General features: G+C 44.1%; 4 protein-coding genes across 8 annotated transcripts in view; 1 reads left to right on the top strand and 3 right to left on the bottom strand.

Annotated features, from left to right (window-relative positions):
- Positions 1-37,558: 37,558 nt before the first annotated feature.
- Pigm (phosphatidylinositol glycan anchor biosynthesis class M) lies at positions 37,559-39,686 on the bottom strand. Its single transcript, XM_015492018.2, has one exon. It carries the CDS (start codon positions 39,499-39,501, stop codon positions 38,230-38,232), a length of 1,272 nt encoding a protein of 423 aa, XP_015347504.1. The 5' UTR covers positions 39,502-39,686; the 3' UTR covers positions 37,559-38,229.
- Positions 39,687-46,022: 6,336 nt separating this feature from the next.
- Kcnj10 (potassium inwardly rectifying channel subfamily J member 10) lies at positions 46,023-77,762 on the bottom strand. 3 transcript variants are annotated; one of them, XM_048810190.1, is made up of 3 exons: positions 77,508-77,762; positions 75,035-75,238; positions 46,023-50,219 (listed from the first exon to the last, which is right to left on the bottom strand). In XM_048810190.1, exons 2-3 carry the CDS (start codon positions 75,059-75,061, stop codon positions 49,080-49,082), a joined length of 1,167 nt encoding a protein of 388 aa, XP_048666147.1. In that variant the 5' UTR covers positions 75,062-75,238; positions 77,508-77,762; the 3' UTR covers positions 46,023-49,079. The 3 variants fall into 3 exon arrangements, with proteins under 3 accessions (XP_048666147.1, XP_015347503.1, XP_048666148.1); XM_015492017.2 differs by lacking the exon at positions 75,035-75,238 and having other exon boundaries at positions 77,508-77,760; XM_048810191.1 differs by lacking the exons at positions 75,035-75,238; positions 77,508-77,762 and adding an exon at positions 74,928-74,951.
- A 10,670-nt stretch (positions 77,763-88,432) lies between these two features.
- Kcnj9 (potassium inwardly rectifying channel subfamily J member 9) lies at positions 88,433-94,846 on the top strand. Of its 2 annotated transcripts, XM_048810189.1 has the most exons (4): positions 88,433-88,846; positions 89,912-90,010; positions 91,003-91,970; positions 94,515-94,846. In XM_048810189.1, exons 3-4 carry the CDS (start codon positions 91,121-91,123, stop codon positions 94,844-94,846), a joined length of 1,182 nt encoding a protein of 393 aa, XP_048666146.1. In that variant the 5' UTR covers positions 88,433-88,846; positions 89,912-90,010; positions 91,003-91,120. The 2 variants fall into 2 exon arrangements, with proteins under 2 accessions (XP_048666146.1, XP_015347501.1); XM_015492015.2 differs by lacking the exon at positions 89,912-90,010 and having other exon boundaries at positions 88,436-88,846.
- A 3,239-nt stretch (positions 94,847-98,085) lies between these two features.
- The window catches only part of Igsf8 (immunoglobulin superfamily member 8), a 6,846-nt gene continuing 793 nt past the window's right edge, over positions 98,086-104,138 (bottom strand). For both annotated transcript variants that reach the window (XM_015492014.2, XM_048810188.1), the window contains exons 2-7: positions 101,436-101,813; positions 100,347-100,808; positions 99,565-99,972; positions 98,927-99,340; positions 98,523-98,653; positions 98,086-98,336 (exon numbers count right to left, since the gene is read on the bottom strand). In XM_015492014.2, the coding sequence (XP_015347500.1) occupies positions 98,538-98,653; positions 98,927-99,340; positions 99,565-99,972; positions 100,347-100,808; positions 101,436-101,813 (1,778 nt within the window). In that variant the 3' untranslated portion in view covers positions 98,086-98,336; positions 98,523-98,537. The remainder of the gene's footprint in view (positions 98,337-98,522; positions 98,654-98,926; positions 99,341-99,564; positions 99,973-100,346; positions 100,809-101,435; positions 101,814-104,138) is intronic.

Below are 104,138 nucleotides of genomic sequence, written 5' to 3'. Positions count from 1 at the left end.
AAGGTGTTGGCCGAGGTTGGGGGGGGGGCGGGGGGTTGATCAGAAGAGGTAACTTGGGCGTTTCCTGCGCATTTCAACGGTTTTGGGGGGGCACTTCTCTTGAAATTCCATTTTTTCCTTTTCTCCAGCCCCAAGTTCCTATCTCCAAGTTAGCTGCAACAGAGCGTAAATACTTCTTTTGGTCTCTGTTTAAAAGATGGCAACAAAAGGATTGGGGACAGATTCTCTACCTCTGGTCCACAAAAAGAACAATAATGTGTACTCAGTGAGATCAGCATAGATGTGTCACGAAAAAATGATTTGAGAGTTGGAACTAGGCAAGAGATTTCTACACATTTTTTCCCTCTGTGGTACTGGGGATTGGACCCAGGGGTGCTGTAACCAATTAGCAACAACCCAAACCCTTTTTCGGTTTTTTGTTGTTGTTGTTGTTGTTGTTGTTTGTTTTTTTTTTTTTTTTTGAAACAGGGTCCCTCCAAAAGTTGCCCAGGCTGACCTCAAAGTTGTGATTCTCCTGCCTCAGCCTCCCCAGCAGCTGAGATTACAGGTCTGCACCACCAGATCCAGCTATCATGTGTTTTTTCAATGAAATGCTGGGCGTGATTTTTACGGTCCAGGTTGTTTTACAATAGTGTAGAAACACAAGTATCTTTTAAACTTGTAGCTTTTTGTTCAATAAAGATATAAATAATGTCTGCCCAATGGAACAGATAACCTCAAAGGTTATAGTCTGCAGTCTATCACCCATAACACTTCAACCAGATCTCACCAAGTTGCACAGCCTGGCCTTGAACTTTCAATCCTCCCACCTGCCGTGCTTCCCAAGTTCCTGGGGTTACTGGTGTGCACCTCTGTTCGCTGCTAACCCAGCAATCTTAAATTAACATTTATTTATTAAATTGCATATACCTATTTCTTATATATTCCATATTTCAAGTGCTCTTTGAGCCAATTTTAGCATCTTACAAGTTCCCATACTAATGAATGAGTTATTGAATAAAACTTTAGATATGGTTTATTTTGTATTTGCATGAGAGTCATACTTTTACCTTTTTTGAAAATTATGTTTTAGCCAATGTCCAAAGCAGAGTGCCAGCCACATGCCGGAAACTTCCATGTCTTTGGCTAGGTGACATTCAGCTGGGACTAGACTAATGAATAAACTCCAGTGTGATTTTCATCTCTCGTCCTTGAAGAAGCTTGACTTCCCATCTTTCCCTAGCTCCATAGAAGACAGAGTCTGAGACATCCCCAATTTGCCTCTGGTGGCAAAGGCAGGCCTTAGGGCAGTGTGGAAAGGGTCCAGATGGAAACTTTTTCAACACAGCAGCATAGCAGGCTTCATGAGAAACTGGGCAGAAAAGGCCCACGGCAGGAGCATGTACTGACCCAAGGTAGCAGTGACAATAAAGGACCTTGTTCCAACACAACATGACTCATCTTTAATTTCTATATGGCACCACCATCAACGAGGTTGGGTTGGAACTGGTCTGGTCCAATCCCTATGGGCTAAATAGCAAATAATTTTTTTCAAGTATTTGCAAACATACTAAAAGCAAATTTCCATCTTTTCTAAGTATAAGGGTTTTCACCCACATCTCCAATTCTCCTATTCCAGCTGGGTATTCTGTAATTCAGTTCTGGCATGAACTAGCCAGAGTTGGTGTCGGATTCCCCAGGGTTAAGGGTTCAGTCCCACAAGACTGCCCTCCCTTCAGACACCATCATAAGTATTAGGTGCCCAGATTATACACACTTTTGTGTGAGTTGTCTACAAAGTTAGAGTTTCCTCAACTCTCCTACTTCAGGTTCAATAGTTTGCCAGAATGGCAAGCAGAATTCAAGGTGCATGTTACTTAACGGTTACCCATTCATTATGAAGATACAAATGAACAAGCAAATGAAGAGGTCTATAAGATAAAGTCCAGAAAGGTCCTGAACACAGGCACTTCTGTCCCCATGGAGTTCTGATGTATCACCCTCCTGGCTCATGAATGTGTTCACCAACTTGAAAGCTCTTCAACCCCATTATATAAGGATTTTTAAAGTAGGTTTCATTATATAGGCATGATGGATGAAATCATTGGCTATTGGTGATGAACCTAAATCTTCAGCCCCTCTTTCCTCCCTGGAGGTTGGTGGTGGGAACTGGAACTGACAGTTCCAGACTTTTATTCAAGGCTTGGTCTTTCTGGTGACCAGCCACTATACGGAAACAATCTAGGGGTTCCTGCCAAAAGTCACCGCCTTTAGCATAAATACAGATATGACCAAAAGAACAAAAGTTGTTCCCATCACTCAAAAAAGCCCATGTGTTTTAGGAACTTTGTACAAGAACTGGGTACAAAGACAAAAAAGTTTTTTTCATTATACCACACCAAGAGATCCAGACAGATTCATCAGAAAGTCAAATGTAATCGCTGTGTTAATATATCTAAATGTTATATTCCTGTATTAAATGACAGTTTCAAATTTGATCCAACTATAGTTTCCATAAGAGGCATATCTAAAACAAAGTGACTCAGTATGTTTAAATTTTTTTTTAAATGGCCCTGTGTGATAGATAGCACATGCATTTAATGCTACTTGGGAGGGTTCCAAGTTCAAGAAGATCACAAGTTCAAGGCCAACCCGGGCAACCTAGCAAGACCCTGCCTCGAAATGAAATAAAAACAGCTTTTAATGGTTGGGGATTTAGCTTAATGGCAGAGCTCTTGTTTAGCATGTATGAGACCACAGGGCCACCAAAAAGTAAAAAAAAAAATATATTAATAATAAAAAGATGAGGCTAGGGTGTAGCTCAATGGTAGAACATGTACTTAGCATGTGCAAGAACCTGAGTTTGATCCCAAGCACCAAAAATTAAATTAAATTTAAAAGCATATTAATCGGGCAAGAATTAAAATCCTAAAACATTGAACAAAATTAATACCAGGCATGTGGTACGTGCATGTAATCTCAGTGGCTCAGGAGATTGAGGCAGGAGGATTGCAAATTCAAGGCCAGCCTAGGCAATTTAATGAGACCCTGTCTCAAAATAAAAAAATAAAAATGGTCTGAGGATGTATCTCAGTGATAAAGCATTCTGGGTTCCATCCCCAGTATTCCCCCCATGTCCCCCCAAAAAAAGAAAAAAGAAAAAATCAATTAAATATTAAACTATTAAAAACCTTAAATATATTTTAAATCCAGAAATTACACATGACTACACTGTATACCATAATGCAGTAAGTCCATAAATGGATATATGTATAAACACACACAAACACACACACACACACACACACACACACACACACACACATGAAATGTGTCCAACTACTTGGTTTGAAAACACTTTTCAAAATAATCCATGAATCAAAAAGGAATCCAAAACTGCAATTTGCAGAAGGCTAGGACAACAATAATAATGAAAATACCACATATCAACATCACAAGAAGCCAGTGGAATCTATAATCAGAAGCAACCTCGAAGTGTTCAATCAAAATAGTAATTAACATTTGTTGAGCACTCACAGTGTTTCAGACACAGTGCGAGCATTTTTATCAGTAGTTTCTCAGTCTCCATAACCCACCTGAACTGCTTTACTTATTATTATCAAATTAAAAGCCATGCAAATATTATAAAGTAAGCCTTTAACTGAAAAAGTTAAAAAGAGCATCATTAAATTAAAGCTTCAAAAGGAGAAGAAACACATTTATAAAGTTAAAAAGATAAAACCAATTGAACTCCATCAAAAGAAAACTGATAAACCCCAGAGGATGTAATGTGGCAGAAGCTGTGTAATCCTTCATCATTTTGTCATCTTCCAAAAGAATTCTAGTGTCAATATGCAATTTTTTTGTTTCTTTTTTGTACAATTGCTTTTTCTCAGGCTGTGGGAGTCCCTTCTGCCTGTGCCTACCACAGGTTTTAAGTGCCAGGGAATGAACACCCTGATGCTCTGAACTCCATTTACCTCCTTGCTCCGTAACTGCCAACCTGTGGTGTCAGGCAGGAGTGGTGTATAATTACCCACTTCTCATCCCCTGTGGGAGACCACTCTAAGCCATGCTTTATTCCCCAGTAGCTTCCAGGGTCCCGTCCCAGTCCCACAGTGGAAGCTGTCTTCCAACCCTTAGATAACCTCCATGTGTTCCTCCTGCACCAACCAAATTAACCACTGGAACTCAAATCCTTATCTCAGGGGACTAAAACTGCATGTATAAAGATTAAATTTTTAAAATATAAATAAAACTTTATGGGGCTGGGGTTGTGGCTCAGCGGTAGAGCACTCGCCTGGCATGTGTGAAACATTGGGTTGATCCTCAGCACCACATAAAAATAAACAAATAAAAATAAAGGTATTGTGTCCATCTACAACAACAACAAAAAAATTAAAAAGAAAATTTTATACCAACTTATAGGAAAAATCTTAATAAAATGTAAAGATATAGGAAAACACAAATATCAAAACTGATTCAAGAAAACATAGAAGGTTTGGGATAAATTGGAATCCATTGACAAAAAATTGCATTCTCCAAAGATTTCATATATATGTAATTTTTTTTTCAAACCAACAGCCAGTTGTTAAAGCTAACAAAAAAAGGAGACTCTCTAGTATTAATAGTAGATGAAAATAGATTTCCAAGTCATAAATCTGACTAAAATAGCACCAAAAAAAGAAAATTACAGACCAACCTGACTTATGAATATAGATGCAAAAATCCTGAATAAAATATTAGCCAATTAAATGCAGCAGTGTGATAAAAGAATAATGCACTGTGATCAAGTAGGTTTATTTTTATAAGAACACAAGTAAGAACCAAAATTAGAATTTCTATTAATATGATATTACCCACAAGAAGAAAAAGAATAACTTAAGAGACACTAACAATGTTTTAAGAAAGAAAAACCTAAATAATCGGGAGATGAAAATATACTTACTTATATGAGAAGGAACACCCACCTCAAACCAATAGGCAATATAGGCAACCATTTGTATTTAAAGGAAAACTTTAGAGATATTTGCAGTAAAGGAAGGAGTAAGATACAAATGGTCACTACTACCACTGTTATATAATATTGTCACAATTGTTTTAGTGCTCAACAATAAGACAGAAATGTATAGCTAAGAATATAATAGAAATACAGATGATGTACTCCTATCAGGATAAATGTAAAGCTATCAGGAAAAAAAGTATTAATTGCAGTTGACACAATTGCCTATCTTTAAAATCCAAGAATATTGTAAAAATAAACAAAGACCAAAGTAAAGGAAAACAGAACATCCAGTCTGAGCTTGCTAGTAGCAGGGGATCCGCCATCATCACTTGCATTTGGCAGCGTGAGGCAGTGAGTAGCGAAGATTTATAGTGGGGTGTTAGGGTGGGAAAGATTTTACGTGTGCTCTCTGCAATATACTGAATGTTTGTACCCCCTCTCTCCCAATTTCATAGGTTGAGACCCTAATCTCAGTGTGATGGTATTTGAAGTGGAGCCTTTGGGAAGTAATTAGATTATGAGGATGGAGCCCTTGTGAATGATACTGGTGCTCTTATGTGCAGCCCAAGACCTCCCTCACCCTCCTTCTGCCAAGTGAGGATAGGAGAAGTCAGCAGTCCAAAACCAGACAGAGCCCAACTGTGATGGCATCCTGATCTCAGACCTCCTATCTCTGGATGAGAAATAAATTTCTTTTAATTGTGAGCCACCTAGTATGGTACTTTGTTAAAACCCCTGAACAAAAACACTCTGATAGATTGCTGTCATGGGGTAGCTGGAGATGGGCTAACTAGAAGTATCCTATGTGATTGATTTGGGAAACACATCTGGCTTTCTCTGGTTGGTCCTGAATTGGAAGCAGGGGCAAAAATTGGGAACCTGGCCATCATTAACAAAGTCCTGACTTTTCTGGGCTAGTTACCGCAGAAGTACTGGTTTGATTTCCTGGGCTGTTTGCCACAAAGCTTGCTGGTGGTAGCCCTATTGTCATGTATGGTCTGGCATTGCCTATTAGTATATTCAGTCTCTTAATATAACCAGAAATAAAAACAATTACAAAATAAAGTAATGCAATAGAGTTGTAACCCAGATTTCTATCATCAGAATAGCCTCAAGTCATTTGAAGTGCTGGGGATTGAACTCAGGGCCTTGTGCATGCAAGGCAAGCACTCTACCAACTGAGCTATATCCTCAGCCTGCTTTAAGCCATTTTTTGATGATAGAATGCTTGCCTAGTATGCCTGAGGGTCCTGGGTTCCAACCCACAGGACCACCACCACCACCAAAAAAAAAAAAAAAAAACCAGAAGATTAAAGAGTTGAATTAAAAAGTAATAATAAATGAACTAGTCAAAAATATAAAATCTTGGGTTTGGAAATCTATTTTAAACTATGACACCAAAAAAGAACACTTAGACTAGCTGGGCATTGTGTATACCTGAAATCTCAGCAATTTGGGGGGCTGAGACAAGAGGATCACAAGTTCAAGGATAGTCTCAGAAACTTAGTGAAAGCCTGTATCAAAATTTTAAAAAATAATAATAAAAACAGGCTAAAGATCTAGCCCAGTAGTAGAAAGACCCTGGATTCAATCCCCAGTTCCTAAAAAAAAGGGTGGGGGCAGTGTTCAACCTCACAAGTCAGGACTCAGAAATTAAAATAAAATAATCGAATTCTATTTTTTAAACTGTAAACTGAAAGCTATGAAATGTTTAAATTATCCAGTCTTAGAAAGACATTTGGCTGGTTGATGTGAAATTGCTATCACTTTGGGGAAAGACAATTGATAATGCCGGAGAAATGTTCTAAATGTGTCACTGTCCTTTATAGTCCCATTTGTAGGATTTTAAAGGAGACAATTAGATATATGAGCATCACATGTACAAGGGTCTTTATTGCAGTGCTTATGTATAACCTGGGAGCAGCCCCCTCGTCTCTGCCACCAGAGTCCCTACTCAGGAGGCAGAGAAGCCATAGACACTATTTTACCACTAGCTATGGCCCCTTAATTATTGCTGATTTATTTAATGCTGTCTTGAATCTTAATCCTTCAGCTGCCCTACTGACACTTTCAGTATTTGAAAAAGTGCTAAAAGGCTGAGTACCATGCTGCTGTGCAGGAACATCTTGTGACATGGGGACATGCCACTGATATTATTTTGCTAAATGAAAACATTCACTACTCAGTTATATGTCCATGGCATATTCTGCTGCTCCCAACTCTACTTCATTCCAAACTTTCTTTCAGCCAGTCCAACAGTAACCCAAGGATGTCGTTAATAGCAAACTCTATTGTGGAAGGGCTGAGGGGTGGAGTGTAATTACAGCACAGGGCAGGAAACCACCTCGCACTTAACATCAGACATCCCCTGCCACCACAGCTGCCTCCTGTTGTGCTCCTCCAGGGACTCGGCCCTTTTCCGTGTCCCGGAAATTCTTCCCCTCTCACCTTCTCACGTCTCACTCCCTGCCTCCTGGCCCTCATCTGCCCCCATCTTTTGAGCAGCCAGCAATTAACCTAAAGTTTCCTCCCTGCTTCTGTGAGGAGTATTTCATTATTATTTTAGTTTTGCCTCCTCTTTCCATGTCCTGGAAAGGGGTAGGAGCAAGAGGTATCCACCATTCATACTTTCTGAGGACCACTAGGAATGTTTCTAAATTCTAATGTCCTCTGAAAGGCAAAAGCAGATACAATCCTGAGGGGCGGGGGGCGGGGAGGGGAGAAAATATAGATCTCTTTTCCTTTATACTTCCTATTTACATATGCATATGATTAGAAAAAAGGGCTCCAAAATATTAACAACAGTTTATTCTGATTGGATTTCTTTGTGCTGATATGGTTTTTCTCCAAGTCTTTCAAAATAAGTACATATTAATTTTACATTTATGGAAAACTGTTTTTGAAGCTAGGAGGTGTAACAACAATAACAACAACAAAATCATTCTTTGCTACAAAATTTTGCTAGTCAAATGTAAATATCTTTCACTTTATCAGTCTCTTTCACTCCAGTTCTCATTGATAAACTTAGAAGAAAAAGCAGGTTTATAAACAGCTACCATTAAAATCTTAAGTAGTATGTCAAAGATGTCAATGGGAAAAGAATGAAATAAAAAAGCAACTCTTTACTAATGTGCAACACTGAGACTTAGGTTCCAAATGTGGATGAAGTCTATCTTGGATTTACACCATGTATTTCCTGGATTTATACCATGGATAGCTTTTCAGTGGTGTTCAATCAAACTGTTAGACATTTGGCCAGATTCATAGCCCATGAATTTTAACTAGAGATAAAATTTGATAAAACCTATCAATCTCTATGTTTAGTTTTCCAAGAATATTTATGTCAGCCATTTATCTACATAAAATATGAAAAAGGACCACAGACTCTTAGATTGAGATCAAATATGTAGGAGATGTACACACTCTGGCGGAAGAATGTAGGTAGGTTGAATGGTGATCCTCCAAAACTCTTGTCAAGAAGGAACCTCAGAATGTGCCCTAATTTGAAAATAACGTCTTTGCAGATGACATTGGCTAAGTTCTCTATTTATTGTGAATTTAGAGAGAATCTGCCCAAGATATAGCAGAATGAGTGGTTAATTGGCAGGAGAGACTATATTAAGAACGCATAGAAGATGAAGTTCTTTTTGGAGTGCTCCTCCTTATTGAGACAAGGCTTTGGGAAGCTGTTGGGGGACAAGCGGAGAGAGAAAAAAGGAGACAGTTACATTTTTGTTAGTGTAACTGAACTGGAGAAATGATCACTTAAGCCTAGGTCTGGGAGTCATTTAACTCATTCAGTACGATATTCCTTTAAAGAGGGGAGCAAAAGAGGCCAACTGCACAGCCTCAGCAGCTCTTCCCCACTGGATGGAAAAGACAGAGGCCTCTGAAATCAGAATTGATGGGTGACTAAGAAGAATCCCACGCACCAGGAAGTAGTCTGGGGGGTGTCAGTGAAGGGAGAGGTGTGCAGATGTTTGAATGGTCTGAACATTGAACTCGCCACTTCCAGTCCAACTAGAACAAGACCATAGTGAGTGTCAACTTGAAATATGAAGCCACGGGTGCATGAATCTGAACCATACATCCCAACCCCAGCCTTGTCTGTCTCTGAAGAAAAATTGCAAATAACTCAGAGCTAGAGCTGTTTTCATATTCAATACAGTCTGCATGGAAAGTATTCAATTCATAAATGATTATAATGCAAAATCTTCTCCACCTTGAGAGAGGCAGACACTGGTGGCCTCAGAAGCAGGCAGACAATGTGCCTAGATTTGTTGAGAAAACTCTCAGCCCAAGGAGAGGTTTACACCAGATTGACCAATTCAGTGAAGCTACCTGACTAAGGATGATTCCAATCAATTCCCAATTAATTCCACTTGATCATGTGGATGACTGCCTTTGTGGATTATTATCAGTCTAGGGGAGAATTTCTCTGTCAGGTAGGCAGAACATTTGTGAAATGACACTGTGTGTAACCACACAATTTAACTAATAGTATAATCCAAGAGGTTGAAAAGAACATTTACTAACCAGGAAACACACACACACACACACACACACACAGGAAAATGAAGTATGATAGCAATGATAACACTATCACTTTGTTTTTATCATCGATTTTAATAGCATCATGCTATTTCTAAAGCACTGAGAGAATGTGGGGCAGAAGGAGAGAAGACCTCCAGTTTCTGGGCTGGGCAGCTTCTAGGTACCATTCACTGCTGAAAAGGAGACAGGAGAAGAAACAATTTTGAGGTCATACTGGGGCATGTGGAGGAAATTGAGGGGAGTTGGGTTTGAAATTTAAGTGACATGGGAAGGAATTAACATTTCTTAAGCATCTACCATAACCCAGATTCTGTGCTTGATACTTTCCATTTATTATCTCAGTGACTTTTTGTTTTGTTTATTTATGATACTGAGGACCACTGAGTGACATCCCCAGCCCTATTTATTTATTTATTTATTTGTTCTTTATTTATTTCTGAGACAGTCTCACTAAATTGCCCAGGCTGGCCTTGACCTTGTGATCCTCCTGCCTCAGTCTCCCAAGCAGCTGGGATTATAGGCATGCACCACCACACTTGGTTTATCTCAGTGACTTTTCACAACCAGCCACCCGTTGGTGTGTGATTTTGGAGCAAGATCCCACAACCACACATGGGTCATAACTCCATTTCACAAAAAGAAAATCCAGAAGAGTCAAGTCTCTTCCTCAAGGTTACACTGCTGGGAAGTAGCAGGGCCAGGACTAGAGAGGTGTCTACCTCTCAGAAGAGTGCTCATCCATCCCAGGCTACCTGTACTAACCAGCTGATCTCCATGTTCCCAGCTCTGCAAGAGATAATTTCTGAACTCTGCTCTTGCAATATGTACAGGTTCATGGGGCATAACCCTAGTCAAACCATGGGAAGCCTCTCCCAGACAGAACTATTCTGCTGCCCCAGGGCCAGAGGCCTCATCCCATCCCCTCCTTGCCCCTCCTGGTTTTCAACCCAGCCCCCACCGCTAGGTCCCAGGTGAAGACTAACAGGAATACACCTCTAAAAATTGCTTTAAAAAAATGTGGCACATGCCTTGCAGGGACCACATGGAATTGGCTTTTTTTTTCTTCTTCTTCTTCATTTAATTGAGACAATATCTGCAGGGAAGTCACTGGTTTAAGCTGAGTCCATAGAAAAGGGGAAAGGGAAGACATTTTTCCTGCAAAGTATTAGGAATCAGCTCCCGTGGGGCTTTCAGAGCTGTGACCAGGATATGACTCCTTAATCTTCTCTTCTTAGCCTCTGGGAGCTCCTCATATCCTCTTTTGTCCCTGACAAATAGGCTGATGGGATCCCTAGGATTTCTTCATAATACCAGTCCAGATGGTCATCAGGGGCCCAGGTAAAATCTTACAGAATTGAAGGACACAGACCTTTAAAGGAAAATAGTGCTATGGTGACCATCTCTTTAGGATGCCCAGAGCCACAGGGACGTGAAAAGGATCTGGAGCAGCCAGGCTTCTGGCCCCCACTCAACCAGGGCGATATGGCCCTGGGAGGTGCAAGAGGTCACAAGGAAATCAGGGCTGTGTGGTACCCACATCTTCAGTGTTCACAGGATCAAGCTGTGGCCTTTGGTGGCCTCCTACAGCCTCAGTGGGCCCCATAAGAGCCTGCTCTTTCTGGTTGCACAGCAGCAGCGTAGCGGATACCAATCCAGACGCATGGAGAACTTGCCGACCCCAACAGCATTTCCAGGAGAAAAGTGGCTGATCTTCTTCTCTCTCCCCTACAGAGCTTGATTTCCTGAGAGCTGGGTCCTTCAGTAAACAAGATGAAATCAGTGATTTCCTCATCCCTTCCATTGGTTGGTGTTGAGACCACAGGAAGAGCTTTAGGTCACTTCCAGGCCTGGGTAAGCAGGGCCTTCCAGTTCTATTCTCTAGGAGATCCCCAGTTGGGGAAGCACTTGAGTCAACCTCTCTTCCTGTCTTCTGTCCTAAGTTGCTGTAATGTCATTCCCATTCCTTTATCACCCCAGATTTTCGGCCCTACTTTAGGCTTCCTCTGCTCCGTCCCCACCCCTTGAATGTCCTCAATCTAGGGGTACCATCCAGCTCCCTCCCCCACTTGAGGCTGGAAGAGCAAAAGGAATTGGTAAGCCCCTCCATTCTTAAGCCCCCTGGACACCTGGAAGTTCCAAGACTATAAACAGCACAGACTGTCAGCCCAAGAGGTAGGTGAGAAGCTGAAAGGCTTCAACATCGACCAACTTAGGTCTTATCACTACCCACTAGTAACTGCCTTTTTTTTTTTCTTTCTTTTTGGTACCCAGGATTGAACTCAGTGGGATTTAACCATAAGCCATATCCTCACGCCTTTTAAAAATACTTTTGTTTTGGGGCTGGGGGTTGTGGCTCAGTAGTAAAGTGCTCACCTAGCATATGTGAGGCATTGGGTTCGATTCTCAGCACCACATATAAATAAATTCATTAAATAAAGGTCCATTGACAACTAAAAAAATATTTTAAAAATATTTTTGTTTTAAGGCAGGGTCTCGCTAATTTGCTTAGGACCTCGCTAAATTGCTGAGACTGGTTTCAAACTTGGGATGCTCCTGTCTCAGCCTCCCCAGTAACTGGGATTACAGGATTGCATCACTGCACCCAGTCCGGCTGGCAACTACCTTCTCACAGATCTCCTTGCCTCTGTCTCCCGTCTCCCCAGTTCTCCTAGACTCAGTCTTTGTATAGTTCAGATCTTATTGTGTGTGTATGCATGCACACATGCATGCATGTGTGTAAGCCTCTACCCGCCTCCTTTAAGGAAATCTTGCAATAATTCCTCAGGTTTTTAGTGGAGGAAGTCTGACCCTCGGGCCTAACCTGCAGCCTGCTTCTCTCTGTTTTTTTTTTTTTTTTGGTTTGGTTTGGTTTTGGGGTTGCTGTTGTTTTGGTTTTGATTCTGGGGATTGAACGTAGGGCCTTGCATATGATAGGCAAGCATTCCACCACTAAGCAGTACCTCCAGTCCTCTCCATTTTTTTTTTTTTTTTTTTTGGAACTGAGGATCAAACCCGGGTTTTGCAAATGTGAGGCAAGCACTTTTGCCACTGAGCTACTTCCCACCCCACCTCTCCATTCTTATTTTTCTCATTCCTCATTCTGTCCCTTGAGTTCCCACCCATAGTCCTGAGCACTGTGTGTTGTATGCGTCCTTTCCTGACCTCTCCTTGGCTAACTCCTGCGTGCCCTGCAAGACTCACCTTCTGCTCAAGGCCTGCCCAGCCCCTGCACATACCAGTCCAGCTGCTGCCGCATACCTCTAGCCCAGCATTTGTCACTGTGTGCCACTGGTCTGTTTGCTTTCCGTCTCTCCTACCAGACTTTGAGTTCCTTGAAGGCGGAGACCATAAATATATGGTCCCCAGGCCTGGCTCCACACAGACTGAAAGAGGAAACCATAAATGAACACAGAATGATGTCGTAATAACACCTGTCCTTGCAGCCTACTAGAGTCAGCCTGGTGAAGGGACTGACCCACAGGCCAGAGGATAAGGACCGCCTTGCTGTCCCCAGGGCTCGGGGCACCCAGCAGTTAAATAACCAAAGCTTTAATCCCAGGAGCTTAATTTAACATAATGGATGAAGTCTGTTCTCCAAGAAGTGGGTTGACACATGCTCCTTCTCATTACTGTCTTGGTGGATAGACACATCTGCCACCTACTTCCACTTCTACTCCACAATGTGTTCCTAGGCCCAGGCTCATGGTTGCCCCCAACTGTCAGGGATGATGCTTAGCCTTATGCCACCTCAACCTACTGCTCCTCTGGGGTTCCTCTCTCTGGGGTCAGGTGACAACTTGGCACCAAAGACCTTGAGGCAGAGCCTCCTAGCCCTACCTCCCCGCCGTACCCCACAAGTCTCACAGGGATCTATCACTGAATGGGAAGGGCTGCTGGTCTACCACCTAGTGCCACCTGGTGGTCAGAATCGTCACACCATTCCCCCCCAATCCAGCCTCCTTCCCTGGGGGTTTCATTCTGATGTTCATGGGCCTGAGACACTTTGGCCTTCAAGAACTCATTCCTTTACTTAAAAAGAAAAAAAAAATCTTCTATTTTACAGCTGCCAGTATATAGACAAATGTAATACAGGCTGGGTTCATGAATACATTCTCATTATTCTCAGTTTTGTGTGTGTTTTTAACACAAAAAGAACTTAAAACATTTTCATGGGCCCCCAAAAGCATCCTGTCCCTCAGTGCTTCCTGTGCTAAGATGTGTGGCCCAGGTGTGACTCACCGAGCACCCACCGCAGGGCTTAGGACCCCAGCAAACCTATTTCATGCTGGTACTAAAGCCTGTGCCCTCTGCCGGCGGCAGCAGCAACAGATACCCCAGGTACCATCTGGGTAAAGCCTGGGTTATTTAAAAAAAGACAAGGAGAGATTTTGATAGCTTCTTATTTGCCCAGACGACCATGGACAACCTTCAAAATAAGCAGAACACCCTGGGTCTAATCCATCATCCTCGAATTGTTGGTTCCAGGATCCAAAGGTTTTTCTCAGGACCCGGATATTTGTAGTTGCAATCTTCATCAAATTTCATTTCCTAAAAATAACAATCTGGAAATCTCAGGAATTCAGGGAAATAGAAGTTATAATTTGTACACAGGTGGGATTTCAGCATAAAGGTAAAACTAAATAAGCGTGGGCCCGCAACACCTTGAATTATTCTTTCAGCTAATAATTTATCAAAGCAATCAACATTATAAGGCCACATATCAGTGGATTCTCATTTCATTGAAGCCTACACAGCTATTCAGCAAAGGTAAATGTTTCCAACCAAAATATTTGCCTAATCAACAGATCTATTAAATAAAGATTAAATAAAGCATTAACTCTATGGCTGAAAATTTATGAAAACATCTATATTTACTAATTAAATTATGTTTCAAGTGCACTAATATAATCGTCACTTAAGCACATCCATTGAAATTTTACAAATTTGTTCTGGCTTACTTTAGTAAATAGAACAGATAAATTTTAAATTGAAAAATAAATGAACTATTTGGTCTGTTAAATTATAAAGAGAAGGATTGTTTTGTATTTCCTTAGTTTGATAAACTCAAATAGAAACACATCAAGTTTCCTCCAGTGGGGAGGGATACACCTGCAAAAGATTAGAACAAGCATGTCTTGTTTTACATAAATAATTGTTGTTTTTGAAATTGTGAAACTTAATCAGAGAATCAAACCAGTTGGCCTCTTAAGTCCCAGTTCCCATGTTTTTTAAAATGAAAGCTTGGACTTGGTCATTTTTAGCTATAAAAATACTTTTATCAAGTGAAACAATCTTAGTAAATGATAACAGTTAATCTTTGTATTTTTACATACCATTTCATTTTCACAACACTGCATGATTAGTGTCCTTATGTCACAGTTTCGTCAAGGGAAGAGGAAGCTAAATAACAGACCCAAAACCACCTAAGATAAAGAGTGAACCAAATTCAAACTCAGTTCTATTGAACTTCAACTCTTATGTGCTTCAATCTGCAAAGTCCTCTCTGCTTCTCAGAGAAGGAAATTTTGCTGACTGAAAAGGTGGGTGCTCCCGAGAGCCTCAAATCCACTTCTCATCCAAGGAGCTCAGTTTGGAAAATGTACAATTTTTTTTTTTTAATTAAAAATGAATTTCAGCTGGGGTTTTAGCTTCGTGGTAGACTGTTCACCTAGCATGCATGAGGCACTGGGTTGGATCCTCAGGACCACATAAAAACAAAATAATGTGTCCACCTGAAACTAAAGATACATAAATAAATATTTTAAAAAATGAATTTTAGCCAGGCACAATGGTACAATCCTATGGTCCCAGCAACTCCGAAGGCTGAGGCCCTGTATCAAAATTAAATATAAAAATGGCTAGGAATGTGACTCAGTGGTAAAACGCCTCTGGGTTCATTCCCAAGTACAAAAAAAAAAAAAAAAAATCAACTGAAACTTGCCTTTTTGAATGGTCAAATAATTTTTTTCAATTTTTTAAATCAAGAGTATAACACAATTTTTTAAAAAGTCTCATTGTTACCTTGGATCTACCAAACAGATCCAGAGTTTTCCAAGAATCTGTAGACCCCAAATTTAAAAATTAAAGTAAAATTTGCCGACTAGATCGTATGCACAATAATATGGCATACAGTGACATCTACTGGTAAAATGTGATATTGCAACAAACATCCTTTGGTAGGAAATAAAAAGCTGTTCAGTGCCGAATTCTACTAGTAGTCTCTGGTATAAGTAAAAATGAGAAAAAAATGTTTTCAGACAGAGAAAGCAAAAGGGAGATCTTGGAATCTCCCAGTACAGTTTGAAGTCTCATTCCTAATCCTGACTTTACCATAATTAGCTGTCTAGACTTGGGTAAGTCATTCAGTCTCAGGAGCCTCATCTTACCTCACACAGGATCATGCCATCTCAGAGGCTTTACAGTTGTGTCCCTGAAAGCACTAAGGCCACCTGCAGAGTTCTGCAAGAGAGTCTGGGCTATAGGGTGTGGTTCCTCTTCACACCCCCACATTCACTGCATCTCTTTGTCTCTTTTCCTGAACAAATTTTTTGAATAATATTCTGTTTTCAAAAAGAATTCCACAGCATAGTACCAAAAAAAAAAAAAATACTCTATATCTAGTGTACAGATATGACCAGCCATATCTTTCTTTTCTCTCTCTTTTTTTTTTTTTTTTTTTTTGTGTGTGTGTGTGTGTGGTGCTGGGGATTGAACCCAGGGCTTTGTGTATGCAAGGCAAGCACTTTGCCAACTGCGCTATATCCTCAGCCCCCTCATCTACTCATTTCTTAACTAAGCATTTTTGTCCAATCAATTGTGAGGTGTTTTTTTTTTTTTTAATGAGAACACATCTCCAATTTTATAACACAAGCCAGTGGGAAAGAAAATTCTTTTTATAGTCAATCTTACTGAAGGCATCTTTGCTATAAAACTAGTGTTTCAGGAGTCTCTTGGGAAGAAGTCATGATGGAGCAGAGATCTACTGTCATCACTGTAACAGTGTCGCTCCTCATAGGAATTGAATGAGATTAAGAGACTCTTTTGAGTATCATCTGTTGCACTTAAACAAAGTATATAAGGCTCTGGTGTCCTAGCCCAGAAAATATGTTACACATCTCCAACCTGGAAGACATATAAGATAGCTACAAATTTCCCATTAAAAGTTCATCTCCACTTAGAAATCAAGTTGCCTGAGCTGGCCGTGGAGGCACGTGCCTATAATGTCAGCAATGTGGGAGGATAAGGGAAAACAATTGCAAGTTCAAGGGCAGCCTGGGTAACTTAATAAGATTGTCTCCAAACTTAAAAGGGGGGCTGGGGGGGGTGTGGATGTAGCTCAGTGATAAGAGTGTGTCCCTGGGTTCAATCCCCAGTGCCACAAAAAAGAAAAAGAAGGAAGGAAGATATCAGGTTATCTGATCTTTTAAAAATAAGGGAAAATACGCTCCTCAATGATCTGAGTAAGGTAATAATAATAATTTCATGAATTATTAGTATTGATTAAGCACTTTCTCTGGCCCTGAAACTATTCTAACAGTTTATTTAATCCTCACAACATTCCTGGCAAGTGTGTTCTATTTTTATCAACATTTTACAGAGGAGGAAAATGAGGCACAGGGGTTACTAAATAATTAAGGAAGTTGCGATTGACCAAGTTAGCAGATTCAAACTTTCTGTCCTTGGAGAAGATACAAGAGAGAATCAAAGCCTGGCTTAGTGGAACACGCGTGTAGTCCCAGTGGTTTGAGAGACTGAAGCTGGAGGACCAGAAATTTGAGGCCAATCCAGGCAAGTTAGCTGGGGATGTAACTCAGTGGTACAGCAACCGAGTTCAATCTCCAGTAATCACACACACACACACACACACACACAGTACCTAATAGCTCCAAAGTCTATCTTTTACCCTCAAGGTACTATTTTGGCAATTGAAGAACCCCACCTTCTATACAGAGCCAGAAGTAGTGTGGGCAGTACCTAAATATTGTCTAGCACTGTATGTAATAAAGAAAAGGAAATAGAGCCGAGTCCTTTCCACCTATCTCTGTTTCTTAGCATCCTGCACAATCTGTCTTATTGCAACCAAAAGTTTCAATACCCAATATTTAAAACGTTATTAAATCAGAGGTGTCCTTCTGCTCAGATTGAGCTCAGATTGGGTGGTGTATTGGCAAAGTGATGGGAGTTTCAAGACTCCAGCAGGCTTAAAAGAATCAAAGAGTTCTTTTACTATTCCCTTTTTTCTCCATCTAAAAAAGTCCAAGAAACACTTGATTATAATGTGAACAGTTTTCAGATCTGACTGAAGACAGAACTTTCTTTTCAAATATTTGATTATTGTAAGACCAACTTACCTACCCTACCCTACCCCCTTATGTCCCTAAGACAGAAGCCACCTCAGACCACAGTCAAGTCCCAAGGGCATGATTGATTAACTCTCAAAGGAAAAGTGTCTAGACCTTTCAATTCTCCTTCCAATAATAAGGATGAGCTTGAAACTCTCAATCATAATTCACTGGCCATCTTAGACCTACTGCAAAGACAAGTCTGCTCTTGAAAGATACATCGCGTGGCAAGCAAAGAACAAAGAGTCTTCCTCAGAGGAATTTCAAAATCACTATGTCTTTTCTTCCCTTCCTGTAATATGTATAATTTATCTTCTCTTGGAAAGGTACATGCAAATGCAATTTACTTAAGGACAATAAGCAAAGTTACAATCTGCTAATCTCTTTTGTTTCCCAGGAGAAAGGAAAAAATCTTAACTTGGCATCCTTTGTATTTAAGGAGACTTCAGGTCCATTAAGGGGGAATTTAACTAGAGATTTCCCAAAATGAAAGACATTCCTGATTTGTCAGGCCCTTAAGACAATAAAAAATTGTCTTATGATCCTAAGACAGTCCCATCCTTGAAACACTGACTAAAAAGCTTTAGGTGACATTGAACAAATGGCACATATTTCAGGACTCCAGGATTAGAGAGATATACTCTCCTTAGCAGCAAAAGAAAACACCAGTCTCAGGATTTCTAGAAAGAGAGGACATTAAGGACATTGTTCAACCGCCCATCTGATGTATTTTCCCTTCGACAACATACTTGGAAAATGGCCAGCCTCCCTTTCTGTTGTCCAGAGGGTAAGAGGAAAAGATTGTCTTATTTGACATCAGAAATAAGTGCTTGTCCCCCAGAGGATTATAAATCCCAGGTAGCATTCAGGTAATTTCCCTTGCAACCAACCGAGTAGTCTGGGATTTTCTCAAGATATGAACTGGGAAACAGAAGCTGCCCATCTATTTCTATTTCTTCCTTCCTCACCAGACTCTGAGAGACAGCATGAATGCACACAAGACCCACTCTCCAATTTGAGAGTCAAAGTAATTTAAATAGATCATATTTTCAGCCCAAAGTGGCAATCTGAGTCAATGCATTTAACACTTTCCTTTCATGATTCCCAGCTAACATGACCTATGAGATAGTAGAGGACAAACTCTCCATGCTTCAGTGTGACAGGGACAAGAGATGAGTGTGGGTCACAAGGAGGTGACCCTCATTTTGCGGAGGGTGGGGCCAAGTTCAAACCCTAATGTTGTCTTGATAAGGTAGGTGACAGGTGCTGGAGTTCTCAAGGAGGACCAGGCGGTCTAAGCATGGAGAGTGAGCAGAGAAACTCATGAGGTGTGTTCTTGGCAAGAGCTGTCATGGCCCCCAGAGGGGGACTGCTGCTTGGTGGGCAGCTATGACAGCCACGAAGGGAGCCCTGTGACCAGAGGTGAGGCCACCTACCCAACACTTCTAATTACAGTGAAGAAAATAGAAAACTTGTTTCCAAGATTAAAAGATTAAAAGATTTCCACAGCTATACATAATCTCTAAGAGAATCCCTATCCATTCCTGTGTTGGACAAGTACCGACTTCCATTGTTAAGGATGAGAAAATGACCAGATCAAGAAATAAAGGGGATGATGTGAGAGTGTCTAACAAACTTAGTAAGATTCATCTGAATTTTGTGTGTGTGTGTGTGTGTGTGTGTGTGAGTGTGGTGCTTTGAATTAAACCCAGGGCTTTGTGCATGCGAGAAAAGCAATCTACCAACTGAGCTATATCCCCAGACCAATTCATCTGAATTTACTCTAGAAAACATTGAATGGCAAAGATCTTTTTCAACAATGGCCTAGAGCCATTCAGGTGGAAAACAAAACAAAATAAACTGTTTACACTGAGAAATGGTAGGGTTCTCTTCCGCAACCTTAAATGTCAAACAGATGACAAATCTATGTAATGGAAAATGTTACAGCAGTGAAAATGAGTGTGACTGAGTTGCGTGCATCAGCATGAATAGTATGCATAGATATCGGCAAAAGAAATTTCATAAAAACACATATACAGGTTGGGGCTGTAGCTCAGTGGTGAAGTACTTGTGAAGCCAGAATTAGACGGGCAGTCAGTATAAACAGGTAAATCGAGTCAGGTCAGACAAGTCAGGCCAATTTTGAGTCAGACTAAGTTGGAGACTGTCCCCTGAGGGATTGAAATGTTAATTCCTTCGGAGCCCTTCCTCCACCCTTATGAGAAACAGCCCCAGCTCCAACCTGTTGCTAAGGTAATCGTTCCCAGGATTGCCCCTCCCTGCAGGGAGCTATAAAGTTGTTAATTAATGTGTCCACTGCTGCACCATCCTGCCCTTCCCCCTTCAGCCCACCTGTTGCCCACCTTTTGGCCACCCCACCAAGCATTCCTGGGCCTAGTCACCTATGCAGGGAGGAGAAAGATAGGGGAAGAGGGCAGGAGAACCAAGGAAGCCTAGGACAAGTAAAAAGGGCAGAACATCTCACCTCTTAGGATACCAACTATGGCCCCCTTCTCCCTCCTGGGAGAAGTCTGTTACCCCTTTTTAAATAAACCCTGCTTGCCTTGGTGTGCTTCTCTAATGTTCAAACTTCAACATTGCTTTAGCATGCTTGAGACCCCGGGTTCAATTCCCAGTACCACAAAAACATTCTTTTTTTTTTTTTTTTTTGGCGGTGCTGGGGATTGAACCCAGGGCTTTGTGCATGCTAGGCAAGTACTCTACCAACTGAGCTATTTCCCCAGCCTCACAAAAACAAATAACATATGTAAGGGTAAAAGAAATTGAAGTTAAAGTGTAAAAGTTAAAGGGTAAAAGACCGGGCATTGTAAAGTTTCTGGGCTGCAAGGCCTGAGTTAAAATGTAAAGGATTAGGTATTGTTAGGTTTCTATGCTACATGCAAAACCTGAAATTCCTGTAGCTGTTAAGACAATGCTTGGAACCGCCCAGTAAATATTCCCCCTGACGTTTGGTTGTCTAATAACTCAGGGCTCTGTATGATCTTGCACGTAGGCATTGCAGGGCCTGGACCAATCAGTTTGAATGTAACCCCCTCCTTATGAATGACCTATCATCCCTGCCTGACCTGTTCCAGCCAATGAATGAACTAATCATGTCTCAGAATTATTGTTTGATTTTCCCGCAGTATATGATGATTTGTTAAAGGAGACTGTGATGTGTGTAAAATCCCCGCCCTCCCAAAAAAAGTGTACTTAAGCAGTGCTCAGCCCCTGCTCGGGGCTCTGGGCTGCTTTCCCTTCTCGAGTGGGCACGGAGCCCCAGCATGCTGGTTCAATAAATCCCCTTCTGCCAATTGCATGAGTGGTCACTTGGTGGTCTCTTTCTCCGACGCTTCGCCGGACCCTTACACGTAAATGTATGTGTATATATATATATATATATATATATATATATAGTGTGTGATCCTTTTTTATTGGTTCTTTTTAGTTATATATGATAGTAGAGTTCATTTTGATAAAATTATACATGCATGGAATATATCTTATTCCAATTAGGGCCCTAATCTTGCAGATGTACACGATGGTAGGATTCACTGTGGTATATTCATTCATATGTGTACATAGGAAAGTTATCGCCCACTAGTCGATGGATTCAGGGTCACTCCCTGTGAACTGGGCTGGAACAAAAGGTCCACATAAACACAGCAATACCTTTTTAAGGGGTCAGGGATGGCTCTGAGACCTCAGGTGTCAGCTCCCAAGCTGGACAGGAAGGGTAGCGAGGGAGTCAAGAGGCAAGAGAGAAAGCGCAACCCGAACCCCTGTTTTTATTTAGAGGATAGACATTCGATAGAAAATTCCATCCAAATAAGTCAAGGGATTGTGTTACAACAAACAGGGGTTGTAGCCCAGTCCCATTGGGTGACAGCCCAGTCCCATTGGGTGACGCCCCAGTCCCAGAGCTGCACTTCCTTGCCCAGCGAAGGTGAGGTCCATCTGCCTCGTACAGATGCCAGTTCCACACCCCCAGTGCTCAACTCCTATTCAGGGCAGCCCCCTACAGAAAGTTACGTCAGATTCTTTATATGTAAAAATCAAAACACCATTATTGTTAAGGGATACAAATCTAAAGAGCTAAAACCACAAACAAACAGTGAGATTATACTAACTGAAAATTCAGTACAGTGTTTTTTCTTGGGTAAGGACAGGGATGCAATTGGAAACAACGTTTAGGTATTGGTGATGTTCTGTTTTGATTTGGCAGGTAACTGCATGGGGCTGTTACCTGACCTTTAAACTACATAAGTGCACATTGTTACCACTGTTTACCGGTGTTGAGTCCTTGCTTCCCAGAATGCTGAAGTATAACAACAGAGAAGCACCCCAGGCAAGGATAGAGTGGAAAGTGGATGGCTTTATTAAAGGACAGCAGAAAAGACTCCCCTCCCCAGGAAGAAGGGGACCTGAAAGGAGGAATCCATGGAAAATGGAGGTCTCACCTTTTTTATATCTAAGGTCTTCTTTTGTCCTCTCACATTCCTGTCATTTCCCTCTATACTGCAGTGCTAGGGGATGCAGGTGGGAAGGCCAAAAGGTGGGAGACAGGTGATGGGGCAGGAGGAGTGATCTGGGCAGGAAGGGCCTGGGGTGGTTTGATTAGCACTTCCCTGTTCTGCTGGGAGCTACTGCATTAACAGTTCTTTAGGATGGGCCTGGGGGCCTTGGGGACATTAACATTTCAATTTCCCCAGTTGCTGTTCTGTTTTCTCCGCTGGGATCCGACTTCATCTTCTTCATGGACTCCATTTTCCATATGGACTCCATCTTCTTTATCGTACTCGATATTAGACCTGATTTACCTAACTACACTAACTACCTATCTTTAAATCTGGCTTCAATATCATAAGCTATTCTATAAACATAATGTTTCATATTAAAATTGTTTTTAAATTCAAGTAGAAAATAAATAATATATATTAGAGTTCTCCAGAGACTCAGAGCCAAGAGGATATAGATATAGATATACAAAAAGAGATTTATTATGAGGAATTGGTTCACACAATTATGGAGTTGGAGAAATTCTACAACCTGCCTTCTGCAAGCTGGAGGCCCAGGAAAGCCACTGATGTACTTCTAGTCCAAGCTTAAAGGCCTGAGAACTAGAAGAGCCAATGGCACAAGTCTCAGTCTGAGTCAAAATGTCAGAGAACCAAGCGCGTTGATGTGGAAGGGAAGGAGAACACAGGTGCTCCAGCATCAGGTCCACAGCTCAGTTGTGCCAGGGCAGTGGGTGAGGCTTCCAAGAGAATAAAGAAAATACCCAGAGATTGCATATGAGGGAAAAGGCCTTTTTGAGAAATGCTTATGGAAAAAGTCCAGTGGCAATAGGCTGAGCAGATAGCACTTCTGTCCCTCAATGTGCTTGGCCAAGCAGTGCCTCCTCCTTTCTTTCATGTCATTTTTCCCAGTGGGTGCTAACTGAATAAGTGACACATGTCCTTCCCACAGTGCCCTCAGTTCTGCTCCAGTCACCACTGAGAGGGGTTTTATACATTAGGCTATAGCAATAGTGACATCATCAGCATTAGCTGGCATAGCTTGCTTGTGTGACCAGCATCTCAAGGAGCAACTATCCCTGTACACATGCAAGAAAGTAGCTTTCTACAGGTAACACTAACTTGCCCTAGTTTCCAGTATGCATAGGAGAAAGCCAGTGTCCTCCAAGACAATACATATCTGGACTTTGCAGCCCAGGCTTGCTCTCATTGTTCCTTTGATCTGGCTCAGCTTTGGGGAATGGAAAGGAAAGGAAGCATTCAGAGACATGGGGTTTTACTTCCCCTGCTTTCTTTCTTTCTTTTTTTTTTTTTTAAGTTGTTGATAGACCTTTATTTTTATTTATTCATGCGCTGCTGAGAATTGAACCCAGTGCCTCACACAGGCCAGGCAAGTGCACTACCGCTGAGTCCCAGCCTCAGCCCACTTTTCCCTTTTTCTTTAAGGGTGAGACACCCAGCTCATGAGAGAAAACGGATTTACCCTGTCTCCACTTTTTTTTCCCATTCAGATCCTCAATAAATTGGACAATACCTGCCACATTGAAAGGAGGATCTTAGTCTATTGATTCAAATACTCATCTTCTGGAAATAATGAGAATTACAATATACATACATTATATAATATATATCATGAGGATTATAATATTATACATACAAAATATTATATGTATAAATTAACTTTTTAAAGAATGTACCAGCTAATACAGTTAAAAAATTAAACATAAATTAAGCAAGAATTTTAGATGAAGTATATTCAAGAAAAAAATGGCAAAACACAATAGGTAGGGGGGAAATTTCAATAAACACACCTCACCTACAGAAAGAGATGCAAATTTCCTATTTTTAAAAGAAAATTAGATTAATACTCTAGATTAAGTAGAGTAGGCATTATTAGGATTTATAATAAAAATATACATGTAGCTTAGCATTAGAAAATCTCTTATTATAAAGTTTGATCCACATCATGTACAACCACAAAAATGGATCCTAATTGGAATAAGTTATAGTCCATGTGTGTATGTCAAAATATACTCTATGGTCATGTATATCTAAAAAGAACAAATAAAATATAAAAAAATAAAGTTTGAAATTTAAAGAAAAATTATAGTATCATTATATTGAAGTCATTTGATCTGATCAAACTCAATATATTACTGATATTAATTTCAAAAAATATCAGTGAACTATAACAAGCGTAAGTTTTTGACACAATGAAAAATGCTTATTTCATACTCAAAAGCCAAACACAAGGGGATTTCTATTAAAATCAGGTACAATATCAAGGTGTCTACTAGCGTGACCATTATTCAGAGTGATTATTACACTTTAGCCAAGTGGAATAAGACAAGAAAAAAAGAATGAGGAAGTGTACAAATTGAAAAAGAGAGGACAGGTTTATAATTTTTGCATGGTGATACAGTTACTTGAAAACTCAGGAAAGGGCTGAGATGTGAATCAACAGCAAAGCATTTGCCTCATATTCACAAAGTCCTAGGTTTGATCCCCAGTTCCAAAAAAGGAAAGAATTAAAAAAAAAAGAAGAAGAACCCCATCAAAAATAATAATACGATGATTAGGAAAACTAATGCCAAAACAGTCATTATTAATTAGAGAAATCTCATAATGTGTCCAGCTGCAATATGAGTACATAAAACATAATAGCAATGGTTTTGACCTTAAAAGCCTGGGGGGCGGGGAGGGGGGGGTGCAGGCAGACAATCAAAATGCATGAAGTACATGGGTGGGGGCATTCCCTGGACTATTGGAAACAACCGGTTCCCAACTCCTGCACATTTTTATCAACTAGGATTGTGACCCAGTTGCCAGGTAGCCTGATTTTTCAAAAGAACTTCTAAAACTAGATTTTTTGTATAAAATTTCCTGATTTGTATAAGCAACCAATTCAAAAATTACTTGAATCAAATATATTCATAGGCTAGAAACGGCCATGGGCCTCCAGGGTATAGCTTTTGATCAGTACTTCATTACATGTACTTTACTATATAGCTACTCTGCAAATATAATGCAGAGAAATGTAAAATGAAGCAAAATTAGTTAACTTTTGAATAGTGGGTTGTTTGAAAGAAATAAAACTAAATTCCTACTTGTATCATATCCAGTAAAGTCCACAGATCAAGATTTAAATGTAAGAAATGAAATTAAACAAGCTTTAGAAAAAAATACATATGTATCTGTAAATATTTATATAATCTTGGGTTAGGAAATGCTGTTTAAAAATGACAAGAGGCCAGGCGCAGTGGCAGTGGCAGACACCTGTAATCCCAGTGGCTTGGGAGGCTGAGGTGGGAGGATGGAGAGTTCAAAGCCAGCCTCAGCAAAAATGAGGCACTAAGCAACTCAGTGAGACCCTGTCTCTAAATAAAATACAAAATAGGGTTGGGAGTGTGGCTCAGTGGTCAACTGCCCCTGAGTTCAATCCTCAGTCTCCTCTACCACCACCACCCCAAAAATACAGAAATCATAAAAGGAAAAACTGATCTTAATTATACATTTTTTAGCCCTTTGAAGTCAAAATATAAAAGCCTAACGGCAGGCTAGGAAAAATATTTACATAAAATATTTAAAACAATTAGGGTTAATGTCCCTTATATCCAGAAAATGATCTTAAAAATCAATAAAATCATCCTCAGTGAGTATTGAGTACAGGAGGTAGCAAAGCCAGTCACAAAATAAGAAATGCCAACCACCAATGATTATACTCTTCAACCTCACAGCTAAAGAAAGAAATCCAATCAAAATTTTCCCTATTAACTTGATGAAGATTTTTTTTTTAGGATTATTCTTCAGGTCCGACGTTAACAAAACAAATGCATTTCTTTCTTTCTTTCTTTCTTTCTTTTATCTCTCTCTCTCTCTCTCTCTCTCTTTCTTTCTTTCTACCAGAAATTGAACTCAGGGGCACTCAACCACTGAGCTATATTCTCAACCCTATTTTGTATTTTATTAGAGACAGGGTCTCACTGAGTTGCTTAGCGCCTTGCTGAATTGCTAAGGCTGGCTTTGAACTGACAATCCTCCTGCCTCGGCCTCCTGAGTCACCGGGATTACAGACATGAGCCACCAAGCTGGCCACACATGAATTTCTTGATGGTAAGAGTATAACACAATCTACAGAACAATTTGCCAATGTTTGACAGAACTCTTTGATTCAGCATTTCTATTTCTAAAGGTTTAGTCTAAGGAAATAAAAATATATACAAAAATTCAGTTGCCACGATGTTATTGATATACCAGCAGAACATAAAAACAAAAACAAAAACAAAAAACTGGAAACAAGGCAAATACTGAGAGATAATTAGCCAGATTAGTACATTCATACTGTGAAATTCTTGGCAGTCATTTAAAGTCTGAAGAAAATCTTGAAGACTTATTGAAAAATATTCACAATATATTGCTAAGGTTTTTTTAAAAAGTTTATTTTAAATTAAAGTGAATGACTCCAAACTCTACAGTGTATGTGATCTTTATGTGTCTGTATGAGTCTGGAAAGCTATACTCTGAGGTATGGTGACAGTGTCTCTGGATTGTGGATTTAGAGTTAACATGCTTCAAATTTCCTTTTTAAAATTTTTCTTTTTTTTATAATGGACTTATTGTTTTGATAACAAAAGGGAAATTTTTATTTTTACTTGAAAAATAAAGTCCTCAAGGACTAATTGATTACTATAGTTATGTAGCCTTATTAGGTGGAACTAGGTAGAATTCATAGGGAAATTCGTACACGGTATGCAATTAGCAGGCCTCCCTTTCTACTCGTGTTTTGCTCAGACTGCTTTTAAAATGAATTCATATGTTAAATGCTCATGAAGAGAACCACTCCAGAAATATGCAAAATGCCATAAGAGAGCTGAAGCAGGCTTTAGTTTAACACTACTCAAAATTAAATTTTTATGGCAAATAATCCACAAGGTGGATTCTCTGCATGGGGTTTATTAGAGTAGGCTCTAAGAACCTGGTTTTATCCATGGCCACTTAATATACTTAACTGATCTTATACAAATATTTACAGGCCCAAAGAGATTTATTGGCAGACTTGGCCTTCCCTCCAGGCTCAGTTAACAGTGAATTCCTGCCAACCCCTCAAATACACAGAAAGAGAAGCCAAAAAGATTTTGCCAATGATGTAAGCAAGGAAGTCTAGATCTGCAAAAGGTGTGGCATTTACTACATGAAGCTGAGAGTACATTCATAAACAAGAATGCAAATGTTCAAAATAAGCTAAGTATAACATACAGAAATTATACATCTCACATTAAAATGAGAAATTACAAATTTGTCCTTTACTTCCCAGATAGACTTCCTAATGTTGGATTGTCCAGAGCTCAGACTTAGGTATCATCCAAAGCAATCTCAGCCAGTCCCTTGCTTTTGAGTGACATCTATAATTTGGTGACTCCAAGATGTGTACTAAGATAGCTAACATCTCAAGCTTGACAGGATCAATTCCAAACTCTATATTCCTCCACTAATCTACTCCTTCTATCAGTCCTCAAAGTGCAGTAATGGACATTATTACCCATCTAGTTGCCTGAGCCAAAAGCCTAGGATTCATTTTGGATTTTCTTTTTCTTCTGCCTCACACCAAATCCATCAGCAAGTCTAGTCAGTTCTCTCTCCAAAATACAAAAATGTATTGCTGAATTCACTCACTTATCACCATCTCTACTACTATTACTCAGATTTAAACCACCTACTGAGTTTCCAGAGTATTTTTTATACCCTTTTTTTTTTTTTTTTTTTTTTTGGTGGTGCTGGGGATCTAACCCATGTCCTTGTGCATGCAAGGCAAGCACTCTACCAACTGAACTAAATCCCCAGCCCCAGAGTATTTTTTTAAAAGGATAATCTATGTGCAATTTTTTAAAAGCGTATTTTCTCTTTCCAGTGACTTTCTATTGCACATAGAAAAACAATAACAACAAAACTACTCCTCACTCCTTACAAATTGCTCTCTAGCAGCAAGGGTCTTTTTTCTATTTCTGGGATGCCAAGTTCATCCTCTCTGAGATCTGCTGCATTTTGTTTCCTATGTCTGAAAGGTTCCTGGCTATTCTCCTATCTCAACTCCATTAATTGGTTTTAAAAATAGTAAGAAATTAAGAGAACACATTGAGAGCATGCAGCGTGTAACAAGCAACTGAAGACTTGAGGGCCGGGGTACTTATCTCCCACTATTTTCAAAATAGGACACATGTGCTAAACCAATAATGATAATGACTGTGGTCAAAGTCAACTGAAGTGATTCTATGGCTCATGAGTTCCTCTTCCTTGGGACTAGTTTCAACAGTTAACTTCCTCTTGGAAATTTAAAAGTCAGAGACCAGAAGTCACCTGCTGTGGAATTCCTCAAACTGCCTGATTTCTTGCCTCGCCAGATTCCCCAGTCAGCTCCTTTTTTGGAGTTTATGAACTGTCCAATATTCTTTAAATTAGTTCTTTAGCTAAAATTGGTTTCTGTAACTTGTGACTGAAAAAAAAAATTAAAAAGAGGTCCATCTTAATTACCTCATTGTCCTCCTAGAATTCAGACCCATGGACTCTCACTGAGGTCTGTTGACTATTCCGGGGTATCTGTGGATCTCAATTCAACATTGATGTTGGTATACATGGGGCAATTTAATATGCACATATGCACATGTGCATCTAAGCGCATGCACAAACACACTTCTCCCCCAGCCCCCGCCGCATTCTAAGTCTCTTGTACTTTTCTCCAGTGTCCGTCAGGCTGGATTTCTGTTCTACCTTGATGTTTTCTCACAGTACATGTTTCCACCAATATACCAGGCTCCCAATTTTTATGAGAAAATAGTGAATTATATCTGCATACACGAAGGGGTCCTGTACATGCACCATCAATAAATCTGAGCTCTGAAAAGGAATCCTCTTTCACCTAGAAGGAGCTTACTTCTGTTGTCTTTCTTGAGTTTTCTTCTATTTCATTATCCTAGGTAGCTGTATGTACTCATCAGGGCAAGAGCAACAATTTTAGAGGTCAAAGATCCCTTTGATGAAGGCTACAGGCATTTCCCATAGGAAAAAGATGTACACACACACACACACACACACAATTTTGCATAAAACCAGGGTTCTTGAGCTTCTGATTAAGAATCATTGAACTGAGTGTATTAGCCTGTTTTTCATTATTATAACAAAATAACAGAGGCAGGCTAACTTTATAAAGAAAAGAGCATTGTGTTAGCCTTGCCTCAGTCTGGTGAGGACCCTTTTGGTACTGAGAGAGGGAGATGACAGAAAAGCCAGAGGAGCTGTGGATGCCACAGACCCTCCCAAAGACAAGCTCCCAGTGTTCTAAGAACCCTTCACTAGGCTCCAGTTCCTAAGGGCCCACCACCTCTCATCACTACACTGAGGACCAAGCCTCCAAGACATGAACCTTTGGGGGTGGAGGACAAACAACATCCAAACCATAGCACTTCTGTGACCACTCGCCCTCCCATGCAGACACCACCATTAATTCTCACCCTTTTCTGGCAATAACTCCTCCAAGCCTCTGCTCAGAGACATTGATAAAATGAACCTCATTCCTCCCTCCTAGGGTTCATTTTGCTGAGAGAAAGAAAAACAAAAAGCATCCCCAACAATTAGAGGCAGTTACAAGTAGGAGTCATTAAACACTTCCCCTATTAGGACACTTCCCCAGGACAAACACTTCCTAATTTCCTAGATTAGCTTACCTTGCACAGGATAAGTTCGAATTGTTCTCCTTTATGAGGAGGCATTCTTGGACTCCCGGCTGAGATGAAGAAACAGCTGGGCCTATCAGCAGCACCTGTCCCAAGAATTTCTCAGGTGGGAAGATTATCATAGTGATTAATCTCATCTCCTTTTTGTTGTCAATTTCAGAGGGTGACATTTTTGGCCTTGTTCCCAGATTCTACAGATGTCGATTGGAAACCAGCAGTTTCCTGTGTACTATCTCTACCTTCTAATTAGAAAAGAGGTTTGAAAATGTTGGAGCTTTCTGGCTTGCCTTCCCCAAGCTAAATTAGAGTCTACAGGGGAAGAGAAAGAGGAAAGAGAAGAAATATGGAAAGAAGACTCAGTAGATAGGATTTAAAAAAAAAAAAAAGGCATAAAATTGAAGACAGGTCAACAACTGGACAGAATAGTCCATTTTTTCCCCTACCAATGCCAGTGGCTCACAAGACATATCCAGCTCAGTCTGACTCCCTGAGGGCTCAGGGATGCATTTATTTTGTTTGATTACTTGCTTTGCATTAGAGTCAACATGGTTTAGAGCAGAATTCCAAAGCAATAGACTAAATGTTTGTTTCCTTCCTAAAATCATACGTTGAAACCTAAACCCCATGTGTGGTGATAGGAAGTAGGGGTATTGGGAAGTGATTAGGTAGGTCATGAGAGAAGACCCCTCATGAAGATGAGTGTCCTTATAAAAGTGATTCTGGAGACTTCCCTCACCCCTTCTGCTATGTGAGGACACAGTGAAAAGATGGCCATTCCCAAACCAGGAAACTGGCCCTTACCAGACACCAAATCTTCCAGAAGTTTCATCTCAGACTTCCCAGTCTCCAGAACTGTGAGAAATAAATTTCTGCTGTTTATATGCCACCATGTCTATTTTGTTATAGCACCCTGACAGATTAAAACACTCAATCTTGGCACTATTTGGGCAAGATAATTCTTTGCTACGGGGCTTCTCTGTGCACTGTAGAATATTCAGCAGCATACCTGACTGTAAGTCACTATACGTCAGCAACACAGCCCAGTTGTGCCAACCAAAACATCTCCAGACACTGCCAAGTGTGCCCAGGGAGGAGGGGAAATTGGCTCAGTCTGAAGAATCGCTCAAGAGAAGACAGACCTAGGTTCCAACTCTAGCTCCAACCCTAACAAGTCCATAACGTTGGGAGCAGTACTTCACCCCTGAGCCTGTTTTCTTGTCAACAAATAGTACTTACCTTAAAACCTGAGGATTAAAGGAAATGAGATGGAGCCAGGCAGAGTGGCACACGCCTGTAATTCCAACTCGGGAGGATGAGTAGGCAGTAGGGGATTGCAAGTTCAAGGCAATTTAGTGAGACCCTGTCTCAAGGAATAAAAGGGGCTGGGAATATAGCTTAGCAGAAGAACACCCCGGGGTTCACTCTCCAATATGAATGAATGAATGAATGAGTGAATGAGTGAATGAATGAATGAATGAATAAATAAAATGAGATGATGTCTAAAAAGCATACAGGCTTATTATAAGTACCCAACAAATGTTGGCTTTCCCCCATGCCCATTACATTTATTTATTTGGATTTTTTTAATATTTATTTTTTAATTATAGTTGGACACAATACCTTTATTTATATATTTTTATATGGTGCTTAGGATCAAACCCAGGGCCTCGCATGTGCTAGGCGATGGATCACTCTACTGCTGAGCCTCAATCCCAGCCCCCCATGACATTTATTTAACAAACATTTTCACATACTTGTGCTGTATGGTAAAGACATAAACACAAAACACTTCTTGTCTTCCAGGAGCTAATGCACTAAGAGGGAAAAGGCAAATGCACAATTTAAAACAGCAAGCACAATTTTAGAGATTATTTGCCAACTCCTCCAAGTCTGGCCCTCTTTTTCTTTTTTTCGTAATGGTAACTTTCTTTTTCCATAAACTTGCCATGTACTCCTCTTAATAAAGTTGGGTCTTGAAAAGTGGTGGCAGTTCATCTGACGACCCGGAGAGAAGCAAGCAGACGAGGCAGCGAAATAGCATTGGCCAGGGCTTTGCAGCATAGTAATTTTAGGAAACTGTATTGTCTAATGGGCTAGAGTGAGGATGAGATGCAAGAAATTGATGCGAGAGGGAGGATGCTAAGGAATTTGGACTTCTTTCAGGTCATGGAGTACCCTAGGATGCTTTCATCAGGATGGTGCCACGATCAGATTTGCTTTTGAAAGCACATTGTGGCAGCAGTGTGGAGGATAAATGAGAGGTGGAATAAAGGGCGAGAGGAATGGAGAGCAAGACCAGTCAGGAGCTATCGATTCCAGATGAGAGATAATGAGGGCCTGCACTACAGAATTGGCAATGACAATGGCAAGGTGCCAGCAGGCTCCAGGGACATTAAAAAGTAGAACTGACAGGATTTAGTGACTGATTAGATTGGGGGAGGGTAGCCAAGTGGAGAGGAAGGAACAAGAAGTGATTTATAAACTTCTAGCTTAGAAAATTAGGTGGATACCGATGTTATTTAGAAATGACAGGCAGCGAGCGACTGTCTTTTCTTTTTCCCAGCTTCCACCATGGACACTGTGTAGAGAGCCCACTATTCCCAGCTCCCACTTGACAGACTCTTGTACAACTCAATTCCACAGATCTTGGAGAGTACTGTGGCATGCCCAAGCAGCTCAATGATACAGTGATTCCTGCCTGTCTTTACTTGGATCTGTGAAAACCCTGGAAAATAATACCAATGAATAAGAAATAACCCCTATTCCCGAGGAGCTCACAACCTAGATGGCATAGACACACCCATGAGAACTACAGTGCAAAGTGACCTGCACCATATAATGGAGATACTGATATATCCGAGAATGTTTCACAAAGGTCATCCTTAAACTAAACAGGAGCTGGTGAAGCAAACAAGGGGAGAAGGATATTATAGCCAAAGGAACAGCAGACACAAAAACACAAAGAGATAGGGCTGGGGATATAGCTCAGTTGGTAGAGTGCCTGCCTCCCATGCACAAGGCCCTGGGTTCAATCCCCAGCACTACAAGGAAAAAAAAAAAAAAGAGAGAGAGAGAGAGAGAGATAGTATAATTTGGTATTCCTGGAAGGAATATGAAATAGAGGAAGAGCCAGAAGATAAAAGGTCTCCTGGTCTAAATTAAGAATTATCAAAGGTATGATTAATCACTGAGCAATTTCAAGGAGGGAAGTTTCAAAGCCTCCAGTACTTATCCTGTGCAATTTCAGGTTGTGCAACTTTGTCTGGTTGATGGGTTAATGAAGTACTTTATGTCCATTTTCCTCTAATAACTTGAGTTAGTATCACCTTAGCATCAACCTCCTCTATTAGACTGGAAGTTCCTTGGAGGTAGGACTGTTGTATTAAACATCTTTATATCCCTAGCCTACCTGGCACAAAGTAGGCTCCTACCAGACAAATTAATGACTTTTTCCTGCCTTCCCTACCTTCTAGAGCCCAGTGTGTCATCTTTGGCTACCTATAGCTTAATGTTAAGGGCAGTGAAGAGAAAGGAATAATAAATTTGGCTCCATATTAGAGTTTTGGTCCTAGTTCTAATATTTGCTTGTAGTGATAGAAAACGTAACACATCCTCCAAACCACTTCACCTTAAATAGCACTCACTCCCCTCACCTGTCATCACCCTGTTTCTGCCATTTCTTTGTGACAATCATCAGAATCCTGTATTGCAGATGCTCTGTCTCACTCACAGCTACATCTACTTTGCCTAGAATAATGCCTGACACAGAGAAGATGCTCAGAGCCTTGTGTTTAGTAGTTTGGTAAATTAATAACATTTGCTGGATGAATGAAGTATTCCTATGTAATCAGCCATCATAATATAGAAAAAGAAAAGAAAAAGGCAAGGGATGTGGCTAAACAACAATGGCTTCAATTCCTGGTACAAAAAAAAAAAAGAGCTTGCAGCTAGGTATGGTAGCACACACCTATAATCCCAGCAACTGGGGAAGTTGAGATAGGAGGATTGCAAATTCAAGGCCAGCCTCAGCAATTCAGTGAGAACCTGTCACAAAACAAAAATTTTTAAAAAGGAGTGGGAAAGTAGTTCAGTGGTAAAGTGCCCCTAGATTCAATCCCTGGTTGTGGGAGTCGGGGAGAATGACATGACTTGCAAAATCAAGAAGAATTGGAATCAAAAGCCCTGGGGTCCTGCATTGGTCTTCTATTAACCAATTTTTCAACTTAAGTCACTTGTTTCTAAGCTCAATCTTATCTGTTAAATAAGAATAGTAACATCTTCTACTCATCCCCATTTTACGAATCAGTATACTCATGGGGTCTCATATAATAATTTATCAGTGGAATGTTTGATTTTACTGCTAAATCGTCAACAATATGGACTTCATCTTTTTTCCCCCCTAAGTATTGGGGATTGAACCCAGAGCCTTGCACATGTTAGGCAAGTGCTACCACTGAGTTACATCCCCAACTTATGATTTGTCTATTACAGGACTTGACACATGACCAGCATCTATAAATAATTGCCAAAAGAATGGAGAGCAAAGGAGGTTAAAATTTTCCTTTGTTACATGAACTGAACTTCAAATATTCATCCTCCAAATTACTTTTAAATAGTCACTGTGTCGTTTCATTTTATATAGCATACATACCAATTAGCAGAACGTCTGAGCATCTAGAAATGGTCCTATTTAATTTGGTTTTTGTTTGGGATAATGAATACAAATGTTTTGACTAAATGAATGCTTCTTAGAGTGCTGAATAAATGCTTGTGTGATTGTGATATTTCTGACCTAGGCAGAAGACATGTGCTTCCATCTACAGAACACTATAAACTTTGAATGACCCCTCAACACAATGAAGAATTTAAGTGCTGGGGAGCTTAGGGATATAAGCCAAACCTCCACCCCTTAAAGTCAGCTAACATGTGACAAGAATACCCAAGCACAAAAAATGTCAAGCCTGAACCAGTTATCTGAACCAGAAATCTGCCTGTAAATCTTCACATATATTATCTTTTCAAAGAACCAGATCAAGATTAGAAAGAATTGGGGCTAGGGGTATAGCTCAGTGGCAGAGTGCTTGCCACCTGGGTTCAATCTCCAGCACTACAAGATAATAACAATAATAATCATAATCATAAATAAAGTTTATAGTAACAGGTAGTTAAGAAAATTATTTTGCATAAATCCAAGTTCCTTCCTATATCCATTAGATTGGAGGGGGCAATAAGAACAAAAATAATTATATAAGAAATAAGGTAAATTGCTATGTAAGTTTAAGGTATTACTGAATGATTAATAAGGAAACCAGGGCTGAGGTTGTGGCTCAGAGGTAGAGCGCTTGCCTTGCATGCATGAGACAACTGGGTTCGATCCTCAGCACCACATAAAAATTAAATAAAAATATTGTGTCCACCTTAATAAATAAATAAGGAAACCAAAAGAATTGCAAATGGCAGGAAGAGGGAAAGTGAGGGAGTAAGATTACTATAATTATGTTTTTATGTATATACAAAATGCCACAATGAAAGCTCCAACCCAATCCTGTATAATCAACATGCAACAATTTAAACATATAAGTTGCTTTTAAAAAGGCGGGGGGGGCTGAAAGTAAAAAGCCAAAAAGAGATTTACAAAACTGGAAAGCAAAATTAAATGAAAAAGCTAAATCCCCCAAAAGATAAAATTAAAACACTTTACAAATTAACTTACTGTTGTGCAGCACATAAAATGTAAAATACCCTCTGAATCTCTTAAGAACACCTGCACTTCTTTGATAAACAATTTCTGGCAGAAATTTGGGGTCTTCTAACAATATCCTAAGAGAATGATCTAAAACATGAAAAATGTTTAAAGTTCTTTTTAGAATATTAAAAGTTGGATGTAATCTCAAAGGTCTAACAGTTGAAGAATGACATATTTATAATGTGAACATTCATGTGATAGAATATCATTTAGCAATTTCAATGCTAAATATGAAAAGCAAATAATAATAAGTAAGTAAACTTTTAAAAAATAGCCAGGGAGCAGGACACAGTGGCACATGCCAATAATCCCAGCAACTCGGAAGGCTGAGACAGGAGGATCACAAGTTCAAAGCCAGCCTCAGCAGTTTTGCAAGGCCCTAAGCAACTTAGTGAGACCCTGGCTCAAAATAAAACATAAAAAGGGCTAGGGATATGGCTCAACACTTAAGCACCTCTGGATTCAATCCCTGCTACCACGAAAAAGAAAAAGAAAAAATAGCCAGGGATACAAATAAAGGCAAGAGACAGGGAATTCTATTTCCCATTTCTTCCCTTCCAATTCTATCCAAAAAAAATTTAATTACAAAGTAATAATTTTAAAAATTATTAGTATAAAATAATAATTTAAATAGGCAAGAAAGCCATAGTTGGAAGGCCACTGGTTAAAGAGACATATATACAAAGAGCCCTCAAGATAAGACCTAATATGTGTTATGGGACTAGGTATTATAAGAAAAGTCACTGTCCTCAACAATTGACTGCTATTTTCATCCATACAGCAGGCCATGAACAGCTAATTTTTCCTTCTTTCTAATGCCAGGTCCCAAAAGATATCCACCAAAGAAATGCTGATGGTAATAGAATTCTTAATGACGACTAGTTCATAGACATTTTATTCTCAAAGACTTCTTAATGTCCGAATTGACATAAAAATTCTACTTCTCTGGAGCGTTTTGTTTGTTTACAGGTTTTTTTTTATTTTTGACATAAAAAAAACCTTTTAAACCACATTGAAGATGTGATTTTAAAACCACAATCACTAAGTCATACTCATATATTTTAAAACCACAATCACTAAGTCATACTCATATTCCTAACATTTTAGAATGTTAGGAAGCCCCAAACATAGATGGGCTTTTTTTTAGAAAAAAAAAATTTAGGATGCTTGTTCCAACAATTCAGAAAGCATTTTCCATCAAAAATAGTGTTAAGGGAGACATCTCCGCCCTCCAAAGCTTTGTTTTCCCTATCTTACTGGTCTAGGATGTTTCTTGGGATGCGGCTTAGGCTCTGCAGGAGTCTCCCTCAAAGTTCTCCATTTGCATAAGGACACTTTGTAAGTGGGGTGTTTTCAAGCTGAGGAATGCCTTATTAACAATTTAACTGGGCTGGGGATATAGCTCAATTGGTAGAGTGCTTGGCTTGCATGCACAAAGCCCTGGGTTCAATCCTCAGCATAAAAAAAAAAAAAAAAACTCTCTCTCTCTCTCTCTCTATATATATATATTTACAATACAGCCAACACTTGTTTAACTTAAAATCTGGGTGAAGTCTTTTTAGCAATCAAAAAGTTAAAATTAGTTAAAGTAATTTTAGTACACTAAAATATCCTAATAGTTTGTGTGTTTAAGAGCTTAAACATCAAAAGCAAGAGGATGTTTTTTAAAAAATGTAATCACTCAAGTCTAAAGGTGGATGGATTTAAATTTAATTCTTTTTGTATAAAACCAAACAGTAATCTAAGATATAAAACAAATTATAACTAAGTTATATAAAACAAATACATGAAACATGATTACAAAATTTGTTGGGTTACTTATCTTTTAAATCCCCACAATTAACATGAAACTTTAAAACTTTCCCAACTAAGCACTGTAGTACTATTTAATGCCTCACATCTTAAAAACAACAACAACAAAAACCCTGCACTTTAGGAATACTTTTTAGTTTTCACAGCAGTCAGAAAAGCTTCATAAAGAAAAAGTGGGGTGTTGAAGATAAGACACAGCTTAAGACAGTGGCACAGTACACTTGAAACAAATACTGGCTTAGACCTTATGTCTCTTAATGACAAGAACTTTAAGCATCTGATAGTTTCATTAGCCTTTGCATGTTCAAACAAGTAACCTTTACTTCCCATTGTGTCCCAAGTAAAAAGTCCTAAGATTTTTTTACAGGGTGGACCTCAATTATTGAGTCCTCTTTATATATAAGGCAAACATTGGTTTTAATTTCTGTTGGAACAAGGCAACTTTCACTAGAGCGCTTAGAATGTTCAAAAAAAGTTTCCAAAGCTCTCTTCTAGTCCATACAGAAAAGTCAATGTAACCTAAGCGGCAGAAGATATAGAAAATACATTAGTCATATTTGATTCTCTCTCTCAAGTTTTCCTCTTTGTAATGGGAAATAATCTGAATCAGGATACAACAATTGATGAGAAGGAAGAACAAGCCAGCTAACCAAATAAACAGAAAGGTGTTCTTTCCTTGAAACTCAAGGACATAGGCAGGAGCCAGCCATAAGGCTTGCCCTATAAACCATAACATTAGGAGGAGGACAGCTCTTTTCCAGGGTATCCTCACAAGTGGCATCACAAGGGGCAGAAGACAGAGATACCAAAGAAAGTACTGGGAGGTGCAGACTTTGTTAAAAGTCACAAAAATGGATGTATGAAGAAAACAACAAAAGGCAAGGTCTCTGTAATAGGCGAAAGACACTGCTGAAAGCAAGATGAACTGTGGCAAGAATGCTGCAATTCCCAAGGTAAAACTCCACTTGCTCTCTGCAGTCAAATACAGCATGTAGAAGTATGGAGAAAAGTTATGACGGATATCCCGCCTAGTCAGGTGATAAAGGTAGGTATGCTCCAAAAATTCCCAACCATATTTATAGTAGAAACCGAAGCTCAGCGCAAAAAATGTGAGTCCAGCTACGGCTACAAAGAGCAACACTGCCCGATTACACAGCCTCTTCGAGAATTCGTACAAACGACAGCGGAAAGAACACCGGGATTCACGATGGCCTTCATCGTTGTTGCGCTCTGGCAGTAAGTGGAGCACTATGGGCAGGATATAGGTCACTGGATACATCTTCATATGCACCGCGAAACCATAGAACACAGCAGCACCTGCGATGAGTCTTCTCTCTATTAGATACAGGGCCATAAGTACCAGGGAGGCGACAATGGAGTCCGCATTGCCTCGGCTGGACACTGCCATAGGCAGGGGGTTAAGAAGCCAAAAGACACAGTAGCCACAAGCCTGCCGGCGCCCCAGCCCCTTCAGAAGCAGAAGGCGGTATAAGAGGAAAGCGGTGAGGAGGTCACAGCTGATGAAGAGAAACTTTCCAAAGAGTTCGCTGAGGTAGATGTTGGGAGTGAGGAACCAACCCAGCAACGGGGTGTATCGATAGGTCGCCCTCAGATAAGGGGAGCGCCCTTGGGTGACGAAACGCGCGGCATCGGTGAACACGTGGTAGTCTACGTCCGTATACCTCAAGAGCAAGGTCCGGTCCTGGAAGACTCCATAGAAAACCAGGGCGACCCGGGCGAGGAAGGCCACGCCAAACACTCCGGCGGGCGGCACCCTCAGGTTCAGGAACCATTCTCCCCAGGGTTTAGTGGAGCCCATGATCTTTCCGAGACAGCCGCTCGGCGCCCCAGCTCCAAACTGCGTTCGTATCTCTCCAAACCTGGCTTAGATTCCTTGCCTAAGGTGGCCGGCGCATCTCCCACGAGCGAGGGCGCCACCAGAAACAACAGCGGGATACTTCCGGCGCGAAGCTCCGCCCCCGCACTACTTCCGGTCTCCAGCCCCGCGCCGGGCTCTCAGTCGCCCCAGCCTTCCTCTGGATTGGCTGTCTTGCTGGCGCTTCTTCCTCCGGCGGAGGCGGGATTTCCGGTCGTAGGATAGCGCGACTTCTGCTTGCCGGGAGAGCTGTACTGGCCGGAGCCGAGTTATGTTTGTGAGTGACCGCTCTCCTTCACGCTCAACTCCAGTCGGCAGAGGGTCGGCCTCTGACGCCAAGCCAGCCGCAAGCTTCGTCCTTCAGGCCTGGCTGGAGCCCCAGGAGTGAAAATGTAGGAATGAAAGGACAATAAACCTAAGCTAGTTTCTCGTGCCGTGCCTCCCCAGCTCTCCGGTATCCATTAGGGGTCTGTGGGCCCATAGAGCCGGCCAGGATGAGTTGAATGAGACCTGAATGGGTATGACCCATGCAGTATTGGGGGAATACTTAATATTTAAAAATTGTTAGCTGTCTATCTGAAGTTCCGATTTCAGTAAGCAGTCCATATTTCATCAAGCAACCCTAGGTGCAGGGGATAGGAAAGGAGGCCGGGAAGTCTCCGAGATTCCTAAACTGTGTCAGACCCTCGTGTCTCAGTACCTTTGTGTTTGCTATTCCTTCCACCAAGGTTGCCTTCTTCTCCCCAGTCACTCTGGCAAACACCCTCTCCAAACCTTTATGCTTCATCTCAGTTATCCACTCCTAGAGGGGTATCCTAGCCCTCAGTCCACTTCCTCATCACTTAGAATGATTTTGATACCAGTCCTCTCAATCCTTTGATCTGTCTGAGAGTAGAAGGACTGGGACAGAGGCCCTCTAAGCGCCAAAAAATTCATTCACAGAGAAGGCACTGCCCTATAGATAAAAATCCTGCCCAGTATCTGTCATTCCAGTGCTCCGAAACTCCCTGTTTATTTTATTATTACAGCATTTGTCTTGTTACTTAGTAATTCTGTTTCCTTCTGGATTTCATCAGGACTCTGATTTGCTTGAGAACAGAAATTATACGATTTTTTTCTGTACCTCAACATCTAACATAGCACCTGACTTCAAATTAGTCATTTCAGTAACAGTTAATTGATTTAGATATTCCTCCTACTAGAAGACTACTAGAGTGGCATTCCTGGAGTGCTCTCAGCTCTCTTTTCCCCTTCAAATATCTTTTACCTTTGTCAATGTCTGCCCTTCACCCACCCAACTCAAACCTGATGTCCAGGACTCACCAAGGACTCCAGCCCATTAGCCTTTTCCCTTCTGCAGTCACGTATTGCACTATTGTAGTCTGCATTGCAGAATTTGATACTTTTAGATTGTATTTATAAACCTTCCAGTGAGATCAGAGGGGTCTTTGGAGTAGAAATCATTATCTTAACCTTAATTTATTTTAGTTCCTCACTTATCTATAATTCATAGAGGAAAAGAATAAATCAAAGATAGAGTCATAGTGACAGATAGTATCAGGATAATTCATTGCAGTCTTAGACACATGGTAAATGTTCAGAAAAGTCTGGTCTGATGTGGTATACACCAGCTACTTGGGAGGCTGAGGCAGGACAATCACAAATTTGGGCTAGCCTGGGCAACTCAAGCCGAATCCTGTTTCAAAATAAAATAAAGGCTGGTGATGTAGCTTAGCAATACAATGTTTACCAAGCCATGTGAAGCCCTGGGTTCTATCCCCAGTACCACACATATGCACACACACACATATGCACACACAGTGTTTAATAAATTCCAACTGACTTGATTTTACAGATGGAGCCTGCTTCCTAGAGGAAGTCTTCCAGTCTAGTTAAAAGAAAGGAGGTGACTCCATCTGTTTTGAACATGGAGCTCTTGGGACTACTTCTCTCATCCATTTGAGAGTTAACATTTATTCTTTGAATGAACCTTGCTAATGTTTTATGTTCTATATTCACATTCTGCTATCTTTGTGTCCTTTAATGTGCCTTGGGTATAATTGTATGCCTTAGATCGATAATTACTTCTATGCATTTTTTTCTTGCAGTACATTAGCCACATATTCAGTGGCAGCACATCACCATTCAGATAATTATAATTATGATGATGATTTGTAATAGCTGGATTTGTTGAAGGCTTTTTTGCAATGTACCAGGCATTGTGTAAATACTTTTCTTTTTAAAAAATTTTTTTTAAATTTTATTTTTTGTTGTTGTTGTTTTAGGTGGACACAATATCTTTATTTATTTTTATGTGGTGCTGAGGATGGAACCCAGTGCCCAGTGCATGCCAGGCCAGCGCACTACCACTTGAGCCACATCCCCAGCCCCTGTGTAAATACTTTTCATGTAAGGTAGATATTCCTACCTTTACAAATGAGGAAAATAAAGGCTTATGAAGGATAAGTAATTTTCCTAAGTCATACAGACAGCTAGTAGCAGAGCTGGAACTCCAACCAGTTCTATCTGACCCAGAATATCTTTATCACTGTGTGACTGACTTGCAATATTGATTACAATCCCAATTTCCTTCTCTGTTTCCTCTCATTAAGCTCTTGTTTGAATTATCCTGATATTCTCTGTCACTATGACTCTATCTTTGATTTATTCTTCTCTTCTATGAATTATAGATAAGTGAGGCTGAGTCCCAGAAGGTGAAGAATATAGAGAGAGATGTCTGAGGATTAACTAAATTAGGGGTCTTCTGGCTGGGTTAGCTTAGGTAGTTTGACAGAAAGGCCTCAGCCAGTCTTTGCCCATGTGGCTAACTTAGTAGAGAAAGTAAGAGGTACCATAATTGGGCAGATATGGAAACACAGTTAATCAAAAGAAAGCGTGTCACTGAAGTCAAAGGTGGGAGATATAGATAATAGTTGTGGAAATGAAAAAGGGATGGAGTCCTGTCTCCTGTCTCAATTTTACTGCCAGATTAACATTCATAAAAGCATTTCAACTAGATTTTTTTTCCCTCAGACTTCTTCAGTGGCTCCCAACTGTCCAGAGGAAAAATAATAAATGCTTCAACTTGACATTTAATCCCTCCATTATCAGGCTTATCTTACTTTTCAACTTATTCACCTATAAAGCCCTGTATTCTGAATTTACTATCTCCTAAACATGCCTGGTGTTTTCCTCCTGCTCGTGCTGTACTGTCTGCTGAGAAACTTATTTCAGTTCACTTACCTAAATCCTGTTGATCCTTCAGTGCCAAACACAACCTCTACTCCTCTGTAAACTCTTCCTAAACCTTAACCAGTGGAAATAGGCTCTTTCTCCCCCAAACAGTGTATTGTCTTTTCTATTTTTTAACAGTTAATGATGCTATGCTTTGTGAAATGTGTTATCTTAATCTTTTATGGTTTTTTAACAAGACATACCAACTCCACTGGGTACTAGCCATGTGAATTTTAGGCAAGTTCTTTGTCCTCTTTTCTTTCATTCCTTCTTGCTATATTTATTGAGTGTCTTTCATGCCAGGCACTGTGCAAGGTTCTGAGCTATACTGGTGACCACAAACACTTGACAGGAATCCCATCCATGTGTCACTTAAAGTCTAATGAATAAGATAGACCGAATAAATCCACAAGTGATGTAAAATGGCAGCTGTCATTAGTACTGGAGCTTTTCGTGAGATTCATTTGATATAAGATGGATATCGCCAGAGTGAAAAAGTCCAGAAGTTGGCAGGAAGTATGGAGAGTTCCCAAGAGGAAATAGCAGATGGAAAGCTATAGGTCTGCACATCTCCTGTTTGGTTTTTCTTTCTTTTTTTTTTTTTTTTTGTACTAGGGATTGAACCTTTTTATTTAGAGACAGGGTCTCACTGAGTTGCTTAGCACCTCGCTTTTGCTGAGGCTGGCTTTGAACTTGCAATCCTGCTGTCTCAGCTGCTGTGATTATAGGCTTGCACCACTGTGCCCGGCTCCCGGCCCCCGGCCCCTTTTTTAATATTTTATTTAGAGACAGGATCTCACTGAGTTGCTTAGGGTCTTGCTAAATTGCTGAGGCTGGCTTTGAACTCGAAATCCTCCTGCCTTAGCCTCCCAAGCCATTGGGATTACAGGCATGTGCTACCGTGACCCACCCTCTACCTCTTGATGGCATGAATCATGTTTTATACTTCTTTGTTAGTCAGATGGTACTGTCCACACATTAGGAACTCTGTATTTGCTGACTTTTCTTGAATCTTATGTCAAATGTGTCCTAACCAGACTTCTTCTTGTTTTTTTTTTTTGTGTGTGTGCTTCAAAACTTGTTAGCTTTATTAAACTTTATTTTGTTCACACAGCTTCTTTACATGTTGAGTAGCACTGATGAACGAACACATTTACAGAAGTCCTCTCACCATAGACAGTCTTTTAAATATGCTTCAAATGTTTTAGCCACTTATTTAACAAGTGTTTGATATTAATATTAAAGAAATAAATGGCTAAAATACATATTGGTATATTTTTCTTTTTTCTTTTTCCTTTAAGAAAGAGGTCTATTTACCTCATAGTATTAGAGGCTGAAAGTCCAAGATCAGGAAGCCTAAGTATTTGGCCTCTGGTGAGGGCCCCCTGATGTGGGCCCTCTGGTGTGTAACATCAGGGCAGAGAAGCAAAAAGGAAAATCAGACCTCTTAGACTGATATCAGTTCTTGCCTAGAGTCTGTCTCTGTCAATGTTTTCCACAGAAATCTTATTCTTTTTAGATGTTAATTCTATACCTAGCATTAGCATATGCTATTTGTTATTGACCTTGTTATTTATATTTGTTTTATACTACTCATTATTTTCTTTCTCTTTCCTCAAGTTTGTAGGAACTATAGACTTTTAGGAACTGTATTTTATATATATCTTATACATTTCATAGGTCTTAATCCCCTGGTGTTTTCTAAATGCTGTGGATTTTTTAAGGATAATAAGAAATCTAATTTGTCACTCCTTTCTCACTACTATCCCTCCAAAAGGAACAAGAGTCAGTGACTATAGACTCTGTTGCTTCTCATCAGAGAAAATTCAGGGCTGGATAATGACAACCGAGCCTTTCTCAAGCTAGTGATAGATAAGTAGAAGAGAAATCCATTTCTTTGAGATTTGGGGGAAGAAATGCCTGATGATTAAGGAATTGCCTTATAGAGCCTTGAGGATATATAAGGAAAACGAGCCAACAAGTCAACATAGTAACATGGAAGGAAAATTGGACTCATGGTCACTGCTGGAAGGGATTCAGAGCAACTTGACTTCCTGGATTAAGCTGAGCCAATGTTCAGATTTCTGGATCTTACTTTTTTTTTTTTTTAATCTTATCCTTTATGCTTTTTGTTTGTATGTTTTGAACCCAGGGCCTCACAAATTCTACCATTGAGCAACATCTTCAGCTAAATCTCTTCCTTTAAAACCAAATTTAAAAGGTATTTGCTAAAGGATCCTAAAGTTAATAAGGGAGTGTGCATAGAAGGAGTGGAAGAAATGATGTCACTAATCAGAGAAATTCAACAGAAGAGGACTGGCTACATGGTCAGAAATTCTATCACATCTAATCCCTCCTCTTCGAGGCTTTCATAACAGTATGGGTTTAGATTTCTAAAATAAGCTAGAGTTAAGACCAAAGATTTATCCATTTTATTTAGTAGCTTGTTTTGAACAGTCATAAATAAACCAAAACACTCTCGTACATCTTTTTTTCCCTATGTAAATTCAACCTTGCTTAGTCTTTAACACAATAAATGGGAGAAACCATCCCTAGATACTTTTTCTTGGGTAGAGTGGCCATGGACCAAGTCTGGAGGCCCAACTCACTGCAGCACAAGCAGTATGTTATTTTTCAAATAAACTAGGTTACCTAGGAGGGGTAAAGAATCAAGGTACTAGCCTTGGAGAGGGTACAGTGTTCCTGGCTTGTGCCAATAGTATGACTGGCTTCCTTCCTCTGCTCAGACCTCATAGGGAAATCCCTGGATGGTCTTATTAGCTGACCGGAGTCCAGGGACTGGGGTGAGTAAATGAGGTGAAACATAGTGTAGAGATTCCAGAAACCTCTCATGGAACTGTACCATCCCCTAGAGCAAGATGATAGCCCCACCCCACCCCCCAGTTTCATACAGGAGCTTCAAAAGCCAAAATATCCCCATCCATACAAGTGCCAGGACTAGGATGCTTCTGGCGTGGATGGCACTCTCTTTAGGCGATTTGCAGCCATATAGAGGGCTGGGTCTCTGCCTTGGGAGGATCTTGGGCCCATCAGCTCTTTAGTCCTGGCATTTGGATTCTAGGGTTGAGGCTTCCCTTTAGTCCCTCCCAGATACAAAGGTTTTCAGCTTAGCTTAATTCTGGGGACTGGAGCTGCAGTTGTTCCCATCCCTGTGCAAGAAGGGAAAATAAAGCTTACTTTGAGAGAGGAAAATAGAAAAGAAGCCTGTGTGCGTTATGTATTTATTTATTCATTATTTAAAAAGGTGCTACAATAGCAGAATTCTGCTAGGGATGGGGGTACATAGTTTAAGTAGTAGATTTTCCTAGATTCACATGGATAGAGTATCTCCCCCACCCATTTCCTCCTATCCCCCCTCTTCCTGGTCCTATCAGTGGCAGGAGCTCATCAAAACCATCAATGGATGCCTCCTTATTTCTGAAAAGAAGGTTTCATCTCTCTGTTTCCCAGCACCAAATCTGAAATCCATCAACCATCTCATTTCCATGTTGAAACCAGGGTTCAAATTTTGGGTGTCATACTCCACAATCAAGGCAAAATATCTGCCCCCTTTTCTAAGTTCTCTGAATACTTAGTTTCTGTACATTCTGTATATTTGGGCATATATACATCTTTATACATATCTCTCTGTATATATTATCTCTTTTTTTCTCCTTAGATAAACCTTTCATATGTATCATATCCTAATTCCCCAAGACTCTACCCATCCCTTGTTTGCCAGCCCAAGAAAGTCTCAAGGGTTTCATTGATTTCACCAAGTCCTTCAGCCCCATTCTTTCTTATCTTCACACCCTGCGTATCCTTTCTCATCAGTTGTTTTTTACCCACCTTCTGAAATCTCCCCCTTAACATTTATGGCTATTATGCTGACATTCCAAGTCTATGGCTGATGTAGATGGGGCCCATTTCTCACCACACCCAGCTACTTCCAAAGATTATCCTAAAGCCTTGAAAGAGGATTCCAGGACAGAGGAGACAGGCTGAAGTCTAAAGAACCATTTAGGGCTGAGGGTGGGATAAACTGTTGGGGAAGAACGGGCTTATTGGAGAAGATGCCAGATTGCACTAATAGGACAGTATGATTTAAAGTGCAACTTAAAGCAAAGCCTGGGATAGCAGAGGAGGTTCAAAAAAGATTAAATCAGAAAATGTTCTCTTTGCACCTTGTTATCCAGGAATCTGAGAGCCAGAGTGGGGCTTAGAATAAGACAGCAGGGGAACAGGAAGAGAATACTTCCTTCAGAAGGAAAGCAGCAGTGCGCAGAAGAAACCAGATGGGGAACAAATAGATAAGAACACACACACACACACACACACACACACTGCAGTACATTTTGTCCTTATATGTTGAAAGAAATCAGATAAGTTTAATGTTGAGAGCACAGAAGCTGGCTCCTTGCCTTCTGTTCTTTGTTTCAGATTTTCAAGTTTTTCTGGTTCTTATTTATATGAGGGCTGGAGAGTAATGGTGTGGTTTACAGTAAGTGGAGACTCAAGGGTCTTCATTTTCAAGATAAAGTTAGTTGAGTTCAAGGAGAGATCAATATGAGAGGAATATGCCAGTTGAATAGGTACAGCCTTGAAACTGAGTGAGATTTTCTGCAAGGTTCTGCACAGAGAAGCATGTATACACTCGGTATAAGTGTGTAGCTTATAACAATTGGTCAAGTTCATCTTAAATAAACTGCCACTTGATTCATACAGGGATTCTATGCCAAACAACTTTGAAGGGGTTCCTTCATACATAAATGAAACCAGAAAACACTCATAGGATTTGGGACATTACAGAAATTTCTGGTGTCTATATGCCCTTCCAGGACCTTTGCCATACTCCCCACTAGGGAACAAGGGATTGCCTGAATCATCTCCTAAAGAGGCTTTTTAACTTGCCTGAAACTGGCCCCATGGTAGAGGAGAGTAGAAATTATACTGATTTTCATGATTTTATACCAAATCTCAGAGTAGCTAAAGGAGATCATGGGTATTTGATCTGGAGGTATAATTTCCTCCCCTCCCAGTACTGCCTGGTGAAATAACTGTCATTTTTCAGAAAGATACCAGGAGGTGTAACAAAATAGTGGTTGCTAGCCAGAGAATTCTGCTTCTGCACAAACCTTAACAAAAGCATCACCAATACCCAGAGGCTCTGTAGAGCAGTTTAGAAATCTGAGAAGTTGCCCATCCCATGTGGTTGGCTTAACTTTCCTGGGGAATCTATACCCTGTGGATCTACTTTTAGTTGAGCATCTGTGTTAAAAGAAGGAAGTCCTCACATTTCTCTTCCTTTCTCTAAAGGGTTGGGGTTAAAGGAAGAGGGGTCTGGGCTAAATAGGAAAGGAAGAAGAGAAGCCAGGTACAGTGCAATCTGAAGTATCATTTTCAGACCTTTTCATGAGGCTTGGGCACTGGACTTATTTGAGGGAACATACTGGCGAGGATCCTCCCATTCAGAGAACACAGGGAAACAAATTTTCCCAGGGCTGCCTGGAGGATGTGTTCAAAGTTTTGGACAACAGCTCCAAAACTGAATATTTAGAATCCAGAATGGGTGCAAAGTATGTTGGTCATGACTATATGTTTCTCCAGTTAATCCTGATTCTCTGGGGGACAGAAGCTATGAGAGAACTGGTTATCCTGAGAATGTCCACTTGAGAATAGAAAGGGGGGAAATAGTAGTATCCAAAGACCCAGGTTATGACCGGAAGTTACCAACAAAAATTAGATACATCATGACAAATTTTAGTTGCTTTCAACAAGGGTTGGTAGAATCCCCAAGATATACTGATTTCAGGTTCCTGTATTTCTGAGCACAGACTACAAGGTGACCATTAGAGAAAACCTTTCCTTAAGGAACTGGCTACATAGAAATGGAGATGGAGAGGGCTCCAACCTCAAGTCACCAAACACTTGTGGTGGCAGAAGGAAGGCACAGTCTATCCATCCAACCACATGTCCCTTCTAAAGTAAGTCTCCAAGCATGGCTGAGGCCTTTTAAGCCACTCCAGCCGAATCTTCCCTCTCCTTCACCCATCCTGGCATAAGGGAGTTGTGTGCATTGGGGTAGAAGCAGGGGGAGGTGGGGGAGACAAAGGGAGGAAAACTTGAACTCCAGTTGATTCAGACTTCCAAAGGCCTCTGGGTTAAAGAAGGGAGAATGGAGGATGGATGCTTCTGGAACTCTCCAGTGACCCCAGGTAGTATCCCTTGCCCAGGGCTTCAAAAGAAAGGAAAAGAGGCCAGAGGGCTGGGAAGGTGGAAACAGGCCCTCAGACATTGCTGATGCGCACACTTAGGGCACTGCCCTCCTTCTCAGCTTGCTCCCTTAATGACTCCTCCAACTTGAGCTTTTCAGGATCTCCATAGCGTACAGTGCTGTCACGGAGGCCACTAGGAGAGGCCACTTTCACAACCTGGTCAAAAAGGCTGAAGTCAGCTATGTATTTGCCACTGGCCGACAGTGAGATGGCAGGTGTGAATTCATAGCCCCAAAGGATCTCCTCCGGCAGGTAGGAAGTGCGCACCTGGCAGGTGGCACTTGTGGACTCCACTGTACCACTTAGGATCAGCACCAGCTCAAAGTCACCTTCACCACTGCGAAGGGGGAGATCTTTCAAGGGACTGGTCTCATCTACCACATGGTAGAAGGTAAGGGGCAGAATGAGGAAGGGACTATCCGAGGCTGTGTCTACTTGGAAAGTAACATTGACTTGATTGAGCCGAATGTTCTCACCCTCCTTCGTTTGATGAGTCTGAAGCAGTTTTCCTGTCACCTGGCAGCCAATGAGAAGGCTCTTACGCATATTGGCAACCCGGATCATAAGGCAAGGCTTCCCATTGTGCGAGGCTACAACTGCATGCTGGCTGAAACGGATGGTCTCCGCACGCTTCTTAGGCCGGGCAATCTTTGCCAGGAAAGTACCTGTAATAAAGATTTCCAAGATGGTGGTAAGCACCAGCTGGGCAATAAGAAGCACGATGGCCAGTGGGCACTCCTCACTGATGTAGCGGAAGCCATAGCCAATAGTGGTCTGGGATTCAAGGGAGAAGAGGAAGGCTCCAGTGAGTGTGTGCACCTGTACCACACAAGGGGTGTGGTTGGCAGGGGGGCCCAGCTCCAGCAGGTCCCCATGGGCCACAGCCACCAGATACCACACAACACCAAAGAGGAACCAGGTGCCTGCAAAGGTTGCAGAGAAGAGCAGGAGCTTGTAGCGCCACTGCATGTCGATAAAGGTTGTCCATAAGTCCTTGAGGTAGAGGAAGCGCTTGTCAGCAATGTGTTCCATTCTCACATTGCTGCGGCCATCTTTCGTGAGGACTCTCCGCCGTCGTATCGGTGGGCCCACTAGGGGCCGGCTTTCTGTCTGAGTGGTCTGGCTGTAATACACCTTGGCAACTGATGTCATCTGGAGGGGACAAGACAGCAGAAAGGTTATTGTAGAAATCCAGCCAACTCCTAGATATCACATAATAAGAATGAGGCATTAACATTCATTTTGGCCCTACTTATTTGTTCTTTTATTAGCAAATATTTATTAAGCACTTGGTATATTGCAGCCATTGTGCAAGGTGCTGATGACCAAAGGTGTAAATAGAATCACCCTTGCTCTCTAAGAATTTGAAGTCTAGAGAGGAAGATACAAGTTTAGTAAGCAAATAATTGCAATACAATCTGATATTTGAAATTTTTAAATAAGAGGTAGAAAATAAAGAGTAGTAAGTTCATGGTTCCTTGAAAGTAGGGAAAGACTAATGAAGGCTCTACTAATCTCCATTCATCACAAAACCAGTTATAAGCAAGTATATAATTTTGAAATAGGATCCTAACCCATCCTCACAAATATCTATTATAAGGCAAGAAATGCTATTCCACGGAAATCCTTCTAGGCCAATCCCTCATAACATACACATATGCCCTTAGTTTCTCCATTCTCTCTCCCAGTTCCAAGTTAATAACCATTTATGATACTAAGATACTCATCTGAGTAAGGAAATAGCAGAAACTGCCATTCTTCTGCCCTCCAAGATGCTCTTCAAGTATCCAGCCCATTTCATTTATTATTATCATCATATGTTTGCATCATCTGGGGAAATCAGGTCTGGGTTAGGGTCTCAGTTGTTAGGTCTCAGTTGTCTCAGGAAGAGCACAGACAGGACTTGAGCAAAAAGCAGTGATAGAAGAGAAATAACATATTGAAGCTTCTTGGTATCCTTGGAACATTACCCCAAAAATTGGTAGGAAGGCCAGAACGTAGGTAGCAAAATTGTCTTGACTGAGTGAAGCAGGAGAGTTACAAGGGCATATTAGTGGCTATGTCTGCACAGGATCAAATTCAGGATTGCTATTTTCCCTGATAATAGAAAGTGAAACAAAGATCTGAAATAGGAGACAATTTATTTCACAAGGTCCCTGGCATCCCTGCCCAAGGAATAACTTGTACTTTTCCATCAGACAAAAATTCAATCACTAAGCCCATGGACTCTGGATTTGATGAACCGGATCTTCTGGGAAGGAGTAGAGTGATCTCTAGGGAGTTTGACCCTTTCTGGAGATCATAGAGGGTCATCATTCTTCATTTCAAAAGCCTGAGCTGTTGCATTTTATCATTCTTCACATTTCTCCCCTCCCCTGTCCCTGGAAAATTCTAAATTAGTTTGGTCCATTCATATTCCCATCCAGGTAAACACTTGAAATGGAGATCACCAATGGATGAGAATATTGTGAATGTTCAGAGGCAGCTAGGATGCCCGTTTACCAGTCCACAGTCCATTTGGAATTTTATTTACCTAAGAATACTACTCAACCAGACTTAAATGCTATTTACTGCCCAATGTCTTTGGCTACTTTGAAGCAAAAAACAAAACAACACCAACCAAACAAACAAAAAACTCTACAACTCTGAAGTTTGGAGAATTCCCATTTAGGGCCCAAAGACCCTATTTAGTACCTATTTAGTACTCAGTGGTGGTAACAATAATAAACCCCACCACAATGCCTATGCATAGGTTCCATTTTAGAGTTCAACGTAAATCTTATTTGATTGATCCTTGAACTCTTGAAAAGAAGTTTTAAAACCTCCATAAAAGACTCTGAGGAATATTGGAGAACAGAGGAATTTCCAGAGAGTTAGAGATGGGTTAACATGATTTTAATTTTCTTTTTTTAATATTTATTTTTTAGTTGTAGTTGGACATAATACCTTTATATTACTTATTTTTATATGGTGCTGAGGATCGAACCCAGGGCCTTGTACATACTAGGCAAGTGCTGAACCACTAAGTCACAACCCCAGTCCATGATTTTAATTTTCAAAAAGAAAAATGAGGTATGCTTTGCCAACCATAGACAAATAGGTAAGATAATGATCCTAGGCAAGATTCTTGAATAAAATTTTAAGATTCTAAGCAGGATGGGAGAAAGAAAGTTATCAATAAGACTCAGTGTAAGTCTACAGAAAACAAGTTGCATCAAAATAACTTAATTTCCTTCAATGATAAGGTTGTTAAATTGACAAATCAGAGAAATTCAATTAAGCGTACTTAAGCTTCAGCAAGATTTTTTCACCAGATCTATCATATGTCTTATCCTGGAGGATGAGAGAGAGATAAATGAAAGAAGGATAATCCCATTAGGTGACTTAAAAGTAGAAAATTAGTTGTACTGGTGAGTGGACCATCATGGCCTAGAATTAGCTTTCTATTAATGTACCAGAGTGCTTTATCTTTTGTCTTGGCCTATTCATGTTCTAAAGACTAATTTCATTCAAAACCAGAGAACACCATGGCTATCAATTATGTGGATGACATAAAGCTGGGATGGATTACAAATACAAGAGCTGGGCAGAATTAGGATCTCAAAGGAGCCAGATGAGTGAAGAAAGTAACAAAAAGGATTAACACTGGATTATTTACTTGGGTTCAAAAATTACCTGAACAAGTTCAAGACAAGGAAGATGAATGTAACCTGGCTAGCAGTACCATGAAAAAAAAAAAGAAATATTTTAGCAGAAAATAATCTAGCAGAAGTTCCCTTTTGCCAAAAGAGAAAAAAAAGCAATACAATCTTAAGCTACTTTAAAGTCCCTAGAATAAGAAAGTAGTTGGTTCTACTCTACTCCCTTCATCCCACGTCTACAGAATAGAGTCTCAAGGAGTAATCAGGATTTGAAAAGATTCAGAGCCAGATCACATGGCAAATGGTTGAAGGAAAAAGGGAATTCAATCAGGAGAAGAGACAAGGTAAGGATGTAACAGACGTGTGCCATTATTTGGCTTGAAGGACTATCATGTGAATGTAAGTTTGGTCTAGTTTTTTGGGCTCCAAGAGGAACAACCAGATCACTGAGTTCAAACTACAGGGAGAAAACTTCTAATCTTATATTATAAAGGACACTGTAAGGATCAGGACAATCCAAATGTGTAAAGAGTCCCTTGAAAGGTGGATGGTATCGTGACCCTGACAGCATGCAAAGATAGTTTGGACTGGCACTTTACAGAGATCCTATGTAGAAGATTAAAGTTTAAGATGGGGGTTGAAAGATTGTCTCTAATTTTGACTTCACTCATGGAGGATCAGGATGCCTGTCTCCTCCCTGATTCTGAAACAGGGGCACTTTACTACGGAGCTACATCCCCAGCCCTTTTTATTTTTTTTAATTTTGAGGTAGGGTCTCACTAAATTGACAAAGCTAGCCTGAGCTTATCATGCTCCTGGGATTACAGATATGCACCATCACATCTGGCTACCCCTGCACTTTCTGTGGTGACATTCAGGGATTGAGGGAAGATTCTGCATATTGGGGAGATTGGAAGATCTTAGGGATCAAGGAAAGGCTTGTTTATCATTCTTAAAATAATAGCCTATGATTACTTATTACTTTAAAATATGTAATTTGATCTCACAACACCAAGTAGTTAGGAAAGACATCATTAGAAACTAAGGCTCAGAGAGATTTGCCTCAAAATAGATGAGTGATGGAGTTCGGACCTGAACCCAAGTCTTCTGTCTCCTGGTTCAGAACCTCGAAATTGTAGTAACTGCTTCTGTGGACCCCAGGTTCATTTTATAGATCTCATGCTCTCAGAAGGTACCTGTGTAACCCTGTACCAAGGACCACAGTTGAGACAGAGAAGACAGAACCTGGAGCTCCTGGATCCCAGCGTTAAGGTCATCAGCTAATTGGCACTAGAGATTTTGGCTACTGGCTAGTCTCTTTGTTGCCCCCGGCTGTTGTGTTTGCCGCCTCCAGATGTTATGCCTACTGTTGCCAGCCTTTATTTCTGCCACCTCCGGCTGTGATCTGCTGCTCCCAGCTGCTGTGACACCTCCCACAGCCAGGCTGCTTTGTTCTCCAGGGTGGCCCCAGTCAGAGCAGATAAACAATCAGTACACTCCACCCCCAAACTGGCCAAGGCCCCTGGGGAAGGAAGCAGGCCAAAATTCTGCTGCTGCCCCACCCAAATTACACATCCTTCCTCTAGAGGGTGCTATTTCCCCCAAAACAGGCTCAGTCAAATACCAGAGACCCCATTATCAAGACAAGACCAGCCTGTGAGCAGTGAAAGAGACAGAAACAGGTTCATCCGCTGTCTCCCTCCTCTAAGAACTAAAGGAATGATTCTTTCCCTAATACAAAAGCCAGTCACACCTACAAGAATGTCCAGCATACTCCTTCAACAAATACCAGTTCCACATACTGCTCGGTGCTGTAAGCTCCCTAGAGCTGTGTTTTATTACCTGCAAGCTCATTTATTTTAATTGGAAGTCACTTATTCTCCAGAATGAATGAATTTATCAAAGACTTTCTTGGATGCAGGACTGATCTTGAGTTCTTTTTTTTTTGTTGTTATTATTATTATTATTATTATTATTATTATTATTATTATTATTTAACTACTGGGGTTGAACCCATGGGCACTGAACCCTATCTCCAGCCTTTTTTATTTTTTATTTTGAGACAGATCTCAATAAGTTGCCCAGGCTTGCTTCAAGTCTGTAATCCTCCTACCTCAACCTCCCAAATTGCTGGGATTACAGGTATGAGACACAGTGTCCATCTAGGACATGGCTCTTGTGACTTTTCTAACTAAATTGGCCAAACCTCCTCCCCATCCCCATTGCTTCAGGGTAAACTTCATGCCTCTTAGCACAGCATTCAAGGCCCTTAATGATTTGTCCTCTGTCTACCTTACTCTTGGTAATCTTGCACACATGCCTACACTCTAGTTCTATAAAGAACCTCATGATCCTTTCTACCTTTGAACCTACTTTCATACTGCCCAGCTCTGTGCCTACCTGATGACCATCTGCTTACCTTCTAAAACCCAACTGAAGTGTTAGTGATGCTCTTGGAAGCCTTCCCCGCCCTCAGAGAAATAGATTTATCTTCTCTGGGCTTCCTCCCAACCCACCCCGACATAGGTTCACGAAGCATGCTCTTGTGCATATTACCATTTTACAACACCATAGTGCTTTGAAATGTTTGTTTACCCTCCGTGGTCTCTTAATTCAAGGCCACAGACTGCCTTGCATCTGTTTCCCCAGAACCAAGTGTAGTTTATTAAGAAAGGCAGAATGGAGGGATGAATAAAAGTCTTGGCTTGTCCAGAGTGAGTAGGGTTGCAGCCTCAGTCCACCTCTCAGGAGATAACTAGTGGCTGTGGCTCTGTGGGAGGGGACCCAACTTTACACAGGCTTCACTAATGCTGCAGAGGCTTACAAATTCTTTTTTGAAAAGGGGGAGAAAGAAAGCCCCTAGATATCAGTGCCAGCCCTCATCTGGGTCAGTGGCCTTTTGCAGCAGAGTGCTGGAGTTGACTATGCTAAATTATGTGACTAGAGAAGATGCATCAAGCCCCTCCCAGGAGTAGTGAGCAGAAAGGCAGGAAAAAGCTGTGCACCTTCTCCCCAAACCTGTCAGGTTGGAAGAAGGGGCCCCAAGGAAAGAGTAGTATTTGTTTTCTCTGTAACAAGAGCAACTCGACTGAAAAGAGACTTGGGAGACAAATACTAAATGCATCATTTCCAAAAGTGAACAAATCCTCTTCTCCTATCTGTTCTCCTCTTTTGATTCCCTAAATCATTAAAGATGCCCTTATCCTCTCCGCTAGCTACAAAGTCTTGGGATCATCTCATACTCTCCTCCATCCTGTGGATGTATTTCTTGTGCCTCTTCCCTTCATTTCGTTGACTTCCTTTTGGTCTTTCTTTCTAGCCTCCTACTTACCTCATATCCATTCTTTCTCTCCTCAAATCCATCCTACTTTGCCACTGGATTACTCTTCCTCATTACACCTCTGATCATAAATCAGTGAACATTTATCCAGTACTTTACAAAACACTTTTGCATTTTATTCTCATGACTATCCTAGAAGATATTAAGCTCATAGTTCCTATTTTAGGAATGGGAAAACTAAGGCTCAGTGAGGTGATGTGAATGGGTGCATGGTGGAGCTGGACTTATGCTTAGGTCCTCTGGCTCTCCAACTCTTCCGTTTTTCTTTACAATATAATGGTCTCAGTTCTTTCCCTAGCTCAACAAAACTTTAATGTCTCATTAGCTACCAAAGAGAGGTCAAACTCAAGCTAGCATCTAGGGCCTTCCGTGATCTGATCTGAAACCTCCTTTCCAGCCTTATTTCCTATCACTCCTTACCTTTAGCACAAATCAGAGGAAACAAACAACTCCCCATTCCCTTCTTTCCTGCCTTCATATGATTGTTTATGCTCTTCCATCTTCTTGGCCTCTGAGCCCAGTTCAAATGATCCCTCTTCCATGAAGCCTTCTCTTATATCCACAGCTTTAAGTTATAGCTCTACTTTGTGGATTTCCACATATGCAACACTTATACACATCAATACCCTTTAAGGCACATCTCTTGGTGCATGTCACATCATTTGACTTCTACTTCAAATAAGCCTACTGAAAGAAGACTCTAGGAATAATATACCTTGGTTGTCCTAACAATTAGCACAATGTACAGCACATAGTAAGTGCTCAAGAAGTACTTTATGAGTGAATGAATGAGAAGAAGGGGCTCCAAACCCCTCCAACATAGGGGTCAACAGAGGAGAACTAGAAGGGACTCTGACCTCATAGTAGGACTGAGGACACTTGCAAACTCTTGTCCTAGACAGAAAGGATGAAACTTCACTTTGTCCTACAGCCTTTGGAGCTTTTCATTCCCCCTTCCTGTTTGTATCTTCTCTTGACTTTTCTTATAATGTTTTCTCTTTTTTCATGTACACATGGAAATCCCAGATAACTAATTAGAAACACTAATAGATATGCAAACAAACCAAATGTTTTCTTGTGTGATGATGTTGCCCACCATGCACAGTTGGAGTTGTGTTTCATGCGTTCGTTACAATAAATATTATTTAGCATCTACTGAGTACCAGATTCTAAACAAAGCACTGAAATTATTGATGTGGATCAGATAAGATTCGGTCCTTAAACACCTTCCAAGCTGATCAAGGAAGTGATTATAAAACAAGAAGGAAGTCATGAGTGCCACAGAAGAGGTGTCAGTGAAGAGCAAGGGGAGTTCATGAAGAGAAAAGTGACATCGAGCTTAAGGAATCAGGGTTGGAGAGGTAACTAATATGTCTTAGCTGAGCACCTAGGCACTGGACTCAATTGGTTTTCTCTTTTAGTGTTAACTCTTATAATTCTCCCAAAGAATCCTTTAAGAATTTTATTGTCCCCATTCAGACCAAGAAATATATTTAGTGAGTAAAATCATATGCTGAGATTTTTCTTCCAAACCTGAAGAAAAGTGCTACCCCACTTGCCCCATCTTAGTTTCATTTTGGCTATTACTAAAATGTTTGCCCCCTTCTGCTCTCCTTTTCACCCTCCATGTTGTCTTGCTACTCTCTACACATCTTTCTGGATCATCCTTCTTCTTATAATTTCTCCATCCTCCATCCTAGAGGTCTGATTTTTTAAAGATGGTGATATGGAGGAATAATGCTATTCTATCCATCTAATCTCAACTCTCTCTTTTATTTATTTGTTTACTTACTTACTTTGGGTACTAGAGAGCAAACCCAGGGATGCTCTGACACTGAGCTATACCACCAGCTCTTTTTATTTTGAAATAAGGCCTAACTTAATTGCCCGGACTGGCCTCAAACTTGCAATCTTGCCATAGCCTCCCAAGTCACTTGGATTACAGGCATGTGTCACCACACCTGGCTAATCTCAACCCTTATTTTGAAATTCTTTATCCTACTATTCTCTTATTTCCCAAGACCTACTTGTCCACATTAATAGAGATACTCTAAGTGCTGGATCCTCTTGAGTATTATCCCTATTTTCTGGAAAAGGGTCTCTAGATTTAAGGATTTGGGAGTGGGATCAGAAAAGAAGGCAGTTTCCAAGAAAATAGGGGTAATGCCCACTATGGTAATTAACTCATCCAACTTTTTTAGATTGGAAGGTATTTCTGAATCAGTCACTGTTGGGTAGATAGAAATAGGGAATTATGCCAGGTGTTGTGGGAGGCTAAGGCAGGAGGATTACAAGTTCAAGCCTAGCCTGGGCAACTAGTGAGAACCTGTCTAAAAATAAAAAGGGCTGGGGATGTAGCTCTGTTGCAGAACACCCTTGGGTTCAATTCCTAGCACAAGAGGGGAAAGAGGTAGAAGAGGGAAGGAAGGAAGGAAGGAAGGAAGGAAGGAAGGAAGGAAGGAAGGAAGGGAGGGAGGGAGGGAGGGAGGGAGGGAGAAAAAAATATATAGATAGCACCACCTCACTCTCTGTCCCAGAATCAGTCACCATACCCAGGTGCTAGGTATTTAGAGAGTCCTATTCACAGGCAGAAGGGTTTTGAGCCTCAGAACTGGAGGCTAGGCTGTCTCCAAACCCACACTTATCTCACAGTTGAGCCAGGTATGTGTCCATGCATAGCATTCTGGAGACAAATGAGACAATCAGGCACAAGGATGGATAAGACCAGGCCCAGCAAAAAGGGGCAGCAAGCATTGCCAGGAAGAAAGTGCACTGCACTGGGAACCAAAAGACTCAGATGCCAGTCTCAACTCTGCCACTGACTCACTGTGAACTTGGGCAAGTCCCTACTTCTCTCAGCTTCATGGTTTTCACTGTGGAAGAAGGTTGTATCAGTTCCCCCTCCAACTGGAGCACACACCCTTGCACAAGAGACACTAGAGTCACAGGATTCACTCTAGCCTATTTTCCTCAGATATCAATGTTAAAAATCTTGAGGGAAAACAATATTTTAATATTATACAAGTGCCAGGCACAGTAACTCACACCTGTAATCCCAGCTACTCGGCAAGCTGAAGCAGGAGGATCACAAGTTCAAGTCCAGTCTGGGCAACTTAGCAAGCCCCTATCTTAAAATAAAAAAAAATCAAAAGGACTGGGGATATAGTGTGGTGGCAGAGTGCCCCTGAGTTCCATCCCCAGTACTGAAATAAGTAAATAAATAAATAAATAAAACACATACATATAAACAAGGAATGCACAACAGAGTAGAATGAGACATTTATATTACTTAAGACCAAAACAAATCTCAAGGGCATCTAATGCATGGCACCTGCAGCTGGTCTCTGTAGCTTCAGAACACAAGCTCCTTCTCCTCTTTCATCCAAAAAAACATTGCTGGGTCAGTTTGGAGGTGCTATGTTAGAAGATGACTAAGGTCACTTCTTCCTACTATGGTCCAATCTCATTCTTCCCACTGGCCTCAGTGGAGGGAGGAAACAAGTACTCATCTACCTTCCATCAACTGTATTATCTTTTTTAGATACCAAGGCCCACTTGAATAGTGACTTTTGAAGCCTCCAGAAAGAGATCAGCTGCACTGGGAACTGAAAAAATGCATTTCCAGGTTTCCAAATGTGTTTGTTGTTTTTTTTTTTTTTTTTTAATTGGTGGTGGTGGTACTGGATTAAACCCTGTGGGCCTCATGCATGCTAGGCAGGAGCTCTACCCTGAGCTCTATCTCCATCTCCTTCCAAATGTTCTTAATGAGAGAAGGGGGAAGTGAAGAGGAAGGAGACGGGTATAAGAGGAAGGGCAATAAGAAAAGCTCACAGGATTATGTAAGCTCTCAAGGTTACAAGAAGAATGGGGTTGGGTTTGGGGTTCTTTTCAAACTTAATGTCTTTATTCATCAATCTCCCTCCTGTCCTGCCCCAAGGAAAATAAACAAATGGAAATGGAGCCAGATGCACACAAATCTTGAGGTGGGGAAAAAGAGGGCAGTGTGTGTGTCCAGAGGCCTGACTTTCCAGCTGGGTCACTGCTGCCTCTGTCTCCCACCCTCCAGTCTCCTTCCCCTTGGCCCTCCCATCCTCTGGCCCCAGCCTGACACCAAGACTCTGGACCAGGAAAGAATAGGCTTTTCTTCCCTTGTGTCAACGTTTGGAAAGTTCTCATAGTTTGATCAAAAGAAAGGATAAAAGCCTTCAAAGCATTTCCTGGGAGTCTGTGACCTCTGCCTGGCCCTTCTGACCCCCCTGTGTGTTTTCTATTCCAAGAGAAGGAGGGACAAAGAGATGGGGCCATGTCAGATGTTCTCCTCTGTTTAGGCACCACCCCTGCCTGTTATTGTAAGCTGATTGGGACCAGTTCCCCTTCCTCCATCCCAATCCCCAGGCAGTGCCTTCTGTCCCCTTCTGGGGAGAAGTGTTCTTGCAGAAAACTGCCCAGAGGGTGACGTGTTAGGGACCCCCTTTTCTCCTAATGGGTGGGAGGATGACTTCCGTGGCATACTGCCTCTTTGTGCACCTGCTCTCCCAACCATCCACAGCATCCCCAGCATACTTCCTCCCTAAGTGACCACAAGTCATGGTGTCTGCTCCTAAACATCGTCTGGGACAGGAAGGCTGCACATCCTGGGCTCTGCGGGGAATTGGTCCTTTGTGAGGAGCTTGGCACTGTGTACAGTTCAATTGAGGACAGATGCTGTACCACTTCATCCTCAGCCCCAGCTCCACTGATCCTGGGAGCCTGCTAGCCTGGCCCCATCTGGGTCTTCCACTCAGAAGAACATCTACTTGGAGATGTTAACCCAATCCTCCTCACTTTGAAGAGCCAGGAAAATCATTTATTAGTGCTAAGATTCAGCTAGAAGGAGTGGCATATTTAGGAATAATTCCTATTGTTGTTGTTAACCTATTGTTATCAGTTAAGACATGAGATATTGAAAAGGTTCCCAGGAAATTGGGGAAAATCTGAGGGTCGGGCTGGGTTAGAAAAGAATTGAATGAATATGTCTGTTTAGGATCTCTCCTTCATTTGTCACCTCTACCCTGGCTCTGCAATCAATCATGGCCTGGTCTAGGTCCTGGGGTTCTCTATAAGAGGTCTCTAGGTTCAACTTCTCTCCAAAGATATTGATTGAGGAATCAATTAATTTAGATATTAAAAATACCCTCCCAAACAAAGGCACCTCAGGACAGTTCACCTCCACCCCTGTCTCAGCTGAGTTTCCAGCAGGGGGACTGTCAGGACTACAGATGGAGGGCAGGGGTGGTGAGATTTGTATGAGTACCTACAAATCTCAAAACTTCAGAGCTACCTGCCACTCTCCTCCTTGAGCTGAAGAGTTACCTCCCTACCACAAGGGGGCAGGGCTCCCCAATCCCTCAGAGTGCCTTTGCCTGAGCAGCCTGCCCTCTTCCACAAAGGCTCATCACTGCCCGTATCAACACCCAAGCCCACTCCCTTTACTATTAGGCGGAATCATATGAAATTGCCAGTTAACAATAAATGGGTCTAGGGGCTGGGGATGTAGCTCAGTGGTAGAGTGCTTGCCTAGCATGTATGAGTTCCTGGTTTAATCCCCATTCAAAAAAAAAAAAAGTCATAATTGGTAATATCAAATAATTCAAATAATACTAACAATGAAAATAATAGTAACTCCCACCTTCAGAATCTAGGGCTATGCAGCCTACAAAGCACTTGTACAAATTCAGAATAATTGCATTTGATTCACACAGCCATACTGGGTGGCAAGTAAAGCAACAGGAAGCTCACTTCAAGGTCACAGCTGACCTTCTAATCATTAAATCCATCCACAGCAGCATTTGAGACCAATGACCAGTCACGCCATCCTTCTTCTTCTTGTTGCTGGTGATTGAACCATGGGTGCTTAACCACTGAGCTACACCCCTAGCCTTTTTATTTTTTATTTTGAGACAACATCTTGAGCTTGCAATCTTCCTGCCTCAGCCTCCTAAGTGACCAAGATCAGCCTGTCCATTCCTGACTTGCTCTCATTTGGCTTCTATTGCAGTGAGGTAGGAATTCACTGATTTTGTAGACCTCAATTAGCCACTAAGGCTAATCTAGCTTTGTGATTTGGGGCAAATCAGTTAAATCTCTTAATTTCCATTTCTTCATCTACAAAATGTTCTAATAATACAGAGGTGTTGGGAAAATTAAATGAGATCATGCACAGAAGAACTCTTTATGAGTCAGGAAGCACTAAGTATGTAGAGAGTCCTTGGAATGATTGATTGGCCTCTGTTGACTTTTGATGGGTCTGTTTTGCTGTGGTTCCCCCCTCTGCCCCATCAATGTTGGTTTTTCTCAGGTATCTGCCCTAACCCCTCTATCCTCCCTTCTTCAAATGTTTCAACCACTCCCATGGATTCCACCTACTTCTGCCCTGTATGTCCAGGCTCCCTCTTTCTAGGATCTTCCAATTTTAACATGCTCGGTCCCATGTCCTCTCTCCTCAACAGTCTCTTTCATGTTGCCCTTTTTGTTCACAGAATTAGTGCCCGTTTAGCGCCCAAGCTCAAAATCTTAGAGATGGGCTGGGGATACAGCTCTGTTGGTAGAGTGCTTGCCTCACATGCACAAGGCTCTGGGTTCAATCCCCAGTACCTCAAAAAAAAAAAAAAAACCTTAGAGTCTCGCCTGATTTCCCTTCTGCCCCTTGTCCAGTTGATCACTAGATCTTATTAATTCTGCCTTTGCAGGTATCTCTCCATGTCTTTGACGCTGTTCTAGATCAGCTTTGTATTCTCTTTCACCTGAACTGTTGCAATGACCTCATGGTCCAACTGCCCCAGGCTCACCTTCCTCACTCCCAGCCCCTTGGCTGCCACAATACCTTTGTACAACACACTCTGATCCCATCACTCCACTCTGACTTGTCCATTAGAGGATTGGGCTCCCATGGTTTTTGTGATGAGACCCAAATGGCTTGACATAGTATTCAGAATCCTTCACCATCTGACTCCACCTCACTTTTCACAGCCTCTCCTTTTGCTCCTTCTCCAAATTCTAGCCAAAGAGAACATGCTGCACACTCTCCTTGCCTGTCCATGCCTTTGCTCCTGTATCCCCCTCCCACCTAGAATGCCTCTCGCTGTCCTCCCAACTCCTCCAGGCCCCCTTTCTTCTATCTAAAATCCCTTTTATCCTTCAAGGGTCTGTTTCAAAGTCTCCTCTGCTGTGAAGCCTTCCCCTGGCTCTGAGATAGAAATATTTAGTCTATCTCTGTATTCCTGGAACGTTTTGCTAGAGCATCCTTTATCCTTCCCAAGAGATTGTGAACTTTTTGAAGGCAGAGATTACCTTTGAGTTTTAACTGATTCTTTTGAATTTAAACTAATTGTTTAGAATAGAAAAAAGACTTAAACATGAAATCTCCTGGTGATCCTAGGCTAGGGATGGTAACTATATAGCACATGAATCACTACTCATTCCCCACCCCTCAGCTGATCCAACTAGTTCATTACAGTGCCTTTTCCTGACTGAGCCTCAGAATCTTTCTTAACACAGCAAAACCATTTCCAATCGAACGGAGTAAACCTAAGAAATGAAAAGTATTTTTTATCCTGCCATGACTGGGTCACAGCCAAAAGTCCCTACCTATTTTTCTTTGCCACTATTTGTCATCCCAGTCTATTTCATGTGCCAGCTAAGGGAACTTCATTCTAGGTGCCCTTCAACAGATGAATGGATAAAGAAAATGTGATATTGAGATACACACACACACACACACACAAAATCTCTTAATCTTTCTAGATTTCTTCATCTAAGGAGACTATAAAACTTCATGTTGTACAGGATTACTTGAGAGAAATAAAGTGTGTGAAATCTGTAAGGCCTTTTGCAAATAAGGATATTATTATTATCCTACTTTGGAGATGAAGAGAAAATCCTATGGAAGTAAGGAAACTAAGACTCACAGAGGTAAGGTAACTTGTCAACATATATTTAATAGCAATTAAATTAAAATTAATGGGACTCTGTCTCCAAGTCCCATTAACTTTTGTTTACATTGCTTCTCTAGACCCCGGTGGGCTTAACGATGCTCAAGCTAACCCCCTGCCTTATTTCTGTTTTCTCCAGGGTAACAGTGATTCCTGGAATAGGATTTACTACAGTCACAGAATGTGAGAAGGCTTCGGACTCCTGCTCTCTTTTCCACTTCCCTATCATTCCCAGGATGAGGCTTCCTTATTGACCTGTCAGCAGGTGAGAAAGACATGTGGTGAGGATCCCAAATAGAGCAAAGTCCCTTAGTTACTATCCTCTGGCCCCTGTCATCTCACCTGCCCCCAAACTCAGGGACTCTAGGAAGCTGGTAGGATTCTTGAGGCCCAGCATGGCCAGGCCCTAGAAGATAAGGTTCTATTGCCTGATCTGTCACAAGAGTCTGGGAAACTAGAGAGGGAAGAGGCTACAGCCTGGACTTTTTTCCTTGGAGGTTCCAGGGTCATGATGGGGATCCCCACCTTAGAGAGAGTAGGATACTGACAAGTTCCCAGCTGAAGGCCCTTCTCTGTACACTTTCTCATTTGCCATCTTGGATAGTGACAAGGGAGGGCTTGAACCTAGTTGGTAGATGCCCAAGAGGTAATATAGGATGCTTAGGGAGGCAGAGCTACTCCCCAGAATGCAAACATTCCTGGGGCAGCTGCCATAGGCATCTGCCTCCTCCTTCCAGGAAAGACCATTCTGTCTTCCCAAAGAGAATATTTCCTGAACTGATCCTTAACTGTATCTTGTTCATTTTTGTGTCCTCCTCAGTGCCTGGTATTTCTGGATTTTTTTTAAAGGTTACTGGTAATTGAACTCAAGGGTGTTCTATCACTAAATTATGTCCCTAGTGTTTTTATTTATTTATTTATTTATTATTTTTTAATTGCAAGGACTGAACCCAGGAATGCTCTATCACTGAGCTCCTTCTTCACTACTTTTTATTTTTTATTATTTATTTATGTGTTTACTTATTTATTTATTGTGGGGATTGAACCCAGGGTGCTCTACCACTCAACTATGTCTCCAGCCCCTTTTATTTCTTTTTGAAATAGCGCCTCACTTAGTTGCCCAATTGGCTTCAAGCTTGCAATCCTCCTGCCTCGACCTTCCATGTTTCTAGGATTACAAGTGTGTGCCACCACCTAGCTATATTTCTGAAACTTAAAAGAGCCTGGGAGATTGATATTCTCCATTATTTGTCTTTCTTTAGGTCCTCTTTCCAACTGAGTATCATGCTTTGTCCTTGGGAAGTCCTTCCTCCAAGTTTCCCATTGAACTTATAGCACTGGGAGATACGGGCTCAATTTCCCCCCATCAGCCTCTACTCTAGACTGGGGAGCTGTCTTCTCTCTGGTTTCCCTCAGTTCTTACTCCATACTATCCTCAGCCCCACTTCAACCACACCATCCCTACTGTCACAGTGAGGATGGCCATATGGGGAAACAGGCTCACAGTCAGCACACTGTGATTAGCAGAGGTGCCCCAGTGCCAGACATACAGAGTCTTCATCAGAGGAGACACATCTTTCATGATGGGAAAGGAGAGAGACAGAAAATGTCAGTCCTGGGCCCAAACAGCTACAGAGTGCAGAGTCAGACAGCACTGAAGCTGAAGCTTTGCTTTGGACCAATAGATCCTCCTAGGGGCCTCAAAGCCTCCAGTGCCTATCTGACCAAGACAAGAAGGATGAGTCTTAGGAAAAAGAGAAAGAGAAAAGTTGGGAAAGAAGGGCAGAAGAGAAGCAGAGGGACTCCACCTGCAAAGTTCTAGAAGGACAGGTAGGACAGGTGTATCGTCAACATGGTTTCTGCAGACCTCCCCAGCACTGATAATTCTCTGTCCTCCATCCATCCACCCCCTCACATGCATACTCCATCCCCCAGCCACACCAAATTTCTCTTGACCTGGAACTCAGTATGCTTTTTCCTCCCAAGAGTACATTGCAAATAATGGAGCCTCTTCCCTGGACCCTTTTCCATTCCACTTTCCCTGGTTAATTTCTCCTTTAGTCCTCAGCTTAGATACTACATTCTCTGGAAAACCTTAAAAGATGAATCCAGCGACCATGTGAGCTGCACCCTTCTCTATGTTTCTAGAGTAACCATGAACTTCACCTGTCTCAGTCCCTTCGGAGTTCCAGGATTGTGCTAAGTGGTCCACACAGTGCATCATCCTGTCCCCTCAGGGAGGTCGCTTATAGCATTGCTCTCACATAAAGTATGGAAACTAGACTTAGACTAGCTGATCTTCCCAGGGGGACTGCTAGTAAAGAAGAGGTGGCACTGCAAGTTGGACCCAGGGCCACTTAAACCAAAATGTGCTTGCCATCTTTCTGCTCAGTGCTGTGTCATAGAATATCGGTGCTCAGAGGCCCTCCATGGATACCCATTCAGCCCGTCATTTCACAAAAGTGGAAGCCAAGGGCTAAAAATGGTGAGGAACTTTCCCAAGCTAACTAGTAGGGCATGTTATTTTATATCAGAATCAGAGTAATAACACTGGCCTTCTTCATCCCAACTTCCTTCTTCCTCCAAGATCTGACCCTGGGGTCCCAAAGTGCCAGTTGATGTGGAGCCAACCTTGGACTCCACGGAGCTTTTCCCCTGTACATACATAGTCACAGTGGGATGTGATCCATCTGACCCTCCCATCCAAAAGATCTCATGGGTGTCCTTCATCCCCCTGCAGCAACTGGTCCAGAAATAAGCCAACAAATTAGAATAAACGGCAAATAGTGAGATCCCTGGGAAGTGGAGGGGACTCATTCACTGATGTTCTCATTGGGGACCATGGAAATGGTCAAAGGAGTAGTACCTCGGAAACAGTTGGAAATCCCATGGTTCACGGGGGCTCTGAGAGTCACTGAAACTATCTCCCAGGCCACCCAAACTTTGTTCAATATGAAGCAAAAAATGGACCTCTCCTCATCCCCTATATCCAGAAATATTTTAAACCCAGGAAATGTTTCCTGTTCAGTCAAATGTTATCTGTGGCCGCCTAAGCAATTTACTTGTATTTGCATCCTTGATGGAGAGGGAGATCCATAGGTACTCTGGACCTATAATTCATACTCAAGCCACCTTCACTGACAGGTGTCCTCTTAACTCCCTTTCTTCTTTAGAGCTACTGTCTAGTATGTAGAGACCAACCTCTGACCCTCTCACAGAGAAGTCCAAGAGGGTCCACCATCACCCGTTCCTAGCTTTCCATTTATTTTTTGTCCACATTCCTCACTTAGGAGAAGGATAGGGGCAGGAGTGGCATACAGACACTGACCAGATACTGAACTAGATTCAGAAGTGACTGTCTCGCTTTCCTCTCTCCCAAAATAACTAACTGCCCCAATACAGCAAGGGAGTTGAAGTTTTATTTTTGAGCAGTCCTCTTTCTCCATCAGGGGACATTTAAAAGGACATTTGGAGGCAGAAAAACCACAGCAAAGCTGGGAGAGAAACGAGGATAGATAGATGATGCAGTGCAAGCAGAATCCAGGAACAGGGGGTGGGGGGACATCTAGATAAGGAACAGGGAAAGCCAGGTGCAGTGGAACACGCCTGTAATCCCAGTGACTCAGGAGGCTGAAGCAAGAGGATTGCAAGTTCGAGGCTGGCCTAGGCAATTTAACAAGACCCTAAGCAACTTAGCAAGACCCTGTCTCAAAATAGAAAAAAATTTTAAAAGCACAGGGGATGTGGTGCAGTGGTAGCACCCCTGGGTTCCTCCAGTATAAAAAAAATGCAAATGGAGAGAAAGAATAGAAAAATGCTGCAGCCCTTTTGTGTAATTTTCATGTAAGGGAAACATCATGGAGATAGGTGCTCAATAACTTTGACAGAGGAGCAAACTACTATCAAGTTAGCTGTGACCTATCCACACTCCCAGGTTGTTGAGAGCCACAGCCGAAGGGGCCCCAGCAAACTTCCAGCTGCCGGCTGATGATTGGCTCACAGCGGCCCCAGCAACATCTAGCTGATTGGCTCCTCTGCGGTGATGCTCATTGGGCTGTTTCCCTGCCCTTTCAGACCACGGAGCTGCTCATTGGGGGACTTTTTTGGCTCCGCCCACATGACCCAGCCAATCGGCCTCAAGAGCAGGAGGATTGTGGGAGGTGGAGAGAAGCTTGTGGGGGAGAGAGAGGCTTGTGGAAAGCCGGTGGTGGCAGTTGAGGTTCTGAGAGTTTTTCCTGAGAGGCTGTTTTGTTTGGCATGTGTGGTTCTAAAAATAAAGTTAGTTTCTTTTGACAAGTGGCTCCTGATTGTGCCCAGCCAGACTGCGGCACCAGGTCTCCATAGTGGAGTCAGTCCTCAAGTCCTTGGGATTCCAATGGGCCTTCTTCTCTTCTTTTACATCATTTGCTCCAGGCTGCTAGAAGATTCCCAAACTAGAAGAGTAGGAGAGTCAGACACACTCCTCACAGCTTCTTGTACAGACATAGGATAGTCCCTGGGAAGTTCAGACCTGGGCATCTTGAAGTACTTAGTCACAGAAGAAGGCTATAAAGTTATTCCCTTCAGTGATCCAGAGTCAGAGCAGGAGTGGGGATGGTGGGAAGGTAGGAATTGGAAGGAGGTAGGCTCACTCTGCCTGCACCATGTGGAAGGGTCAAAGTGAACTTTTAAGGTTCTTTCTAGACCCAGAAACCAATTTAAGATCCTGATGTTCTTCTCCCTACTCTCAACTGCAACCATGTCCCCATTTTTTCACAAAGGTAAGTAAAATATAGTTCTGTTAATATTCTACAGTGGTACAGGGTCATCTGAGTGGAGCCAAGAGATAACTAGCACATGCATACACACACAAACCCTAGGGCAAGAGACCAGTCTGTCCCAGCCTTGCCACCAACTGTCTGGACTCATTGTCTCACCTCTCAGAGCCTTTCTGGGAAAATACTGACTGTCTCACCTACCTCATAGAGCAGTGAGAGAACGGAATATGCCAGAGTGCGCTGGGCAAATGCAAAGGCTGGTCACCCTGGGCCTGTACTGGGTCAGGATGGGATTAGTATTCACATGTCCTTCCATCCAGTGTGTTTGACTCAGCACTGGAGTGGGGGTCCTGGCCTGCTAGATTCTCTCCATGGGTGGAGGGAGCCATGCTCAAGAGTTCAGCAGAGGCTGTGTCTGTGGTTAATGTCTGTGGTTAACGTATAAGCAGGTGTGGTCTGGGGCAGCAGGACATTCTTCGCCCCAGGGCTACATTCTTGAGGTCACAACAAGTGCAAACTTGTTATAACCTGTGTTGGAGCAGCAGAGGGCAGCTGGGGCACCACGGGGGCGGGGCGGAGTGGTGGGGGGGTGGGGGGTGGGAGGGATGGTGCTGAGATGCCTGGGTGAGGTGGGCAGAAAAAGTGTGCAGGTGCATGTGTTGGCAGGCAGGGAGTGTTGACGTGCCAGTCTGTGTGCCCGGCATGGCACGTTGCATCTAGGCACATCTACTTGGGCGTGTTGGGGGAGCTGTGTATGGGGCCGCATAGATGAGTGCGTGCCTGTGTGTCTCTGCATATATGAGCCTAAGGGTGTCCCTGTGGTGGGAGGAGTAGGGGGTTGGGCAGCCAAAGGCCCAGGCTGGGCATATAGAAGGAAGCGTGGGCAGGCTGCGAGTGCCCCTGCCCGGTCTCAAAGAACCTGCATTCCAACTCCATCCACAGACTGCCCCCACCGCTGCTAGCAGGGCCTATCCCCTCCTGTGCCCTCCGCAGTCTGCTGCCCTGTCAAATGCCCATCTCACCAGCCTGCCCAGGGAGTGGGGGGGTCACCCTGCCCATTCCTCCTGGCCCTGGGCCCACTCCCCCGTGCTCTTTGGGCCCTCCGGACACTGGGGCGGTTGGGGGGTGGTGGGGGGAGGCTCTGAAAGCAGGTGACTGTTTGGGGGAACTCAGGGACAGAGCCCCCATTGTGCCCGCCCCAGAGCCGCCTCAATGGAGCTCTCTGGCACAAAGGGGCTTTGACAATGGGCAGGACATTAGTATGCAGAGCCAGCCCCTCAGCCCTCTCGCTGTCCCACAGCCCAGGGGCGGGAGCTGGGGGGCTGCTGGCAACTAGAAAGACAGGGGTGGGGCAGGACTGAGACTGAGGAGACCTTTACCCACAGGGGCTCCCCTGGGGGCACTGCCCAGGAGTCAGGAGAAGGAGACTTGATGAGGGCCCCCAAACCTGCCACTTCCAGGAGAGGACTCTCTAAACGGAGACAGCCACGGGGACAGGAGAGGTGGGAAGGGGCTGTAGGAGACCAGGCCCCTTGGTCCCTGGCTGATCTGTAGAAGTGGGTGGGCCATAGGAATCCACCTATTCTTACCTTAGTTTTCCATCTAGTCCAGGGCACGTGTGGGTAGAAGAGCAAATGCAGAGCGCTAAACAGCAAGATCTCAAACCAAACCCCAGAGCCACCACGGGGACAGAGGCTGTGTCTCAGACTGGTCAGGTTTTGGGGAGTAGGGGAGGGATCCCAGCCCCCAAAACCCAGAAAGAATATGTTGTCAGGGTTTGGGGATCTTGGGGCTTCTGCTTCCTTGGGGGTGCCACCCTCTTATAAGACCTCCAAAGCTGTGATGGGAGAATGAAGAAAGCACTAGGAGGAATCCGGCATGGTGACTAGGGACAACAGCCCCTACACCTCTGCCAAGGCGTGCAGACCTGATAAGGGGGAACAGCTCAGGGGGATTCTGCTCAAGGGCCATAAGCTATGACGAGCCCTTCCTTGGTGTTTGTGTCTATCTCCCCATCTACCTCCTCCCTTCCCACTGTCTGCTCCCCCCCAGGGATTCCCCCAGCACACCAGCTGTCTTTCCCAAGGTGCCATGTTCTGTCCAGTGTCACAGCACAAAGGGCAGAGAAAGGATGAAAGGGCTCAGGGTCAGGTGGCAGAAGATCTGAGAAGAGGGCAATGATTGCAATGGGCTGCAGAAGATGGACACTACCTGAGCTATAGTATTGCCCAGTCACAGACTTCTTCTCCCTGGGGCCAGAAGAGACAACTAGAGCACTGTACAGGGTTGCTCTTCCAAGGCAAGACAGAAGAATCTCCTAGGTTTAGAAATGCCTTCCTAGATTTCTTTCTGTTCTTTTCAGATGTTATTGAGGTCAGGAAGTCTTCCCTGCCATCTATCCTCAAGGCTTTCTGCTATATTCTATGGGTCCTGTGGGGTCAGCTGGGACTGCTGGGGGATAGGATATATGGGCTTCCTTCACTCTCTGGAAACTCTCCCTCATAGAGTCCAGTTGAGAGAGCACAGTCAGACTCCTGGTTCAGAGTTCCACAACCCTGTTCTTTCCCTGGGACCTTGCACTAGTCACTTGCCCTATCTGAGTCAAGAGGCCCCCTGTGTAATATGGAAAGATCACCTCTGTGTCTTTCTACTCTGGTCTGATGAGCAATGGATTCAGGGACAAGGTTCAGGAATTTAGTAAGAGTTCACATTACTGTGCACTTTTCTAATGTCGTATCATTTCATTATCAGAAACTCTAAAAAGCCAGCACTTTGTTAAAGTCCCATTGTACAGATGACAAAACCAAAGCACAAAGATGCTAATGCTTTGCCCAACATCACATAGCTAGTATGTGGTAGAACTAATATTCAAACTCACTTAGGTAGTTTGCCCCCAGTACCCACATGATTAACCATTACTCCCATACAATCTCCCTAGTGAAAACATTCAAAAGACCTGGCTGAGGGAAATCAGCCAGGAAATTTAGATTGGCCCAGGGTCCTTGAAAATGTTTGCAGAAGCCAGGCATGGTAGCACATGCCTGTAATCCAAGCAACTTGGGAGGCACAGGAAGATCACAAGTTTAAGGTCAGCCTCAGCAACTTAGCAGACTTCTGTCTTAAAGAAGAAGAAGACAACGATGACAACGACGACAAGAAGAAAGAAAAGAAAATGAGTAAAGCCTAGGCACCCTTGAGGTTTCCTGAAACATTTTCAGAGGTTTTATGAGGTCAAACCTATCTTCATAATAATGTTATATTACATTATTTGCTCTTTTCACTTTCATAATTTCAAGAGTGTTAGGTGGAATTTTCTAGAAGCTGTATGACATACATTACAGTGTATTGAATATAGCAACAGATAGGAGAAACCAACTTTTTAAAATTAAGCTATCCATTAAACGGATGAGAAAATGTAAAACAACGTCACTCTTACTAAACCTGTTGTTTTAGAAAATTTAGGTATTTTTCATTAAGATGTGTCATTTGTGTTAACAGGAAGTAGAGTTATTGCTGTTATATTTTCCATGAATTAATAATGATTTTAAATCTCCCCAATGTTCATTTCTAACATGGTAAGTATTGATGTGATTCATACAAATTTTTTGAAAATCTTCAGTAACTTTGAAGTGTGAAAGGGTCCTGAGATCAACAAGTTTGAGAGTCACTACACTGCTCTAGCTAACCTCAGAAGCTCTCTCCTCACACCAGATGCCGGTGTCTTTTTTTTTTTTTTTAATAATAGGGTCATCCAGAAAGATTTAGACATGGTAAGAAGGTGTGTGCCTGGGTCTAGAAAGGGGACTGGGACTGCGGGTGGAGCTAAGGAGGCCAGTCTAGAGACAATGTAACACTAAAAGGCAAGGCCTATACCCGGAGGTATCCCCACATCTCCTACCTTGCAAGCCCCTGCTCAGAGGTATGTACAAGACAATGGAACCATCCCAAGTCAGACTCTGATCTCTAACCCCTGTTTCCACTCCAGACACTGGCTGACAAGCCCGGCATCAGACGGGAGTCAGATCTCCCTAGAGAAAGACTCTGTGGGGCCTGGACACCCACATGCTTTTTGTGTGTATTTGAGCCAACAATGCTTGGAGGACAGGAAATTGGATGTTCCAGGGGCTACTGTTTGCAATCTTAGGGTGAAGCCATCTCTTCAGGATGGGGAAGTGGTAGGAAAGAAGTCTCTCTTGAGGATCACCAGAGAGTTGGAAAGTGGGGTCTTACATATGCCCTACGATAGAATGCCCAAAGAAGCCTTTAAAGCCAGGGTCCTCCCCCAGAATAAGCAAACAGAAAGGTTTCCTGGCTAGAGTCAAGCTGGACAGTAGCCACTCTGCGTTCTCGGAGCCAGGCATTTTGCTGGGTGCCAAGGAGTCTGGGGAGAGAAGAGATGCCTTGCTTCAGGGAGTCCCCTAAAGGGGCATAGGCTCTACTCTAGAGGAACCCCCAAATCAGATGAGGAAGACAAGATGTCTCTTCCAACATCATCATGCATAGGGCATCCTGGGCAAAGTCATATTGTAAGGGAAAAGCAAGATGGCAGAGCAGAGAGGGAAACAGAAAGAAGGTGGTTTGCAGGAGGGGTGGGACTTAGAATGGCCTGTGTGAGGGTCCTGAATTGGGGAAGAGTGTGGCCCAGAGACTGCCCTTGAATATGGTCCCCTAGAATAGCTGAAGAACACAGTCCCAAGAGATATGGGTGCTGCAGGGAAGAGGGAAAGGCAATCTTGGAAACCTTGATTGGGAAACTTTTATCTGATGCCAATGGAAAGGGCAAAAACTGATACTTCATGAGGACAGTTCTAGTGTTAATTCCATGGTGGAGCAAAGGGAAGGAATCAAGGAAAGAGTCTGAAGTTTTCAGGAAGGTCATCAAGAAGGTTGCCATAGGCAAGCAGGCTGAAGAGATGGACAGGCTAATCAGAGGACAGAAGAAGAAGACACTAAAACCTGAAACAAGTTGGGGCAAACTCAGAGCAGGAAGAGGACAGACAGGATGAAGAGGAAAAAAAAGAGACAAAGTTATGTGGGGAGTGCAGGCGGGAGATGTGGGGATAGAGAGAAGCTGGTAGAAGCCAGAAGTTACTGGGAATGAATGGGAGAGAAACTATTTTGGGGATGCTCAACAGCTCAGTTCACATTTACCAAATCTGAATTGAAGACAGGACATCTGTTTAGTAAAAATTCATAGGAAGAATGACTATGAGTGTGGAGACCCAGACTCAGGTGACAACCAGCCTGCTGGAATAAAATAGGAAACTCATCTTAAACTACTTGATCATTCTTCCATCTTCCCAAACTCCAAAGGAGTGGAAGATAGAGACCTAGGACAGAGTCTAAGAAAAACAACCATGCCAGGCTGGGACAAGGCCCAGAAGCCAGGAGAGATGACAGAGTAGAAAGAGAGAGGTGGGAGAACCCTAACAGCCAACAAGAGCAGTTTTTAACATGCTAACTACCTTCTAAGCCCTTTACAAATATTGACTCTTTTAATCCTCAAAACTATTATTAACCCCATTGTATGGATGAGGTGATTTAAACCCAGGAAGTCTGACTTCAAGGCTGTGATCTTAACCCAAAAGGAGGTCTGGGACAGCAATGTAGTCCAGCCATCCATAAGAGGCCCCTTGACTGTTGTCAGAATAATCTCTACACCTGTGAACTTCAGAGCACCTCTCAGATGAGCTCTTTCCATGATGAGTTTTTATGTTTAGGGGTTATTTTTTGCTCTTATTTTAAATTTTTATTTATTTAGTTCCCCCCAGAAGTTTCTCTTTCTTTCTTTCCTAATCTTCATTTCAAATGTCTTTCTTCTTATGGGATGTGCTTCCCAAAATCTAACCTACTAGAAGAGCTGCAAAAGGGCCATATACTCCCTTCCTACATTAGAGACCTGAAGGCCACACAGTTCAGTTCTGACTTCTCTTCCACATTCCAGAGCCAGCCCCTCCCCTTCCCCTACCACCTCAAATCCAGGCTCCAGGCTGGCAGACACCCACGGGAGGGTTTCTCCCACAATCCCATTCTCTTTGCCCTTTCAAGGTTCTGATGGGGGAGGGGGCAAAGAAGAACCACTCAGGATGCACTCCATGAAAAAGTGGCAGCGACCAAACTCAGATGAAGAAAAAAGAGCATTTAACTTCAACCTGAGAAAGAGACGGAGATAACACAGTAAATTCAAGAAGCTGTCATTCTCCGGAGCTGCCCCAGTCAACCGCTTTTCACTGGGTGCTACAACATTTGGATTCCAAACCTCTGTCCAATCTTTCTGCAGTTTCATCTCACTGTTGTCCCTTGTTAGGACTTCTTATGTTAGGACTTCTCTCCGCCCCTTCTCTCTGTTAGGACTTCTCTTGTGTTAGGACTTCTCTCTGCCCCTTCCAGGGCCTCAGTACTGTCCTGGACAGCTTGGCTTCAGCCTGGACAGTAGCACTGACCAGTCAGGCAAGAGAAGAATCTAGGCCGGGAGAGAGAAGGAAGAATGGAAGTTTTTTCTTCCGTCCTAAATAACTTTTGGCAGAAAATTTTAGGGGCTTCATCACCTAATGTCTCCTTCACTCTCCACCAGTGTTAGAGGTCTCAACCTATTTTTCCATCTTATGCACAGAAACCAAATCTTTTGCTAGGAGGCCCAAGAATGTCCTTTGAGGAAATAGGTCTTACCCCCAAGAACCCTAAACACCTTATCCAAGCAATCCCAAGATAACTCCAGAGAACTTCATCTGAACCCACCAAGATCTGAGTGTCCCAGCCTCCCAGGTCCCTAGTGAGAACAAGGAAAGAAAGGTCCCTGGGTCCTCTGCCAGTCTCTTCCCTTCTAGCCCAAGCCAGCAAAGCTGGAGCTGTAAATGAGCTTCATGCAGAGTGGTACAGTTGGGCCACACAGAGGAGGTGGGGGAATGCCAGCAGAGATAGGTGATTCCCCGACAAGCATATGCACCCATACACTGGATGTGGGGCAATGTTGGGGAGACAGATTTTTCCCTTTTGGGATAGGGGGCAGCAGTGAGATTCTGCATTAGAGCTGTAGAAGAAATGGGACCATAACCCTGCCCCCCTTGCCACTCCCACCCCCACCCCCCAGTCAGTAGAGTCATTGCCATTTGATATCCACTGAGACAACTTGGCTGCTCTGGGCTCTGGGTTGGGGGTGGGGGGATGGCTCAGAAAACAGCAGCTCCTTTCAAGGCCCAGGTTGGCAAGAGCTTTGGGAGGCTGGACTGGCCCAGATCACCCCCAACTCCCCCTCCTTCCCTCCCTCCCTCACCACACCACCAAAGGACTCTCGGGGCAGGGGGGAGTTGGCACTGCCGGGCCATGCCTATTGCCTCCACAGTCCTGCCCTGGACCCTCTCCCTGGCTTGATGCCTTCCCTCCCTCTCCTCCCCCTACTCTCCTTTCTGAAGAACCAGCTAGGAGCCCGGACACCTGGTTCCTTCTAGACTTGGTCCCCCGATCTCTGTCTACACCCTGAGGAATTAATGAGTCCTACCCCTTGGCCCAGAAGGGCGCCCATCATCATGCCAGGAACATGTTCAAAAACCCTTGGAGATCAGGGAGAGAGAGTTTCAGGATAAAACTAAACTAAACTCATTGATGGCTAGTGGCCCATTCTGGGGCTGGTTTCCTACTACCCACTCCACACCCTCCTCAGCACCCCTAAAAAGGTGGGCACCAAATTTTTCACTATCACCTCTCTCTCAGACTACCTGAGGGGAGTCCCAGTGGGGAGAAAAATAATTCAAGCGCCACAGCAAGAGCAAACTGGCCAGAAATCTGTAGCCGGAATTTGTATTGATATACAAGCTTATTGGGCTTTAGGCTTTGGATTCTTTAGGGGTCCAAATTTAAACTGGCTTCTTCACCACCCCCATTTCTCCATCTGCCACTGCCTGCCATTTACTGGAATAAATCTCAAGATACCAGAGGCCCTACCCCCACTTTTTTCTAGTTTTGTCCTTCTACCTATCCTAGGGTTCAGCTCTCCTTCACCAAATCATGAAGTTCCAACTTTCATGTCTTTCCTAATACAAGCGCCCTTGGTTAGTTCCTGGTGTGGGGAGGGATAGGATGGGAAGGGGCATCTCCCTTGGGAGGATGAATTTATAGATCCCAATCTCCTCTCTTACTCTAGAAGGAGTTGCTCTGCTCCTTTTTTCCTGGAACTCTTGGCTTGAAATAGCTGGGTGTGGGTGGGGGGCAATAGGGAGAGGTCTTCAGGTGAGAGCCAAGTTGGAGTGGAAGGCAAGGGGCGGGCAAGCACACCAGGCGGCTGTCTCCCTCTAACCTGTGCTTTTTTTCTCCCCTGTGTGAACTGGTTTTCAGTGGGTGTCACTATGAGTGTGTCACTGTATGGGGGAACATAAGAGTAACCTTTCCATATTGAGAGGAGGGGGCACAGTCTGTTTGCGAGTGTGGGGCGGTGCATGGTTATGTGTGGTTGTTGCTGTAAGAACTGGAAGAGCTGCAGGTCTGCCAGGGGAGGGACATGAGGAAAGGTCCTTCCTTAGAAGAAAGGACTGAGGTGACCAACCTGGGTAAAGTACCCTGTATGAGGAGCCCTTCCCAGGAGGGTCTATTTGGGACTACCCAAGGTGGAAGGAGGGGGAACTGGATGTATTGCTGAGGCCAGCCAGGGTAGGAATCAAGTCAGTGTCTCTGAAGAGTTAAATAAGCAGGACCCCGGCCAGGGCGGCAGCACTCCTTCATCAGGGCCAGGGTCTTACCTTGGGTCGAAAGTGGAGTGGTCCCTCGGATGGGCTGCGGGGCAGCGGGACAGATGGACCGACACGGGGAGGGCAGGAGTGAAGAGCGGAGCCGTGCGACGGGCTGGGCCAGGACTCTTAAACCGGGAGCTGGGATCAGATAAGGGCTTGTCCGGGGGCCGGGGCCGGGGTCGGGCCGGCCGGGGGCAGAGCTGGGCCGGGCCGTGCCGCCCCCTCCCTCCGCAGCACAGGAGCCAAACTTTGTGTGAATGGAGGGGCCGGGAGGGGGGCCGGGCGGGCGGGGGCGGAGGGGCCCTGAACCGACCAATGGGAGAGTGGAGCGCCAGGCCCGAGCGGTGGGGATTGGAAGGGCTTGGCCAGGAGGCGGGGCGTAGAGGGCAAGGAAGCGGAGACCCAGACAGATGGAGGCGCAGGAACACCCAAAGACTGAGACCCAGACAGAGTCAGGGAGAAAGAGAGATGAAGGGACGATATGCGAAGCGATAGAAGCCGACCTGGCAAGATGACAGGGGAAGAGAGAAGGAAGAAAAGGGAGGCGGCCCTGTCAAAGACGAGGAACCAGAACGCGAGCCGCGGGGGCGGGACTGGGGCCGAGTTAATGAGGTGGAAATGAATTCAGGACTGGTCCACTGGCCGGGCGGGCTGCGCCTGGGAGTGAGATTGAGCAAGCTTGGCCTGGGCTCCCGGGCTACGGGGCTATATTATTCAGCTCAACTTTTGTTGTTCACCATTTCCTAAATAATCCTTGCCGTGCTGGGTGCGAAATGAGAACATCATCCCCAGTTGCAGCGGCTTCTCCTGGAAAGGAAGCTAAGGCCGGAACAGGAGCAAAGTGTGGGAGATTTTGAAGGCTGCAGAAAGGGAAAGGCCACCGTACTTAAGGGGCTCCCAGATGTGGAGGGAAAAAGACAGGCATCTGCTGAGGGTCCCAAAAGATGCAGAGGATTTAGGAGATAGGAAATGGTGGGGAAGACACTTAAGGCAGAGGAACAACCTAAGCAAAGTTTTGAAGGGAAATGAAAATAAAGTCCATTTTGGGAGGGGGGGAAAACAGCATGAGATTGTTCCATTGGATTAGGGTATAGAGAAGTGGTTCTCAGCATTATCAACATGCGCAGGACTTCACTTCATCATCAAGATTTCTTTCATTACCTGGATCCGTGTTTTTAGAGTTTTTTTTTTTTTTAATCCATAATTTCCACTCTTGGCATGTATTAAAGAAGAGCATAGTTGTTTCCCATTTTCATTCAGTATGGACATTTAACTTCTCATCAACAAGCAGTGTTACCATATTCAGTTGGTACAAATCCAGAGACAAAACCAAAAAGACTAGAAATTAAAGCCATATATGGGTAAGTGTACCTTTCAAAAAGCCTTCATTGGGGAAGAAGGAAGGACTGGGCTAAAGTTAAGGCACCATTTGTACTGAGGTGAGGGCAAGCAGGTTTGAATCAAGGGGAAACAGTTAGCAAGTAGACTAAATAGAAAATAATTGTTGTAATTCAGGCATGAAGATATGCGAGCCTAATCAAAGTGGTAACAATGAAAGGTGGAATGGATAAAACATATTGGGGTTCAGAAAAGTCAAAAGAAGACAAAAAGCCAGACACAGTGGCACATGCTTGTACTTTCAGCAATTCTGGAGGCTGAAGCAGGAGGATCACAAGTTCTAAGCCACCCTCAGGAATGGCAAGACTCTGTCTCAGAATGAAACAAAAGGACTGAGGATGTGGGCTGGGGTTGTGGCTCAGTAGTAGAGCACTTGCCTAGCATGTGTGAGGCACTGGGTTCAATCCTCAGCACTGCATGTAAATAAATAAATAAAATAAAGGTCCATCAACAACTAATAAAAATATTTTTTAAAAAAAGAAGGAAAGGGGCGGGGGCGATGATGTGACTCTGTGGTACACCGTCCCTGGGTTCAATCCCCGGTACCCCAAAAATAAAAAAAGAAAAAAAAACTTAAGGATCAACTTGACAAGCAAAAGGGGAGGCTTCAGGGATCATCCTAAAATCTGAAATTGAGCAATCAGGAAAATTATGAGATCCTTAATGGACCTAAAGAAGCTAGGGGAGGAGCCAATCTGGTGAAAGGACTGAGATGGGGAAGAAGAGACCATGAGGTCAGAACTGGGAGTCGTGGAGAAGGGTTGGAGCCAGAGAGAGACGGAGAAAGTTGCTGCCAAGGCAGGGTGGGCGGAAGCCATGACAGCGAGGTAGCTTGCAACAAAGACTGAACAGTGGAAAGACAGCCTGACACAGAGAGTGAGGAATTCTCACACTGGGAAACTGAGAAGGATCCCCAAAGAGTACCAGAGAATCCACCAGACAGGCAGACAGGAGTCAAAGAAAGAGTCAAAGAAAGAGAAACTGCTCAGGAGGAGGTTGTAACAGTGTCGGCAGGTGAAAATATTTGGCAATGAGAAAGCCACTAGTGACATTTTTTATTTTTATTTATTTTTTTTAATAATTTTTATTTATTTTTATTGTTTAATTTTCGGCAGACACAACATCTTTGTGTGTATGTGGTGCTGAGGATCGAACCCGGGCCGCACGCATACCAGGCGAGCATGCTACCGCTTGAGCCACATCCCCAGCCCCCACTAGTGACATTTGAAAGCAGTTTCAGAAGAGTGATCAAGGTGGGAACTAGATTACAAGGGGTTATCATTAGAAAGTGAGAAAATGTTGGCAAGTACAAGTCACCCTTCAGAGAACTTTACTCCAAAGGAGAGAAATACAGTAGGCATAAGGACAATGTACTAGAAACTGTCTTCTAGGCTTTCTTCAAACTCCCCATACCCTCTATTCCTGCAAATAGAAATGAGGGGCTGTGTTAAGGTGTTCTAAATGCCACTCTGCAGGGCTGCTCTAAGATCTTGAAGGCAGTAGGAACGGAATATCTAAAAGATCTCTAAAGAGCCCACAATCTTGACATTCAGAGATAGAGAAAATTTGGGGGCTTTGGTAAAACTACAAAATAAAATAAACAACACCAGAGAAAAGAAACCAAAGAACTATAATGATTTATAGAATCATTAATAGACATTCATTTTGTATTTATATTTTCCCAAAAATGTTATCCAAGCATTTGGCTTCAGTTATCATCCATGTGTCAGTACCTCCAACCCACTTGGATATTCATTTCCAATTCAGCACTTTAAAAGTAGAACTTGTCATCTTGCTCACATGAATGTTCCTCTTCATTTATTTCCTTCCACAGTGAATATACTATATAACCCAACCAGAAACACAGCAGCCTGCTAGACTCTTCATTTTTCCTTACTTCCTGTTCCTTATCTAATCAATACATTTACTTTCTCTCTCTTTTTCCCCCTTCTATTAGGGATTGAACCCAGGGTTGCTTTACCATTGAGCTACACTTTTTATTTTTTATTTTGAGACAGGGTCTTGCTAAGTTGCCCAGGCTGACCTTGAACTTGCAATCCTCTTGCCTCAGCCTCTAAAGTAGCAGGAATTAGAGATGTGTGCTACCAGTCCAGCTAAAGTTATCTGCTTCCTAAATCACCTAAATATTGCTCCTTTCCTCTCTATCCTACTATTTTGCAATAACCTGGGACACCATCTCACAGGATTACTGTAGCAGCTTCTAATTGGTCTTTTTACTTTCAGTCTTTCTCCACTCTAATAATCCTTTAGATCATGAATTCTTTTATGTAGAGATCATTAACACCAATAACACATATCTCTCTGAAACACAAATCTGACTGTGTCACTTCTCAGTTCAAAAACCTTCAATAATTGCCAACAGTCTATAAGTAAAATGCAAGTTCCTTAGCATGCGACAGAAGGCCTGTTTTAACCTGGACATGGCACCATTCCGCCCTCATCTTCTTCTACTGACCCTACCTATACCTCCAAACCTAGAACAACTTCCTCCTCCAAAACCCATGGATCAGTCTTTTTATATCCTGCTCCTGGAGCCTCTGTGACTTACAGTGTCTCTGAGCAATGCCCAAATCTCTCTCTTTACCCCTGCACTCTCTTTGGAGCTACATACACTTCCATGATTCTAGTCACAGGGGATTTCCATGTCCACTTGACAGGCCCCAAACCAAGCTTGTCCTCTCCTGGGTGGGAGTGCTCGTAACTTCCTCGTTTCTGTGTTACTCCTGGTCAAGCAGACTAAAAGTCTAAAAATAGTCTTGAATCTTTACCCTTGCCCTATGCTCCATCTCATGGCATACCAATTAAGCCACCAGAGTTTTGTTAAGTCTCCTTTAGTTATATCTCTCTAGGATATCCTTTTTCATTTTCATGACCTCTGCCAGGATCAGGAACATCTCTACCAGCCCAGGTTCTGGCCCTTCTGCCCTTCACCTTTCTCTCCAGTCTCAAGGGAAGAGGCAGCCTGTTTTCATTATATCAGTCCCTGGGCCATGGAATCAAATAGGTGCCCAAACAGTGCCCCTTTTTACATCTCACAGTCTGAACTCCTTTGTTGGGCACTTCAGGAGACTCCTCTGTGAGGGGAAAGAAGAAAGGACGAAAGGGCAGTAGCAGAAAGAGAAACCTTGAAGATATCTCTGAAAAAAATTCATTTCAGATAGTCTATATCTTCTTTGCAGAGCAGAAGAGTCATCTGGGAAAACTCAGGGTGGTAGAGGAAGGGACTATCCAGTTAGAGAGAGTTTAGATATTCTAGAACAACTGGGGTGCAAGGCTGTGGAAAAAGCACACAGACAGCTTTAAAATACTATAAAGTTCTTGTTGTGGGGGAGTACTGGGGATTGAACCTGGTACCATTGAACTAATTCAATTCCCAATCCCCCGCCCCTTTCAAATGTTATTTTGAGACAGGTCTCTCCAAGTTGCTAGCCTCAAATTTGCCATCTTCCTGTCTCAGCCTCCCAAGCAGCTGGGGTTACAGGCATGTACCACCACACTTGGCTTATAATATTCCAATTTTAAATTAATGAATGAAATTGAGTTTTCATTCTTCCGTTATATCCATCATTAATATTCCTTCATTCATATGAAGTGTCAGTTTAAATTTTTTACTTCTTTTATAAAAAAGAATATGTAGATTAGTCACTAGGAACCCAATAGGGAATCAGTGATAGGGGCTTAGGAAATTAGTATTTGTGAGTGTTTCCTATGCATGATCAATCTTGAGATAGGAAAATCAAAATTGAGAGAGTTTGGGTGGCTTGCCTGGTAGCATAGCTAGAAAGCATTAGATCGGTGATTTGAATCCATGTATGTTTGACTCCAGAGTTGTCTTAGGGTAATACTAGAGAGAATTTGTATGGTTTAAGCACAGTCTTATTTTTCAACTAGAGGCTATGACCCGTGGTGATACATAATATAAAAAAACTTCCCTGGGTCATGACGTCTAGTGTCCACCATACAAAAGGACAAAGGAACGCTGTCCTTGAGGATCTCTCTCTCTTCTCTCCTTTGGCAACTTATATCTTCCTGATCTTGTTTGTTGCCCCTTTCAGATTTATTCCTCCAAACTTTGGCCTCCTCCCTTCTTTCACCTCATTCATAATGGGGGTAGGGCCCCCCTCAGGAAGAGTGCAGGGGTGAGCAGACTATTGGAGGAGAGTCCACAGATGTGCAGCAGTTTGAGGGGCTTTTGCTGGGAGAAGCAAGAGTGGAGGGAAGCTTTGTGTTGGGAGGCCTGGCAGAGGCTCAGAACAGGGAACAGTTAACAAGTCAGAGGAGTTAGCTGGAAAGAACAGAGGAAGTGATAGGGCTTATTTCTGGATTCCATCTGACACGTTGGTGCTGAGGGCCCACAACGCTAAACAAATCCCATTAGGGCACCTAGAAGCAGGATGTCTCTGGTCAGGAGGAGTGATCCAAGAGAGGGACTGAGCTACACCCTGCAGTCACTAATAGATTGCTATTTAGGTAGACCACTTCCTTTAAGTAAATGTCATATACACAAACACACATTTTATAAGACATATACTAGGGGATGCCTAATTACATTGCAAAAGAATTCTTCCCTTCAAAGAGAAAGAAAATGTCTTTAATGATGTGGTTCTATTACTGACTTTCCAACTGGGTTCACTGATAGACATTTCATTAATACCCAGTACCCTGTGGTGAGAGATTGGAACAACAGGGAATTAAGAAACGACCAGTGTGGTCATGCACACCTGTAATCCCAGTGACCCAGTGCCTCACACGTGCTAGATAAGCGCTCTACTGTTCAAGGCCAACCTCAGCAACTCAGTAAGACCCTGTTTCAAAATAAAAAGGGCTAGTGATGTAGCCCAGTACCAGAAGGAAGGAAGAAAGGAAGGGAGGGAGGGAGGGAGGGAGGAAGGAAGGTTGGAGGAGGGAGGAATAACCAGAAGCCAGGTGTGGTGGTGCACACCTGTAATCTCAGTGACTCAGGAGGCTGAGGCAGGAGGATTGCAAGTTTGAGATAGGCCTCAGTGACTTAATGAGACCCTGTCTCAAAATTTAAAGGGCTTGGGATAATAGCTTGGTGGTAGAGCACCCTGGTCACAGGAAAAAAAGAAAAAAGATGGGGGCGGGGAGGGGGGAGAAGAGAAAGAAAGAAGTGACCACACACCTGGAGTTAGAGTTAGGTACTCATTTATTACCTGTAAATGAGGCAACTCCTGGACCAGCTCTAAATGTCAATGTTTAAATTCCAGTCTATCTCTTCCCAATCCTATAGAGCAACCCAGAACCATGTGTGGGAAGGCTTCTGGTCCTCTTGCTGTGCTGAAAATACCAGAAAGGCAGGAAGCACCGCAGCCTCAGGAGCCCAGCCAAGACTGTTGGTCCTGGAGCTGTGCTGTGCTGCTCTACATTTCACTGGAGTCTCCAGCTGTGGTTCTTTGGCCATATCCTTCCTCTGTCCAGAGTTTTCTAGGGCTACATCTCTTTTGAATTCATAGACATTGATATAATCTACTAGATTGGCCTCCCTGCTCCACCAAGCTTATTTCCTCAACCTTTCATGCTTTCCCTCCAATCTCCAAGCTTTTGCCCAAGAAGGCCCAAGATCTTGCCCAAGCAAATCTTCCCAGATGGACTGACCCCAGGGCTTGCCACAAAAACAACAGCTAATGGCACAAGAAAAGGGCGGACCCCCACCAAGCTGCCAGTCCTCCCACCAGAACCCAGAGCTGGGTTTGGTGGAGGAAGGGAACTTATTTTCCCAAAAAAATCCCACCTCTTCTCCAAGCCACATACCACAAGGACGGCATTACCCAGTGGGCTGCTTTTTCTATTTTGCACCAAGTTTCTGTGTAGACCAGCAGAGTGGCCTCAACTGTGCCCTTCCTGTCCTCAATATATTTCAGTTGCAATCTCTCATCACCATAACTGACATATTTGGATTGATTCCTTGCAAAGCTGCTTCATTCTCTCAGTACCTACAAGTATTATTGCCTATTTTTCTGTTATCCTAGTGCCTAGGAAAAGTTTTATTTTTCTCCTACCTCACTTCAAGCTCAGTGATAAACAAGGAATTGAGGCTAGATAACAGGTAAAGTCTAAAACCTGCAGATCAGTAAATCAATCAGGTGAGAGTAGCATGGGCTCCTTGTCAGAGAGGCTAGGTTCAGGGCAGCCAGGACTGAGGCAGGGGGCTGACTGAAAACACCCTCTGACGGGCACTGCCAGCCCTGTGATTTCCCCCTTCAGCAAATGGGGCCAGCTGTATGCAAATTCGTTTTGCCCAGGAGTTTGGTTTCTTCTCTCTGAGCTCCTGGCACAGTACAACCAACGTGAGCAGCCACTTGGCAGGACAGAGAAGGGCAGACTAGCAGTCTCAAGGCTCAGGTGACAAGGCGAGGCCCAGGAGACAGGGATGTTGACTGGGGCTTTAACAGCAGTCTTGATGCCAATCTCAGGCTGAAAACTCGATATTTCCACTTGAAACAGCAAGAAACACAGGCAGAAGGGTTGGGCAGAGGGCAGTGCACCAGGAGTGCCCCCTGCAGGTCTCACTGGGTGGTGCCAAGCAGAGGAAGGTGGCACAAAATGGATGAGACTATCAAAAGGTCCCTAGGATGATGGTATGATGCTGCTGGCTATGATGGTAAAAGAAGGAGGAGGAGGAAGAGAGAGAGGAAAATAGAAGCTAGCATCTATGTGGTACTTACATATTGGGCATTGCTTTATGTCATCTTTGTGACAACCCTCAAGAAATGGATAACATAGTTATTCTCATTTAAAAAAAATCCCTTGGAGTTGTAGATGGACACAATGCCTTTATTTTATTTGTTTATTTTTATGTGGTGCTGAGGATCGAGCCCAGTGCCTCACACGTGCTAGGCAAGCACTCTACTGCTGAGCCACAACCCCAGCCCCTCTCATTTTTCAGATGAAAAATATGTAGAGGTCTAGAGAGGCAAAGTAAAATTTTCTCAAAGTCACCCAGGTATCAGAGGACAGAGTTGAGATTTTTAACCCACGTCGTTGCCCCGTAAGTTTATATTATTCAGCATCCCCCACTGCCTCCCAACTTGCAAATTCATTCCAGAAACATCTAGCCTGCCAGTGTTCATTTTTTTACATCTTTCTGCTCCTCCAATTCATATTTTCTTCCAACTTTAAAAGATCTATAAAAGAATAGATCTATATCTTGGATATAACAATAGAGATAACAACAATAACACCTTATATCTGTATACAACTCTGCTTTTAATTATTTCCCTGGAACTGGGGCTGGGGTTGTAGCTCAGTGGTAGGGCACTTGCCTATCAGGTACAAGACCCTGGTTCAATCCCTAAACTGAAAAAAAAAAATTTTTTAACTTCTCTGAGGGAAAATGGACCTTGAAGTATTCCATTTTCCCCAAGATTTTTTTTCCTGATTTTTTTCAGTGCTCCCTTCAGCTATTCCCATATAAACACAATCAACTTATAAGAACATTTAGTGATGTGCTTTTTTACATAACATTCTATCTATACACACATTCACATACATAAACATGACTGTTACTTTGATTTCCAACATACTAACCTATTATATTATATGCCACGGTTATTACATTACTGCAGAAAAAGCATGGAGTTGACAATATCAAATGCTGGCAAGGATGTGGAGCCACAGGAACAGGAATTCAATGCTGGTGGGCATGCGAAATGGCAGAGCCACTTTGGAAGACAATGTGGTGGTTTCTTACAAAATTAAACATATTCTCACCACAGGATCCAGCATTCGTGCTCCTTGATTATTTACTCAAAGGAGTTGGAAACTTGTTTCTACACAAAACCCTGCACGCAGATGTTTATAGCAGCTTTATTCGTAATTTCCAAAACTCAGAAGCAAGCAGGATGTCCTTCAGGAGGTGAATAAATAAATAAACTGTGGCACATCCAGACAAGGGAATATTATTATTCAGCACCAAAAATAAATGAGCTATCAGGCCATAAAAAGACATGGAGCAGGGGCTGGGGTTATGGCTTAGCGGTAGAGCACTTGCCTTGCACGTGTGAGGCATTGGGTTCGATCCTCAGCACCACATAAAAATAAACAAACAAAACAGCAAAATTAATATACTTTAAAAAAGAAAGACATGGAGCAACCTTAAATGCACAAGTTAGGGCTGGGGGGATAGCTCAGTGGTGGAGCACTTGCCTAGCATGTGTAAGGCCCTGGGTTCAATTCCCAACACCACCCCTCCCATCAAAAAAATGTATAAGTGAAAGAAACCAATCTGGGAAGCTACATATTATATGAAATCCAACTATATGACATTCTGGAAAAGACAGAACTATGGAGACAGTAAAAGAAATCAGAGGTTGCTAGTGATTAGTAGGAGGAAGGGATGACTAGGCAAAGCACAGAGGATTTTTAGGGCAGTGAAACTACTTGGCATGATACTGTAATGGTGAATACATGTCGTTAAATATTTATCGAAAGCCACAGAATGTACAACACCAAGGGTAAATCATCATGTAAATCACCTATGGACTTTGGGTGATTATGTTGTGTCAATGTAGATTCATCAATTGTAACTGAAGTACCACTCTTGCAGGAGGTGTTGAAAATGGGGGAGGTTATGCAGTGCAGGGGCAGAGGACACATGGGAAATCTCTGTACCTTTCTCTTGACTTTTGCTGTGAACCTAAAACTGCCCTAAAGAAATAAAATCTTAGTCTACGGGTATAGCTCAGTGGTAAAGTGTTTGCCTAGCATGCAAGAGGCCCTCAGTTTGATTCTCAACACACACACACACACACACACACACAAAATGTCTTAGCAAGATATGATGTTGCACACCTATAATCCCAGCTATTTGGGAGGCTGAGGCAGGAGTATCAAAAGTTCGAGTCCAGCTTCAGCAACTTCATGAGACCCTGTCTCAAAATAAACTAAAGAGGGCTGGGAATGTAGCTCAGTAGTTGAGTGCCCCTGGGTTTGATCCCCAGTACCACCAAAAAAAGAAAAAGAAAAAAAATTTTTAAAGCTGAAGGATAAATAGTTATCACTAATACTAACCTAAACTTTTCTCTCTGTTGTATATCTGGGTTGTTTCTCAACTTTTTGATATTAACAAAATATATTTCAAAGCCCTTCTATTTATATTGCCTGACTTGACCTGCACACTGTGTGAAGTAGGTAGAAAGAGGCTGTTTGCGCATGCACATATTCTGGGATAGATAAAACGACTGTGTCTCAGAGAAGTAAAGAGACTCCTATGGGTCACATCACAAATCAGTGACAAGGATTAGAATCCTGACCCTGCCTCCCTTCCCTGCCTCCAGTGGATATCTTTTCCCTCTAGCAGCCTCTTTCTGGATCAGAGGCCTCTCCAAAAATAGAGGCTGTGATGGTGGCCTGACCCCAAAGCAGTACCTGCAAACAGAGGACCCTGTTGGCAGTGGTGAGCTCCCAGATGGCCCTTTGAAATTCCAGGAAACCAAACATTTTATTCCCAAATACCTCAAAGCCCATAGTTTCCCAGAGTAAGGAACTCACTAGGAAAAGACCAGCATGCAAGCATTTGTTTTTCTTTTCTTCTCTCTCTCTCTGTCTCTCTCCTTTGAGGGGGTGAGGAGGCAAGCTCTGAGTTGTCCAGGAGGAGGGACTTTGACTAAAAATAGCTGTGGCGCGTAGATCAGCCCCTAGTGGTACCCAAGACCGGGGGAAGGAGGGGGATGCTCTGGAGCTGTCGCCAGACTGGTTGCCATGGAAACGAGAAAGGAGCAGGGGAGCCTGGGAAGTGAGGATGACACAGATAGCAAGTCCTAGTCGGAGCTGCCGCTACCTTTAGGAGAAACAGCAGTGTCTGCGGCTCCCATTCTCCAAGGGGGTCCATCAGGGTGGGGGCGGTGTCAGGGGCATGGACGGCACCCCCCCAGGGTCTCTGCTGCTGGCTACTCTCTTCTCCACGAGCTGTGAGTTGAGTTGTGGGGGACTTGGGGTTTGGGCCCCTGTATGCAAGGCAAGTGGGGGTTTGGGAGGAACTGGTTTCTAAGGGAGATTTTACCAGATCTCCTTCCAAAAAATGAGTCCCCTTGCTGCCCAGCACCCTGGAGGGGAAGGAAAAAGAGTCCAGGAAAATGTGGTGCTGGGATATTCTAGAAAGGGGTCATAGCATGCCCAGGAAGTAGGAGTAGATTTGGAGGAACTAGAATTATTGGAGGGAAGATGCAAAAGTCAAGTCCTTGATCTTGAGACAGAGGCAACAATTACACACCTTTCCTTCCCCATGACAGAAATACAGCCCCTCCTCACTCAGGAAAACGGGACATGGGACACATTCAAAAGAAGGCGCACTATATCCCTAGGACAACGGAGAGCAAGAGAGTTCTGGGGGTCATCAGACATTGGGGTCCCTTGCTCAAGCCTGGGCATAGAGATGGAGGTCAGATTACCCAAACCCTGAGAGAATGTCTGGAAGCCGCTTTGGGTTAAAGCTAGGATGCATCCTACCTGGCTACTTTACTGCATGACCTGGGGTCTCCGAGCCAGATCACTTCTAGGACATCCTGAGCTACAGGGAAGGGAGAAGAAGCCTGTTGTTGGGGGAGGGGGAAAGTTCCTAATCTGCTATTGCCAAGGTGCCCCCGGATCCTCCATGGAGTTAGTTGTCCCATGACTCCATGGAAAATAAATGTAGGAGTGCCTCTAAGTTCCAAGTCATCTCTCTTTCATTTCTCCTTCTGTCCTCTACCCCAACACATACATACTCTCTCCAAAGGTCTGGGTGCAAAGCACTTGGCTCCAGAGTTTAAAATCCGGGGTGTTGGATTTGCAGTTATATGTCCAGCCAGTTTCTCCCCAGGAACTGGTCAAACATCCAGGCCATCTGTGATCTTTTTTGCCACACTCCTGCTTCCCTCCCCCACAGCCAGCCCAGGAATTGGGAGTAGAGGACAGTTCCCAGGAAAGAGGAGGGAAGGTTGACTGTTCCTAACTCCTTATTCTAGACTTTTCCTTTTGTGGTTCATACTGCTCAGGAGTCCCTGGGTGACTAAGAAAGGACTTCAGACCTCTGTCTCTCAGGGCAGATTGCAGCTCAGAGAGCTCCTCAGAGGAAGAATTTGAAGCAAAATCAGGTGGGCTTTGCTTGGAATGTAGGCTTTGGGGCATATGGCAGGTGGGAGTGGGGTTGGCTTAGGATAGTGAATGGGAAGTAGGAGGCTGTGAGAAAAGAACTAGAGCAGGCAGAGAAATAGATGAGGTGCTCAGTGCTTCACTTGGTCTGATTTCATCTCTCATGAGGAATAGTGTGTCAAGGGCATAACTCTGGATGAGCTCAGTGGGTTTCATCCTCTACTTTCAGGCTGTCTCCAAGGGGAGAGCACCCAGGGAAAATGGCATGACACTAGAGCAGCAATGATCATAGTTAGGCCTCCAGGGGCATTTCCAATGGGAATGTCCTACTGTGAAAATATTCAATCCTTGCTTGCTACAGCTTACATTTCTTTCTCCTTGGTAAGTCTGTTGTGGGGGAAAAAAATATAGGGAGGAGTGGATAGAGTGAGGTCCAGGGAGGGAAGAATGGGAAAGGCTTTTTGTGCATCCATCTTGCGTTGAACTTCAAAAGAGCCTTCAGGTTGAACCGTAGAGAATTCAGTGGGTGGTTACACTGACCAAGCCAGGGGAAGGGCGGCAGAAGTCCTTAGATCAAGAAGAGAGGCCAATCAACTGCCTGCCCCCTAGGAGCCCACGTCTAATGATTTCAGAAATTCCCTCATGGCCTGAGTGTTTGTCTAGGGACTTTCCTGTGAGGTGCTGAACACTCCAGCTAGAGGTGTTGACCCAAGGTTTAGGTCCTGGAGTACCTCCTTTTCCTGAAAAATAATCGTTGAACTTGCATTACTATGAACTATATCCAGTTCATGTGCATGTACCATTTAATCAACACAACTTTTTGAGCTTAGGGGCAGATAGCGTTATGTGCATTATTCCCCTTGTACTGATAGGAAAACTGAGGCAAAGAAACACAAAGGGAGTCCCTCAGGGCTACTCCACTCGGTGCTGGCCGGGACATCTCGAGTTTCCCCCATCCCGGGAAAGTCCATTAACTCGGTAAACTTTTATTAAGCCCCTCCAGGACCCCCGACGCCACCGAGGGGCCCCCGGCGGTCTCCAGGCTCGCTCTGTGCCTGCACTGAGGACGACGCCCGCAGCCTGTCGCCGGTCGCCTGTCGCCCAGCGCTGTCATGGCACAAGAAAATGCGGCCTTCTCACCGGGGCCGGAGGAGCCACCGCGGCGTCGCGGCCGCCAGCGCTACGTGGAGAAGGACGGCCGGTGCAATGTCCAGCAGGGCAACGTCCGCGAGACGTACCGCTACCTGACCGACCTGTTCACCACGCTCGTGGACCTGCAGTGGCGCCTCAGCCTCCTCTTCTTCGTGCTCGCCTACGCGCTCACCTGGCTGTTCTTCGGCGCCATCTGGTGGCTGATCGCCTACGGACGCGGGGACCTGGAGCACCTGGAGGACACGGCGTGGACGCCGTGCGTCAACAACCTCAATGGTTTTGTGGCCGCCTTCCTCTTCTCCATTGAGACCGAGACCACCATCGGCTACGGGCACCGCGTCATCACCGACCAGTGCCCCGAGGGCATCGTGCTGCTGCTGCTGCAGGCCATCCTCGGCTCCATGGTGAACGCCTTCATGGTGGGCTGCATGTTCGTCAAGATCTCACAGCCCAACAAGCGCGCCGCCACGCTCGTCTTCTCCTCTCACGCGGTGGTGTCACTGCGCGACGGGCGCCTCTGCCTCATGTTCCGCGTGGGCGACCTGCGCTCCTCGCACATTGTGGAGGCGTCCATCCGCGCCAAGCTCATCCGCTCGCGCCAGACGCTCGAAGGCGAGTTCATCCCGCTGCACCAGACCGATCTCAGCGTGGGCTTCGATACCGGTGACGATCGCCTCTTCCTGGTCTCCCCTCTTGTCATCAGCCATGAGATCGATGCTGCCAGCCCCTTCTGGGAGGCGTCGCGACGTGCTATGGAGAGAGACGACTTCGAGATCGTGGTCATCCTAGAGGGCATGGTGGAAGCAACGGGTGCGGGCGAGCTCCAGGAGGGGAGGGAGGTCGCGAAAGGGAGGGCCTGGGAAGTTGCAGAAGGATGGACCAAAAGATGGTGAGGTCAGATATCGAGGTTAGATAATGCAGCCTGGCACCGAGGTGGAAGCTAGAAGTATGAAAAGAGGGAGGGCCGGGGGACCCCTACTGGAGCAATGTGTCACATGAAGTAAGAAGAGTAATAATAATCCATAACACTGGTAATACTTGCTCTGTGTGATGCACCATTCCCCCCACACACACACACACACACACATACCTTTGTGTGTGTGTGTGTGTGTGTGTGTGTGTGTGTGTGTGGCACTGGGGAGAGAACCCAGGGCCTCACTCATGCCAGGCAAGCACTCTAGCACCAAGGGACATCCCCAGTCTTCAAAGCCCTTTATACCTTTCAGTTCATTTAATTATAGCAAGAACCCTCTGAAGGTAACTTATTGTGTTCATTTTTCAGAGATGAGATAGCCCCAAAAAGAGTTCAAGTACGCATTCCACCGTCATAAGCCAATAAGTAGCTGTGCCTGGATTGGACATATGAGATCTAGCTTCAGTGCTTAGTGATCCCTAGTTGGAATGAAAGTTTAGGTTCAAAATTTTTCTTGTTGCCAAGAGGTCTGGGCTCCTGGAATGGGATGGTGAAGGTTTTCCCTGGCCCGAGTTATTCCTGGAAGAGGACCTTAAGGAGAGGCTGATACCTAGTTTCACTTCTGTCTTGGTATCCCATCAATTCACCAAGAGCCTCAACTTCTACTGACAAGGAAATAGATTATGGTACCGATTCTGGCCCCTTCCCAGAAGGAACTGGAGACTCACATGTGATGTCAATATCTTCAGCTTGGGCCTACACAGTGAAGTGTTTGGGAGCAGGTATGAATAAAATAATATAGGAGCAGTACATTTCCTTAGGACTTGAGATCTAGAAGTTGGATGAGAATAAGGAAAATACAGGTGAGGAATAAAGGCCCTAGGGGGCGCTGCAGCTCCTGCTACTAGGGCCAGGGCTGTAGCTCCCTGCTATCATCTTATGACAAGCTGGTGCTTTCAGACCCCTTCCTTGGCCCCTTCAAACTGAGAGGAGGCTTCAGCCCCACCCCACCCTTACTAACTCCCCTCTCAATGTTCTCATTCCACCTTCACTCAGACTGGGCTCACTCAGCTCTCTCCCTTCCCCACTCACCCTATTCCCCCTCCTTTACCTCTCCAGCTGTCACTCCTTTTTAGCCAGTATCTCAGGAAGGACCCTGGGAACCTCCTGTTCTGCTCTCTTTTCCCTTTGAACCTCAGCCCCTGCCTTTCTTCCTATCAGCCCCCATTTCTGCAGTGACTCTTGTGCCTTTTCTCCTCCCCAAAGGGATTCTTCCTATTCTAGCCTTCCCCCAAGATGTCTCAGGGCCAGACTTTCAACGTTAGAACCAGTCTCTGGTTAGTTAATAATAGTCACTTTCTGTTTCCCCCTTGTTTGGAGATGAATTGGGGAGACACCCTGGTGTAGGAGGAGACTGACTGGCCCTGGGCGTGCAATAGCCCAACAGGGAGAATTGGGGAGGGTGAGGTAGAGATGATAGGGATGGGAGCTTGTCTGATTTTTCTAGAGCAATAAAGCTGGGAAGGATGGTAATATTTTAGGATTTAAAGTGCTTTTGAAAAACAAGAATAATGAGCCAAAACCCAACAAGATGACATTTTAAAGGAATAAATATAAAATTCTACATTTAGGCTTAAAAAAAAATCACTTATGTAAGCACAGCATGGAGCTCTGGTGAAAAAAAAAAAAAAAAGAAGTGGGGGTTTTAGTTGGCCACAGGCTTATGTAGCAATGTGATGCAGCTTCCAGAAGCATTTATGTAATGTAATCACAGGCCCTATTAGCTGCAGCATCCTGGCCAGAAGCAAGAGATAGTGAGCCTTCTTTTTTGCATGATTCAGGCCACAACTGGAGAATTTATCGCACTCAAAGGGACACTTCAAGAGTCCTCTTTGGCCTTACTGGTTTGCAATCAAGAAAGTAAAATTTTTCGCCAACAGGTCAGGTTTGGGATACTTAGTTGGAAGAAAACAAAAGGGAACCTGAATCCTGTTTTTATATACTCAAAGGGGTGTCAAATAGGAAGAGAATGAGACCAAGGGGTAGAAATCCCAGGAGAAAGATTTTAGTTTAAAGAAAAACAACCCAAGTATTAGAGCAATCACACAAAGAAATGGGCTTCTTCTGAGACGGTAGGCCATCAATCCTGGGAGGTAATCAAGTAGATGCCCATTGTTGAGAACCCAATGCGGAGTGGGAAATTGGAATAGACAATCCTTAAGATGAGTTTCAAGGCTAAGGAGGGGGAAGCATGAGCAGGAAATGAAATGTGGGTAGACAAGAACAGGAATTGGAACGGGGAAGAAAATAGGCTAGACCAAAGTGAGGTGGGGGCCTGGGGGAGAGATGGCAGGGAGGGTGCTAGGAATGGGACTGTGGGGTAGAGACAGGAGAGAGAAGCCTGGGGCTGGGATCCCCTGACCTATGCTCCTTTTCCCCAGGAATGACATGCCAAGCTCGGAGCTCCTACCTGGTGGATGAGGTGTTATGGGGCCACCGCTTCACATCAGTGCTGACCCTGGAGGATGGCTTCTACGAGGTGGACTATGCCAGCTTCCACCAGACTTTTGAAGTGCCCACGCCCTCATGCAGTGCCCGGGAGCTGGCAGAGGCTGCAGCCCGCCTTGATGCCCATCTCTACTGGTCTATCCCCAGTCGGCTGGATGAGAAGGTGGAGGAGGAGGGGGCAGCGGAAGGGGCAGGTGGGGAAGCTGAGGCTGACAAGGAACAGAATGGCTGCCTTCCACCCCCAGAGAGTGAGTCCAAGGTGTGACCAGTTTCCTCCAAACCCCTGTAGCAGACCAGGGGCCAGACACAGGTACATGGGGAGCTGGATGTTGGAGGTGGAAGAGGAGCTGGATGCTGGAGGTGGAAGAGGAGCCAGGTGAGGTCCCAGAGAAGGTGCTAAAGTTAGAGAGGTTCCTTGAGAACCTTGAGTCCAGAATACAAGGGAAGGGAAGTTCCCTGATTTGAGGAGAATGGAAGATGGGGATGGGCAAACACACCATCTCTCTGTGTTTGACTTTCGCCATCTGTTCATGGGTGGATAGATGGGCAGAAGGATGGTATTATGGGGGTTAGATGGGAAGATGGTGACAAAAAGGCAACTGATGGATAGGTAAATGGACCAATCAGTTGGTACCATTTATCTGGACAGCTGGTGCACTCAGGGCTATAGCTACCATAGCACACCTTTGTGCAAATTCTAAAAAGGCATCTTTTTCCTCCAGACACATGCAGCCCCAAACCAGGATGCTTGGCTTGAGGAACAGTGTGAGATGGAATGCAGTCCCCACTCACCTCCTCGGCATCCTCTCTGTGTGTGACACACCTATCTCAAATGAATAGAGTAGCCCAAGCCGAACCAGAGGAGAGAAAGCCAGACAGATGTAGGCACAGTTGGGGACCACCCCCCAGCTCCACCCTCCCGCTGGACAGACTCAGGAGGAGGTAACTTGCTGTGAGAGCTCTGCAAGTCTCAGTGGCCTTGGTACTCAGGTGTAGGGCAACAGGCAGTGAGGACAGATGCTGGAGCTGGGGCTCTGGAGCAGGTCCTGGGAGGGGGGATCCAGGGATGGCTATTTTCTGACAAGAGATAAGATTTTGCGGGTACTACTGCAGAGATAGGATGGGAGAGATTCAGAAGCAAAGGGCCAGGGGAGAGATCTAGAAAGTGCTGTCCTGGAGAGAGATGGTGGTTCTTGGGGAAACAGAGTTTGTCCTTGAGGCAGAGTTAGGCAGATTGTCCAAATCACTGATTGAGTGCTAGGTGTGGTAGACCTTCAAAGATCTCATTCCTATTGCCAGAACACAGGACACATGGAACGAGCACACATACAGCTATGGCAACTGAACGAGGTACCGTTGGCACTGAGAACCTATGCTGTCTCTTGGAGCAGGGAGTGGGCGGCATTTGGTGATCAGATAGTAGGAATTGAGTCAGGCAGAGAGAATGATGAAAGGCCAAAGTTGTACAACTTTTCTGGGCATTAGAATCACCTGGCGGGCTTGTTAAAACGCACAGTGATGGGCCCCACTCCCAGATTTCTGACTCAATAGGTCTGGGGTGGAAACCAAAAATGTGCATGTCTAACAAGTTTCCGAGTCATGCTGACGCTGCTGGACTGGGAACCACACTTTAAGGGGTCAAATAACCTGGGGAGTAGCTGAAAAGAAACTGAGACTCCTGGGGGAGCCGAGAAATGTGAGAGGTAGAGTTTTGTGTGTGGGAAAAGAGACCCAAGCCCAGGCTAACGAGTTTAATTTTGGGACTAGGGATTCAGTGGGAACTGGTCAATGACAAACTGAGGTGGTGTTTGGTAAGACAACTGGGCAAGACACATAGGACAAAGTAGTTGGAAGGAAGGCCTTTTGGAGACTCCTAAAGAGGTAATGGGGAACTGAAGCAGAAAGGGCTTCAAAGGCAAAGGACCAAATCCCCTGTAGAACTGAAAAGGCAGAAGTGAACATGGGAGGAAATGAGAGTCCAAACATCTGGGTGTGTTGACTGCCTGCCGTCAGGCCGCCCCCCCCCCCCAACAGGAATCCCTGGAGATGCACAGTCTCACCCCAGTCATCCCAGGATGGCAAGGGGAGAGCAATGAAAAGTTGAAAAAGGGCAGAAGGTTGGTTGAGAGAACCTGAGGTTGGCTTCCTGGAGAAAAGTATGGCCCAGGCGAGTGCGCCCTGAAGGGACCTACCAGGACCTTCATCTCCCACCCTGACTGCGTCCCACTCACGTCTCTGAATAACAAGTCACAGCCCCTTGGGGGAAGGCAGGCACCCTAGTCTGCTCATTCCAGGCTGGGAAGCCAGGATCCTAGTGGCACTGCACCTTCCAGAGGCAAGAAGGAAGACCTAAGCCTCATCCCTTCCCTTCAGTCTAGGCATGGGTGTCTGCCTCGGGTCCCAGGGCCACCTGGGTCACCCTCAGTCAAAGACAAGGTCCTATAATGCTGATGACAGCTATTCTCCCAAGAATAGATATTGGGGTAGGGGATGGGGAGCAATCTGGGTTTAATTCAGTGGAACAGGTGAAGTCTATAGTGGGGGTCTTCTTGGTCCACACACACACACACACAGCACTGAAACCACTGTAATTGAACAGAAAGAGAAACTGAGGCTAAAACAGATCCCTCCTTCCCCTGGAAAAGTTGTGGCCACACCTGTCCTCACCACTGTCACCACTCAGGATACCACTGTACAGAGCAAAGAGTCAGGAGACCTGGGTTTTAGTGCCGACACCGTCACTGACTCGCTCTATGACTTGTTCACATCCCAGAGAAGTGATGCTCATCAAGTTTCATCACTTCTCTGGGCCTCAGTTTCCTCATCTGTGAAAAACGACACTTAGCAAACCAGCTATGCTCAATAAATGTTAAATAATTAAATTAAAAGAGGTAGACTGGATGCCTCTATAGGGGCAGAACAGGCCAGAAGTTTAAGATCAGAGGATCCTTAGGCAAAGGGTGAAAGTAGGCAGGGTGGGGAAGCCAGCAGGGTGGGGTATGTAGGGGTAGCAGCTTGGTGGACAAAGTCAATGGAGGCCCTCCCCTGAATGCTGTTGTCCCTGTTCTAGGAAGCCTATTCTGCTGTGTCAGAAAGCATAATTAAGGTCAGGAGGAAAAAGACTGAGGCCCCAGGGCTTAGAGGGAGGAGACAAGTTTGAAACTAGCTCGACTAGGAAAATGAAGACAGGCAGAGGGCTGTGGCCAAGTCAGGGGAGCTCAGAAAGGCGCTGCACCTGGAAGTCCCTGCCCATAATGTGGGAGAAGGTTCCCCTCCCCAAACAGGAGCCCCCTTAGGAGTTGGTTCAGCACTGACAATTCAGGCAGCAGATGGGACCCAGGTGTCTCCTCCTGGGGTGGATGACAAGGCCCATGGAGGCCAGATGGTGTTTATGGTGGGAAGAGAGGCGTGGTGTGTCCAGGTTATCAGCCCCCAACAACCTCCCTACTGCATACCCCAGCCTTTTACAGCTTCATGGCAGGAGAAGACACAGCTAGGCCTGGATTTTATAAAACAAATTTATTCACATTTTAGAAAAACTAGTTCAAGGACATGGAATAGCCTTTTTATAAGACCAAGAACAGAGGCCAGAGGGAGGAGCCGGGGCAGGAAAGTGTGGGGCATGGGGCCATGTCTCCCACTTTGCATGGGGGTAGGTCAAATAAATTAAAGGAAGGGTGGCCAGAGGGAGAGGGTATCCGGGCAACCAGAGGAGGACTTGGAGCTGGCTGGAAGACAGTTGACACCTGCAAGAACTGGAGAGAGAATGCAGCGTGGACTGAGGACAAGCCCTAAGTGCAGCTCCCTCTCGGCCCTCGCCCCACTAACAGGATCCTACAGAACCATGCTGGTTGCTCCTCCTCCAGGTGGGGCCCAGGAGGAAGCCACTCATCAGTTTGGGGAAGCCTAAAGAAGACAGGGCTAAGGTTTCTTCCCCTCACCTGTGGAGCAAGGAATCACCGTTTTCGGAGCCTCTTCATGAAGCAGCAGGTGATGGTGGCAAGAATGGTGGCGCCAGTGACTAGGGCCACTCCTGTACCCACCAAAAGGGGCACAAATAGGGTGTCCAGAGCTGGGTGAGAGAGGATGGCTGTGTTCAGGTGGAGTGCCATCGTTCCCCACCCTCCGTCACACTCTCGCCTTCAGGTTCTCTGAACTCACCCCCTACATGCACAGAGAGCCCTCCCTGCTCCCTGCCTGCCCTCTGCCATGGCACAGATGGGCACACAGGGGCTCTTCATGCGAAGTGATAGCAGCAGGAGGTTGGGAAGATGGAAAGGGAAGAACAGGACAAGGGCTGGGAGGCAACAGAGGTATGGCAGGTGGAGGGAGGGGAGTCACTCACCATGCATGTAGGGGTAGACTGTGACGGGCCCCGAGCGGGCACTGCCTGCCTGGTACCAGCTGTAGTCAGCATGCTGCACCCAGGCGCTGGGGGCGCAGTGGTACACACCTTCGTCCTCAGGCCCCAAGCTGTGCAGTCTCAGTCGATGGCTTCGGGGACCCACCAGCTCCACGCTGACAGGGCCTCCACCTGGCCGGACCCCCAGCTCTGCCACACCATCCTGGTCCACACCGCCTACCAGCTGGGCGGGGCCAGAGCTCAGCTCCCCCTCCTCTAGTCGCTCCACCCACCAGCTGGCAGCCAGCCGCAGCCCTGGCGGGCCGCCACGCACAGAGATGTTGCACAACAGGGATGCAGTCTCCCCACGGTACACCGTGCCCCCTGCTAGCCATGCCACAGCCTCCAGTGCCACTCCTGCAAAATGAAGGACATGGGATCAGAGAGCGAAGAGTCAGGATTTATGGTGTCAGGGTTAGTGTTGAAGCAAGTATCCAGAAAACTCAGGTTATTCCCACAATCCTGATGGAAGAATGAGACTGAAGAACGGCAACAGCTAATGAACTGGGATAGGGGCACAGAAATAGAAGGAAAGGGTCCTAGAAGCCCCAAACCCTGCTGAGAACACAACCCCATCTCACCTTCCTCCCGTACATGCACAGGAAGAGGCCGGGAGCGGGCACTGGCTGCTTCTCGAAGCCGCGTCCCAGACCCTCGAACGTAGGCTTTGGCAAGACAGCGATAGGTACCCGCATCCCCAGGCCTGGCAGCCTCTAGCCGTAGACGGTAGGTTCTAGATGCCACCTTCTCCATGGCAATGTGCCGGCCCTCATAGCCAGGGCCCAAGCTGCCCACGCCTTCTGTGTCCAGCTGGGCTACCAGGCGGCCAGGCCCGGGTGCCCCTGCAGGGGCCATCTCCCAGCCCACAGAGTATGCAGCATGAGGGCCTGGTGGGGGCAGTGCCCCTGACACATTGCACAGCAGTTCCAAAGGTTCCCCTGGGCCAATCCGACGTTCACCAGGCCCCACTGTCACTGCCAACTGGCTAGCTGAAACGTGAGGAAGAAGGGCGTCTCAGAGGTGGGGACCCAAAGGCACCTGATTCCCCACCTGTAATTCCTTCCTGGATAGCAACAATTTGCAGGCCTCCTGTCCGCCCTTCACTTGGTGTAACCATCTCCCCTGCCCAGAGGCCTGAATCCTGCCTTTCACCCATGGCCCTTCTATCTCCATGCCCAATTTCCAAGTAAAGAAAATCTGTCATGGGTAGAGAGGAGAGCAGTGCCAACAGTGGGGCTCACCCTATGCAAGACAAAGAACTCATCTATGCAAGATGAGTTCCCTGGAGTCAGGCAATGATAATCTACTAACTCTGGGACCCCACTGAGACACCCCCTTCTGTGGCAAGACGTGTGGCACTCACATAGTGTCTGCACATCCACATGGGCCAGGACAGCCCTTTTCTCTGCAATCTGTGCCCAACTGCCATCAGGATCCTGAATCCACTCAGCAGCAGTACAGTGATAGGTGCCTGCATCTCCGGCCTGGGCGCCCCCGACCACCATGCGGTACCGATCAGCCCCTTCCTTGCCAAGCCGCAATTCCCCTGCAGCTAGCCGCTCAGCATAGGGGGGTCCAGCCTCCACAGCCAAGTTAGACCGGAGTCCCACCACTTCCTGCAGAGTGGCTCGACCCACTGGAGCCTCAGGTACAGCTCGTCCAAAGGACACAGCCAAGTGTGTGTGCTTCTCTGTGTTTGTCCGTGCCAGGCAGCCCAGGGCCAGCTCCTGCCCCTCGTGCACCGACAGGCGTGGTGGTGAGGTCGGGGCTTGACGGCCTCGTGGCCCTGGGGGAGCAGCAGACACCTGCAGCATATCTGGAAGAACTGGAGAGGACAGCTGGCATGAGGGAAGGCTGGGAGCTGGCTTGTTACTATTTCCTGTGTACAATCCATCCCCTGAACTGCCTGAGCTCCAAAAGGCAAAGATTGCATGTTATATTATTTCTTTTGTAACTCAGTGGTGCCAAACACAGTGCTGGGCACACCAAGGCGCTCAATAAATACTTGTTGAATTTCCCAGAATCAGCCCATTGCCTCTCCCTGTTGTGTTAAAGACTGGCACCTATTTGAAATACTTGGAAAACTAGCCCTGTTTTCCTTCTCAGAGGACAAACTTAAGAGCGTAAGAATATCCCATGGCATAATTCCTACCCATCTATACTTTTCCCTCCCCACATCTGGGTCCTGGACTCTCTAGGAATAGAGTATTCAATCCATCACACTTCCCCATCCAATCCAAGAGTGGGACTAGATAGTGAAGGACACTTACTCTTCTCCCAAAAAGTAGTCTGATAGAAGAAAAGCAACGGACTGCGAAAAAAGAGATCTACGTTTGGTCCCACAACAGCCAATGACTCATTGGGTGACTCTGAGGTCATACTTTGGTCCTCAACTTCCTCAAATGCAAAACCTGAGGGTGGATATGGCCCATCCCATCCCAGTGCCCAGTACCTCTCAGTTCCACTTTGCCACTGTAGCTGCCCAGGTATTGGGCATCTGTGGAGGGAGTGTAACACTCGTAAATGCCAGCATCCTGGGCCTGCAGGCGGGCAATCTTGAGTACCACGGCATCACCCTGTAGACGCTGCACCTGCACTTCACCAGCCGCCACACGGGGCCCAAACACAGCGTAGGAGAACCGTATATCCCTCGTGCTGATGATGCCCAGTGCGGCCTCTGGGGCCTCAGGCCTGTACAGGAACCACTCAAAGTCCTGCTGGGCAGGGCCCTCGTAGCCACTCACATTGCAGGAGATGGAGACAGCTGTGCCAGCCACTCGGTACAGGGGCCCCATGGGGACCAGCACCTCCCGGGCACAACACACGACTCCTGTAGGGAAAGGCAGAGGAGTAGGAGGTATCTAGGTCCCCATTCCATGTCCAAGACCACCAGCACCATTCTTGACCCTGACTGTGAAAGGAAGGGAAACCCAGAGAAGGTTGGTACACAGAGGGCCAGCCTCTGATCAAGAACAGGGAAGGGATGCTGGGTCTCAAGAAAGTGACATAGGCCCAGGTTTGCCTTAGAACTCAAATACATCCCATTTCTGGCTGGCCAGAAACAGAGCACCTATAAGCATCTGATTCCCTGACTTTACCTGTTTCATTTCCATGTAGACCTTACCTCTCCTACCCCATTCCCCACTTCCATGTCTGCTTCTGCTTTTTTAGGACTTGGTCAGGGGAGCCTTCTGATTCAGGAATCCCAAGACCTCCTTTGCTGGAGGGGAATCCAAAAAATATTGCTCAAGGGCTTATTGGCTTATTAGCTATGTCACCTAGGCCAGACAATGGAGCCAGTGGCCCTCTCTGGACAGGGCACAGACCCAGTCAGTTCTCATCACACAATGCCCTCCCCACTCCAGCTGTGCCATGAGCTCACTGCTTCTCCTACCCCACAGAGTTGCCAAGGCAGCTGGGGCTTTTGCTGCAAGAACCAGGCTCTGCCCTGCCTGGGGCAGAAGATTCCCTCCCCCAGTGCCTGCCAATCTTCTGGCTAGCCCAGCTGATTTACACTGCACCTCCCCCCCCAACTCCCTAACAAAGCCTTCATTTGCATATGATATGCATCATTTACATATAGCTCCTTTTTTTGGCAGGCCCTAAGCCCCCAGCAGCCCATTTTTTCTCCTCTACACCAGACTCCATCCAGTCCCAGGAGATAACTTAGACAGCCTTGGATCACTCAACTGCTTCCTTCTCTCCCTTCACCTTTCCACAGCTCCTATCAGATAAGATCACAGAACCCCAGGATGTAAGGAGGCTGCTTTGCTCCCAGCTTACAGATGAGAAAAGTAAGGCAGGAGAAATACAGTGTTTTGATCAATATCCTACTATCCCGGAAAGTCCTCTGCAGAGGGACAAAACCAGGGAGAAAGATGAGGAGACTCCAAGGGGAGGCTCCCAAAGGGACCTTACCAACCACAGTCATTTCCAGGCTTCCCAGGGGTATTCTAGAGCCTTTCTGCTAGGATTGTAGAAAAATACCCAGGGGTCAGCTCCACCCTCCAGCTCTAGGCCCCTTTCTTCTCCCTCAGGCTGAGTCACGGGGAGAACACATGGTCAGTAGTTTGATAGGCCACAAGCTAGCAGGAGGTGGCTTTCGGGCCCATCCTCATCTCCAGTGGTTTGGTCTGGAACCAGTCCCTTCCTCTTCCAGGCTTCAATTTCTGCACTAAAAGAGAACTGAGAGCTTCTACCTCTGACAGCCAGCTAGCAGCTAGTGAGGGTGTGACTCAGGAGGACCCAGCTCCAGGCACATTTCATAATCAGGGTGAAGGCAAGGTAGTCAAGCAGATATCTTCCCAGGTTGCCTTAGGGCAGATTGCTCAGGAGGCCCCCTCCCACCTTCCTGGCTCCACAGCTGCTGATGCTTGGAGATCCCCGTGGGAAAGTCACCCCCACAACCTTAGGAAATCAGCTGCTGCTCAGTTCCCTCTCCCAGCAAGGTCCTCTCCCCTGCACTAGCCAGAAAGCAGAGACCTGCTTTGGAGCCAGATCTGGGTTCAAATCCTGACCCCAACACTCACTAGATATGCTCTCTAGAGCAGGTTACTTCATTTTCATTTTCCTCATTTGTGGATGAATGTCAGCGTCACATGCAGTGGGCACTCAGATCCCAACAGACTCCTGTCTCTCTGCACCATCCCTGGGCTCCTCCCTGCTCCACGGAAAAGGAGCAAGCGCTAGGCAACCAATCCCCACAGCTCCTTCCTCTTTGTACATGGAACTGCCTCTCCACACCCCCACCCCCAGGGCCCCAAGGAGAGGTCTCACTCGGAATGTGAGGCCAAGGGACCTGCAACAGGGGAAGACTGCACTTGGCACCACTGTGCAGCTCAGGGCACCACAGGCCTCTGCCTGGACTACAGAAGCTCTGGAGTCCCACCCACCTCCCTTGCAGCACTCTTATTTCAAGGGCTTCGGTCTCCTTTTAAAATCTGTACAGGTAGTTTAACTATTTCCATGCCACACTCTTCCCAAGACAACCTCCTACAGGGAACCCTCCAGTTCAGGCCATTGTCACTATCCCAATGCATGGTTGGTTCCAGTACACTCCACATGAACCCACCCCAGAGACACTGGGAACTTGGAGATCTCAGGATCAGTCTCTCTGAACCTGGTGTCTCTTGAAGCAGGGAAACTGGGACTAAGG

Source organism: Marmota marmota, unplaced genomic scaffold (genome assembly GCF_001458135.2).
Source record: "Marmota marmota marmota unplaced genomic scaffold, marMar, whole genome shotgun sequence".
Taxonomy (NCBI): domain Eukaryota; kingdom Metazoa; phylum Chordata; class Mammalia; order Rodentia; family Sciuridae; genus Marmota; species Marmota marmota.
This window is presented reverse-complemented; position numbering and strand designations above follow the sequence as displayed.

Bases quoted from the DNA above. Each gene is read 5' to 3' on its own strand.
- Pigm (XM_015492018.2), bottom strand. From the start codon at position 39,501: ATGGGCTCCACTAAACCCTGGGGAGAATGGTTCCTGAACCTGAGGGTG.
- Kcnj10 (XM_048810190.1), bottom strand. From the start codon at position 75,061: ATGAAACTGCAGAAAGATTGGACAGAG. The intron at 50,220-75,034 runs GTTTGGAATCCA...TGTCCCCTCCAG, and splicing joins TGCAGAAAGATTGGACAGAG to ATGACATCAGTTGCCAAGGT.
- Kcnj9 (XM_048810189.1), top strand. From the start codon at position 91,121: ATGGCACAAGAAAATGCGGCCTTCTCACCGGGGCCGGAGGAGCCACCG. The intron at 91,971-94,514 runs GTGCGGGCGAGC...CCTTTTCCCCAG, and splicing joins GGGCATGGTGGAAGCAACGG to GAATGACATGCCAAGCTCGG.